Genomic DNA, 144,179 nt, shown 5'->3' on the forward strand with positions numbered 1-144,179 from the left:
TTTCAGATTAATTTTTGTATTATTCAAAACAACAATTAATAATCTGCCTTTTATGTATGTTCAGCTTTAGGAACAATCAAGCTGAAGAAAAAAGGTAGAGTCCAAGGGGTGGCGGGTTAGCTCAGTTGGTTAGAGCGCGGTGCTCTTAACAACAAGGTTGGCGGTTCAATCACCTATAGGTCACTGTGAGCTGTGCCCTCCACAACTAGATTGAAACAACTCCTTGACTTGGAGCTCATGGGTCCTGGAAAAGCACACTTAAAATAAATAAAAGTTAAAAAGTAAAGGTTTCAATTATTAATATAAAAATCAATAAATGGGATAGAGGGCGGTCAGATGGCTCAGTGGGTTAGAGTGCAAGCTCTTAACAAGGTTGCTGGTTCAATTCCCCCATGGAATTGTAGGCTGTGCCCCCCGCAACTAGATTGAAACAGCAACTGGACTTGGAGGTGAGCTGCTCCCTTCAGAACTAGACTGAAGGACAATGACTTGACTTGGAGCTGATGGGTCCTGGAAAAAAGTTACCCAATAAAAATTTAAAAATATATATATATATATATATATATAATAAATTAATATATATACATACATACATACATATAATAAAAATTTTTTAAAAAGGGATAGCATCAAGCAATGCCAGGCAGGTTTGTTTTTTTGTTGTTTATTTGTAATACTTTCCCCATTATGTTTATTATGTTTTTGTTTGAAGAGCAAAATCATCAATTTCCAAGGTTCCTTGGCTGCTAATAAAAGTTTTCACTATCATTTGGAAGAGGACTTATCCTGAAACATTCTGGCCTTAGTAGCTATATAGTGGGACAATACTTTTTTAAAAGGTAACTTGTGACATTTCCTCTATTTTACAGATTTGAATGCAGAGCAAGTTAAGGATTAAGACTTCGTGTTGTGTTCTGACTACTAGACAATACACAGCTTCTGGTATCCACAGGCTACATTGTAAGTGAAGTGGGGTAAGGGTACATAGAATAATGATTGCTATATTTTTAGATATCATTTTTTTTATAAGGAGGGAACAGAGTGCGTTTTATAAATACTGGTTTTAAAACCGTTGATCTTATCTTTGAGGAAGGAGTAATGAGAGAAAATCAAATGTAAAAAACATGTACTTGTGCTGAACTGTGAATGAAGATATTCTCACTGAAATGTCTAAACACCATACTCCCTAAAGGGACATGCTGTAACGTGTAATGCAGGTAAGATAATCAAATTCATAGGTCTTGAGCAGTATGGACAAAGTTACACAGACCCTCCTTCTTTGCTGCCTTCCCAGAGAATACTGAGATCAAATTTATTGAGGCCGAGCGACCAAAGGCAGTTAGTCACTCCATATCCTACCTAGGCTATCATTTGGTACATAACCTCTATTTTATCATGATCATGGAGAATTGTACTGGGTAGATCATCCAGATAGTTTTGTCTTTGCATGTACAGTGGCTGAAGAATAGTTGACACTCTGTAAATTTTGTGTTGTGAGATCACCAGTTAGTGTAAACAGCCAAATCCTCTTCCTTCCTCCTTCTATCCAGAATTACTAAAGTGGTAGGTGTCCACAAGACAAGTACCACAGCAGGGCAAAACCCTTACAGGTTGAGTCAGCTGGGATTGGTTTCTGTTGCTAGTTTGTAATTTCTAATGCCCTGTCATTTTGAGAGTTAGTGTCACAGTGAATTCACATAAGGGCATTCTGCAAGGTCAGGAGAGAAATAGGACAATTTAGCCTTCAGTTTTAATTACTCTGTATTTGAGAAAATTAGACATACCTGGAGTCACAGATTGTATTCCAATTTTTATTACTCTCAGAAATTTAATACCTACTATACAATGTGTTCTATGTTGTAATATCTGACAGGGAAGTTTTTGGAATAGCTATGCAGAGCCCATTTTATTACACAGACATGAATTTCAGAGGATCTGATACACACAGCAGAAAAAGCTGATTAACTATTTATAATTCCCTCTCCTCCCCAAGAGTCCAGATCCCCAAACTGGCATCATTTAACAAGTCCTTGTTTTGTTCTCCACTTCAAGAGATTACCATTTTGGAGGCCTTGGATAGAACTGGAGATAAGATTAGTCATGGAGATAGGAGTGTGAAATGGAATCAGAAAACCTAGGTTTAGCCCCCACTTTGCTCTTGAGAGCTTGAGCTACTCACTTAACACATGTAAAAAAAGGAGAATAATACAAATTTCGGTTGAGTGCAAGTGCTGCCAAAATTAAACTATTCAAAGAAAAGAAAACTAATCATAGGCACCCTTCGTCGAGCACCTCCTAGATATCAAGTACTGTGCTAGGTTGCTTACATTCTTCATTAATCCCAATAATCCCAAGAGACTGTTATCATCCTTCATTTTACAAATGGGTCACACGCCTACTAAGTAAATGGCAGAATCGAGATCTAAACTGAGGCCTGCCAACACTCTTGCTGTTGGATCTCCGCTTTGTCAGCTCAGGATTAGCAGGACATGGAGGTAATACTCTGTGTCTAATAATTAAACGTGCTGGGTGTGAAAGCCGGGTGAACAAGGATGACTTTGTCACTCCACGACCAGGAAACCGGGCCCTAGGCTTTGTTACCAGCCACTTCGCAAGTGTCCCCGGCGCGCTGGGAGGCGGCGCTTCCTCCACCCGAAGGGTGGGACTCTCGGCCTCTGCTTGGCCCCAGATCGCCGCCGACGTACGTGCAGCCCTGGGGAGGGGTCGCGGGGCCGCGAAGGGCGCGTCGGCGAAAGGTTGCGGCCAACGAGGTTGTGGGCGAGGCTGGTGACCCAATAAAGCGGGCCGGGCCGCGGGAGGCCCCGCCCGGTCCCGGGCACACACCGCAGGGTCCCGGGCCGGCGGCACAGCTTGCGCGCCTTCGACCGAAGCGCTCGGCTTGAGGGTGCCTCCGGCCGAGCCTGTGAGCGCGCGCCGCCGGGCCGGGCCTGGAGTGAGGGAGGCGGGAGGAGGGATCACCCGCCACCCGGGAGCCGCACGGTGCGGCCGGGCAAGGCGGGGCGAGGCCCGGGGCCCGCCCGCCCCCGGCGTCCGGGAGCCGCTCCGCCCGCGCCCCAGTCCCGGGCCCTCGGCACGCCCCGCGCGCGCGCCCCCGCCGGCCCGTCCCTCCTCCTCGCCGCCCCTCCCGCGCGCGTCCACCGGCTCCCCGGCTCGCGCCGCTCCATGTAGCCCCGGATACCCGGGAGACCGAGGAGGAGGGGGCGACCACAAGATGGCGGGTACGTGGCCCCCTGTTCTCTGGGTGGCGCGGCGGCGGCGGCGGCGCCTCCCCGCGCCCGCCCGTCTGCCGCCGCCCCGAGTGGCTGCCGGACCGAAGCCGCCGGCGCGGGGAGCCGCCGCGGGGCCGGGAGGGCGGGTGGCGGGCGGCTGGGGCGGCGCGCAGTGTCCCTGAGGCGCTGACCGGGCCTTTCTTCTCTCCCCTCGGCGCAGACCTCTCGCTGCTCCAGGAGGACCTGCAGGAGGACGCGGACGGATGTGAGTGCGCCCGCCCTGCCGTTGCTGTCGCCGGCGGCCCGCGGGGAGCGGCCGGGAAGGAAGGGCGGGTGGCGGCGGCCTGGGCCCGGCCTGGCGGGAGAACCGCCCGGCGAGGCGTGGTCCTGGACCGGCGGGGGTCCCGATTTTGAGAGAAAGTCGCGCTTTCTGGAGGAAACGGTGTGCCCCCATTCCACTGGTGAAGAGAGATGCCCTGTGTAATGTTCCAGCTCGGGTTCTGTCCCATCGCCCACCCCTCTCATCACCTCCAACTCTCTTGTGGCCCTGGGAGCTGCCAGGCCGTCTGTTTTTGAAAAAAGTAGTAGACAGAAATTTGAAATGGGAATTTGGGGTGTGTTTTTCCCTTTTTGAGTGCCTTCCGGGGGCCGCCCCTTTCCTCTCAAGCCTCCTGAGGAAGCAGGCTATGAGGAAGGAAGGTGTGTTTCCTTAGAGTTGCTCGCAAGTTAGCGGCCAGCTGTAGGGACGCCTGGTGGTCCCTGTTAGCGTCCTGGGTTCACTTGTCCCGTTTCTGATTGTATGGAGATGACTTACCTGTAATTTCACTTTAGCTCCTAGCAGTTTTTACGTTGCTCCACATCATTTGATTTGTGATTTACGGGAAGCTTAGAAGGTGTGGCCTTGGCAGGAATCGTTAGGTTTAGAAAGCATATTTCTTTAATGCAAATGTTCACAAGTTATCCAGACCTTAAATATTAAAATTTCAGCTTTCCTTTGAAACAGTGAAGTTTTACAAGTGTTGATTCTTTTGTTTTTGTTTTTTATTTTAAGTTGATATTGTTTCCAGAATAGTGTTAGGAAGGAATGTTCATTTCCTGTGTGCTTTTTTAACAACAGAAGGTAATTTGGAAATTATTCTGAATTGAAATGATAACCGTGGTAGAATGTGTGGTGTAGTTAGTGGAAAGCCTGTCTGATACTGAGATTTACTGTGACTAACATCTGTATAAGTAATTCAGAAATAGCTGCAGTTTGAAATAGCTCTTTTAAATACTGTGTGATTAATCCTTAGCATTGTCCAATATGGTTTCCCTTGCCCAAATTAAGCTTAATTTTTAAATTCCTGGATGTTTTGAGTGAAGTAAAGGGAATTTACTATTTAGAAAGATTCTATAAAAAGAGTGATTATTTTTAAAGTAATTGAACCATATGCAAGCTTACCTTTTGCTAAGTCTGGGTTTATTTTTTAAGTAAAAGCTCTCTTAAACGGAGCAGTACTCATATAGCAAAGGACAGCTTTTACATTTCATTTACTGTTTTTCCTTAGACTACTTAGCTGCCTACGAGTAAATTTAAATTGTTATTTAAAGCAGCTATTGATTTATTACAAAGTTAGGATTACAGAGCTGGCTCTGGCTTTCACCGCCAAACAGGGGCTTCTCATTGTTGTATTTTGATTCAAGACTTTGTAAATAGAAGATACATTTATTCAGCATGTGTTTAGGAATGTCTGGAGCAAGAACTTCTGCATATTCATTTATTTTCACTTAGGTGCCATGCACTCTTAAAGGAAGAGCTGCAGTGTCACTTATGTCATTGACCCTTAAGGAACATAGTCTGGAGGGGAAGGCATACCTGTGAAGAACTCAACAATGATTTATTCATGAGCCTCAAGACTTCTCTGCTCGGTTCTGAGGATGGTCACAATCCATGCCCTCTAGTGGTTTATAAGCGATTTGAATGTAAGTGTGATAATGAAGGTATTAGAGCCAGTATAGCAGAGTAGTTAATAGAAAAGAGCCAGACTGCTTTGTTCGAATCTTGGCATTGTCACTTTGGACAGACTCTTGTAACTCACTCAACCTGTCTATGCTCAAGTTTTGTTATTTGTAAATAGACATAATAATACATACCTCATAGAGTTGTTCAGAGCCTTACATAAATTAATGCATATAAAGCCCTTAGAACAGCACCTGGTAAGTAGTGAATAAATATTACGTTATTATATAAATAGTAAATAAATATTATGTGTTGCTATGACTAAAGTGTAAGGGAAGATGGAAGAAAAGAGCAGAGAAGGAAATACTGATTGTATATTATATTACAGAATTAATATAGATGTTGCTCATGCTTGCAGTTAACTTTTTTAAGGTTCTGTTCTCAGTGTGTTTTAATTTAGGATAAAACGTTAGACATTTGGAGGCACAAATAGTTTATTTGCATATTTATAATTTCATTGAAGACTTTGTTAGAATAATTGCTTACTTTTCTCAGTTGTTAGTTTTTATAGGTGGTGCTGTTGTGATGGAGGAATCTTTCCCCTTACCCTTTTTAGTTCTTGTGGCTGGTCAAATAAGTCAAAGGACATACAGTAGATTAACAGGAGAAAATCACATTGTATTACCTGTGCACGGGGAATTCACATAAGCATGAAAATTCCAAAGACAGTGAGGCAGAATGGAGCTATAGATGTCATTTTGGACAAAGAGAAAGAAGGGGCTGTTTGGGAGTTCAAAGGAGACATAGGTAATTCACCGGTAGTGGAGAAAGTCCAAACAAATTCTTACTAGGCTACTCAGAAACAGTGGGACAGAGGGGAATCTAAGGAACAGATTTTTGCATGGATCCTTCCTGTGTACCACAATTCACATGTGCTGAAGTGACTATGTTAAGGTGATAATGCTAAGGTTCCCTTCCCGAAACAGGGTTTTCTATTTGAATCTCTTCAAGAAGGAAAGGGGGAGGTAAAACAAGCAACAACAAAAAAACTTGTCCTGAATTTCTTGGGCATTAATTATTTACGCTTGAAATAATCTGCTTGCCAGGACGGCACATACCTGGGAGAGCTCCCTGCCCTGATAATACCTTTACCTAGAAATTCACAAACGAGGGATCTTTGAACATGGCCAGTTGAAGGACCAGTTGCCTTCTACTGCAAAGGGAGAAAGAATGAAAAATTTTCTGATGGTGCCTAGGTTGAGAGCAAGATGTTTGGTAAGGGAATGGAGTGAAAAGGCTTTTCACATCCTAGAGAAGCTGGAGAAGGTAGAGGACCAGAGATGTCAGCGGGAATGGTGCTTGGGCTGCCTTTACAACTAGGTGGTATCTTATGAATCTTATTTTCTGTCTCAGGGAACACTGTATGGAGGCCCGCCTCGGGAGTAGTTGGACACCAGGTCCTGCCACTTCCACCAAGCGAGGTCTAAGTCAGCCGCGGAGATGGGAAGAAATTATTTTCTAGCCAAGCTCTAGAATCCTAATTGCCTTTCCTAAATGTAGAACCTAGACTAAGGCAGAAGAGAGAGTAAATACTATTGTACAGGTAATCTGGAGCTGTGGAGAATACAAGAGGACCTAGGTAGGGTCTAGATCTTGAAAGGGGGGCATTGCCAGATCTTGATAAGTGTCTCAGGTCTTTTGATTGGTTTTAAGCCCCAAAGTCTATGTATAGTGAGTAGAAAGTGGGTAGAATAGGGGAAAGCGTTGGTGAAGGACTGACTTGACTGATACCCTGGGAGAAAAAGAAACAAAATCCTAGTATGTAAAAAATGGTGTGTTGTATGTCCATGTTAAAAGGTCATAAAGGTAAATAAATAAAATTATTATTAAGTAATATTAAAATTAAGTTTAGGAAAATAATGCAATGAAAAAGTATGCTTGTTTTAATTTAAAAATGGTACTTGAAATCCTGTATCATGAAACATACTTTGAATTTCAAAGTGAAAGCAAGAAGACAGTGACTCCATTTGAATAGGTGTCTCAGCAGAGTGACTTCAGAGTTGGGTAAACCCTTCTGTTCCTTAAATAATGGAAGGCAATGCAAAATGACAGACTTTCAGAGAAAGATATTTCAAATTTATATTGTCAGTTTTCCAGAGATGCGATTTTGATTTACATTTAAGTTGCTGGATTTCTAAAATAGGTGAGGTAGGACTTAAGATACAGTGTGATTTGATGACCTAATGATTGTAAAAATAATTTCATTGAAGGAGTTTGATTGAAATTTACATTTTTGAGAAAACATTGAAGAAGAATATTGTAAAAGAATGATTATATAACACTTGATAGTTTATAGCTTTTATGAACAGTATTCTTCATAGCAGCCCTGTGATGTATAGGCTGTGGTAGTCTGATGTTAATAAAAAGTCAACTGATACACAAAGGGACTAAATTGTTTTCCGAGGAACAACATTCCTAAGTACCAGCCAGAATTTTAAGCTAGGACTCCTGATTCTAAATATTATATTTTAAATATTATCTCTTCTTAAATTGCCCAGTTTACAACATTGAGCAGCCCAAGCTTCTTGCATAGGCAATTTGTTCGAGCCATGCTTAAAATACCCTTGAAGATTAATCTAGTATGCTGCATATGGTTTAATTTAACCTAGAGAGAGATAATTAGAATGGAGCTTGCATGTAATATAGCTTACTTAGTCTTTATGTTAACTTTTCTTCCATTTGTAAGTAGCCTTTATGTAGGTCAATATTTATGTTATATATTTAGGTGATTCTGTGTTGCGCCCATAGATATTTACTAGGGTTATGTCCTCTTGTTCTATTGATCCATTTATCATTATATAATGTCCCTCTTTGTCTCTTATTATAGTCTTTGTTTCAAAGTCTATTTTGTCCGATGTAAGTACTGCTACCCCAGTTTTTATTTCATTTCCATCTGCGTGAAATACCCTTTTCCATCCCTTTTAGTCTATGTGCGTCTTTTAGTCTGAGGTAGGTCTCTTGTAGACAGGATATGCATGGGTCTTGTTTTCTTACCCATCCAGCTACCCTATGTCTTTTGATTGGAGCTTTTAATCCATTTACACTTAAATTGATTATTGATAGATACATAGTTATTGGCAAAAGGAAGAGCTTTTGGAACTGTATTATGGATATACCATACCACAGGATTTTTCAGAATTCAAGTTTTGGAATCCTTTTACACTATATTATTTTTTGGGTTTGAGGGCAGTGGTGAAAATAGAATGAATTAACAACAGATCCAGAACTAACTGGGTGTAACTGCCTAGACTGCACTCCTTTCAAAGAATCTCTGGGCCCTCTGACTACTTTTAAAAACTAGTTTCGATAATCTTCTTTAAGTCCTTGCCACACGGGGAAGTGAGAAGTAAAAAAAATTGGGGCTGTCCAGTACCAGCCTGGGAATCAGTCAAAAACCCTAGGAAGGTGCCCTTGAAAGTCATGATATTTAGAAGTGTTGTTAATAGGGATTTGGAAGAGTGAGACATGAGACTTGGGAGCATGTTTTAATTGCCATCAACAAGACTGGATAGAAGAAATCTTTATTTAGAGACAGTATAATTGATACCCTAGAAAAGAGTGCTTAATGATTTTAATGGTACATACGTATAGAATCAGTTAATGATGCCTTGGGTAATAATTCCCCCTATAGAATTTTTTTTTAAAAAAGAAAGAAAAAGGGGAGGGAGGAGAACCCTTTGTAAATTATACATGTTGACTGCCTGGGATTGTAGCTGTACCGACAAAAACAAACAAGAAAAACCCTCCCTAGATACATAGGTTTTTGTTTATTCTTTCTGGCTATTAAAGGTAAATAGCCCTTGCTGCTGGTCAAGTTCATTAGTCTGCCACATTTGTTTGATCACAGGTTTATTATTTTATTTCTGGTCCTTTTACCTCTCAGTTCCTCTTCTCATCAAAACAAAGAATTTACATTAATTTATTAAACTATTGTTACTTCTACATTTGCCTTGTATTTTGGAATTTTGGATTGTTTTTCTTTTGATGGCAGTTTTTGCCATCAACTGCGTGATAGGGTGAGCAGACCCTAAACTCAAACTAAGGTGTTGTTTTGCTTTTAGCTTGGATCTGAACATAAAACTAATTTAATGTTTTGGGAAGAAGAGTGAGGTGGCACACCTGTGGAATTTTGACTAAAGAGGTTAAAAAGCCTTCTTTCCCTGTAACTTCTAACAAGGTACTTTTGTACAGATCTTTCAGTTGGCAGATCACCTAACGATCCCGCTCTCCAAATCCATCCCCCGACTCTCCTATGTCAAGTCTTCTTAGCTCCTTATCCCCCTAGACTTAGGAGCAGACTTGTTTTCTGGCCTAATTGGTGTCACTTTGGTTGGTATTTGAGCCTTTATCATGCTATAATTCTGAAATAATATGCCAGTATAGTTTTGTGTAGGGGAAAAGAGCACTGGGCTTTGTAAATCTTTAGACCTGTGTTCAATTTATAACTCTTGCCATTTATTTATTGTATAATCTTGAGCAAGTTACTTTTCTCAGCTGTTCTGTCTTTAAATTGTTGATGGGGTTTGGATTGTTTCTGGCTTTTTACTATTACAAATAAAGCTGCATGAGCATTCATGTACAAAGTCTGTGTGGATATACATGTTTTTTCTCTTGTATATACGCTTAGGAGTGGAATAGCTGGTTATCTTTTTATTTATTTATTTATGAAGAGGGCACAGCTCATAGCGGCTCATATGGTGATCGAACCGACAACCTTGGTGTTATTAGTACCATGCTCTAACCAACTGAGCTAACTGGCCACCCCAGGGTATCTTTTTTAAGAAACTGCGAAAGTGTTTTCCAAAGTAGCTATACCATTTTACACTCCCACTGGCAGTATGTACTTCATCCCCTTGTCAACACTTGGTGTGGGCTGTCTTCATTTTAGCCGTTCTATTAAATGGTAGTGGTTTTTCTTTGTAGTTTGAATTTGCATTTCCTTAATGACTAATGCGCTCATCTTTTCATGTGCTCATTTACCATTTACATGTCTTCTTTGATTAAGTGTCCAAATCTTTTGCCCATTTTTTATCGGGTTATTTATTAAGTTTTATTTATTAAGTTTTCAGAGATCTTTATTTCAGATACAACTCTATCATTTTGCAGATATTATTTGCCATCTGTGACTTGTCTTTTCATTGTCTTAACTGTATTTCAAAGAGCAGAAGTTTTGGATTTTGATGTTCAACTTATTATTTTTCACAGATGACCTGCATCAGATTGAGAAAATTCCCTGAATTTCCTGAAAGCTTTTTTAAAATTAGGAATGGATGTTGGATTTTGTCAAATGCTTTTTCTGCATCTATGATATTTATTCTTTTTCAGTTTTTTAATATGATGAATAACACTGATTTTTTAAAAAGTAAATATTGTTTATTTTTTTAGTGGGAGTTTCAAATATATAAAAGCTAATGAGCCATCGTATATACCCACCACTTAGCTTCAACTTGCATTTATCCCCCTTTAACATCTGTACTTTTATGGGTGTAAGGAAGGAGTAGTCAGAGTACTTTAAAGACATCCATCCCAGGTTTAGTTAAAATTTTATTTTAACTAAATATGTCACAATGGGTATTCTTGAAGTGTGATGTTTTAGTCGGTGAACAGAAGGACACCTAAGGTTATGGTAAGGCATGGTAATTTATGAAAGTTTAAATGATTAAATTCTTTAGACCTTTGCTTTGCTGGTTCTACTACTATATCTGTATAATTACTAAACCCACTTACATTTTAATCATATTGATCACCAGATTAAGAGAAGCAACATCTTGTTTATTTTTATCTTGTTAAAAGCACATTTCACCCCTTTAGGTCAACCTTAAATTGTGGTAAAGGAATATTGGTAAACAAAAGTTGACTTTTATATATTTTAAATTGGTTTGCTATATCTAGAGGATCGATAAACTTTTTAAATTGTATCTAGAGGGTCATATAAACTTTTAAAATTTGAGTTGTGCTATGCTTCTGGTAAGCCAGTGATCCCAGAATTACTGACATCAAGAGCTAGAGAACAGATAATATATTTGTCTCTTTCATTTTAAACACAAGGAATTTAGGCTCAAGTTCTCACAGATAAAGGTGGTGTGGTGGCAGAGGCTAGAACACAATTGAGACCTTGTAGGTTTTAATATTTTCCTAGGTATCATTTAACATAGTTCTTTAACTTGCTGCAAAAGGGAGATGGGAGAAATTTCTGGATTTAAACAGATTTTTAAGTTACCATTTCCTGTCATACTGTATGTTGGACATTGTGCTTTAACCTTATAACATTCCTGTGAGGTATGTAGTCCCACAATAGTGGTACCTGATGAGGCTTATCTAACGGTTAATTTACTCAGTTACCTAACTTGAAAGTGGTCGGTTAAATTTAAATCTGACATAATATTTATTACTTTATTACTTTTTATTATTGTGCTCTTACTGCTTTCAATTTTGGCTTCCCTTAATTTATCACTTATTTAGATCATTTAACCTACTAAAGTTTCTAGAGGATATAAAATAAAGGTAATAGTATGCTTTAAGTATTTGGTGGATAAAATAATTTTTGTCCTGTCTGTCATGGGAATGTCTGTCATGGGAATGTTAGAAGCAAAATATACCCTTTTCTTTGTTTAAAGCACTAGTGTATGAGGGAGCCCGTCATTGGAGTAAAAGTGGGTGAGAACATCGCCTCGATCTGATGTGTCTTAATCCTATCACTAGGAATGACTTGAAGTGATCATTCCAACATCTTACTGCTGAATTTATATTTAAATTTATATATACTGCTTTGAATTTATATTCAAAGTCAGATTTGGTATAAATAATTTTTACATTGAAATCTATCAACTTAGTTTTTGGAAGAATTAAGACCATCAAGACTTCAGATAAGTTCAAGACTTCATTTATTGGGGATTGGCAGTAATTTCGACCTGAATTAGCTCAAATTTTATATTTGTATTAGGTTGGTGCAAACGTAATTGCAGTTTAAAAGGTTAAAAATAATTGCAAAAACTGCAATTACATTTGCATCAACCTAAGATTAACCTATGGAAAAAAGGATTGCTAACCAAAATAATTGGGTCAGTAGACTATACAGAAAATACTTACTCACTGAAGTAATGTATGGGAGAGCCACATCTGCAAGTGCTTTGATATGTTGCGTATTTCTGTCAAATACTGTTCAGAAAGCATGATTGGTAACTAATTTGAAAGTAGATAAACATACAACTGCCTTATTTATTTACATGTATATTTTAGGGAAATCTTTTTTGAAATATTCATAGAGAACTTCAGCAAATTCTTGCTTAAACTCAATTGTGAGATTAAACATGCTATAGGACAATTTTGTACCTAATTAGTAAAGGTTATTTCTAAGGATTTAGTAAACTTTTAATATTTATATTTGAAGAGAAGACTTTTTTTGAAGGAAAGATTTCTGATAAACGTCACAAAGTACAAATTGAAACTTGATAGACGTGTATTGCTTAAGGCTATAAGATCCTTTAAATTTGTTATTTATCTTTTTCTATTAGATTTTTTTTCCCCAAGCAATGACTTAATTGCATTTCTGCTGTATCAGTAGACTAGGGATTGGAAAATTTCTGTAAAGGGCCAGATAGTAAATATTTTAGGTTTTGTGGGTCACGTGCTCTCTGTTTAAACTACTCAGATCTGCCCTTTTAGGATGAAAGCAGCCATAGACAATACATAAATGAATGAGCATAGCTGTCTTCCAATAAAACTTTTTATTTACAAAAACAGACATGGGCTGGTGATGGAAGAACTGACTCTGGGTGGTGAACACACAATGGGATTTATAGATGATGTAATACAGAATTGTACACCTGAAATCCATGTAATTTTACTAACAGTTGTCACCCCAATAAATTAAACAAACAAACAAAAAAAACAGACATGGGCTAGTTTAATCTGCTGGCCATAGTTTGCTGACCCTGCACTATAATATAAGCCCAAGGTCTATAACATTTTTTCTTCTTACCCATAGCTGAGTGCCCAGCACACAGTAGGCCTTCACATACTTGCTGAGATGAATCTTGTTTTTTTCTGACCAAGCTAAATAAGGCCATAAACCTAACTTGCAATCAAATAATGAAATAATTTATTTTTAAATTAAACTTGTTACTTTGAAAACTTTCAGAGCTATACAGAGTTGCACAGGTGTTATAGTTAATTCCCAAAACTCACATTCAGCCATTAGCATTTTGCCAATTTGCTATATTTTTCTCTATACAATTTTTTATATATACATACACAATGGAGTATATACATTATTATTTTTTAAATTTTACTTTATTTTTTTTTAAGGAGGGCGCAGCTCACAGTGGCCCATGCGGGGATCAAACTGGCAATCTTGGTGCTACCAGCACCACACTCTAACCTACTGAGCTAACCGGCCACCCCAAATATACATTATTCTTAATCTTAACTTCTTTTCATCTTTTAAAGTGTAGAGATTATGACCTTTAGCCTGTCATCTCCTAAGAGCAAGGCCATTTTCTCAGTCAGCAACCAAATGCAGAAAAGGTAACATTGGCACAATTGAATTATGTAATATGTAGTTCGTTTTCAAATTTCAGAAATTATCCAGTAGCGTTCTTTATAGCAACTATCTCGTCAATCCAGGTTCCTGCATTGCATTCACTTGTCATGTCTCTTTAATTAATTTGGAATAATTTCTCAGCTTTTTGTCTTTCATGCTATTGATATTTTTGAAGAGTCAATTTGGTTTTATCTGTTTCTCATGATTTGATTCAGGTTATGCATTTGGGGGGTGGGCAGGAATGCTATGTAAGACTGATTTTTCTCAGTGACTCATCTCAAAAGCACCTGATGTCAGTTGTCCATTATTGGTGGTGGTAATTTTTAACCACTTGGTTAAAGTGATGTCTTCCAGATTTCTCCACTTAAGGATTTTGTTTTTTCCTTTTGTAATTAGGAAAGGAAATAATTTGGCTGGGGAAATAGCCCATTCCCAACCAAACTTTTATGGAGTAGTGTTAGAATGTGTTGATGGTTCTTACCTGAAGCAATAACGTTTACTGACTGTCATTCTGCTTTACAGAAGAGCTTACCCTCCCTCTCTATTCATTTATTGGTTTATTTATTTGTTATTAATAAAATATTATTTTGAAGCCCCATATCTTAGGTAGCTCTAATAAAAATGATTGCATCTCTGTGGTGTATCTCGTTATCTTGCATTTTCTAAAATATAAAGACTTGGGAAACAAAAGAAAATTTGGCAAGTTTATTGTGGCCTAAGCAGTATCAAGGGAAAAATTGAAGGGGAGGACCGACCTTCAGCTTTTTTTGTTTTAGGGGGTATTGTTAGAGGCAGTGTGTGGAATAGAATGTTGTTTTGATCAAGCTTGGTGAAAAGTTAGGTTGTATAAATTAATCAGTTCTTTTTGGTGTGGTACTTCTCAAAGGCATTTATAATTAATATGCTAATGGCTTGTGAATACATATCTTGGAGGATAAAGCATGGTTTAAAGACCCTTGTACCCTCAAGTATCTCTAGGGACTTCTTTTTCATTAACAAATATTAATGAATGCGCATTCTTCAGAAAATGCCTTAGATGTTGCTTTTTAGGTAATAAAAAGATTAGCAAGACAGTCTTTGTCTTCAGGAAATTTATCTGCTTTGGGGTGAGGGAAGGTAGAAGAAAATGAGAAAGGAAAAACTAACTCAAACATTGCAGTTGCTGGCAGAGTAAAAGCAAGGGCCCCAAGACTGGGGAATTCAAACTGTAAGAGCTAAAAAATTTAATACTTTTCCTGCCACCTAAGTGGTTCTAGCTGGCTAATAGTCAAATTAACAGAGACAGATTAACATGAGAAAATAAAATGTTTAATACATACGCATGTGGAATTCACTAAGCATGAGAATTCCAGACAGTGAGGCATTTCACATTTTTGGACAAAGGAGACAGGTAGGGCAGGGTATTAGATTTCAGAAGTGAGAATGGGCAATTTACAGGTAGTTGAGGAAGAATGGAACATACAGGACAGGAAAATTCTTGCTGGGCAACTCAGAAACAATGGGACACAGGGTATTAGCTGGCAGGCCCCTGCTATTTCCCATACTTATTTCAAATGAGGCTAAGTCCAACATTCTAAGATTTCCTTCCTGAAGCAGGGGGAGGGTCAGAGTTTCTTTTTGAGTCTTTTTCTTAATAAACAGCTTAAAATCAATATCCCAAAAAGGCGTCTTTGGGTTGGCAAAACTTCGGTTCCTTGCAGAAGGACGAGATCTTAATTTGAAAAATAGAAAACGCTTCATTGATGGTTTTGTAAATAGGTACATTTAAACAGATCTCAGATGATAAAGAGGGCAGAAATAGGACAGATGGAATCACATGACAGGAAAGTAGGGGGCACTCGGACCCTAGCATGGACTATGTGCAGTGGAGGAAAATAGGTCGCAGCCAGATCTTGAAGACTATTGAATTACAGCATGAGAAAGTTGTACCTTAATTCATATTGCCTGGGAGGTGGGAGTGGGGAAGGGGGAGGGAAGAAAGGAAGCGGGGTGGGGGTGGGGTATATTACAGAGTAGTACTTCAGGAAAATTGAAGTGGTTCTGATACACAAACCAGATTAGAATGAGGGTAGACTGGAAGTAGATGGTTTGAGGCAGTTGTAATAGTATAAGGCAGTGGTCTTCAAACTTAATTATACCTCCTAAAATATTTTTGTATACTCTGTATCATACATTTTAAACTTCAGGTTATTTTTAAAATAATACTGTTATAGCATTTTAAAAATGGAGTCTAAATACCACAGCACTTTGATACCCACTATCATCCATTTTCAAAAATTCAAGAATATACTCTTTAAATTGGGAGTTTTACATTGTTCTTTTTTCTTCTTGCTCTCTTTTCATTTCCTACACAGCGTTTAAAATATATTTTTATGCTTGAAAGTTTTATTGATTACCTTGTTACAATTCTTTGCACCAAAATATGTACATGAAGAGAAATTTAAATTTTTAATTTCCTGTGGCCATAAAACTTAATTTTTTGTTTCCATTAATTAATACTCGGTTAATTATTCAGAATGCATTACAAATGATGATAAACACTTTGAATCAAAATTTTATTGATTAGACATCTCAATGAAATGGATGAGGCTTTATTAAAAATAATTATGTATTCATGGATGAATATAATTTATTGCTAGAATGAGACAATATTTAGCATCAATTTCTACATTTTAAGAGCTATAAGCACTGAGAAATTTTGTTGACATAAGTTGATGGAAAGAGTTTTGTTAGTGCCACTAATTTCCTTGAACTTCTTCCAACATATGTGCTGAAAATTATAAAAATTATTATTATTATTATTATTATTATTTTTAAGGAGAGCACAGCTCACAGTGGCCCATGCAGGGATCGAACCAGCAACCTTGGCGTTATTGGCACCACGCTCTAACCAACTGAGCTAACCAGCCACCCCTACAAAAATTATTTTAATGAGCTATCTATCAGTCAAATTCTTTTGAAAGCAAAGGATTGAAAAATACCTTACTGGTAAAAGTATTTATTACTGTCTTTAGCGAGTTGATCTCATAACACTTTCATAACTACTTCAAAGGGTCCCTTTGTTTGGCAATGTAGTTTTCTGCCTTGGCTGTGCATCAAGTGGATCCCTGTGCATCAAGTGGATCCCCGTGCATCAAGGGCATCAACTGTAGCCTTGAGATAGTTGAGAGATACGCCTTTCTTTGTCTAAGAGGAGGAAAGAGATTGTGATCCAAAACCCCCAGGCACATTTTTGGGGTTGAGAACTGTAAGTTGGGGTCCGGAATATCCTTTAAAGTTATCCATTTTATTTATTCTCAGGAAAATCTTTGTCTACCTCACCATGTAGTTTGAATACCCTAGTTTGCTCTAAGCAAAAGATACCAGAGCCTCTGAATTAGGGTGTTGGGAACTCAGAGGTGGGAACACAGAATACTTTATAAAAGTAGAATTTATAGTTCTTAACAACTGATTTAGATATTGGGGCAAGAAAAGATACGGTAAAAAAAGTAACTGTAAACCTCATGTTTGAGAACTCAAGGTTATTGGGAAGAATGATGGTAATTGAAAAGTCATGAGGAAGAGCTGATTTTATAAGATCAGTTTGGACAGTTTAATTTTTCAGAACAAATGCAGCATTGAGGTAGAGATTCTATGAAGTACTTGCAAGTGTGGATCTGGGGATCAGGGCAGGAGAATTTTGAGGGTCATCTGCATTGTGATTGTTGAAGCTGTGGATTATGAAAGGGAGAGGTGTGTGTGTGTGAGAGAGAGAGAGAGGGTAGAGGAAGAGGGAGGCATGTATGAGGACAAAAGTAGAGGGAAATTATTTACATAAAAGTAAGAGGCAAGAATAGTCCAGAAAGATAGAGAAATACTCAGGATTTTGTGCCTCCAGAGAACTCATGAAAAGAGAATTTAAAAGGAGGCTTCTGGGATAGGACGAGTCAGCCTTATCAAATGCTGTAGGGAAGTAAGACAGTAGATCTAAGAAGGGTCCCCTAATTTTGGCAAATTACTGCTAATTTTTGAGAAGAGACTCAGGAGTGAAAGAGAAATAGGTGAGGAGGCGAAAGCTGAGAAGGAACTACACCTTTAAGAAGTTTTTATGAAAAAGTTGTTTTAGAGAATAGCAAGCTTATGTTCTATATTTATTGTGTCAGAAAAAACACCATGTAGTCAGAATTGCTCGTAATCACCTTTACTCGTAAAGTATGGTATACATGGCCATATTTACAAGTCTAAACAGCCAAATTTTCCTTCCATCATTGTAGCATTATTTCTGTAGTTGAGTCCTAAATGAGGTGGTTGGTATTTAAAGGCCATGTAGTTGGAAAAATACATCTATAAACAGTGGTTGTGAGATGTTCCATTTTGAGAAGCATGTGAGAACAGCTGAAGCACTTTTTATCTCCTCCTGGTTCTTTTAGGCATACATATATATGTCATTAATTTTTGCTCCAAAAGATGCATTAGAGCTGATTGTCCAGCTAGGTCTTATTTTCGGGGAAACACGGTAGTATTGATGCAGATAGAGAACTCTGTCGCCATTGAGTTAGAATGTTGTACTTTTGAGGAGACTAGGGCTTCTATGTACTCCTTCCTTTGTTCTTTGACAACTAGTCGTGTAGGATAACTGGGAGAGGAGTGAAATGAGGCTTGGGGTCCTCTTAGAATGCTGTGTAAAGACAGGTTGCTCGGCTTGGAAAAGCCATCATGATCTTTGCTGCTTTCTTAATTTTAAAAAGATAAATGATGGTTTTAATTAATAATTGATAATTTAAATCAAATTTTATTATAGCATAGTAAAATAAGAATATATGCTGCCCGGAGTTGTCTGTTGCTTAAAGGAGGTAACTTGAATTTAACTAAGTTGTTACTTAGAAAAATTTCAAATGCGATTCCAAATTATAGGGTGGTAATGTGATTTCTCTAGTCAGGTAAGAGGATTTTGTACAATGTAATAATATTACTCTTTAAAAATTAGAAGGCTAGATTGATTTTGGTTTGTCACCTTTCCCTACTCCCCTTGACTCAAGTTTGTGTGAACCCTTGTGCCCTACTAAATTACTTGTCATTTTCTAAACATGACATGGTTTTCCTTGACTCTCCCTGTCTTTCAATTTCTATGCTTATACCCTCTTCCTGCCCTCTGTCCTGCCTTGGCAAACTCCTGTATCTTCTTAGAATTGGCATAGGAAGAGATTAATTAACTACAATAACTAGTAATAAAATACAGCAATTCTAACAATATACTGAAGTAAAAGCTATGTGAACATGGGGGTGGTCTCTCAAAAAATCTTATTGTACTGTACTCACCCTTTTTCTTTTTGTGATAATGTGAGATGATACAATGCCTACGTGATGAAATGAAGTGAGATGAATTGTGAGGTAGTGTTAGGCTATTTACTGACTTGATGATAAGTCTCCTAAGTGGTTGGAAAGTGTGTGCAGCGTGGATGCACTGGACAAAGGTCTGACATCCCAGGCAGGCAGGATGGAGCGGGACAGTTCAGGATTCCATCCTGCCACTCATTCCGTTGTCATTTTTTTAGTATTCCATTTTAATTCTTTGGTTGACTTTTTAGTATCCTTTCTTGTATGTCTTAGAGATTACTGCTAAGGATTGTATTTGCACCTTTAATATATCATAATCTATTTAAAGTTAATGTACAACTTTGCATAAGCTATAGGATTCTTGTAGCAGTATAGCTAAATGTACTCCCGCTGTGCTATCTGTTTTATCTGAGGATATTATTGATTGTACCATCACTTAGGGTACATGCTGTAGGATTTTTTTCATTAGCGATGATGGTTTTTTAAAATTACTGATTATATTTGAGTTTTTCCTTGTAACCTATGGCAGACATTTGCAGGATGAGGGTAAGATTTAAGTGTGGAGTATTTTTGTGGCCTCCATAAAGATGAAATCCAGAACCTTACTAGTCCAATCAAGAGTTGATGAGGAAATTGTGAATCTGGAGAGGATGATCTAGGCCAGAGTGACAGGAGGCGGCAGTACTGGGAAATGGAAAGTAACTTTTGTCACCAGTGCGCCTGCTAGAGTGGAACATCTCCTTTTGTATCAAAGTAATTATCAACCATGATAGAGTGGTCACAAAAGTTGAAGCAAAATACGACTTTGTTACCCTCTCCTAGGAGTATGTTTCTCAAATATGGTTGTTCAGCAATCTGCATTTAAATTAGTGGGGGTATTTATTAAAAACGAATGCTTCTGGGCCTTACTCCAAACTTATATCATCAGTGTCTGCATATGAGATTTGGGTATCGGCATTTAGAGGTAAGTGTTCCAAGCTTATCTTGAACCACAGCTATGTTTGACAATCACTGCTCTAGAAGTCTTCCCACTGCCCCTGGCTTTCTATGGATCAATGTTATTAATGTTAATCTTTAAGATTAACAAGTGTAAGTCTGACAAAAACAGGTTTAGTCATAATCATAGAATTCTAGAGCCTAAAGTACCTTCAAAGTCATGCTCGTTCAACAGTCTTAGGTCACAGAGGAGAAAACAGGCCAAATGAGAGTGTCAGTGGTTTTTACAACTCTGGTTTGTAATTAAGATACTTTGTTGTGAATTGAAGATCAGAATAACCTTTTCTGCACTTCGGAAGAAATTAAATTGCATAAAACTTTTCTGCACTTCGGAAGAAATTATTTTGCACAAAATTTTCTGCACTTCGGAAGAAATTATTTTGTGTTAGGTGTTATTTGTAATCCAGCTTGACAATCTGCCTTTTGATTGGGCTATTTAGACCATTTGCACTTAGTGTTATTATTGATATTGTTGGGTATAAGTCTCTCATCTTACTATTTCCATCTATTTGTCCTCTTTCTTTTATCCTCCTTTTTTGCCTTTCTTTGGATTGAGTATTTTTTATGATTCATTTTATGGCCTATATTGGCTTACTAGCTGTATGTCTGGTTAATTTTTAATGGTTGCTACAGTTTATAATTGGTGTACATCTTCTAATTTATTGCAGTCTACTTTCAAGTAATATGTATCTTTTCACATTCAGTATAAGAGCTTTAGGACAGTATACTTTACTCTTTTCCTGCCTTTGTGCTATTGTAGTCATACTTGTTTTTCTGTATATGTGACAAAGTCCAGGGTACATTTTTTAACTTTTTATTTTACAGTACATATTTTTGCTTTAGTCATTTATCTTTTAAAGATATTTTTAAAATAAGAAGGCTTTGTATTTACCCACATATTTACCATTTCTGATACTCTTCATTTCTTTGTTATAAATCCAGATTTCCATCTGGTATATAGTTTTCTTTTTGCTTGAAAACGTCCTTTAATCTTATAGTATAGGTCTGCTGGTGATGTCTGTCAGCTGTTGCATATCTGAAAGTCTGTTTCACCTTTGCATTTGAAAGATATGAATTTCAAAGATATTTGAAAGATTTCTATTTACTGAGTATAGAGTTGTGGGTTGACATTGTTTTTTCTTTCACTGCTGTAAAGATATTGCCCTGCTGTCTTCTGGCTTGTATTGTTTCTAATGAGAAGTTTGCTATAATTCTTATCTTTGCTCTTCTGTATGTAATGTTTTTCTCTCTGCATTACAGAATTAACTATCAGTGTTTGACATTTTATTTATTTACAAGTTATTAGTGTTCTGATTGAATGTGTAAGTTCTCAGGTCTTTGTGATCACGTTTTTTGAACACTGTTCTGTAATCACCCCATACTGAGTTTCTACAGCCTCTGACCCCTATGTTTCTAGAGGCAATTAGAGTATATCTGTGAAGAGGAAGCATCCTTCCATGATTCATAGCTTCTGAGCTGAGTCTAAGATTCTCTCATGATGTGTACCACTCCAAACTCATTAAGGGCAGTTTCACTTATGATGCTTCAGACAAGCAAGGGGTACTTTTTAGTTTCAAAGTGTTATAAGGAGTATTTCTGATGTCTCTGATAGTTGGTGTGGATGACTACAGCTCAGAGTCTGATGTGATTATTATACCTTCAGCCCTGGACTTTGTCTCACAAGATGAAATGTTGACGCCACTGGGGAGATTGGACAAGTATGCTGCAAGTGAGAACGTATTTAATAGGTACGTGGGTATTCTTTTCGTTAAAATGGAAGTGTAAAGACGATTTTTATTACATTAATTTCAGTAGGGAAAATGAAATTATCCCGTTTAGAGTTGGTATTATTAACATGTGCAGTCTGAGTCACCGAGTTCTCTTAATAATCACAGCCACGGCCTGGTTTATAGTTGTTTACTCCTTGATCCTAGTAACCTATACAGCACTCTTACTTTGCTTTTCGGCAAGGAAAAAAAAAAGATACCATTGCCTTTTTTTTTTTTAACTCTTTTTTAAAATTTATTTTAAATGTGTTTTCCCAGGACCCATCAGCTCCAAGTCAAGTAGTTATTTTAATCCAGTTGTGGAGGGTGCAGCTCACAGTGGCCCATGTGGGGATTGAACTGCCAACCTTGTGAAGAGCACCGTGCTCTAACCAACTGAGCTAACACTGCCCCCATATACCATTGCTTTTTTTGCTGTTAGGCATAATTTTGATATCCACGTATAGTGATTATTGAGGAGTATATTATTATTTCAGCAGATGATGTTGTATACCTATTGTGTGTCAGGTAATGTTCAATAGGTTTGGGACATGGTAGTGACCAAGACCTAGCACTCTTCCTAATGCATCGTTTTTCTAACTATGGTCCCAAGACCAAGTCTGAAAGTGCCTAAATTTTTTGAGTATAGATTTGTATAAAACTCATTTAGTAAAAAATATAAAGATAGTATTTTATATAATGAAGAATGAGTAAATTTTCCCATTATTATAATTGAAAATAACTGAAATCAACTTTGTCGCCTTAGAAATTTGTCAAATCAGTTAAAGATGGAAAATAGTAGTAAATATTCAATTTCATCTTGTTAAAATAAAATCCATGCTGGCATTTGTCACTTAGGAAATTAGGGACTTATATATGTTGTAAAATGTATAAGAAAAAATTTTTTAAACTGTATGGATTCTACTTTTTGAAATTCTGAATATTAATTATTGATGCCACTGAACACTATATAATTTTCTTTTTTTGTGTAGACAAATGGTGGCCCGGAGTTTGCTGGATACATTGAGGGAAGTCTGCGATGATGAAAGAGATTGTATTGCTGTTTTGGAAAGAATTAGCAGATTAGCTGATGATTCAGGTATGTGTTTATGCAGAGAAAGTTTAATCAAATTTCTTTATTTAAAACTAACGAAAAACTGTGTGTGATATGAAATTTCTTTAAAATTTTTCCTAATTATCAAACCAATTAGTAATAAGAAAATAACAACTTGTTACTAAGATTCAGATATTTTATAATAGGCCCATTTAGTTTAACTTTGTAAATTTCTCAATAGAAAAATGTTAAGAACATTGCTTTGCATCATCGATGTTAATATTTTAGCATTAATAAAAACTTTAAAAAATAATTTTGAATAAATTAAAAGGGATGGACTAGGCTGTAAATTTTTTTAGTCATTTTTTTGTATGCTTTCTCAATTTCAAAAAATGTTAATCACCCATGGTAAAACTAATGCTGTTTGCCTCCAAAGTGAAGATAGGAGGGTTTGCTTAAGAGGTAAACTTGATTTGAGGCTTGGAATACACTTATATTAAGTTTTTTTGAAAAAATGTTTTTTGGTATGGTAAAATAGATATAAGAAAATTTATCATTTTAATTTAATACTAAATTTTAAGTATATTTTATTATTTGATTTCAGAAACAAATAAAAAATAAATTAAAATATTTTTTTCTTAAACCCATTATCTTTATTAAAATACATTATCTTTCAATTTCTAACAAACTTTTTGGCATTTCAACAAGTCTTTTCATTTTTAGATGTGTTCATCTTTTGGTAAGCAATTCATTTTATGGGAATATGTTTAGTATTTACATAAGCCTTAAATAATTTTTATTTTCTTAAAAGGTAGAAAAACACGTTTGTAACTTTACTAATAATCTTTCTCATTATGACTTTCTGTGTACATAATTGCTCATGCATATGCTTGTTCCAGAATGGTTTTAGTAGAATCTCATCAAATGTAATTTGTACTTTTATTTTTTGATTTGGTAGAGATGCAGTTTAACTTAAACTTTTGTCAGTGTTGCATCCCATTGTGGTTACTACTTTCTTAGTAGAGACATAGGTATTTCTTAAGGAGGAATTGTATTTTATTTTACCTGTTTACCAATCATAGTGCTGGTTTTTATAAACATACATGTATATTAATTTAAAAAATATATGTTTTCAAGTTGTTGAGTTGATGGTAAATATCTCTATTGATTTTTACACTTTGCATATTCTATGCCAGGTTCTAGATTAAGTATTAGAGCAATTACTAAAGTGAATAAAATTCTTGTCATCAAATTAACAGTTTAATGAATGCAACATATAAACAATAAATTATAATGGGGAGGGTTGGGGCTGGCTTCAGAAAATTAGTGGTATTTGAGTTGAATTTGATGGAATGATGAGGTACAAAAAGGGGAAAGAACATACTCAGGAGAGGAAAAGATAGGTTTAGAGGCTTGAAAAGTTCAAGATGTTGGCCTATTTGGTCAACAGTGAGTTTGCTGAGTCTACAGTTAAATGAGACTGTTAAATAAGATAATTGAAGGCTAGAATGTAAAGATTTGTACTGTACCCTGCTAGAGAGTTTGGATTTTTTGTGGTTTAGAACAGTAAGTAGCGGTATGGATTGACTTGATGAAAAAGATAAGTGACACGAAGACCAGTTGGGAGACTACTAATAGGAGTTGTTTGAGAGAACTTGAATTGCTAGGGACCAATTTCAAAGCTCCTGTGACGGTTGAAGGGAGTGAAGGAAGAGAGAGAGTCGACCCTAAGGTTTCTAACTTGGTAGGTTGGGTTGATTGTGATGGTCAAGTAAGATAAAGACAGTTGAAAAAGCTACAACTCTAAAGTTATGCATATAATCCATCCTCCTAAGCAAATAAGGAACTTAGAACGTTTAAATCTTTGTTCTGCCCTATTTTTATCAACTTTTATCTTGCTTTTTTTATTCCCCTAAATTTAGCATTCATATTTTTATGATTTTATACAGTAAATGTTTGTTTAAATTTACTACTAAAATTTTTTTTTCTCCTCAGTACATCTTTGGTTTCTGGTTCTGTTTCCCCTTTTTGAAAGGACATGTATTGATGAGGGTCTGACAGTGACATCTTTTTTCTGAAAATGTTTTTATTTCACCATTACTCTTAAATTATCGTTTTGCTAAGTATAAAAATCTAGTTGATAATTTTAATATTATTCCATTTTCATTTTACTGTTATTATTGGGAAGTCTGCTAGTCTAATTTAGTCTTTGTAGGTAATCTTGTTTTTCCTTCCTGACTGCTTTTAAGACTTTTTTTCCTTAGCATTTTTCAGTTTCATTACCATGTGTTTAGGTACAGATTTATTTTACTTTATTCTACCCTGCCATCTGACTGTTGAGTATTTCATAGCCATTAACTCTGTTTTTCATTTTCAGGAGCCTTAAAAAATGCTTTGTTTTTAATATCCTCTTATTTTTCTTTCCCTATTCCTATGTTCCTTTTCAGAATATTTCCTTTTATTACATATTTAAATAGAATGTTTAACCTCTAAAGGTTGTTTATAGTAGGTGCAGTTCTTGGTGTTATAATCCTTTGGTGTCTTAATCTTTTTGCTACTGAAGGATTGATTCCTTGTCATTTTTTTATAGTTTTGGATTGTGAGCTCATCTTTAGTGGGTCTTCATACTGTACTTGTTTGGTGTTTGGGTCAGCTTTCATTGTGGGAGTGTCCCTCAAGTGGTTTTGAGTTGTTCTACAAGACTCAGGGTTGTAAACAGCTAGGAGTAATTATATATTGATGTTTCATATGTGCATGTGTTTGTAATTGTTTGGGTGGGGGAGAAGAAGAGAGGCAGTTTTCCACCTATTCTTGGATGTATAAATTTGGATCCCAAACCAGTTACAAGTATATTTCCAGCATTTCAGAAATAACGTATTTGAAGCAGATTTTTTCCTGTTCCTTTAATATTGAATATAACACTATAAAAAGTACATTAACTACAAATGTACAGTTCCATAAAGTATCACAAAATGAAGACCCATGTAATTAGTACTCAAACCAAGAAACAGAAGTAGTAGCATCCCAAAAACATCTCACGTCACCTCCTAATTTCTGTTCCATTCTTCTTCCCCAGAGGTAACCAACATTTTGACCATTAAACCTATAGATTAGTTTGCCTGTCTAAACTTTATATGGAATCATACTGAATGTATTCTTTTGTATCTAGCTTTTTTTATACCTCTAAAGCTTATGTTGCATGTAACTGTATAGCTTTTTAAAAAAATTGTAATACAGTGACTATTGTGTGAATATACTGCAATGCTTTATGAACATACTGCAACTTATTTATCCTTTATTCTGTTAGTAGACCTAATGTGGATTACTTCTAGCTTTGGGCTGTTAGTGCTGCTGCTGTGAGCCAAGGAGTCACATGGAGCACATGTGCACTCATTTCAGTGGGTATATACTTGGAATTTAGAACTGGCATTGCTGTGTTATAGGATATGCATATATTCATCTTTGATGTGCCATAGAGTTTTCCAAAGTGGTATGACAATTTGTAGTCCCATCAGTAATGTATGAGAGTTCCTATTGTTTCACATCTTAACCAAAACTTGTTTATTTTAAATTTCCAAAGGGGTAGTAATTTAAATTTTATCTCATTGTAGTTTTAATTTACATTTTCTCAGTGTCCAGTAAAAGCTGAGCACCTGGTTATATGCTTATTGACTATTTGGGCATCTTTTTTGAAATACCTGTTCAAGTCTCTCTCCACCCTTCCCCCCCCTTTTTAAATTGGCAGGCTTTTTATTACATATTTGCAGAAATTCTGTATTTTGGATACAAGCCCTAAGTCATATATATGTATTATAGGTATCTTTTTCACTCTATGACTTGTCTTTTTACATTCTTAATGGTGCCTGTTAAAGAAGAGTTATTTTCTTTTATCAGTAGTACTATTTGTGTCCTGCCTAAGAAAATTTTCCTTACCTCAAATTCATGAATATTTTCTCATATCTAATATAAAAGCTTTGTTGTTTTTGCCTTTGACATGTGGATCTACATTCCACCTAGAATTTATTCTTGAATATGAGGTAAAGTAGGGGACAAGTTTCATTTTTTTTTAATGTGACCATCCAATTAACACAACATTCTTTATTGAAAAGACCATATTTCCCTTTTCATCTTTTAATAAATTAGTTATATATATTTGCATGGGTCTGTTTCTGTAGTCTGTTTGTTCCATCGGTTTATTTGCCTAAGCAGGGCTTTGAAGAAGAACACTTCCTGATTTTATTCTTAACTAAAACCATAATTTGTCTCTTTCTTTTGCTTCAAAGTATATGTAAGTATTAGATTAATGTTAGCATATTTAGAGTCAATGAGGAAAAATAGAGACCATATGTACAGCAACTCTGTTTTGTTCAAATATTGTCTAACTTCACATGTTACAGCCATGTGATAGAAATTCCCAATATTGCTTTGTTGATAAGACTCTTAGCTTTGTAAAATGCTAGTATAGTACAGTTTCTAATTTATTAATATCTGTTTGTTGAAATCTAAAGTTCCTTAGGACACATTCATAGATATTTACCTTAATGTAACTTTCATAATATTCTTAATAGGTGCCAGAGTTCTAATTAGGTCTGATGTAGTGACTTTTATTGATAATCCATCATGTCTGTATGTGTGCCAGTCACTTGCATTTCTTCTGTGAATTGTCTATTTGTATCCTTATTTTCTTTCTTGTATTCATTTGAACAATAGGTTCTTTATATATTTAGTTATTAATACTTTATTATACATGTATTTTCTCTTAGGAGGTTCTGCCTTTTAACTGAGTGTGGTACCTGTTGACTATAATGAAGTCTTTATAAAGTAAAATTCGTCGATTTTTTTAGTTGGCTTTTTTATTTGTTTGCCTTGAAAGGGCTTCCTACCTCAAGCTTAAACATTTTTTTTAAATGTTATCTTTTAATGCTTTTGATCTTTAATAAAAAAGTTTGGAACTTTAATTCACTTAGAATTAATGTATGGGTGTGCAGGATAGGTATCTTTTTTTCTTCAAATAACTAGCTGATTTTCCTACTATTACTTACTGGGTAATTCATCCTTTTGAATCTCAGAAATTTGAAATGCCATGTATGTCACATTTAAATATGCCATATATACTTGGCTCCTTTCAGATTTTTTTTTTTAATCTGTTGGTCTCCTTTAATATTCACTTAACTTTTTAGTTCTTAGTTAAGTCTAATCGTAAATCCTCCATTTGTTGACTAAACTTAGATTAGAAGCCAGTCCTATGACTTATCTTAGAAGGTTTTTAAATAGTAGCCTTTATACATAGTGCCATATTATAGTTGATGTGAAAATTGGATATTTAACACCTAGCACTAATTAGGTCTGATGCAATGGCACAGTATAGGTGATGAATAAATTCAGTCATTATAGGAAATGATTGCATACTCAGTGAATATACAAACTTGGGGTGGGGAGGAGGCCCTCCTTTAACTCATGGGGTTGACCTGTGTATGATTGTGAAAAGGATCGCAGAGTAGAGAACTCTTTTAAGTCCTTTTAATGCTGAGGATGAAAGTCCAAACCTTTCCTAAATAGGCTCAAGCCCAGGCAAAGATTTTGTTACTGTGAGAAAATGTTTACTCACATTTCTGTTATTTCAATAGAACCAACTGTGAGAGCAGAGCTGATGGAACAGGTGCCTCATATTGCCTTGTTTTGTCAAGAAAACCGGCCTTCAATCCCATATGCTTTTTCCAAATACTTACTGCCTATTGTGGTTAGATATCTCGCAGATCAGAATAATCAGGTAAGAGTGCCATTTACATGTTCTTAATGGAAATGTATGTAGTATAATATATGTAGAATGCCCTATCTTAGGTGGTCTCATTTAAGTACTTTTTCCCCTTTGACTTCGTTATTCTATTTTTCAAAACTACTGTTCATGTTAGACAAGATGTGCTGAGAGTCTGGCAAATCTAGGTCTCCTTAATGCTGTCATAGACAGTGCTTCCTAGCTGCAGCCTAGCTTGGTTGCTTTTACAGATGTCTCTCAGAAAGCTTCCTTGTGAGTATATTTTAAAAGATGGCGTTTTTGTTCCACTTCTGTTAAAACACAGCCTACCAGGTTCTATGTTTGCAATTCTTGAAGAAAATAGCCACAGGTTTCTATTTGCATGATTTTGCCAGTTATAAATTGAAGTCTTCAATTTTCTGAAAATCAAGTAAATAGAGTTTTGTTGTATCGTGTATATACTTCATTTATAGTGTTAATTTTTTCCTAGGTAAGGAAAACAAGTCAGGCAGCTTTGCTAGCGCTGTTGGAGCAGGAGTTAATTGAGCGATTTGATGTGGAAACCAAAGTATGCCCAGTTCTCATAGAGCTAACGGCCCCAGATAGCAACGATGATGTGAAAACAGAAGCTGTGGCTGTAAGTAGAACGTGACTTTTTTTTTTCTTTTTAATTAAAGTTTATTGGGGTGACAATGGTTAGTAAAGTTACATGATTTCAAGTGTACAATTCTGTATTACATCATCTATTTATCACATTGTATGATTACCACCCAGAGTCAGTTCTCCTTCCATCACCGTATATTTGATCCCATTTACCCTCATCTACCACCCCCCATCCCCCTTACCCTCTGGTAACCACTAAACTATTGTCTGTGTCTATCAGTTTTTATTTGTTTGTTTGTCTTGTTCCTTTGTTGCTTTCAGTTTTATATCCCATATATCAGTGAAATGGTTCTCGACTTTTTCTGACTTATTTCGCTTAGCATAATAATCTCAAGATCCATCCACGTTGTAGCAAATGGCACTATTTCATCTTTTCTTATGGCAGAATAGTATTTCATTGTGTATTTATACCACATCTTCTTTATCCAATCATCTCTTGAAGGACACTTTTTGGTTGTTTTCATGTCTTGGCTATGTGATTTTTCAATTTACGTATATTGACAAATAGGAGGTGCTCATTAAATATTATGCTGCATTATATGCTATAGGGTTTATACATGTTACTTACCAAAGTAGCCACAAATCACTGAATTTGATATATAATGCCAGGCTAGAAAGGGACATAGGTTTATAATGGAAAAGGTGTATTTTCTGTGGGCCCTCTATTATATCAAGCAACTGGTAATTAGATAGCTCTGTTGCTGGGCTCTGACAAGCAAGATATACAGCAAGAAAATAAGTAACTAAATTTATGTCAAAATGGAAGAATAAGATGGGATAAAATCAGTGCAGTTAAACACACACACACACACACACACACCCTGTATTGAATGAAGAAACATTTGAACCCCTTTAATTATTATTGAACACTTTTCTAGGCATTGTGTAAGAACAGTAGAAAAAAATAATACTTAGCTCCTGCCCTTACCAGTATGATCTTTGGGGGAAGGATGGAAGGCAAGTAATTTTACTATAATATGATATATGATGTAAATTATCATCAGAAAAATATACAGATTGATTATGTACATAATAAAGTCAAGTATAATAGTAAATTTTCTAGATTTTTATGACCTGGTTGGCAAATATTTTGATAGAGAGCCATCAAAAATAGGGCATGAATTAGAAATTATAGTAATATCTGTTGCAGTTCACATCTGTGGTTCCTGTGTTCATGTAGTAAGAACTCTAATAAATTAGAAAAGTGAAAAATCCACCTGAAAATGTATTCAAATCTATTTGGATAGTGAGAGTTGACTACTTAAACCTAAAGTAGTTAGGTTGATAATTGCATCTTGGTTGATACGAAAAATATTGCGACAACATTTTATAGTGCTTCTGAATCATTAGTAGGATGAATTTGATCATCTCTCTAGTCCCTTTCCCTTGGAAATTCCTGGATTTCATTATTTTATTTTTTATTCAGGTACCAGTCATAATAATTTAAATGTTTTTCCCCCAGTGATACCATTTTTATTGAAGTGAAACCCACATAATATAAAATTAGCCATTTTGAAGTGTACAATTAAGTAGCATTTAGTATTTTCACAATGTTTTACAACCACCACTGTCAAATTCTAAAACAGAATTTTCTTTTTTTTTAATTTAACAAGTTCCCTTGTTAAGGGAAATCAGTTTTGGCATCACTGTTGGTTTATATTGAGCAGGGTTTAACTTGTTCTATTACAATTTTTCATGTGATTTAATAATAGTAAAACATAATTACAATAAAAAGACTATCCAGTGCTAGTCTGAAACCCATGATTCTCTTACACTTAGTTTATTTTGTCATGTTTTGCATTCCTTGGCTTCACTGCTGTTCTCTATCTGGTAAATAATTTATTCTAATGATAGATTAGTGATGCAGTATAACTTTGGATCTTTAACCTAGGGCTTAGAAATGCTTACTGTATTTCCCCCAAAATAAGACCGGGTCTTATATTAATTTTAGCTCCAAAAGACGCATTAGGGCTTATTTTCAGGGTATGTCTTACTTTTTCATGTACAACAATCTGCATTTATTCATGTACAAAAATCTACCTTTATTCAAATACAGACAGTCATGGCATCTTCTTCTGGAACTTCATCATAACTCTCCAAACCCCGACTTGTGGCTTGAATTTCTTGCGACTCTATTTCCTGTAGAACCATTGGCCCCAATCTCTCATGTCCAGCAATAGAGCTCTCCTTAAATGAGCATGTCTTGTCCATGTAGCCTGCTCGTAGTGCATTGGCAACACAGCTGTCAGTGATTTTATCCCATGAATTCTTCACCCAAGTCACGACCTCCTGCAGGCTAGGCTTCACAAAGTTTCCACACTGATTTCTCTCCATTCTATTTTCAATGTCATTGATTTCCATGGTCAAATGGTCTTTGAATGGCTTTTTTATTGCAATATCGAGTCTGGAGATGGGCAGTCATTCCTACGGGAATCATTGTTTGATCTATTCTTCTCTTTGCAAGGAAGTTCTTCATGTCTTTAGCGTGGTGAGTGCTGGCTGAATCCGAGACTAGCAGATCTCTTTGGCCCCCTCGCAAAACAAGTGGCAGCATTAAATCGACCCACTTCCTTATAACTGCTTCTGTGCACCAGGCTTTTTTGATTTCAAGAACATAAATGCCTGAAACATGTTCAACCTTATCTTTCTCGCCCTTAGTGGTGATTAGAGGTGGGGGCTTTCTTTCCATCCAGACGAATTGCCAAACTACAGGTAACACGTGCACTTTCGTAACCAGTGGAGGGAATGTAGATTGATGAGGCACTTCTTTGATAAATTGTTGTTTGAGATCCTTGGCCCATAAACACTGCAGTTTCATCCATAGCAGTCATGTTGGAGAGTTGGTACTTAGAAAAGTTGATGCCATCAACAAAGGACTTGAAAGCAAGTGCACGTTTAATAACTTCAGTGTCTTCCAGCTTGAACAGTATTGTTGATCTTAGAGACAGTTCATATCGCTGAAGGAAGCCATCCAGCCAGTGTTGTGATGCTTTGAATTCTTCTGGGGGTATTTCTAACTGTGGTGCCATTGCAAGGGCAAATGCTTGAATATCAGCCCTGCACACAACCAAAGCCTTTGCTCTCCTGTCAGCAATCCACTCACAGATGATGTCTTCCAGCTCAGGAAATAATGGTTGCCCACCTGATCCACACTTGCGCTCCTTAGCATTTCCCTCGTCCACCTGTTGACTGAGGTTATCGTACTGTGCTCGCCATTTTCAGACCAATCGGAGATCCAGCTTCTTCTCTTTGCAGAAAGCCTTAAGATTCTTGACCCGGGAGTCCTCCATGATTCCTTTCTTGTACTCGACGGAATAGCTCTTTCTTTTTGCACTCATCTTGTCTGGGGGTCAAAATATTATTCCCTTTAAACCTACTGTTAAATCAAGTGTGAATTGAAGACTTACGAGACAGGAATGGCAACAAAAATGATAACAGTTAAGGATGATGGTCCACACAAAAGTGACGAAAAATTGCAGGCACCAAAATTCAGAAGACATTTCTTTATTTCACACGAATGCATTAAGTAAGTCTGTTACAACACACGACGTATTGAATTATGAAGATTCATGTTAGACACAACCACGTCTGTTCGTTATCAAGTGCACACGTTATTTATGCCTTGTGTCTGTACTCTGATTGGTCATTCGGCAGTAAGTCTCGAGTTCATCTGTTTACATAGGCGTTTACTTCTCGTCCAAAGGCACCCGCTTGGGTATTTACAAATGCTTAATTATGATTTATCATTTATTTTAAGTATTAATGTCAATAATATTACATATCTATATTTAATTATATGTTATTATTTTATAATTCAACATGTCCATCGTGTGTTGCAAGAGGCATACTAAATGCATTCGTCTGGCTGATGATCTTAACTGGGGCTTATTTTTGGGGTAGGGCTTATATTACAAGCATCCTGAGAAATCATGCTAGGGCTTATTTTCCGAATAGGTCTTATTTTCAGGGAAATACAGTAGAAACAGACCTGATAACAGAGTCAAAATATAAGTGGCTTTGGGATTTGGGAGATCCCAGTTCTGAGAAGGCAGGGTTTTGGTAGGAATTGTGTTGAATCTATACATCAATTAGGGGAAAATTGCCAGCCTAACAATCCATGAGCATGGTAGATAGAACTCTCCATTTATTTAGGTCTTTTTCTTATCAGTGTTTTGTAGTTTTCAGTAGATCACATGTATTTTTTGAGATTTCATGTTTTTTAACACAGTTGTGAATGATAACTATTTTTAATGTTTCCATTTGTTCATTGCTAATTTACAGAAATGCATTTGATTTTTGTATTCTGACATAGTGCTCTGCAAACTTCCCAGGCTCACTTATTTGTTCCAGTGGCTTCTTTGTAGATTGCTTGGTATTTTCTATGTAGACAATCATGTCATATGCATATGAATAGAGCTTTCTCTTCAATCTGTGTGCCTTTTACTACTTGTCATATTTGCATGGCTAGGAGTAGATGTAATAGATAAATGATGACAAATCATCAGATTTCTTTCTATACTAGCTGTGGGGGGAGTTTATTTAAATAATGTTGGGCTGGTTTTCACACACAGTTCATCCTCATTTTGCCTAGTACTGTGTTAACTGAAGTGCGCATATCAGAATTGTGTCCTTGCCTTGATCTGCCTTGACCTGCTTTGAAACCTAGGCTTTGCAGAGTAAGGGCGCAGTTGTAATATGCACAGGTTTCATTTAAAACAGATACTTTGTAATGTAAGGACTGCCCCTGTATAGTCTTTTCTTAGCAGTATAGATGTATTGAACCCAGATCCTTACTATGGATAATCTTTCCCTTGGAAGAGTCACCATTTATTTTCTTACTGGAGAAATGTAGGGTTTTTTTTTAACTTTTAAAGTTATCAGGCAAAATGATTAATAAGATTGAAATTGTAGACAAAATTGAAATTTTTAGTTTTCTCTGTGTTTATTATGCATTTAGTAATTATTGGTTCATTTTATTGGTAGTAGTTAATATCTATTTTTCATCAACTCAGATAATTAAGATGAGTATTTTTTGTAATGTACATGGTATAAATAAGTTAGCAAACTTAACTGGAAAAGTCTTAGTTTGAAGATAATTTCAGTGTATTTTTGTTCTTATTTGTTTTAGATAATGTGCAAAATGGCTCCAATGGTTGGGAAGGACATTACAGAGCGTCTTATCCTCCCTAGGTTTTGTGAGATGTGCTGTGATTGCAGAATGTTTCATGTTCGAAAGGTATTTTTTAGTCTTTTTGTTTAAGAACACATGGTTCTAGTGGTTACTGTATTGATATGTGAAATTTAAAAGATTATTTTTAAAGAACTTCATGTGTAATATTTTGAAATGTCAGTGATGCTTTTGTTATCAGGTCTGTGCTGCCAATTTTGGAGATATTTGCAGTGTAGTTGGCCAGCAAGCTACTGAGGAAATGTTGGTAAGTGTTACGGAAACAAAGGAGAAAGGAGTGCATTACAAAGTAGCACATGAAGTTTGAAATGCATACTTTTACCCCCACATTTTATTAACACAACTTCCTGAATGTAAACCAGACAGATAATAGGATTTGGAGTCTAGGAATTTAAATTTCTATAATCAGAACTGTGTTTTGATAAAGAAAGTTTGTTAAAAATGCAAATATGTTTAAGAACCGTTGATCCATTTTTACCTCTTCCATTTCTATTAAATCAGTTCTTATTTAAATGAATCTTTAGTTTTATTGCTACCCTCCAGTCTTTTGGTGACAAATTAAATCTGCAGCAGGTTATTTTTAAATGGTAGTACATGGGATATATATATATATATGCTTAATGTGTAAGTTATCACACTTTAAGAATTTCTGAAACCATCTGTTACCAAAACAAGTTTAGGTACAAGCTCTTGGATTATAACATTTAAGCTGTGTTTGTTGGGAGTGTTTTACTTTTCCATAGCCAATAGTATTATAAATTAGGTGTAGTTTATTTTAAATTACTGAGTGTTAATACTAAACAGGTCTTCTAAACTTTGTTAAGAAAATCTAATATTTTAAAACACTGAGAGCAGAAAATGAAATAAAAATAACTGCAGGCATACCTCGGAGATATTAATAGTAAGAGTTTAGTTCCAGACCTCCACAATAAAGTAAATAGCACAATGAAGAGAATCATATGACTTTTTGGTTTCCCAGTGCATATAATAGTTATGTTTACACTGTATTGTAGACTATTAAGTGTGCAATAGCAATATGTCAAAAAAACAGTGTATATGTCTTAATTAAAAAATACGTTATTGCTTAAAAAACTGCTAACCATCATCTGAGCCTGCTGGAAAAATGGCACTTGATAGACTTGCTTGATGCAGGGTTGCCAAACCTTCAGTTTGTGAAAAATGCAGTATCTGTGAAGTGTAATAAAGCAAAGCACAATAAAAGAAGGTATGCCTGCATTAAACCTTATTCTGTTCATCTGCCTAACACAACACTATCCTTCTTGTATAGCTGCCCAGGTTTTTCCAACTTTGTTCTGATAACGTCTGGGGAGTCCGGAAGGCTTGTGCTGAATGCTTCATGGCAGTTTCATGTGCAACATGTCAAGAAATCAGACGGACTAAATTGTCAGCATTGTTTATTAATTTGATCAGTGATCCTTCACGTTGGGTAGGATTTTGTTTAATTATCATTTGTAAAATAATACATTTTACAGCAAACATGATTTTGATTCCATAATTTAAGAAATAGTTTATAATTTAAGGTATGTTATTGTTAATACTTCTAGGAGTAAACAATAGACGACTATTAACTTTTTAAAAAACTGGTCAAAATTACTATACAAATTAAATCATCTTTATTATATTGATATGATATATCATATGATTTTCAGATGTTAATCCTTCAGTCTCTGGGATGTCTCACTTGATCATATAATTATATGTTGCTGGATTCTGCTAGTATTTTGTTAAGGATTTTTATATTTGTATTATAAGAGATAATGGTCTGTTTTCTTTGTTGGGTTTTTTTTCTTTTTTATTGTTTTGTTATCAGGATAATAGTGGCCTCATAAAACAAATTGGGAAGTGTTTCCTAGTCTTCTATGTTTTGGGAGAATTTGTGAAGAATTTGTAGTAATTCTCTTTTAAATGTTTAGTAGAATTCAGCAGTGACGCCATCTGGTCCTGGACTTTCCTTTGTGGGTAGTCTTTTTTTTATTACCAATTTAATCTCTTGTTATAGGCCTGTCCCGAATGTCTGTTTCTTTCAAATACATTGTTTTCTCTTTTCTCCTGGTAGTCCCATTACACTCAGGTTGGTATGCTTAAATGGTGTCCCACATTTTTCTGAGGCTCTATTCATTTTTCCTCGTTTCCTTTTTCCTCTCTGTTTTTTGGCTTGTATAACTTCATTGATGTACCTCTAGTTCACTAATTCTTTTTTCTGCCAGTTCTGTTAAATCCAGTATCTTACTGCTCTCACACACAGTTTCTGTTACCTGATTTTTTTTCCAGTGTATGGATCACACTTTTCTGTTCCTTTTCATGCCTTGTAATTTTTTGTTAGAAACTGGACATTTTAGATAATATATTGTAGCATATTTGGATACTGGTACCCCTATCAGGGGCTTGTAATTGTTATTTGCTTGTTTGTTTAGTGACTGGCTAGAATACTTTAGTGTGGACTCTTGTTGCCCCCTTCCAGGAAGCACAGCTTTGGGTATGTCCTTAGTCACCCTTGGGCTGTCAGCATTTTGGTGGGAGTGGAACAGACAGCAACTTGAGTTTCTCTTGGCTTGTCTGTCCTGGTTCTTGGGGCCTCAGTATTATAAGCCACATCCAAGGTAGAGCCTCCAACACACGAATGGGTGTTAAGTGGGAGAAGGGAGCCCTCAGCATTCCACTGCACTTGCCCAGGACCTGGTCTGGGTAACAAGTAGCTAGGGGCAGGGTGAGAAACATTGAAAGGCCGCTGGCTGGGGGAGAGGGAGTCCACTGTTCTTGGCTGCAGCAGTCTGGAGTGGAGTCTCTGCCTCCCTGAGCTGGTCTTGCTTCAGATACCTCAGACTTTCGGTTTTTTTAACTGAATTTTTGTGGATTTTCTTGAATAGATATTCCTTAATTTGTTGTTTACCTTTAGGACCATTTCCAGAGGTGTTGAATGGTGGGCTTTTCTTTCCTATTTCACTGGGGAGTGGGTCACTTGAGATCCTCACGCTTTCATGTGCTATCATGTGAGAAGTTGATCTCAGGATCTCACCACATTCATTTTCAAAACAAAATCTACATAGAGGGAAAGACTGTTAAAGCCTTAGTGCTACTTTAATGTTTTTAATAGTATCTTGTATAAGATTATTAGAAAAGACTATAGTTTATTTGAAGTTTTCATTTTAAAACTTTAACTACTTTGTCATTGTTTTGGCTGAGTTATACAGTATTTCCTGTTAATTTGGGAATACGTTTATGTTAAAAAGAAGGATTCCTTAAATCTCAGTCATTTGAGGTATATAAATCCTATGTCTATTTGAGATAAGCTCAGAGTTTTAACAATATCCAGAGTAGACTAAACTTGTGCATATAATTTTAAAAGTTAACTTGATGCTTTTATGGAAATATAAAGGGAAAAAAATCTGTAAGTTAACATATACACACTATTTTTTTTGCTATCATCACATAATTCAAGCCTTTTTTTAACCAATTGAATTAACTTTGTAACTGCTTCTCCAAGCAAGTAAATTACACAAAACATGTAATCCTTATTTTAAAACTTGGAAAAGGTATTATTATGCCTAAAAAGGCATAATCTCAGAGAAATTGGTTTGTGGTTTTCACCATCATAGTTGCCTTTGTCAGATTATGTCCATCCTTCTACTTCCTTTTATGAAACCTCTCCTTTCCAAATGTGTTTTTTTATATTTTGATTACAAACATAATCAAATATGATATGAAATAAAATTCTCTAAACTTTTTAGCTCTACTACTTGAGACATTCTTTAATAACATATGCTTCCAGATTTTAGTGAAATATGTTTTGTCAATGTTATATTTCTGATGAGTGTGTATATAGTTCTGGTACACCTGCTTGCTACCTTGTAGTGAACAAATTGCAGTATTTCCTACCGGAAAACATTAAATGAATTTATCACATTTTGTGACTTTATTGCTTTATATTTTCTGTTTGAAATCTTGACTTCATTCTTTTTATTCTTGAGAACATGATAGGACTTTCTTTAATTTTGTTCCATGTAAATGTTTTATAGGATCTCATATTCATATTTTCATGGTTTAAATATTCAGCCAGGATAAAAAAATTAAAAGAGAAAATCGTTTATAAAGAATTTTAAATTCTAGCTGAATAATGATTTATAGTTCTGAATCTGGGTTTCATTTAGAAAAAAAATTACTGTCTTAAACATACTTCATTCAGTGTGTGGAAAGTAGGTTATTAATAATCCTGTATTTTTATGTTTTATTACGGTCCTTTTTTTCTTCCTAGGTTCGCCAAGCAGCTTTTCAGTCTCTGGGACCTTTCATATCTACTTTTGCTAATCCATCTAGCTCAGGCCAGTATTTTAAAGAAGAGAGCAAAAGTTCAGAAGATACAGCAGTAGAAGACCAAAATAGGTACAATTTTTTAAAACTTTGCTTTCCAGTTTTATTGCTTGTGAACATTTTTTTCATTTTCACTATTTTATAATAAGCGTTCTTTTTGGAGCGTACTATTTCCCTTGATTATACAAATTGGCAAATATTCTTACAGAGTTTTATTTTAAATACTTTTGTTAAACGTCATTTTGGTTGGTTATATATTAGATGAGTAGATGAAGATGCACGTGACACTGAGCTTGATGCCAGGCACATAGTAAAAGATTCGATAATAGTTTGAAATAAGTTTATTTAATAACTTATTTACCTAGTAAACCATGTGTTGACATTTAGAATATATAAGGTAATGGTTATTCAATTTAAAGGGTGTTTTTTTTTTAATTTAGGATATGTTTTAGTATATAGTGCATTTCTTACTATTATTTTTCCTTCCAGTCAATTAATTTAATTGTGGACCTTGGATTCTCTGTCTACAGAATGATGATTGTAATCTCCCAATTGAAGGGGAAAGTAATTTAATGGTTAACACCAAATTAGTATACTTATTAACTAGAATATCAATTTAAGTGTATTAATCTAATAGGGCAACAGATTTTAAAATGAAGCTGAAAGAGGACAACTCTTGATTTTTATTTTAAATTTTTTTTACATTTAAAAATTTGAGTTTTAGACTTTTAAATTTACTATAATATATACTGATGGAAAAAACAATTCAAACCTTATTTAGTGCATGAGAAATAAGCACAAACTTTTACAGGCATGCACTTGAAATAATTGAGTAACCTGTTTTTGAAACAGTCCCTAGTGTAATGCTTGAGTTACCATAGTGTCTTGTCCCTCCCTTGTCATGATGCTAATGGACATTTTCTTCTGTAGGTCTTGATACTGTGATATTTGCTTTCTTGGTGTTTTGATTTGGCAGTTCTTCCTTTCTTCTCTGCTGCCTTGTTTTACCTTTTTGCCCGTTCTCCTACTGTCCTGCTGAATAGCCAAACAAACCTGAGGTACTGTTTTTTGTAAAGGAAGAAAAATCACTAAACCTACCTTCCTAGCAAGCAAAGTTTATCAGTTCTTTTGAAAACAGCTGCTACAAGGAGTTTGACAAAAACAATGATTGGGGGCGGGGTGTTATCTGTTTTTCATTTTTAAAGTCAGTGAACCTTTTCACTATCAAATTTGTACAAAGACTGTTATGCAACTTTTATTTATTTTTAAAGTTAGGGTTTAGTAAGTGAAAACAAAAATTTACAGAGAATTACATAGGACAGGGGTCAGCAAACTTTCTGTAAAAGGCCAAATAATTAATATTTCCGGTCTCTGTCACTACTGCTCAACTCTGTGTTTGCACTGTGTAGCAGCCATAGACAGATGGGCTTGACTCTGGTCCAGTAAAACTTTGTTGACAAAAGTAGTTGGTGTGGGTAGCGTGGCCAGTAGTTTGCTGACTGCTGGTATAGAACATTATTGGAAGAGCTATTTAAAGGTAGTTATCTTTTAGTTGCAAATCTTAATTTCTCTTCCATTGTAATGAGGTATGTCTTAAGGTCAAGTCAGTACTATTTATGGAATTGGATTTTCACTATATTATTAGACTATTGAATTGCATTAATGGTGTAGGGGAGGGAATAGAGAGTTTCTGGCTAAGGAACAAGTTGTGTTACACTTTTGTAAAAGATTTTGTGTAGTTTTATTTCCTAGCTTCAAGAAGAGTTATCCTACACATTATTAGAATCATTAGTTTGTTCACCCTCTTTAATACTTCACTGGCTTTTGGTTTAAGCTTTGTTAGAATTGTTGTTTTGTTCATTAAGATTGATTGATTATCTGAAAATTAATTGAGCACCTACTAAGAACCAGCTCCTGTAAATACTAATAGAAATAGAGAACTTGGTTCGTGTTCTCAAGGTCCTCTTAGTTTTTTAGAATTCAGAGTTCTCAAATATCTCACAGAGTGAGGAAGGTTTGGATAATGTATTTCCACTACTACTTACTTATTATATATTATTTCATCTGACCCTGGAATCATTTAATATCAATAACACTATTTGAAGTGTTTATTGATTATAAACATCTGACTTTTTATACAAAATTTATGTTTCACTCACCCTTGATCAGGCTAGTAATGGTTCGTGTGTTTTTTTCTTCAATTTTTTATTGGGGAATATTCGGGAACAGTGTGTTTCTCCAGGGTCCATCAGCCACAAGTCAAGTTGTTGTCCCTCAGTCTAGCCATGGAGGGCTCAGCGCAGCTCCAAGTCCAGTCACCGTTTTTCAGTCTTTAGTTGCAGGGGGCTCAACCCACCATCCAATGTAGGAATTAAACTGGCAACCTTGTTGAGAGCTCCCGCTCTGACCAGTTGAGCCATCCGGCCGCCCCTCTGGAAGCTCCTTGGCAGCTCATGGTCTTCAATCTAGTTGTGGAGGGCGCAGCTCACTGGCCCATGTGGGAATGAAACTGGCAAACCTGTTGTTCAGAGCTTGCGCTCTAACCAACTGAGCCCTAGTAATGGTTCTTTGAAGGTGTTAATAAAGGCTATTTACAGAAGCAGAATTAAACATTCAAATTTGAATTTCTAAATTATGTAAAATAAGCATTCTCTTTTTAAGTCAAACCAACAATTACACTGTTTTTTGAATACATTATGTCCTTTGGGTTCTTCCTGCTTCTGTTTGGGAAGCCCTTCCTATTCCATTCATACCTCATTTAACAAAGTCAGTGTCAGCCTGTTTGCTGTCTCTAAACTCGATACTTCTGAGAATCTTTCCATGAGTTTTTCAGGAAATTCACAGCTTTTGCATCTTGGCTGTCAGGACTGCAATGAGAGCACTAATATTTAATCATATCTTTTTAGTTGTGTATTTGCATATATCACCCAGTAAACCACAAGTCAATCTGGTGTAACTATCTAGTTTTTTATCTCTCTATATACTAACACCTTCTTGGGGCCTGGCATGTAGGTTACACATAATAAATCTTGAGTGAATTATTATAAGGAAATAATGTATTTATTTTATTATTTATAAGGAAATAATGTATTTATTTTATTAATATATTTATTTTGAAAATAAAGTCTTAAGTAACTGAAAAAGCCTTAAGTAACTAAAAAACTAGTATGCTAGTTTTTGTCAGTTTTGCTTAATGCCAATTATGTGAAAGTCAAATTGATTGTTATTGGTACAAATTCGCAAGTATTTCACTGCTGTTAAAACTTCATTTAGTTAATTCACAGTACTTGAAAAATATATCTTGGAAAGTGTTCTTTCCATTTTTCTGCTTCTTTAACCAGATGTTCCATAGGTCATTTTCTCCTTGAAATACATATAAGTACTTATTTTTCTAGGCCTGTGGTCTCAGTTCCTAGTCAGTAACTCTGAGAATATTAATTGTGAACTATGTAGACACTAAAGAAAACTTAAGGTTCTTTTTGAGAGAAATTCTGCTTTACCCTCTGGTGCTCGTTACCTATACTCTCCTAGGAGATAGGATAGTCATTCTCTCATTATGTAGAATCATGTCTCCTCGATTTTCAAAACATTGTTTGCTTATATAATGGCATTTAGAAATCAGACAAAAATGTCAGAATTTTGCCATTGACTGTTATCCAGCTCCAGGAAAAATCAATATTTAGAGAATTTATGTTTTTGATATTTTGAAGCAACTGTTATTCATACATGTAGTAATTCTTGCCAGAATTTATTCTAGGGAAAATTTTTGTCTCTTTAACTACTAAGAATTTGAAGTTTGGACAAACTAGTAATTTTACATTAGACAAATAGAATGATTTGGTCATTTTTTGTTTTTGCTGCTAAGAATATTAAAATTTAATAGTCTTAATTAATTTTAGCATTACAATTTAATCTGAATGCTAAGGTGAAATAGTGGTCAAGGAACTTCAGCCCTTAGAATAGTTTTATATACTAAATGGCCTTTTAGTTGTGTTCTTTTTGTATATTTTAAATGGAACTTTCTTAAATTCATTAGATGATAGATGAAGTCTTATAGGTTTTACTCATTTGTTCCTTCTCTCCACCAGACAATACCAGTTCATAATTTTTTAAATATAGTTTGAGAATGATATCAGAAAAACTCTAAAATAGCACAAAGAATCCCATATACCTTTTACCCAGATTCTCCAAATATTAACATTTCACCATATTTCCTTTATTTTTTTCTGACTTCTTTGAGAATAAGTTTTAGACACGATACTCTTTTTATATTCCTTAAATATTTCACTGTATTTCCTCAAATCACAGTAATACATACCACACAGTCTAATTACCAAAATTAAGAAATTACATATATACAATATTGTCATCTAATCTAGAGACTTCATTCAAATTTTACCAATTATGCCACTAATGTTCTTTAAACAAGAGACTAACTATCTTTTAATAAGAACAACATGATTGGAAAATATTATATACAGGAGTACTTCGGTTTTCGAACGTCTCCATTGACAAACATTTCGGTTTAAAATGCGAAAGTAAATCGGAAGTAAATGCTTCAGTTTTTGAACACGTCTCAGAAGTCGAACATGTCACGCGGCTTCCACTGAGTGCAAGATCCTGAGGCCTTAGGTGTCGGCTATTTTCGAACATTTTAGAACGCTAACGGTCTTCCGGAATGGATTATGTTCGAAAATCAAGATACCACTGTAATTCATACACGTATAGAAGGCATTTATTTTACATAATAGCACTAGGTTCAAGAACTATTTTGGAGAGGAAAAGGATCTTATAGGCCATCTAGGCCAATCCCTCATTTTTATGAATAAGTAATAAAGTGGAATCTGAGTCCTTAAAAAGCTTGGAGTTTTATATTAATGTAATGCCAGTGTTGGGATAAAAATCTTAAGAACTTGTAGTTAAATATTTTCATAGTTGTAACAGAATTTTATTATATATGCATACTATATATTTTATAGAAATAAGAATGGAAGGGCAACATCAGAATTGAAAATGCTATCACTGTGTGGTATGTTTTCAGATGACTTATTAAATATTTTTATCTGTATTTAAAAACTTTTTAAAAATCACCATAGTGTGTTTTTAAAACAGGTTTCTGAAAATAATGTGAACATTGCTATAAGATAAAGCCTAATCAGAGGGAAGTTAATAATTTCATGAGAACATTTAAGGTGGCTATTCAACTGGGATATTACATAAGTGTGAACGTCACCTTCCTTTTGCACAGTCCTGGCACTGTCCTGGCAGGCCTTCTGTTTAATATCTTTTGTTGTTTATATGTAAAGGCACAATGTTTCAAGGGAGCACCTTTAATTTTTTTCCCCCACACTCACCTTACATATTTACCTACATATCCATCCTTCCTTTTCTTTCATGTTTCTTAGAAAGAGGTATCTCTTCATCTGTCCACCTGTGTTCTAGAGCCCATCATCTTTCTGCTTTATCAGTTATTTCATAAATCTGTGTCTCTAGTTCCTTCATCTCTTATAACCTCTTTCTCTAAGCCTAAAAATATGCTCATCTTTACCACCCTTTTATACAAGAAAAATGCCTTCACTCTGTTATTCTATGACTGTCGTGTTTTCCTTCATTTGTATTTCTTGCATCACACACATCTGAGCCCTATACTTCTGAGTTGATGACCTCCAAATCTGCCTCCAGTGTCTGGCCAGTTTCGCATGGATATCACCACCACCTTCAACGTAGATACCTAACTCAGCCTATCCAAACCGGAACTCATTAGCTCTCTCGTTAAACTGTTTGCGTTTTGTACCAGCATCTAACCCAGGGGTGTCCAAACTTTTTTCAACGGTTTTCACCAAGGGCCATATGCGGTAAAATACACAAACAGCTGGGCCACTCACTCGAGGTGAAGTATGTATTGCCTCACCTGGTTTATTTAAGTAAACTAAATACATTTTTGGAATTTGCTGTGGGCCAATTAACAATGGATCGCGGGCTGCAGTTGTCCCGCGGGCCACAGTTTGGACACCCCTTCTCTAATCAGTTGCTGTAGCCAGAAATCTGGAAATCTTTCCAAATTTCTTTTTTGTTTCTCATCTCCAGCATGCTATAAGTGAACAAATCTGATTGGTTTTGTCATCATGTGAATGTGTTTATTTCTTCTGTAGCCCCCAAAACACTGCCTTCATTCAGAAAGTCATCACTATCTCTCACCTGCTCTATATTTCTGCCTCCTGTTTGACCTCCAACCAATTTTCTATACTGCTTCCAGACTGGTTTTTCAAAAATAACACATCTAAAAATGTAAGTCTCTTAATTCCTACTTTATTTCCTATAGCCTGTAGGATAAATTCCAGAGGTATTTAGTGTGGAATGCAGTGGTTTCTGCAGTTTTTCATCCTTGTTGTCCATCATTTCCTTCTCTTAGCCATAATAAACTCATTGCTGTTTTCTGAAAGTGTTATACCTCCTCTACCACCCTTTGCATATGCTATTTCTTTCAGTACATTTTCTTCCCCTAACCTCATAAACATTATTGGTTCTTCTAAACACAATTCATATCATTTCCTCTAAAACCTTTTAATTTCAATTTTCATCTCTACCTTGTGTGTTCAGTGTTCATACTTCTGTATTTACCATTCTTTCTGGCAATTATTTGCTTATAAATTCGCTTTTCCTATTTGCCTCTAATTGTAATCTCATGAGCAAGATGTGCATCTTGAGTATGAATCCTCAAAAACTGTTTCATTTCCTGGCTCCTAGTAGGTGCTCAATACATATTTGTTAAATATAATTGAATTTAATAAAATGTAGGGGATAAACATCAAAACTTGTTGTAGTACTTTAGTTTATATAGTGGATGGCGGTAATCAGTGGGTTTTAATTTAGGAACTTGTACCATCTGTCCTTAGCAATTAGGTCATGACTCCATTTTGGGAAAACCTTGGAGTAGAACTAGAAACTGGAAAAATTAAAAATAACTTTTTACTTAAAATACGTAAGTAGGTTGTAATAATATTTTGTGAGATAGTAAATAAAATAAGATCTTTTGTAATGCTATATAGAGGTTGTGTTTTTTTTTGTTTTTGTGTAAGCAAATAGGTTTTAATTCTCAACTTTTCAGTATGTCATTAGAGCAGAGTGGCAATATCATAATCCTAAAAAAAATCAGATAATTTTTTAAATGTATCTTAAAATACATTGTAGGAATTTATGTTCCTACTATTATTTATTTAGGAAATTATCGTGGTATTGTAGAATCCCAGGATTCTTAACTTTTATCTTCTCCAACTAACATCTAATGCTTTAATATCTAGACTTAGGCTTAACAGATGTTTACATCTCTGAACACAGAACAACTGATGGAAAAAGAAGCATTACCAGTAATTTATATAAACTACTCATTTTCTATGGATAATCTGTAATTTTTTATTATTTAACATGTCAAAATGCTTTATATAGTATCCTTCATTGATTTTTCTTCAGTAATTATTTTTATACTTTCATTTTTTCCCCCCAAATGAAACAATAAACAATAAATGAAACAATAAAAGTATCGGAGATCAAGAAGTCCCAGAGGATGTACAACTCAGGCCAGAGGATGTTCCTTCAGATCCCAGTATTAGTAATTCCAGTATCAAACTGGAAAACACGATGGAAGATTGTGCTGAAACATCTAGGAAATCTCCAGGTGAAATAAGTGTTCCAGTGGACAGGTCTTTACTTTGTACTTTGTCCTCAGACTCTCATCAGGAAGCAGCTAGTAATGAGAATGATAAAAAGCCTGGTAACTACAAGTCCACATTATGGCCAGAGGTTGGCACCAATTCACAAGATTCAGCTCTCGTAGATCAGGAATTGTACAACTCCTTCCATTTCTGGAGGACTCCTCTTCCTGAAATAGATATAGATATAGAGCTTGAGCAGGGATCTGGGAATAAACTCAGTCCAGAGAGACCAGAAGAAACACCTGAAGTCACCATGCCAAGTTCTTCAAACATAACTATGGCCACCAGAAAGGAACTTGAAGAAATGATAGAAAATCTAGAGCCACATATTGATGATCCAGATGTTAAAGGTATGGAAGATTCAGTCAAGTTTTTTATTCTAAAGTTGATATAGAATGTTCTTTTCTGACCTTTTTTCCAGAAAAATTGCCTTTAAAAAATTTATCTGGACCATTATCATCATGTCATGTCTTGATATATATCTGATTTTTAGGAAATTTCATTTAGATAAACTCATCACTGTGTTCCTAACTATAGTATACACAGAATTGTTGATACACGGATCACTCTAGCTGAAATTTTGGCAATCATTCAAACAATGTTTAACAATTTTAAATCTTGTTCTGCCTTAACTATTCTTCTCTGGGTCTCATTAGCTTTTTTATAAAATAGAAATGGACATGGTGGTGTTTTTTAAGGAAGGACTATAGTCTATTAACTAGACAAAGACACAGATTTTCCTATGGAATATGTTGTTTTAAGAGCTGTAGACATCTACAAGAATTGATGAATTCCTCAGTTTTGACTTTTTTCCATTGAGTTACATGTATATCACCTAGATTCTTTCATTGTGAATGATAGCCTTGAAAGTTGTTTTATGTTAAAATCAAAAGTTGCCTCTTATGAAGTGAAATATGTGTTCTAAATTGTGGGAAATGTGATGTCCTGAAGCAGTCCCCATTGTGCTGGGAAGTGCTTTAAGGTCCATGGAGCTAGAACCTGATGCAGATGTTATCTTTCTGCTTCTTTGAAGACTAAGGCCTTCCTAATGACTCTCAAAACCTTATTCTGTGAACTCTGAGATGTTATTTAAAACAAAAGCAATTTTGAAAAATCCCATAATTACAAGTCTTCAGAACTAATTTCTCTTTGTGGGGTTTTTTCTGGCATTGTTAGTTCCAAAAGCTAAAACTTATAAACTATTGGTTTGCTCATTGCTGGTAAATACCCATTTTTAAAGTAAATAGCGTGATACCTTCAGTATCCTTCTAAAACATATAAAACCTTGTATTTAAACTTTGAAAATTACATCAGTTGTGGGTGGTTAAGTTGGCAGTTTATTTGGCTTTAATTTACCATGATTTTTTAAAAGATAGTCTATTACAGGGGGTGGCTGTTTAGCTCAGTTTGTTAGAGTGTGGTGCTGGTAGCACCAAGGTTGCCGGATCGATCCCTGCATGGGCCACTGTGAGCTGAGCCCTCCTTAAAGAAAAAAAAAGATAGTCTATTACAGTTTTGCACTTGGAGAAAAATTAAACTATTTGATTCGAGGCAAATTCATATCCTTGATTGTTGAAAGTTATTTTAATTTAACTGGTAGATGGTCAGTTTCATTTTTTTAACTTTCTTTTTTTTTTTAGGTTTATTGGGGCATAATTTCTATCAGTAAAATTTAGCCTTTTGAACAGACAGTTCTATGAGACTTGACAAACATACAGTTGTGTGTAACTATCACCACAGTCAAGACACAGAACAGTTCCATCACCCCAGAATGTTCCCATATCCCCCTTTCTAGTCAGCCCTTTGTTTCATGCCCAGCCTGTAGCAACCTCTGATCTGTTTTCTGTCCTATGATTTTGCCTTTTGCAAAATGCCGCGTACATAGGATCAACTGATGCAAACCTTTTTGAGTATGACTTCTGTCACGTAGTGTAATGTATTTAAGATTTATCCTTGTTTCATGTATCAGTAGTTCATTCCTTTTTATTACATTCTGAAACAAAGGCAAGAACAGAGGACTGAATATTTTCAGTAGCATATCCTATTTTTTAATCTCTTGTGGTAGATTATTTTTTATGAAAACCTTACAGTTTCCCTTTCTTTGCTCATTCCTCAATTGTGGCTTCTCTCACTGATTTTTACCCCTTTGAACCAGTATTCTGCATTTTATGACATCTTAATGGTGAAGCAAGTACCGAGGTTTTTGTTTTGTTTGACAAATTAGAATCTTCATCAAAATCTTGCCTTTTTAGTCCCCCTCCATCCCTCTTACTCTCTTCCATCCCCAGACGAGGAGAACTGAGACGCAGAGAATTATACCTAAAACTAAGGATGTTCACAACTGAGGATAGTCAGATCTTGATAACTCTTTGTCTTTACAGTGGTTAGCTTTTTGTTTAAATAAGCTTTATGTCATTTATCAACTTAAGTTTTATTCAGTTGATCAGACTTCAATAACTTTCACACTTTTTCTTACACTCCATTTTTATGGAAAAAGGCTTTAATTAAGCCTGTTCTGGGAGCTCTCTGTTATAGCACCTTCTAGTTCTCTGACACATAGTAGGCACTTAACAAATACGAAATGTTGAATAAGCTACTTTAATTCTTTTTAACAAATCAGCTAAAACTAATATGTGTAGTTTGCTTTTTAAAAAGACCTACATGTACATATAAGTTTCAATATATGACTTTGCGTTTCAGAAGATGGCTAATACCATGTTTGACTTAAAATTGTATTATAAATTTACAGGCCTCAATTGAGAGATTTCAACACAAATACTACATTGTGATTTAATCAATTTTCTTTCTAATTTAACTCTTAAACCTACTATGTTTTATAAATTTGTCATGTTCTTTCTGTCCATAAGGATGATATTTTCATAACATATCCATTGATTTATTTATTCATTCATTCAGCGTTACTTATTGAGCATCTGTTGTGTATCAGATACTCCCCTAGACACTAAATACATAGCAGCAACAAACCAGGCAAAAATCCCAGCCCCCGTGAGCACAAAGGGCGAGACAGTACATAAACTGCCTACAGTAAAACATAGATGGGCAGTATTGGGGATTTTATGCTTAGGCTACAGAATTCTTAATCATTCGGGTTTATTGAAATCTGAGGGTGTGTTTAATCCATGTTAATTTCATAGTTGAAAATTAATTTTCTATGCCTTAATTTTCCACTGTATAAGAAGGTGTTTTGAATTTTTAAAACGATATACCTTAGTTTTGGGTACTTTTGTTTTTCTAATTCTGCCATTGTGGGCAGTCATTTCTTTCAAACTATTAGAAAATGTCTACTTTTTTGAAAGGCAGAACTTTAATCCAAAATTGGAAACTAAGTTCTTACCAGGGACTAAACTAGTTATGTTGTATGTGTAATTTTTTTTTTTTTTTTTTTTTTTTGTCAGGCCGTAAAATCTGGGGAGGCTCTGCCCAGAGAAACCATCTTAGGGCATCTCTTCAGAAGTCGAATTTCAGCTTTTGCAAGCCTCTGTGCCACTTGTTCTTTACCCTTATTACTTTTGGGTGGGAAATATCATGGGAAAAAATAGCAAGACTTAGGGTTTTTTTCTTTTAAGGCAGACTTTGCTTCATAGTCTTGCTAATTTAACTCTTAACGTTCCTCAAAACGTTGATGGTTTTTTTCTTTGTGAGTTTTTGGCCAAAAAATTTAACTGTTTCCACAAACTAGAATGAAATACTCCTTCAGGAAAAGAAAAGTCCTTCCTCAGTTATAGAACAGAATAGATCCTACATGAAAGGCCAAATGGGGAAGTGGTAAAATATGAGGAAGGTGTAAGAGATCCTTTTTTCCAAATTACTTATCTAGGGGATTTGATGTTTTTCTGTCTTTGTTCAGGACAGTTTCACATCCCTGACATTTGGAATTGCCAAGTTGATTCAGGATTGAATTTGAACAGTGACCGAGTAGAATTATTGATTTACACTAGCTGGGTTCATAGACTACAAAAGAAAAAACTGCCTAAGCTCACAAAATACACATTTCTTTCCAATTTGGGCCCAGTGGAAGAATTGCGACCTTTTGGCAGCAGAAAAATCATATTGTCACTGACTGAAAGCAATAAATTGTTAGGAATTTGTGACTAATCACCAATATAATCTGTGGAAGAGTTAATGGATTATAAAGGTGTGTAACTCAGCTGTACCAGCTTCTTCAGGGAAGGAGTAAAATTCAAAGTTTCCAGGTGGTCCCTATTTCTGAGCATAAACCACAACAGACTTTCTTCACAAATCTGTGGTTAAATTATCTCTGGTTCCTGGGATTTCAGTCAAGATTGTAAGAAAATGGAGATCTTAATAAAGACCTATGTGTTCAGTTTTCTTAAATTTGTCATGGTGGTATATCTTACCAAAATTTACTTACAAGCTAAGCATTAAATAGATACCACCTCATTCTCTGATGGGGAATAGAAGCATCAGGTTTCCTAAGGAAGCGTTAGTCTCTACCTTAATGATCTTTTATATCAATTTTTTGACGAAACTAAATTCAAAGTGTAGCTTATTTAAACTTTCATGAACATACAAACCTAAAGATGAAAATTAACATAGACAAATAGAAGTAAGTAGTCCATTTAGAGACAAATGTTCTCTGTAAAGCATTTTCTGTGAATAGTTCTGATTTATTAATTACTTTCCAGGGAACAGAATTGAGATGCGTTAGGGATCACCCCCCCCATACACACCCCGCCCCCAGAGACACACACCCATGCGTTTTATGCAGGACAAAACATTTTAACTTTTATGTATTGTGCGGTCTCCTTTAGTACTATTTTGATTTCACTTGGAAACTTAAAAGATTCTAAGTGATTAAATAGCCAAAGTGATTAAAAGGGTTAGTACACATTGCAGTTGAAATGCTCAAAAGAATGAGGATACTTTTCATGAGTAACTTTCCATGATTAAACACCTTCAATTTTCTTACTTAATTTAGCAAATAATGACCGAATATTACAGAATAGAAACCTCATTCTGTATGTTTATTGTATCTCTATTGCCAGGTACCTGATATACTTAGACTAGAATTTTATAGATGTGTCAGTATAGTAGTAGGTTATCTTAATAAAATCATTATCTGATTGCTTTTCTTACAATCTTTAAGTAGGGGCACACCTTGTCATTTTTGTGCTAAATAAATTTGAAGTAAAAATTTTATAAATTTTTGTATTTTTGAGCATTCAGGTAGATTGTTACTTCAAGTAATATTAAACAATACTTTTTGCTAAAGTTCTCATTTTGGGGGAAGGAAGAATGCCTTATTTGAATTTGAACCACTTTTATAAAGAATGTTTAACTCAAACATAGGCAGTGCTATTTGCCAGATTTAAGAACCACTTTTTGGTAAGTCATTTTGGTTTGCTGCAAATAAGTCAGTGCTCATTTGGGGATCCCTGTGTTTGGGACAAGGCACTGATTTCATTTTCAAAAATAGAGAATGATAAAATAAACTGGAATAAGATATGAGATGCTTAAATGTAACTGCAACAAAAATCTTTGTAATTACCATTGTTTTATGTTGGCAGGGTTTGTGTGACTGCTCTTCTGCTAAAATAGCTTAGTAAGTAAGCCTTGTAAGTTTGATTCATGCACTACCAAAATATAGTTAACTTACACTGAAATTGACTCCTTTTAATAAACTGGAGGTACCTCCAAAACTAGATAGCCTTTCTCTTTTCATACTAACGCAGAATAATGTTCAGTAGTGGATAAACATTTTTAATACCATGAAAGCATATTAGTGTTCTACTTTTTCTCTTGGAGGACTAATGATTTACCACGGTAGAGGTTTTTTTCAGCTTTGTGGTGGCAGTGTCAAAAAAGTATACATCTCATTGTTAACATATAATACAAATGGAGAAAAAACTTCCAAGCATGTTGTAATTCTGCTTACTTGCCTTTCCCTGTTCTGCCTATAGCGCAAGTGGACGTGCTGTCCGCAGCGCTGCGTGCTTCCAGTCTGGACGCTCGCGAAGAAGCCAGTGATGCAGGAAAGAAAAGTGATGTGCAAGATGAGCTGGGTGTCAGTGAGCTACCAAACTGTAAAATAAATCATGATGCCTCCGTGCCTTTAATCAGCAATGCTGTTGAGGTAACAAACTCATAAAGTGTTTATCAAGTGAGAGCCGTTTGAATTAGATTTGTTTCATTGGGAAATAGTTGTAACTAATCACTTTCTAGTTAGTACATTCTGGTGCTGATTTTCTCAGTTCTCCCATTTGCATAAAGTGAAAGTAACTGTCAACCACATCCTATCTTTGTGACATTAGTGTCATGTTCAATGCTTGGTAAAAAGTGCTGTCTACATGGTCATTTTAGTAGCCTCAATGTTAATGTGGCTCACTGCAGTGAAATAGTCTTACTGGAAACAAAGCCATTTATCAAGAATAATTAACTCTTCCTTTTCTTTTTGGAGAGGTGCTTTGTTTCTGATCGGACCATTTCACTGCAGCAAGCAACACAGTATTCTGAGCAGAAGATCGGGACTTGAGGCCATGTTGCGGAGGGCCAGTGACATTATCTGGACTGTGGAGTGTGAGGGTGGGTACTATTACTAGCATCATCTTCGCGGTGTCCTTGGAGCTGTTCTGTGTGATCCTTCCTTAGTTTCCTACTACATCCCACCAAGCCAGCATTAGTTTCAGTATTTCTGATCCCTTGTTTATATAAAAAGGGAAAAGGAATATGCCACTGAATGCCAGAATAAAATGGTCACTAATCACAGTGGCTTGAATGAAAAGCTCAGGAAAGAGTGCCTACATACATACACTGGGGAGAGCAAGAGGTTTCTCAGACCTTCAGTGGGCCTTAAAGGTTCACAAACCTTTCTGTTTTTGTTTTTTGTTCAGTGATACCTAGTATAGTTAGAAATCTTGTATAATAATATCAGTGGTTCAGAATGAAACCCTGATCACTTATTTGGAGATTTGAAAACTGTGCTATCTCTGTATTTGGGAAGGTGTTTTGTTTGTTTGGGGGTGTGGCTGTTAAAACCGTACATTTGTGAAATTAAAAATAGGCAAGAATAGAAACAGTAGAAGAAAAACTACATATGACATCCCAAGGCCTCTAAAACAGTTGACTGAAAGCACTCTTTAAATACTATTTTTATAAATAAGCTAATTTTAGATATTTGGGTAATTTCAAGCTTCTAAATTTTTAATTTCATTCAAAAATTTATTTTCATACATTTAGCAAGCTTGATTTAAGGTAGGTGAAGTTCTTATGAGGCCTTATGTATGTTTATAAACTTTTAAAAGCATGAAGAATGTCTGTCTTTGGCAGTCTTGAAAGGTAAGTAACTTGAGATAGCTTAAATAAAGGAAACTTACAAGACAGGACAGTTCTTTAAGTAAATATTTTTTCCTAACAGAATATGGACTCGACCCTTCGCTATATTCATAATGATTCAGACTTGAGCACCAATAGTAGTTTTAGCCCTGATGAGGAAAGGAGATCTAAAGTACAAGTAAGTGACAAAAAATGCTTTTATTTGGTGTGGATGTTAATTAATTCCTGTTTTAAACTCATTTCCCACTGAATTTGTTCTATTTTATGATTTTTAAAAAAAATTTAGTGTGTCACCCTTTTTTTTTAACCCTTTATTTTTTTCCCCCCTTTTTCCGCCTCCCCCCACCCCCCACTCCTATTCAAGCCTTTGTTTCTCAGTCTAGTTGTGTAGGACACAGCTCCCGGGCCCATGCTGGTATTATGAGTCTTGCGCTCTTCCGGGCTGAGGCAGTCGGTCGCCAGTCGCTGGTCGGCTACTTACGGCAGCTCATGGCAGCTCTCGCCGGCTGCCGGCCACTCACGCTGGCCACCGGCCACTCATGGCAGCACATGGTAGCCCATAGCAGCCCACGGCAGCACACAGCAGCACATGTCACACTTTCAATACGAAAATTCAAATAATGGAGTAAAATATAAGTAAAAACCTTCCTCTTCCCACCTGTAATCCCATTCTTCATTTAGAGCTACCACAGATCACAGTTTCTTCTGTACTTCTTCATAAATTTATTGTGGGTATATAAACATGTGTGTACCCCTTTATGTCTTTCAAAGACAAATAGAATCATACCATCATACCAAGGTATGTCAAAATACCTAAGTTGCCAAGAAGTCTAAGATGCAGCTCGATTTCAGAGATAAAAACCTGAAAAAAAAATGGCTCAAAGCCATTATAAAGTGCCTTCAGTGACAAGTTGCACTCCAATTTTAGAGGTTTTTTTTCCCCTCCCCATTTACCCCGCAACTCTGAGTCAAGCCATTGTTCTCAGTCTAGTTGTGGAGAACGCAGCTCGCTTAACCCATGTTGGTATTATGAGCATTGCACTCTATCTGGCTGAGCCAAGAGGTCGCGGGCCTCACACCAGCTGCCCGCCACCCACACCAGCTGCCGGCTTCTCAGGGCAGCTCACGGTGGCCCAGCTCCAGGTGGAGCCGTTGTTCACTAATCTAGCTGTAGAGGGCGCAGTTCACTAGCCCATGTGGGAATCGAACCAGCGACCTCTGTGTTAGGAGAACAGCTCTCCAACCATCTGAGCCACTGGGCTGACCTATTTTAGGGATTTTAATGTGGGAAAATATGTTCATGTAATCAGAATATGATACTTTGTGCTTTGCCTTTTTTCTCTTTTTTAAAAATACTGTGTCTTGGAGATCTTTCCGTATGAGCACATAGGACTCCCTCCTCCCCACAGCAGCACAGCATGTGAACAGCCTGGTGTCATGCTCCATTAGAAGAAGGTGCTGCAACTGTAGTAGTTCCTTACATGCTCCAGGTTTAGTTTGTTACCATGTTACAAGCAGTGTTACGTTCATCATAATTATGTATGTTGTTTTTTCTGGAACTATATATATATTATTATAAGTAGATTTCTGAGGTGAAATGATGTATGTTCTTTATTTTTGTTATATTTATTAAAAATGGAGTCAGTATTTATATTGTTTTAAAACATGCTTTCACCATTTACATTGTAGATATATTTTCAAGTCAATACGTATGGATTGTCTCGTTCTTTTAATGAATTTATTTCCATTTTAATTTATTTCAAAAAATAGATAAGTTCACATAGTTCAAAATTCAAAAAGTACAAAGGCATTTAGTGATATTTCCTTCTCAGTTTTTCTCCTCTACCATCCATTTGCTTCCCCCAGCGCAACCAATTTTACCTTTCTTTTGTATATCCTTCCAAAGCTATACACGCATAACTAAGATTGTATACATTCTTTTTCTCACATTTATACAAATGGTTAGGTGAATATACACTTTAAATTTTTATAGGTAATGCTGAATTTCCACATGAAGGTGGATGGTAGTGTGTTTTTTTTTCTTAAAATACATATTGGTTAGAATTTTTTAAAGTGCCTGTTTAACTAGGTTGCATCAAACTTTATGATCTTTGCCAACATTGAAAGGTGCTGGTTTTATTTTTAATGTGTCTTTTAGATTTATTAATCAGTTCTAATTGTCCTTTAGGTGGCTTTCTGTTTTAAGATTTTATTCATTGTTTTTCTCCTGGAGTTGATTTTATTTAATACACTCGTATGCATTCCTCTTACCATGTTTTTCTTACCTCTTTTCAGTTATTAGATAAGTGAAATTTTGAGATTGGTGTTTCTCTGCTATTTGAGATATTAAATTCATACATTTAAAAATAAGTTTACCTGATTTATAGCTAAACTGCCCAAAGTGCATCACTGTTGTGTCTCTCTCTTCATTAGGATGTTGTGCCTCAGGCTCTGTTAGATCAGTATTTATCTATGACTGATCCCTCTCGTGCACAGACGGTCGACACTGAAATTGCTAAGCACTGTGCATATAGCCTTCCAGGTGTGGCCCTCACACTCGGCAGGCAGAACTGGCACTGCCTAAGAGAGACTTACGAGACTCTGGCATCAGACATGCAGGTGAGTAAAGCAGCCAAGGAATTAACAGAACATGCTCATGGAAGGCACAGTGTTTTGCCTTTCAAAACCTAATAGAATTTCTGTTTATGTTCTAATAAGCTCTTGGCCTTACAGAAAATTATGTGCAGAAGAGCTTGAAAGTAATACGAAAGAGCTGGCTTTTTGCATGGTCCACGTACCACGGTTTGGTGGCCTTTTTAAAAATCTAAAGTATTACAAATTATCACATTTGACATGTCTAAGTCCCTAATTTACTAATGTGTTGTCTAAAGTTTATGTATAGATTAATTCTTAAGAATATAGGATTTAGTTTTCTCCCTAGAAACTGTGTTATAAATGCTACTCATATTTTAAAACCTTAATAGAATTGTACTAATATTAGTACTGCTGAGTTCTGGACCCAGAGTGCAGTGAGTGTTGCTGTGCAGGTGGGAGAAGGCTAATGGGGCCGGTGTGTGTGTGTGTGTGTGTGTGTGTGTGTGTGTGCGCTCTTCCCTGTACCACACACCACCACCACACCCTCTGAGAGAGCACAACATGTAGGACATTGACCATAGGTCATTTTTCTGGATATCTGACTTTTTTGTGGCTTTTTTCTTAGGCTTTGTTGACTTACCTTTAACTTCTCCTGCTATTAGGTCTGATTTCCACATACCAAAATTTTGCCTGCCTTCCACGAAACGTATTTCTTCAGTGAAATTAATAACAGTTTTTAAGAAATCATCATGATTAGACTAATTTATACTGGGGTATGAATGATTTTCCCTTAATATGTCTTAATAATTATTGCATTTTTCAAGAAATCAGTGCAATCAACTCGGTAAATTAAAAGTTGAAAGTAATATTGAGAAACCATAGTTTACATCCCTCCGCTGACCTGTGAGGTTAGGAAACCAGAGTCGGGGCAGAGTGAATTAACCCATTTTCACACACTTCAGTGGTGCAGCTGGGCCTAGGACAAAAGGCGCAGTTTCCACAGCATGCTTCATCTATGTTAGTGGTTTTCCATCTCATCTCACAGAACTCTACGGGTTCCTGTGGGGCAGGTACCCCAGGACTCCTCATGACTAGGAAGGCTGTGGATGGGCAGGGCTTCATGCCTCCTGTCCCCTTCCCCCCATGAAAACATCTCTGCCTTTATCTGTTTGCTATGATGAACATGGAACATGGGTATAAAATTTTATTTCAAGATCTGTTCTAATGTTTGTGATGGGGATAAAACCTTTGCTCTAAATATTTTCTTAGGTGAAGTTTTAAACTAACAGTAAAAATTTTAAAATTAAAACAGCATGAAGAAAATGATGCTTTTAATGTAAAGCTTCCTGTAAATGCAAGGCATTTTTTAATAGGAGTTCTTTTCCAGGGCTGTTCACAAAATACTTTCCTATTTTTGTATTACTTTAATTGCCAAGTCATTAAAAGCTAGTTTTTTTTTGTTTTAATCAAAAATAGGCTGTAGAGGAATCAGAAGGGGAGCAGTAAAGCAAGGATGATCCTAGCCAGTCTTTTGGTCAATGTGGGACATCAGTAAGTTGGGCATCCAGTGTTCAGAAAACTACAAAAACTATGCCATTAATAATTTCCAAACAGTTTTTTTCTTCATAAAAGACAGAGAATACATGCTGTGCAGGGATTTTAATTTTTTCTTCCGATTTTTGATACATAGTAGGTACTTAAAACAGTATTTATTATTACTATTACTTTTATTCTGATTTAATTTTTTGTGATTAATAACATTCAGATGTAAATTAGCCTTGATATACAGTAGTTCGTCCCCGTTTATCTTTGGGGGCTACATTCCAAGACCTCCATTGGATGCCAAAAGTGCTGATGGTGCCGAAACCTATATATACTGTTTCTTCTTATACATACATATCTAGGATTAAGTTTAATTTATAAATTAAGCACAGTGAGAGATTAACAGTAATAAGTAATAATAAAATAGAACAATTTTAACTATACTGTAATAAAAGTTATGTGAATGTGGTTTCTCTGAACAAACCAGCACAGATTTCTTTCTTCATCGTTACCATAGGTTTTTAGCAACCTCGGCATATGGTTTATTTTTGCTGTCCTTAAGTTTTGAGAACTTTCATGTTTTCACTAAAGGAAGCTCTTTGGCATATCTGAATTTCCAGCGTCACTTCTCTTGTGCTTCGGTGCTATTATGAAGTACAATAAAGGTTACTTGAACCCAAGCACTGTGATACCACGATAGTCATCAATATGATAACGAAGAAGGCTAAGTGACCAATAGACAGGGGGCATCTACAGTGGGGACACTGGACAAAGGGATGATTCATGTCCAGGGTGGGATGGAGCTGGACGGCGTGAGATTTCATCATGCTACTCAGAATGATACTCAACTTAAAACTTATGTATCATTTATTTCTGGGATTTTCCACTTAATATTTTTGGACCATGGTTCACTGGAGGAACTGAGACCTCAGAAAGCGAAACTGCGAATAAGGAGGAACTACTATTAGGTTGGTGCAAAAGTAACTGTGGTTTAAAAGGTTAGAAATAATTGCAAAAACTGCGATTACTTATGCATCAACCTAATATATTGTCTAAAAGTTGAAGTCTTAAGTACTTTGTGTTTAACTTACTAATGCAGTTTTCATTTCTGCAGTGGAAAGTTCGAAGAACTTTAGCTTTCTCCATCCACGAGCTTGCAGTTATTCTTGGCGATCAGTTGACAGCTGCAGATCTGGTTCCAATTTTTAATGGATTTTTAAAAGACCTCGATGAAGTCAGGATAGGTGTTCTTAAACATTTGCATGATTTTCTGAAGGTAATTTTTAAAATCCTTTTGCATAAAAACACACTAAAATTCCACTGTAGATCTAAAATTTTGATTTTCTGCTACTACCAAGATTGGTTCTGTACGTTCTGTGTAAGAAAATGTAGCCACAAGTTGATGGTGAGCTGTGACTTAAAAAAAGAAATAGTCCTATTCTGATCAGTTTTGCTGGTGTCATTTTAATTTTTAATTTAAAAATAATTATATTAAATTTCATTTTTAAATGACGTTAGAACATGTTTACAAATATTTGTACTTTTTTCAGAATTGAATTAAATATAAAGAAATTTCATGAACATTAAATTTAGAGGTTTTATGTGGTGTTTCAGGAGTCTGAGAATTTAACCTTAGTCCTCACGCCTTTAGTCTTCTGCCTTGAAATTGGCTCTCTTGTCATTCTAAGGTATGAGGTACAGAAGTACCTCAAAAGGATTACCTTGTAATCCTACTTTTTAAAAAACATTGATACCATGTTATATTTTATACAGATCATTCTGAAATTTCTCTGATTGTCCCAATGTCCTTTATAGCCTTTTCTTTCCTCAATTCAGAATCCAGTCAGGAGCTGCATGTTGAATTAAAGATACTAAATGTATCTTTAGTCCTCTTAAATCTAGAACCATTACTGTGACTCTTTGTCTTTAATGTTGTTGGCAGTTTTGAAGAAGCCAAGCCAGTTGTTTTACAGAATGCCCTTCAATTTGAAATTTTCTGAGTACTGTTGCACAATTAGATTCAGGTTAAGCAGGTGTTTTTTTGTTGTTGTTTGTTTTGTTTTTTCAGGAATATTACCAATCTATATAGGTCGCCAGGTGTTTTCTGAAGGTATCCTGTTAGGGCTAACGTGATGTTGGCCTTATGATCCCTGGTGATGCTGGTCACTGGGTTATGGTGGTTTGGGCTCAAATGACCTTTCTCCTGTGTGATTCATCTTACTGGTGGGGTGATGCTTTAAAACTCTGAACATCTTTTCCCACAAATCTTTACCCAGTGCTTTTTCATCCATGCATCTACTTGCGGTTCTTCCCTGAATCAGTTGTTACTGTGTTGTGCTGGTTGTAAAGTACTGATTTTCTATTTTTGTAATTCCTTCTATATTTATTAGTTGCCTTTCTCATGTAAAGATAACGTTTCCCTTTTTCTCCCTCCCCCTTTTTGGAAATTTTTTTAGTATCAGTGTGGTCTCTAGAATTATTTTTTTATTCATTGTAATGTAATCCATTTTTATCATTTGTTTTAAGCATCCAGTTTGGCTAATAGAAACCTCTAAAAGCTACCTCCTGTGTTTTTTGTGTTTTTTTCTCATTTTTAAACATCATTACTTTCACACCCACCTTCTTTCTCTGCCCCAGCCTAGAGTCAACTATTTCTCCAATGAGCCCTGGTGTTTTTGAGTAAAGAGTGTTACTTAGAAGCCAAGATCCAGCATTAGATGTACACCTTGCCCCAAGGGTGGCATTTTTTTTAGGCCTTTTCAGGGCAGAGAAGCTAGGAGGGACTTTTTGTTTGGGGATGTGTTTTTTTTAATTATTGAATTCATATTCATACCTCTACTTCCAATCCAATACTTTTATTCACTTCTAATGTTTTCTTTTCTCTCATAGTAAAAACTGTTAACAACATTAATATATTTAGTCACTTGTTCAACTCTATTACATACATGAAATAGTTTTGGGATTATACTACCAATTATTTCAACATTAAATCAACTAAGTAATGTTCAAGATTTCCTTCAGCACTTTCTGTCCTTAGAACATATCCCATGAAGATGTATGGTCAGAGTACTAAGTTCAAACTTAGACTTTTTTTCCTGTGTGATTCTTATCTATTTGATGTATGATTATGTTGATTTGTTTCTGTTTATATCAAATTTTAGGGTTTTCCCTTATGTTGACTGTAAACCTACTTTTAAATATTTGTAGAGCAAATATTGGGATAAATTTCTTTTTTTTTCATGCAACAAATATTTATTGAGCACATACTGTGTGCCATCATAGTGCCATCTGCTGGGCTCACATATATGAATAAGAGCACAGTTACTGTCTTCAAAGAATTCGTGGTTTGAGGGTGTCATATGAATGAAGTGGATGAGTGCTATAATAAAGCTGTGCTGAAGTACTGTAGAGTTCGGTGCAGGTCACTCACTGGCTCAAGAAACAAATCTTTCAAAAGAGGATAATGACTCTTAAAGGCTAATGGGATTATCAGGGAAAAATGAACTTAATACCAATTTTGAAAACAATTAAATGTACCTACTACATGTGTACTCCTTCAGAAGCATTAACCATATTATTTATAGTCTTTTTTAAGCAGTCTAGTAAAAGAAATAATGTCTATACCTTGTCTTAGTGAATATTTTTATTTTGTTACGTCAGCTTCTTCATATTGACAAAAGAAGAGAATATCTTTATCAACTTCAGGAGTTTTTGGTGACAGATAATAGTAGAAATTGGCGCTTTCGAGCTGAACTGGCTGAGTAAGTTCTAACAATTTTTTAGACTATGTTTTGGATGGGTATATATTTACTTCATCTTTACCTTTTCTGGATTTGTCCATTACTTTGTATAAATCCAAGTTTCTGTCTGGTGTCCTGTTCCTGTAACATTTCTTGTAATAGAGGTCTTGTCAGCAGTCAGTTTTCTCAGCTTTTTAAGAGTCTATTTCTCCTTTAAAAAAAAAAAGTGGTATGATACACATAACCAAAGATACCGTTGGTTACATTTAGTACACTCACAGTATTATACAACCATTGCCACTGTCTAGTTGTAGAACATTTCATCATCTCAGAAGAAAGCCCCAGGCCCTGTAAGCAGTCGTTCCGCATCCCTCCCTGCTCCAGTCCCTGGCATCATCAGTCTACTTTCTGTGTCTGGAATGCCTCTTCTGAACATTTTATATAAATGGAATTACATAACATGTGGCTTTTTCTGTCTATCTTCTTCACTTGGCCCAATGTTTTCAAGATTTATTCATGTTGTAGTATGTATCAGAACTTTGTTACTTTCTGTGATTGTATAATACTCCATTGCATGAATATACCACTTTTTAAAATCCATTCATCTGCTGATGGGCATTTGGGTTGTTTCTACCTTTTAGCTGATGTGAGTATGGTGCTCTGAACATTCATGTACAAATTGGCATTTGAACACCTCTTCAGTTTGTTTGGGGTGTATTAACTGGGTCATTGGTAATTCTTTGTTGAATTTGTGGAACCACCAGACTTTTTCGTAGTGGCTGTACCATTTCCCGTTCCTACCAGCAATGTGCGGGGGTTCCAGTTTCTCCCCATCTTCCCTAACACTTGCTATTTTCCTTTTTAAAAATTGCAGCCATTATTATAGTGGGTGTAAAGTGTAATCTCATTTTGGTCTTTATTTGCATTTCCTTAATGCCTAAAGTGATCTTTAGCACCTTTTTATGTGCTTGTTGACCACTCGTACATGTTCTCTGGAGAAATGTCTATTGACCTTTTTTAAATTGGGTTGTTGGTCTTAAATTGGGATGTTGAGTTGTAAGGATTCTTTACATAGTCTGAATTTTAGACCTCTCCTGCATTTTTTAAAGATACTTTTGCTGGCCGTAGAATTTGGGGCTGGCTGTTTTTCTTTCGGTACATTAAAAATGTCATTCCATTGAGTTCTAGTTTGCCTGGCTTCTGACTGGAAATGAGCACACCTCTTCTGCCATTAGAGTGGAGGGTTGAATCCATGTAGCCAGGAAAGGCTGGGTTTGGGTTTATTTGTTGCTGTGGTTGCCTTCAGTGCACCAAAGCTTTAATTACATCTGTGGGTGAGGTTGGGAGCTGGAGTGCTGATGGACCTTTTCATGTGTTAATACTCCGACCTCAGCTTTCAGCTGCTCCTGCACCTTTTGGAAACAGGTGGGTCTCTTGCCCCTCCCCTAACTGTAGACTACTGTTACAAGGTGGTAGACTTGTGCTGGGAAAGGGGAGAATCTCTGTTGTTTTCGTTCTGCTTCAGTCTCTGGGAGGCTCTGTGTGCCTGGACTTGCTCAGAATCTCTGCCCCCTCCCTGTGGCATCCAGTCTCTGCCTTATAATCTGTAAGCAGTCTTGGGCAGAGGTTTTCTGCCCCTCCTCAGCAGGAAAAGCTTGGTATCAGTATACAGTCTTAGCTCAAGATGATTTGGTGCCCCTCTCCCTGGGATAGAGAGTTTTTCCCGCTCTGCCACTTCAGTATGTCTGTACCTTAAGGCTTTTGCTTTGTGTGAGAAAAGGGCCCAGGGGAGTACATGGGGTTTCACACCTGTCCCCCAACATCTGTCAGTTACTTTGTTTCATTTCCCCACCCCATTCTCTTGCACACTAAGAGGAGGCCAGTGAGAAAGTTTCCAGTGTCAGAAAATAGTCAAAAAGTGTGCGTTTCTCTTTGAGGATTTGTGTTTATTATATATATATATATATATATATAGGTGCATGTCATCACTACATTGTCTGTATTTATGGTTGTACAGAAATGCCCCCTTATCTATGAGGGATACATTCTAGACCCCCAGTGGATGCCTGAAACCGCAGATAGTACCAAACCCTATATGTACTGTTTTTTTTCTATGTATACATACCTGTGATAAAGTTTAATTTATAAATTAAGCAATTTCATAGATGATTTGTTCTTACTGTAGATCTTAGCAACCTCAGCATATTATTATTTTTCTTTCCTTGTTAAGTCAAGAACTTCCCCCTTTTCACTTAAAGGAAGCTGTACAGCTTCTCTTTGGCACATCCTGATTGCTAGCATCACTACTCTTGCACTTTGGAGCCATTATTAAGGAAAATAAATGTTACTTGGACACAAGCACTGTGATACCATGACAGTCAATCTTACAACCAGCTACTAAGTGACTAATGAGCAGGGAGCACGTACCGTGTGGAGCTGCTGGACAGTGGGATGATTCCTGCCCCAGGCAGGAAGAAGCAGGATGCCTCGACAGTTCACCACACTGCGCAGAATAGCGTGCAATTTAAAACTTATTAATTGTTTATTTCCGGAATTTCCATTTAATATTTTTGGACTGTGGTTGAACACTGGTAATGGAAATCCTGGAAACCGTAGATAAAGGGGGACTGCCACAGTTACTTCCTGTTGATTACAAATGTAAATAATCTTGAACATAAAATCTGAAAGGCCAAAGTCTCATTCATATTCAAGGTATTTCTCCATGAACATTGTTGCATCTACTCAAATTAGCCTGGTGGCAGCTGTTAGTCTTCAGTTCTCGTCAGACATAATAGGAACAGTTGGTAGAGGACCACTTACTTATGTTCTCGCTAGTAAATGTATCACTCCCTTAGAAGCAGCGTAGAGCCTTGACAAGTACACATCAGGCTACTTTAAACTGCTAGAACTTGCTTATTTAGGTAACTGATTTGTAGATGGAGGTTTCTCAGCACATTCTAAACAGTTAATTATGGGGAAAAAATGTGTTCCATGTTCCTATTGAACATAACTAGGAAATGTTTTGCTCTGTCTCGGTCCCTGTGGACACAGCATTCCACAGGAGTTGTTTTCTTTACATTCTAAGGGGAAGAGATACTTACTGAACTTGAATAGTGTTTAAATGCATTTCCAGATATACAGAGACGAGGTAATTCTCTGAGAAGCCAGGTTAATCACTAGTTTTTGCATGTGTTCATCTTACAAATAGTATCCAGTATTACAAATTATTCAGATGATTTTCATTTTGTCTTATTTTAAAATTTTAATTATATTTTTATAATTCATTTTTGTAGACAACTGATTTTACTTCTAGAATTATATAGTCCCAGAGATGTTTATGACTATTTACGCCCCATTGCTCTGAATCTGTGTGCAGATAAAGTTTCTTCTGTTCGTTGGATTTCCTACAAGTTGGTATGTGTTAAAATTTTTACAATTTTAGATCAGCAGAGTATTCAATAAGATCATAAAATAAGGTATTCTTTTACTCCTCTGTGTTCGCCTTCCTAGGTCAGTGAGATGGTGAAGAAGCTACACATGGCAACACCACCAACGTTTGGAGTGGACCTCATCCATGAGCTTGTAGAAAATTTTGGTAGATGTCCCAAGTGGTCTGGTCGGCAAGCCTTTGTCTTTGTCTGCCAGGTAAGTGAGAACTTACCCATTTGTGACACATTTTCCTATCTAGAACTGTTTTTATTCTTTATTCCTTGCCTCTCTCAACACCCTTTTTCTTATTCTTAAGGAACAGAACTTTGCCACCTGGCTGTTTATAGGATCCCCTGTTCCTCAGTTGGGTATCTGTCAGGCTCACCCTTTCTCTCCCAAGTCCACTGAGCTCTTTATAAAGCTGGCACCTTCACAGTGGTCCCCTAGAGGGCACTCAGGATCTGAGGCCCATAGCACAGGTGTGAAAATGAGTATGACGGTGAGTACTCCAGGTCTCTGGAGCATTTAAAAAACTGTGTCTCAGTGGGGACTTAATTACATCATTTTTGTTTTTGAGTTCCCAGGTGACTAGAATATTGGTTTAAAAAGCAGTAACTAAAATCTGTAGCAGTGACATTGTTACTAAAAAACTGTTAGATAGTATGGCTTGGGTAGAGTAAACTGGCGAATCTAAAGCAGTTACTTCTTTTCCACAGACTGTCATTGAAGATGATTGCCTTCCCATGGAGCAGTTTGCTGCGCATCTGATGCCACATTTGCTGACCTTAGCAAATGATAGGGTACCAAATGTTAGAGTGCTACTTGCTAAGACATTAAGGCAAACTCTACTAGAAAAAGGTAGGTAGGTGACTCTTAGGAAAAGTGTCTGTGGTGGGGAGGAGGTTCATAGCCTACATGAATAGATAAGTATCTAAACTGAAATAGAATATGTTCACAGAAATAATCCGATAGAAGAATATATTATAAGTTGTTAGTAGTCGTTCCCTCTTTAAGAGGAACACAGATTAAAGGGTCAGGAAAGGGACTTTTAATTGTTGCCCTTCTGTTCTAGTTGAATTTCTTTTTATATTTTAAAAAGTAGTTTAAAAGATTGGACATTCACTTATGACTGTGTGAAAAGTCACTGCCTTTGGTACACTCCCCTTCACATCTGTTATGTTGTTTGAGGGCCAGGAGGTATGTTTGTGTTTCCTCCTCCCTTTCCTTTATTAGGCAGAAGACAAATGCCCCATGTTATTTGCTTTGATGCAAATTACAAGCTCCTTGAGATTCAGGTTGTTTTATTTATTGTAATCCCTTCAAAATGCCTAATACCATTTGAATATATGAACTCATGAATGAAAGACAGAAGTTTATATAATAGACTTCAAAGAATATGGGTAAATATATATGGCTTCTTTTTTCTCCGTTTGAATCCATTTAATTTTTTTTAATAACAATTATAATAAAATAGAGAAGACTGGTTTTTAGTGTGTGTGGTTGGTATTTGAATATGTTTCCTTTTACTGAGTTAATAGCTACAAGTTAACGGCTTTGCTGCTATTGAACATCATGAGATTTAGTCTGTTATAAAAAAGTCAAGATAAATCTGATAATTCTCTTATGTTTGGGGATTTTTTTCATACAACAAATCAGTTTGGATTACTATTTATAATTCAACGTAGCTTGTATTTATACTTGTAGAAAAATCATGTTTTATGACTTCAAACTTTGTATGCTGCACTTGACAAAACTGAAATTTTAGACTAATTATTTGTAACTTGCGCTTCTCTTTTCCAGAATATTTCTTAACCTCTGCCAGCTGTCATCAGGAAGCTGTAGAACAAACTGTCATGGCTCTTCAGATGGATCGTGACAGTGACGTCAAGTACTTTGCAAGTATCCACCCTGCCAGTACCAAAGTCTCTGAAGATGCTATGAGCACAGCTTCCTCAACCTACTAGAGAGCTTAACCCTCGGTGTCTTTCCTGCTTCCTAGGAAGCCGAGGTTCCACACGTGCTCCACACGTGTGAGCTGGGACAGCCGTGGGGAGGGGAGACCTTCCTCTCTGCAGATTTAATCGCAGGTGCAAGTTGCCTACACCGACACCAGGGATTTTAAGAGTCAAGAGAAAGTACAGTAAACACTATTATCTTATCTTGACTTTAAGGGAAAATAATTCTCAGAGGATTATAATGACACCGAAGCCTTAAATCCTTCTGTCTTCCTGACCGAGTGAAACTTGAATTGGCAGAGCATTTTCCTCTTGGAAGGGATGACATTCCCAGAGATCTGCGTTGCTTTCTCCTGGTTTTATTTAATGACTGATAGATGGAATTATAGCCAGAAGGTGGCTGCGAGCCAGGATGTGAGAGAGACTTTCAGTATTAGGCCTCACTGTTTCCACGCAGGCAAGGGCCTGTGCGGTTGTGGCCAGTTGCCCAGTCCAGCCCTAAGTGTGAATAGTTTTTGCCGTGTTAACGGGAAAGGAGATTTTTTTGGATTTCTCCTAAGGGCTTGATGATAACACTAAAGTAGAGTCTGATTTTAACTCTTCAATGCAGCATATTGCTGTACATATTTACAGAACGTTTGCTGAATATCTGTCCTGAATTTTTTTCATGCTGGTCATGACCTGAATGAAATTTATTAGCACGTGTACTGTGTGTCGGGTGTTTTTAACTTGATCATGATCAGCCCCGAGGTGCAGCTTTTTCTTCACATTCTGTACATGCCTGTGAGCGCTGCTGCGAGTGGCGCAGGCTTTAATCATGCTGTTGGAACTGTTGTGGCACAAGTTCTCTTGTCCAAATAAAATTTATTAATAAGATCTGTATAGAGAGATATATACAATTTTGATTGTTTTCTAGATGTCTGAAAATAAATGCAATTTCTGACCTGTATTAATGATTTAGTATAAAATGGAAAAACTAGATTAAAATATTTGTCTTTTAACTAGTAATTTCTTTGAAATCTGTATATGCCCCCAGGGCCAGGTTCTGCTCTCCGCAGACGGCAGGGGCATCCTGGGCGCCGTGCTTCCCAGGCCGGTCACAGGGCGGCCTGTCCTTCTCACAGTGTGTTAAATGCAGTGGCAGCCAAACCCTGAGGATGGGCAGGGGCATTGAATGGATCGTGTCTGACATGCAGCCTTTCATTATATAGGATCTTCTAAGGGGGAAAATTGGATTTACAGAGGCAGCACAAAAGCAAGCAAATTTAGAAAACTGGTGAGTCAGCAGTTCTTTGAAATCCCCCAGGAGGCAAAAACAAAACAATTCATAAACTGTTAACTTCACAATAGAAAAATGAATACAGTAGTAATAATTACATCCTCCAAGGTATTTAATATTGGGTAGCTAATCTTAGAAGATATCCTGTGGTGTCTTAGGATTTTTGAATAACCAAGGTGAAGAGGAAAACTGTATTTTTCAAAAATTAGAGCAATTCCTCAGCCAGTGTACTTGGTCATTGCCAGGTGGCCCTCCTCTCCTCCCGGCCAACCCCCCCCCCCCCCAGCCTCCCCTCACAGGTCTGCACGGAGCACTCACCCCCCTTCCTCAGCAGCCTGCCTGCCTCCTAGCTCATGGCACACTGTTGCCCTTCCTCTTTTCTGGGACAAATGTGTTTGCGAGCCTTTGTGAATTTTCAGAGTATCCTTCACTGAATTCTACATTTACCCAGCCACCAGACTTTCTGTGGCGTGGCGGACGGAGGGTGTCACCTTTTTGCCTGTGACTTTCATTCCTAAGTCTTAGGGATGTTTCTGTGATGCCAAAGCACCATAGTTTTACTAAAACTCTCTAACCCTGAATTGGGCAAGTGCTGAGTTCTGGGAGAGCTGCCATGCTGAAGTGTTAAGAGCCGTTCAAGCTGCGGGCATCTTGGCAGGGAACACTGCACTGGGCGATTCTTAGTCTGCCGGGGAGGCACTTGGGTGCCCTGCGTGTTACAGATTCTTTTCACACCTGTTCAGTCCAGATCCCACTTTATTGGGATGAGTTCCTGGTGCACTGGAAGCTGAATATGCCAAAGGAAATGTGTCCAGAATCTCATCTCCCCTCCAGTGTCAGCTTTCCAGGGGGACACAAGCCTGAAACACCTTGCTTAGTGTATTTGGGAAACGTTAGGGGCAGACGCAGCTCAGCAAAGGAGCTGCAAGGAGGGGCGGCCAGGTTTTAAACTGACCATGTACATGAAAGAGTGCTGCGTCTCAGGCTCCGTGACGTGGTCATTTCCATGTATGGTAACGTCTCTGTGCAAAATTCCAGGAGACAAACTGAGCGAACAGGAGGAAAAGAAGGACCTTCCCAGCAACTCAAAACCAAGCAAATGGCTCTTTAAAATTAATAATCCTCTGACTCAAACCAGAGGAAAAGTTGAGTCTGGAAATAAATGTAAGTAAGCAAGACTTTGTAGTTTCTGTTGTATTTTTTAATTTCTGCCTTAAGCCTTTATAAACTTATTATACTAGATGTAGAATGTCTGGCACGGCCCCCTGGGAAGAGTTATCACAGGAGGGAGGTACCAGTGGGAGGAAGGAGGTTGGCCAGGCTCAGTACCCCCAATTACACCTTGCACTAGAACCCATGGACAGATGGACTGGGGGACCCCATATGGACGGTGGCCAGGCCCTTTGTTTTTTAAGTGACCCGAATAGGTCAGGGCCTACAGAGTTCATACTATATCTCCTTCCCACTAGAAAACCAGATTTCCTTTTAGGTGAAGTGAGGAATGAGGCCCAGCTTTCAAATCGCTCCATAAGAAACTCCAACACTGAAGTGAGTTTGTCATCCCTTGAATATGAATGTTTTGACCCAGTGGAGGTTTTGGGTTTGAGAACTTTTTGACTAAAACACAGAAATGCCAACAGTGATACATGGCTGATGAAGGAATTCTCTGTGGTGAACTCCATTAAGCCAATTTAATTTCTGAGTCCATTTTCTATAGAGAATTTAAAAACTCATTTTACCTTTATCTTACAGAAATAATTTTTATAAGAATTCTCTGCCTAAAACTTGACAAATATTCCCATTCAGTGATCAGATTTTAGTCCATGTGAGATTCTATAGCATGTTGTGGGTTAACTTCTACCAAGTCTTATTTATATTTTAAGTTAAATTTTTATGATTTAAATTTGGCAAAATTTGTTAGGTGGTGTTTTAGTAATTTTAGCATGTGAATTTTTTCCCTGATCAGCTGTATTTATTTTTTAATTAAATTGGAGTAACATTGGTTAATAACATAAATTTCAGGTGTAAAACTTTGTCTGTAGTATGTAGTATTGTTTATTGTGTGCTCACCACCCCAAGCTCAGTCTTCCATCACCATGTATTTGATCCCCTTTTACCCTCATCTTTACTCCCCCTCTGCCATTCTGTTGTATCTATGAGTTTTTGTTTGTTCATTTGTAGCGTTTGTTTTATATTCCACATAATGAAATCATATGGTCCTTGTCCTCTTCCGTCTGACTTACGTCATTTAGCATGCTACTCTCGAGAGCCATTCATGTCACAATGGGCAATATTTCATCTTTTTATATTCTGAGTAGTACTCCAGTGTATCTGTACCACATCTTTTTATCCAGTCATCTGTCAGACACTTAGGTTATTTCCATGGCTTGGCTATTTTGAATAATGCTGCAATGACCATAAGGGTGCACACAAGTATATCTTTACAGATACCTATATTATATATCTTTATGAATAAGTGATTTCAAATTTTTTGGGTAGATACCCAGAATAGGGATTACGGGTCATATGGTAGCCACTATTTTTTATTCTTTGAAGAAGCTCCATACTGTTTTCTATAGTGGCTGGATGACTTCACATTCCTACCAGCAGTGTGCAAGGTTTCCCTTTTCTCTACATCTTCTCCCAACCCTTATTTCTCTTTTTTTTTTTTATTAGTTTCAGGTGTACAAAACAATGTAACATACCCCCTCACCAAGGGATAATCCCTCTCCCATCTACTACCCCTCTTACGTCGTACATAGCTGTTACGATTCCATTGACTCTATTCCCTATGCTGTTCTCCATATCCTGTGACTATCATGTTTCCCCGAAAATAAGACCTAGCGGGATAATCAGCTCTAGTGCATCTTTTGGAACAAAAATTAATATAAGAATGGGTCTTATATAAGACCCAGTCTTATTTTACTATGTAAGACTGTATCTTACATTAATTTTTGCTCCAAAAGACGCATTAGAGCTGATTGTCTGGCTAGGTCTTATTTTCGGGGAAACACGTTTGTGTTTGTGTGTGTGTGTGTGAAGTTATAGTTGACATTCAATATTATTCAGCTTCAGGTGTACAATGCAGTGATCAGGCATCTACACCATCCATGAAGTGGTCTCCCTAATAAGACAAGTGCCCATCCGACACCCTATAAAATCTTTACAACATTATTGATTATATTCCCCAAACTGGCTTTCATACCCCCTGGCAGTATGTGGCTACCAATTTGTGCTTTCTAATCCCCTCCCTTTCTTCCTCATCCCCACCCCCCTCCCATCTAGCAACCACCAGTTTTTTTCTCTATATCTGACACTGTTTCTGTTTAGTTTGCTAGTTTATTCTGTTCTTTAGGTTCCATATATAAGTGAGATCATATGATATTTGTCTTTCTCTGTCTGACATACTTCACTTAGCATAATGTTCTCTAGGTCCATCCGTATCATTGAAAATGGTAAGATTTCATTCTTTTTCCAACCTTAATTTCTTGTTTAACAGGTGTGAAGTGGTAACTCATTGTGATTTTGATTTGCATTTCTCTGCTGATTAATGGTGCTGAGCATCTTTTCATGTGCCTGTTGGCTACTTGTATGTCTTCTTGGAAAAAATGTTTATTCAGATCCTCTGCCCATTTTTTGTTTTTTTTGTTGTTGTTGAATTGTATGAGTTCATATATTTTGGATATTAGCCCCTTATCGAAGATGTTAGTTTGATATAGTCCCATTCATTTATTTTTGCTTTTACTTCCCTTGCCTTTAGAGTCAAGTTCACAAAAACCCCTCTGAGACCAAAGTCCATAAGTTTACTGCCTATGTTTCCTTTATGTATTTTGTTTCAGGTCTTATATACGAGTTCTGACAATTAAGTTAGCAAACTTGCCACCATGTATACACTTCCATTGGCAGATTGGACAAACAGCTCAGTAAGGTTTCATAACCTTGGTATAGCAGTGTCTCACAGCTGAGTACATGTCGACATGTGGTGGTGTCTTGCTGAGTGACATTCATTATTGTTGCATGTTTTTGTGTGCTGTCGCGAGAATCTCTGAGCTTGAATTAGAGCAATGAACATTCAATTTCTTGTTAAATTTTGCAAGAGTGGAAGTGAAATCAGGGACATGTTAGTCCAAGTTTATGGGGATAATGCCATGAAGAAAACGGCAGTGTACAAATGGATTAAATGTTTTTGAGGGGAGAGAACGCGTCACTGATGAAGAGGTCAGAGCCAGTAACGAGTAGAACTGACGAAAACTGCAAAAATTCATTGAATTGTGCGTCAGAATCGTCGGCTGTGAGACGCACAGCAGACCAAGTAAACATCTACAGAGAAACAGGAAAATCTTAACTGAAAATCTTGGCATGAGAAAGGTGTGTGCAAAAATGGTCCCAAAGGAGCTCACCGATGAATAAGCGCAAAGGACAGTCGAAGTTTGCCAAGACCTTTTGGAGACGCAAGTTGATGTTTTGGGCCGTGTTATCACAGTGATGAAACATGGGTGTACCAATATGACCCTGAAACAAAGCATCAAAGTGCACAATGGAAGTCAGCCAATTCTCCACTACCAAAAAAGTTCCGTCAGTCCAAATAAAGAGTCAAAACGATGTTGCTAACCTTTTTTGATATCAGAGGGATTGTTCATTATGAATTTGTAGTAACTGGACAAATAGTTAACCAACTTTACTATATAGAAGTGCTGAAAAGGCTGCATGAAAAAGTTAGATGAAAACGACTTGAACTTTTCGCCTACAATTCATGGCTCTTGCATCACAATGCACCAGTTCACATGGCACTGTCTGTGAGGGAGTTTTTAGCCAGCAAACAAATAACTGTATTGGAACACCCTCCCTGCTCACCTGATCTGGCCCCCAATGACTTCTTTCTTTACCCAAAGATAAAGACAGTATCGAAAGGAAGACATTTTGATGACATGCAAGACATCAAGGGTAATACGACAGCTATGATAGCCATTGCAGAAAGAGTTCCAAAATTGCTTTGAAGAGTGGACATGGCGCTATCAGTGCATAGCTTCCCAAGGGGAGTACTTCGAAGGTGACCATAGTGATATTCAGCAATGAGGTATCAAGCACTTTTTCTGGGATGAGTTCGCGAACTTAATTGCCAGACCTCATGAATGTCTTTAGTTGTGCTGTCGTGGCTACCTCAATGTCCTGAATCAATTTAAAACATTTTCCTTTCATGGTTATTTCGACTGGGGAAGAGCCAGATCCGGTGAATAAGGTGGATGAGGACACACCGAAATGTTTTTGACAGAAATTGCCGTATTCCAGAAGCAATGTGTGACCGTGCATTGTCATGTTGGAGGATGAAGTAAAGACACACAGAAAGAGGAATCCCAGAACTGCTAAAGAAACTGGCAAGAACAAAGGGAAAAGTGTGTTCGAAGTGAGGGGGAGTATTTTGAGGGAGACTAATGGCAACGTGTCTTTTACTGTAATACATTTTTTTAAAACATTCACCGGATCTTTTGATCCCATCTCGTATATAGGAATGCAGCGAAATTTTGTCCATTGATTTTATATCCTGCAACTTTGCTGTTTTTGTTTCTAACAGTCTTTGGGTGGTCATTTATTCTGAGATTTTCCTGGGTTTGTTTTGGCTTTTCAGTATCTCTAGTAAAATATTGGTAATTCAGAATACTAATGTGCATCTTAGTCACCTTGGATCTTATTTAAATACAAATTATAATCCTGTGGGTCCAGGGTGCGGCCTGAGACCCAGCACTCCTAACAAGAATCAAGGTGCTTTTTTTTAATAAGGCTCTAGTAGAATCAGTTGCTGTGGGATCTTACCTTTGCGATCAACACTCTTCCCATAATTTTGATATCTGAACTCCAATAGCACACTAATCAAAAATATTAAACATTTAATATTTGCATTTTATTTCCTCAATTGCAAATGAGTGCTCTAAGATGCATTTGTTGTCAATGCCCACACGATTACTAGCCATTGTGACAGGTGGCCATGACCATGTCAGTTGTGATGGCAGCATCAAGCTGCTAAACGGTGCGAGCCTGAAGCCTAGGAATATCCAGGGGCAGCTTTCGTGCAGGTGACCTAAAGCAGCGAGGGACAGCCAGGTCCAGGGTCATAGGACCAGTGTAGCTGCCGGCTCCAGCTGCCCAAACTGTTATGTTTGGGTTACCATCTTTTACTAGAGAGCTACTTCCTTTTGTGGGTGCACAGGTATCGGCATCAGAATGTGTGCATGTTGCTTACTGAGTGTCCCCGCAATTTTACACCTGAGGCAAAGAGCCAAACCTGATCAATTCTAAATCCTTCCTTCTTCCCAGTTCTACTTAATACTATCAGCTTTTCATGCATTTTGTCCTACAATAGATCCTCTTCCGTTTCTCTCAAGAAATGATAACTGAGTTATCCAGTATTTAGGATCACTTTAACCTTTTGTAGTAGCCATTATCAGCCCCATTGCTAGTTGAGAACCTAGGGCAGGGTGGCCAGACTTAAAAATAAAAATACAGGGGCCGGCCCGGTGACTCGGGGTTAGAGCTCCATGCTCCTAACTCCGAAGGCTGCCGGTTCGATTCCCACATGGGCCCAGTGGGCTCTCAACCACAAGGTTACCAGTTCAATTCCTCGACTCCCGCAAGGGGTGGTGGGCAGCGCCCCCTGCAACTAAGATTGAACACAGCACCTTGAGCTGAGCTGCCTCCCGGATGGCTCAGTTGGTTGGAGCATGTCCTCTCAACCACAAGGTTGCCGGTTCGACTCCCGCAAGGGATGGTGGGCTGTACCCCCTGCAACTAGAAAACGGCAACGGGACCTGGAGCTGAGCTGCGCCCTCCACAACTAAGACTGAAAGGACAACTTGACTTGGAAAAAAGGCCTGGAAGTACACACTGTTCCCCAATAAAGTCCTGTTCCCCTTCCCCAATAAAATCTTTAAAAAAAATAAAAATACAGAAAAAGAGAGAAAAGCCAGGAAATAGTATGTTATTAAGGTCACACTGCTTTAGGCAAAAGGGCAAAAAGACCCAAAAAACCAATACTCAAATATGGATTTCATGGAACATCCTTGGACTCAAATATTAGTCACTGTGGATCTGAAGTTCAAATGTAAGAGTGTCTGTATTTCACATGGGAACACCCCCACAGTAAGGCCAACCTAAGTCAACAGATTGAACCCAGGTTGCTATGCAGGGCGGGTCCTCCTTAGGACTCCATCCCTTGAGGAGTTGCCCTCTGGTCATAAGTGGGCATGGGTGGCCCCAGTGGGGCCAAGTTAATGTTTTATTCCAGACTTCCCATTCCTTCTCTATTACTACTTCCTGCTTATGGAGGTTGGCAGCCAGTTTCATTGCAATCTTAACAGTAAATTTTATATATATATACCCATGTCAGAAACTCAAAAGCTACTGGTGCAGCCTTTTCAGAATGATACAGACACCCTCCCAGAGAGACCATTCCTGCTTTCTCTATAATTGTAGCTGGAATTTTCAGCAGTCTCTTGCCTTTTGTTGGAGCTGTGGCATTCTGGTTCAGATGAAGATCATACTTGCTTTCTCCTTCCCTATGTCTGCTTATTCTGAACCTGTCAGAACTTCCAGGCCCAGGGTGCCTACATAGACACCACTTCATTCCCCCTCAGTCTTGGATATATGGTGACAGACATGCAGGCAATAATCACCAAATCACCAACTGTGGGGCACACCACTGCTTTGAGTCTGTTTCCTGTTTGTTGTGAAAAACAAGACAATAGGCGCCAAATGGAGTTGCTTATGCTAAGCCCCACATCAGCAAAGTCTTCCATAAATTGAATCTGAAACCAATCACTTGGTGCAGGTAGCAGCAGCTACCACTGACAGAACCACCTCCACGGCCACTCTCCCTGCTTGGTCACCCCAGTCCCCTGCCCCTCCTTCCCGCAGCACCGAGAGGCCATGGCCCTTCTTGCATGAGGCAGAGCAAGATTGAAAGTGGTGTGGTGAAGCGATTGGTCCAAGAAAAAAATGTATGAAAAAGAAACAAAGCAACAAAAAGACTGAAAAAATGAAAGCTGAAGAGGTGAAAATGACACCGTTAAAAAGCAGGCAGAGATCCTGTGAGAGTCCAGATGACCCCAGATTGCCAGCGCACATTGGAAGCTACGTATACTGATCTGCAGATAGTAAAGAAAAAGAGTTGGAAGAAGCTGAGGAATATAAGGAAGCAGGTTTAGTGCTGGATCCAGTGAAGTTAGAAGCCTGAAGTTTTCTGTACAGGGTGTTTTTTGTATTAATTGTGGGATTCACGCCACAATTATTTTTGACCACTGCTCAAATAGTATGAGAATGTGATTCTTTTTATGCAGTTGCGTATCTTTTTATTTGCCTAATTTAATGTCAAATAAATGAACTTCATCTAAAAAAACAACCAAAAACCTCACTCAGGAATCACCTGATCAGCAGTAGTGAGGTACTCTGCCTGCAGACCCCTGCTGTCCCCCGTCAGGAAGGCAACTTGGCAGTAACCAGCGTACTTTTTTGCCAAGTTGGGTCAGCTGACCTGTGCATCATGCTAGACGGGCAAAACTCACTTTCAATGGGAAGCAGGAAGTCACAGAGGAGGCTGCAGACCCAATGCCAGTAGCTCCTTCAGCAGCACGCACTGCTTTGGGGAGGAGGACAGCTGCTGCAAAGCCTAGTAGCCAGCGCGTGGGCACCGACTGCCTGGGTGCAGAACACAGCGTGAAATTGTGTTTTTCTCTCTTGGACCTTAAAGAAGTTGTAAGCCAACTCCTTGACAGCCACAGGACACTCAATTATTTCAAAGGAAATGTGCAAAAAATGAGAAGCATTTTTTTTTTTTTCTCAAATGGCTGTTGAATTTATTTGCTTGATCAATAATGGGTCCTGGCAAAAATTAGCCAACACTGAGACATTGTAATGAAATACTAAATTTTAAAAATCCATGACACCTTGATAGAAATTAGAGTTTACACAAACAGAAAAGAAACCTCCAATATTGCCAGCAAATATAAAATGAATATAATATGACTGACAGAACAGCAAGAAGGCTTTTATACATTTATATTTGACACCTGACCATATTTTCAGTCACCATAATAACTTCTCTCCAGATTTAAAAAAATAGTATGCTGATTTCTATAACAAAGCTTTTTTTTCGTACAAAAATCAAATAATGGCCAACAAGTCACAACAGTGCAATAGGTAGAGGATAAAAAACCGCATCAAACAGGTGCTGAAAATAAATACTAACTAGGAGGAGGAGGAAGACAGAGCCCTCGGGGGCGTTGTTTCCATCACCGTGACTGTGGTTTGTCTTCACAGCCATGAAAGCTGACCTACCTCATGGGTGCCATTAATTTGGACAGAGGATGACTGAACAAGGTGCCTGACAGCAGGGTCCCCAGGTGCCTCAGCTCACTAAAGAAGTGACTAAAGCAAGAAAACGGGGTTGGGGATCACAGCTATCATTCAAAGGAAAAGTTACTTTTTTTTCTATTGCTCAATCTTGTCAGTTGGGAGTCCATCAGCAGGTGCACTGATGCAACACGGATAAGTGAAAACTTTTGTTTAACAGCATATATATATGGCTTATTCAGGCAAAGAGACGTTTACCTTCTAGCCCAAGCAAGCAATCTAAGTCATTCTGTTTGTAATGGAAGCTCAGTCACACAGAAGCTTTCAGGTCTGAGACAGAGCCTTTGTGTGGCTCCCTGAGGTCAGGGCGGCTACTTTAACCGACCCACTGAGAAGCACGTGCTGGTCGCGAGCAGCAGAGCAGGAGCCAGGAGTGCGGCGGCCCCTCCTCCACGCTGGGCCGCACTGCCCTACGCTGGCAGCTGGGCTCCACAGGCAGCTCTGTCTGCAACCAAGTAGGCCTTCCTGGTGACTCAGGCTCAAGGACTGGTTTAGGACGGTCAAAGGAGAGAGTGACATGGGTGCATACAGGTAACCCCGGTAAGAGCCATTCTGGCCAGTCAGGAAATACGAGGCAGCTCCCCATGACATAATCTGCACCAAAAAGGTGTAAAAGGCACAAGCAAGAGTGACTAGGTAAGCAGTGACCCTGGAGGGTGAGACTGGGGCGAGCCACAAGGCAGGAACAATATTTACCTTGTTTGGTTCCTCCCCTTGAACGAGAGAAAGAGATCCTGATTCTGCCATAATAAAAAAGCAAAGATGATTTTTGGTTTAAAAAGAAGCCACTCAAGGGTTAAAATAGTTATTTTAAGTTAACAAAGAAAATTAATCTTCAAAATAAGCTATCTGGAAAACTCATCTGTCCCCTACAAGCCTACAATGCGTCCACTGCTTTGTCCCCTGTAACCTGAGCCTGATGCGGAAAAGTCGTATGTGTGAAAGAAGGAAGAGTCTCAGAAGAAAAGACATCTTTACAGAATATACAGCAGAGAGTGTGCACTCTGACTCGGGATTACAGTAAGATGCACAGGTCTTGTTAGTTCTGGAGGATTCTGTGACCCACAGGATGCTCAGATGGGCGTCTCCTTCCTGTCTCTGCTCGGCGACGGCTTAGCCTGCTCCTTGCCTGCCTTTGGCTGCTCTTTAGCTGCTTTTGTCTCTGGGGCGCCGTCTTTAGGCAGCTGGACGGCACCCCCTCGCTTCTCGGGATCGTCGTCCTCCTGTGCCTGTGGCTCAGGCTTGGCTCGCTGCAGCTGGAGCAGGCGGAGCTGCACGCGCAGTTCAATGATGGCCTCTCGCTCTTCATGAATTGCTTGATTCAAATGATTGTTCTTTATCTTGAGGAATGACAGAGAGAGCCGTTGTCACTCAAGAAGGTGAAAAGGACTGATTCAGGAGCAGAGTACAGTTAGCAAGGGTATCCTACGTAAGAATCTATTTTTGTCAATTTAGTTGTGACACAGAACACACGAACACAAATGTGCAAGTGAGACACATAAACAACTTGACCCAGAATGGATATAATTCAAGATATAAAACTCTGCTTCTAAATACAAGAGTAATAAGCATATCTGGAAAGCAAACATACCAACAGAAAATAATTATTTTAATAAATTAAGTTTTCTAATGTTTAAAACAGATTTATGTTTTTGAACTGGCTCCTCAGCAGTCCTTGAATGAGGGGAAGATAAAAGTGACTTTAGTAGCAACTAGAGGGAGAATTTAGAGGCAGATAAAATCCTAGATTTGTCTCAAAAGTGGAACGTTTTTTGTCTTTTGTGAAAGGCATTATCTTACATCTGAACTGTGCTACTTAGTCAAACTACAGAAAACGATTAGTTCTAAATTATACTCAGCAAAGTTGAGGTAACGCAAACCAGTAGCTAACCTCAAACTCACACCAACCTCCCTCCCTCCCTCCTCAAGTGACATTTCCGAGCAGCCTGTATTTCCCAGCCTCCCTTACTAGCTGTGGCCACGTCACTGAGCCTTTGCTAAGGGGGTATGAGCACAAGTGCTGAGTCCCACTTGTGCATCTTGCCCTTGATAACTGGGAATTTCTTAATTCCTTTTCTCCTTCCTGCTGGTAAGAGTGCACAAGCCTTAGAGCATCCGCTTTGGACCCCAAGTGGAAAAACCCTGTATGGAGGATGCTGACCTGAACGTCTGCGGGACGAGAGTGATAACTATCTTATTCAAACCACAAGGAAACGGGGACAACTGCACAGTGAAAAGAAAGCAACAGATTTAAATGATAAGAATTTCCCTACCCAAATAAAACATTGTTTCCAGATGTTTTACCTAACAGCTGAGAGAAAGAAGCCATCCTCTTAGAAAGGAATCTAAGAATAGTGGGGTAGCTTCGTTTCCCTCATTCAGGTGCATTCAGCTGCCGGGACAAACCAGAGCTACCACCACAGAGAATTAAAAAAAACTCCACACAAAACCACCACCCACAAAGTCCTCTCCATAGCACCTGTAGACAGTTCAGAGAGGCTCAAGGAAAGACACTTGCTGTGGCCAGGGTTGTGCTGTGGGAGAAGCAGAGTAGTGGTTGCGACCTAGGCCACCAGGGAGCTTCCATTCTTTAGAAAGGTCTTATGTTGGCACCTTATTTTGCTTTAACGTTTTATAGATCGTATTAAAATCCTAAGTAGGAAAACTGTTCCTGAATTACAGTACTTGGGATGCAGGCTAAGCTGCTGTGACCAAGAGAATACTCTCTTGGCTTGAACAAGATAGTTACAGCTCTCGTCCAGCAGATATTCAGGTCAGCCATCCTCCATACAGGTTTTTTCCACTTAGGGTCCAAAGTGGCTGCTTTGCACTCTTACCAGTTTATTCTCACCTGCTGCTTTACAGGTGAAGGACGAAGAGAAAACTTTGTCCCTCATTTCTCCCAGAGGAAAATTCAAGAGGCTTTTCCTTCTTCCACTAGTATTTCTTTTTCTGTTCATCTTCTCTGGGAGCACAGTTAAGATCATTCAAAGGGGCTCAAACCAGCACAGGAGAGAAAAGTCTGTGTGGTACATACTACAGTGAGGAAAGCTCGTCACACCTCAGAGACGGCCTGACGAGGCCACACCTGTGCCATTTGTCCGGCCAGCAGTCAGCTTGTGCCCTGTATGCTCTTTGGTGAGACATCCTCCTAAATTCCTCTCAATCTCCCTAGTTGGTTACCAAGGAAAAGAAGAAAACTTCTAAGGGGAAATATATAGTCGCTACCACTTTCTAGAAGTTAGTATGATTTTTGGTTATTTTCCCCCGAAACTCACTTCTAGCTCTTCATTCTGTCTCTGTAAATCTTCCAAGATGATCTGAAGCTCTTCCTCATCTTCACTCTCACTTTCACTTTCAGAGGAGTACTCCTCAGTTTCACTTCGGCCATGTTGCTGACGACTTTAAAGGGAAGAGATCAAGAAAAACTTTACAAGTGAATAAAGTAAATAAAGGTATGCTTCTTTTAGATTTACCAGGTTTTCATGAGGTACCATTCTTAACACTTAACAAATAATAACTTACATGCCTAATTCTTTTATTTGAAAGTCTGAGAGTTGAAACAATTATGCTTATGTTTAAGTAAACATTCTTGGAAACTACAGAACCCTTGACTCTCCTTTACCTCTGAATTTCAGCAATCTCAGCTCTGAGGCGTTCAATCTCTTCTTTTTCTGAGGCAATCTGTCGGCGCAGAAACTGCTCCATGGCTAGAAGCTCCTCCTGTTCTGTCAGGATTTCATTCTCCTAAAATAATGATCATGGTGAACACCTTTGAGAATATGAGTCTAAGGAAATGTCACTTTTTGGGTTCTCAAATGTTGCCCTGAATTCTTTAGCCCCATACACATTATACACAAATTATGGCAAAGCTTGTTGTACTACACAAACAAAAATCCTGTTTCCTTAATGTCAAGAAAAGGTAAATTAAGTTATTTGGGAGGAATGACGAGATTTTTCTCAAGACAAAATGCCACTTAAGAATCCCATGTCCTCGTTTTGCAAAAGCTCCCCATGAGGCTAACACTGGGCACAAAGCCAAAGTTCAAGTTTTTGCTTCACAGTCCTTTCCAAATGCCTTCCCAGCTCTCAGTAGAGAGTGTCTATTTTAGGGCCAAAGTGGCCTCCAATAATGTCACCAAGAAAAAAAAAAGACCCAGGAGATGAACAACTGGTGTTAGCATCACTTCAGAACAGATCTAGTGAAGGGAAGATGTTCACAGAAAGAAATCTTTTCTCCTCGCCACAAGTCACCGTCCTCAACCCATGTCTCCAGAGATATTATTTAAATAGTAAATATTCTGCTTTAAAAGAATATGCATTTCTAAAAATGGATAGGATTACCAACTGATAGGGATAAAATCCCTATGTGTCTAAGATTTAGCCTCTCCAACATAAAGAACCAATGCAGAGAAAACTCAGACAGCAACAGAGATGTAAGGCTATGGCAATGAGAAGTTGGAGGCAGACAAAAGTCTACAGCATTTCTTTCCAAACTACTGTATTTTGCCGTGTATAACGCACACATTTTTGCCCAAATTTGTGAGGGAAAAATAAGGATGCACGTTATACATGGGTAGTACTAATTCCATATCTATATATATGTTTTTAATGCTTTTATTTATGCTTAAGAGTTAAAAGTGTGACTAGAAATCAATAACAATACCCGTATGCAAAATAATAACCTGGAATTGGTTTTGTTGAACTTATGACAAACTTGCAATGACGAAGAATTCTTGGCCTTCTATGATGCATAAATATCATTAAATTTGTTACCGGTACAAAAAATTTCTTGTACCATAATATGTTAAAAAATAAATGCTAAAATTCCTTTATAATACAAAAAGCAAGTACCTAAATAAAAATTTGAATTAAAAAATTAAAACGAAAGATATTTTTCCCTGAAAGTTTGGGCCAAAAACGTGGGCACACATTATACACAGGAGTGCATTATACACAGCAAAATATGGTAATAGGTGCCAAAAGTATAAGTACCTGTGATCAAACTTCAAAGACACTATGGTCAAGTTCTAAAGTGAACTACTCAGAGCCCCCAATATGCATGAAGAATCTCTCAGAGATATAATTGTAATATTCCCCAGGCGTTTCTAAATACAGACATATTTATGTTCCAAGAAATATCAGATTGAAAAATTCTGAAGTAAAGGCATAATCCGGAACCTCATTCTCTCTTCAGGGGAAAAGAGTGATGTGTCCCTGCTAGGCAAAACAGTATTTTTCAGAAGTGACAGAAAAGGACTTAAACTTGGTAGGCTTTTGGAATCCCACATACATGAGTTTCTGGAAGCACAGACAGTGTTGTCAAAGCCTAGACCTTCATTCTGGTTAAACTCAGAATTTCCAGAACAGAGTAAGGTTGACTTGAGAAACTCAGAAAGAAAAAAAACTCATCTTCAGCTCTATTGCTGGAATACAATAGATACTCAAGAGCTACCTGTCAAACCAATGAGTGAAAAATAAGACAATTGATCTCCAACAACTGACTTTCACCTGTGAAGAATAAAATCAAAGAATCTAAAAGGTGATATTAGCAACAACTACCCTATTTCCCCGAAAATAAGACCTAGCCGGACAATCAGCTGTAATGCACCTTTTGGAACAAAAATTAATATAAGACCTGGTATTATATATATTATATTACATTGTATTACATTATATTTTATATTAGACCAGGTCTGATAGTAAAATAAGACCAGGTCTTATATTAATTTTTGCTCCAAAAGACGCATTAGAGCTGATCGTCCAGCTAGGTCTTATTTTCAGGGAAACACGGTATCGATTAAAATCTGTATCATTACATTTCAAGGATCCCAAACTTTGATGTCAGGAAGAACATGTTTTAAGTATGTATTAAAGTCCAATCTCACTAATATGGAACAAGTACCACTAATCTGTAACTTAGGGAAAATACCTGTATCTCAGACCTCTGTGGACGAAATAAAATTAAGTAAAGCATGCAGAACAGTGTCCAGTAAGAAGCCTTCATTCAGTAGAAGACAGTTTCTCCAGCAGAACATTTAAGCAAATACCATATAAAGGTAGGGCCAAACAGCAGGTAGTCCCTCTAAAACCTCGAAATCATCTTATAAGTTTGGTTAAAAGACTCACACCTCTGTAGGTGACCTTCTCAAATTATAATATAAGATGACCATAAAGGGTCTTGCAATACACTGCTGAACAACCAATGGGTCAAAGAAGAAATCAGTATCTTGAAACAAATTAAAAATGGAAATACAGCATACCAAAACTTATCAGATGCAGCACAAGCAGTTCAAAAAGGGAAGTTTATAGTAATAAATGCCAACATTAAGAAAAAAGAGGCTGGCCTGGTGGCTCAGGTGGTTGGAACGCCGTGCTCCTAACGCCGAGGTCGCTGGTTCAATTCCCACATGGGCCAGTGAGCTGCGCCCTCTACAGCTAAGATTGTGAACAACGGCTCTCCCTGGAGCTGGGCTGTCGTGAGCTGCCATAGGCTGCTGTGTGCTCCCAGGAGCGGCTGGCAGCCAGTGTGAGCAGCTGTGGGCTACCGTGTGCTGCCATGAGCGGCTGGTGGCCAGCATGAGCGGCCAGCAGCCGGCGAGAGCTGCCATGAGCTGCTGTGAGCAGCCGACCGATGACTGGCAACCGACTGCCTCAGCCGTAATACCAGTATGGGCCAGGGAGCTGTGTCTTACACAACTAGACTGGGAAACAATGACTTGAACCGGAATGGGGGTCGGGGAGGAGGAAGAAGGGGAAAGAGAAAGATTTCAAATAAACAACCTATCTTTATACCTCAATGAACTAGAAAAAGAACAAACTAAACTCAAAATTAGCAGAAGGATGGAAATAAAGATCAGCGCAGAAATAGGTCAAATAGATTTGAAAAAAGATACAAAAAGATCAATGAAACCAAGAGTTGGTTTTTTGAGAAAATAAAATTGACAAGTCTTTAGAGAGGATTCAAATAAAATTGTAAAAGAAAGAGGAAACATTACAATTGCTACCACAGAAATACAAAGAATTGTAAGAGACTACTATGAACATTTATACGCCAACACATTGGATAACCTAGAAGAATGGATAAGTTCTTAGAAATATACAACCTACCAAGACTGCATGAAGAAATAGAAAATCTGAACAGACCAATACTGAGTAAGGAGATTAAATCATTAATCAAATATCTCCAAACCAACAAAAGGCTTGGAAAAGATAGTTTCCCAAGTGAATTCTACCAAACAGTTAAAGAAGTAACGTCAACCCTTCTCAAACTCTTCCAGAAAACTGAAAAGGGGGGAACATTCCCAAACTCATTTTACGAGGTCAGCATTATCCTCATACTAGAGCCAGCCAAGGGCCTTACAAGAAAATTATAAACCAATATCCCTGGTGAACATAGATACAAAAATCCTTAACACACTAGCAAACCAAATTCAACACATTAAAAAGATCATACACCATGATCAAGTGGGATTTATCTCTGGGATGCAAGGATGGTTCAACATACTCAAATCAATAAACGTAACACACCACATTACAGCATGAAGGATAAAAATCATATGACCATCTTAACAGATACAAAAAAGGATTTGACAAAATTCAACATCCTTTCATGTTAAAAAAAAAAAATCTCGCAACAAAGTGGGTATAGAAGGAACATCTGTCAACATCATGAAGACCATATATGTCAAGCCCACAGATAACATCATACTCAACAGTAAAAAGTTAAAGGCATTCACTCTAAGATCAGGAACAAGACACCGATGCCCACTCTCACCACTTCCACTCAATATAGTGCTGGAAGTCCTAGCCAGAGCATTAGACAAGAAACAGAAATAAAAGGTACCCAAATTGGAAAGAAGTAAAATTTTTTGTTTGCAGATGACATAATCCTATATATAGAAAACCCTAAAGATTCCACCAAATAACTGTTAAAATTAATAAACAAATTCAGTAAAGTTGCAGGATACAAAATCAACATTCAAAAATCAATTTCATTTCTTAAACACTAACAACAAACTATCTGAAAAACAATTAAGAAAACAATTACATTTACAATAGCATCAAAAAAAAAAAAACTTAGAAGAAATTTAACTAAAGAGGTGAAAGACCTATACACTGAAAACTATAAAATGCTGACGAAATTGAAGACACAAGTAAATGGAGAAAGGTCCCATGTTCATGGATCAGAAGACATAACATGTGCATACTACCCAATCTACAGATTCAACGGAATCGCCATCAAAATTCCAATCGTGTTTTTCACAGAAAAAAACAATCCTAAAGTTCATACAGAACCACAAAAGACTGATAATAGGCAAAGCAATCTTGAACAAAATGAACATTGGAGATACACACTACCTGATTTCAATATATACACTACACAGCTATAATAATCAAAACATTATGGTACTGGCATATAAACAGACATATAAACTAATGGAGCAGAATAGAGCGCCCAGAAATAAATCCACATATTTATGGTCAATTGATCTTTGACTAAGTTGCCAAGAACACCAAATGGGAAAAGAGCAGTCTCTTCAATAAATGATGTTGGTAAACTGGTTTTCTGCATGCAAAAGAACAAAACTGGACCCTTATCTCACTCCACATAAATCAACTCAAGATGGATTAAAGATTTAAATGTAAAACCTGAAACCATAAAAACTGTCAAAAGATAAAGTTCCTTGACATTTAAAGTTAAAGTCTAGGCAATAACTTTTTTAGATATGATCTCAACAACACAGGCAACAAAAGCAAAAATAGACAAATGGAACTGCATCAAGCTAAAAAGCTTCTGAACATCAAAGAAAACAATCAACAAAGAGACAACCTACGGAATAGAAGATATCTGCAAACCATATATCTGATAAGGGTTTAATATTCAAAATATATAAGGAACTCAAACAACTCAATAGCAAGAAAACAAACAACCCAATTAAAAAATGGGCAAAGAAACTAACAGACATTTCTCAAAAGACATACATATGGCCAACAGATGTATGAAAAGATGTTCAATGTCACTAATCATCAGGGAAATGCAAATCAAAACCACAAGGAAATATCACCTCACACCTGTCAGAATGGCTATTATCAAAAAACAAAAGGTGTATTGGCAAGGATGTAGAGAAAAGGAAGCCTTGTACACTCTTGGTGGGAACGTAAATTGATACAGCCATATGGAAAACAGTTACGAAGGTTCCTCAAAAAATAAAAAACATAACAGTAATAATCCAGCAATCTCATTTCTAAATATATATTCAAAGGAAATGAAATAGGATATTGAATAAATACATGCACTCCCTGTTCACTGCAGCATTATTCACAAGACTCAAAATATGAAAATAACCCAATTACCAACAGATGATATGTGTGTACACACATACAATGGAATATTATTCAGCCATGAGAAAGAAATTCTCCTATTTATGATAACATCGATGAACATGGAAGACAACATGCTAAGTAAAAAAGCCAGACAGAGAAAGACAAACATGATCTCACTTATATGTGGAATCTTAAAAAAAAAAAGTCAAATTCATAGAAGCAGACAGTAGAAAGGTGGTTACCAGGAGCTGAGGGGTGGGGAAAGTGGGGAGATGATGTTCAAAAGATACAAAGTTGCAGTTATGTAGGATGAGTAAGTCTAGAGATCTAATGTACAGGCATGTTGACTACAGTCAATAATACTGTATGGAATACTGGAAATATACTACGATTTCAGCTGTTCTCATCACAAAAGAAAAAGGAGATAATGTCAATTAGTAATCATTTCACAATGTATAGGCATACCAAATCATCATGCTGTACATTTTAAATATATACAATTTTTGTTTTTTTAAAAAAGCTTGCAAGATAGAGAAAAAGAGTTTAGCTTACCTGGGCAAGGAGAATATTTATAACTTCTTCATTTTCATTCATTTCTTCTTTGGAAACATCCTCTTTTGAAAGACTGGCTATCTCTTGTGCAATCTTGGTTTCACATTCCTGTCAAGTAAAACAAATGAAAGAGAACTGGTCAGCCTATATGCAACACATATTCAACAAATTCACACCATAACTATTCTAGAAGTTTCATTCTTTCCTAGATTTGAAAAAATAACACTAACAGTCAGATGAACCATCCGGATAGATGGGCGTTTGTTACCTGGGTTTGGAAAATAACACATGGATCTTAGTTTGTGGCTACACTGTGAAAAATGTGCAATCCTGTTGAATGTGCTCACCATTTCTGGAACCCTTCCACATAAATTACCTTCTGTGATACCTTTTTGGGGGTAGGGGGTCGATTTTAAGCATACAATTCAAATAGTTTTGACAAATGTATACAATCAAGTAACCCCTATCTTGGTACAGAACATTTCCACCACCACACAAAATACCCTTGGGCTCTTCCACCATCTGCTGGCCCCCAGCAACCACTGACATGCTTTCCATTGCTATACTTTTTCTTAAATTTCATATAAATTGAATCTATTAGTAAGTAGTCTTTTTAATTTGGCTTCTTTCACTCAGCATAATGCTTTTACAATTCATCTATTTTATTGTTTGTATCAGTAGTTTGCTGAGTAATATGCCATGATGTGAATGCACCCCAATTTGTTAATTCACTCACCAGCTGATGGATCCTTCCTAGTTTTGAGCTATTATAACTAGAACTGTTATGAACATTTTGTATATGCTTTGTGTGGGTATATACTTTCTTAAATATGTAAGAGTGGGATTGCTGGATCATATGGTAATCATGTTTAATTTTACAAGAAACTGCCAAACTGTTTTCCAAAATTACTGTACTATTTCGCATTACCAAGAGTAGTATAAAAGTTATCAGTTGCTCTACATTCTTGTCAACACTTGGTATTTTTAATTTTGGCCATTCTGGTTGGTGTGTAGTGGTATTTCATTGTGATTTTAATTTGTATTTCCTTAACGACTAATGATATTGGGCATCTTAGCACGTGCTCATTTATTTGTCATCTGCATATCATCTTTTGTAAATTGCCTGTCCAAATTTTTGCCTTTTTAAAATTGAATTGTTACTGTAATAAATATACCACTTTGGTGAGGGATACTGATAATGGGAGAGGATATACATGTGTTGTCAGGGAAGGGGCTATACGGGAACTCTGTACCTTCCTCTCAATTTTGCTCTGAATAAAAGTGCTCTAAGAAAATAAAGCCTAAAAAAAATTGAATTGTTTTGTCTTCTTACTAAGTTGTATGAGTTTTTATATACACAGGGTTGCCAAAAGAATGTATACAAGTGGATACTTTGGTCAACGTTGCTCAAGTAGTAGTTCGCCATCATCATAAGTGTCTGGACACTGATGGTAACCATTTTGAGCACCTCTTGTAATTGCAGAAGTCAAACATGACTTGTATTCATCTTCTGTTACTGGTATATATTGAGTATACAATTTTAATAGTTTTCCTTACTTAAAATGTATATACATTTTTGGGGGACCCTCTGTATATATTCTAGTTCAAGTCCTCTATCAAATATGTGTTTTTTACAAGTATTTTGACACAGCTCTGGCTTGCATATTCTTTTTTTTAATAGTGTCTTTTGAAGAGCATGTTTTAAATATTTGATGAAATGTAATTTATCGAATGTTCCTTTTAACAGTCCTATTTAAGAAACAACTGCCTAAGCCAAAGTGAGTAAGATCTTTTGTGTTTTCTCCTGGAAGTTTTCTTTAGGTCTTGGTGTAAGATTCATTTTGAGTTAGTTTTAATATACATTGTGTGGAGTCAAGGTATTTTACATATAGAAATCGAATTGTTCCAGCACCAGTTGTTGAAAAGAAAATCTCTCCCCACTGAATTGTCTTAGCATCTTTGTTGAAATTACTTGCCTTTATCTGTGTGGGACTATTTCTGGATATTCTATTCTATATGTCTACCCATGATTACTGTAGCTTTACAGTCAGTCTTAAAATCAAATAATGTGAGTCCTCTAGCATTGTTCTTTTTCAAAACTGTTCAGGCTATTCTAGGTCATTTGTAATTCCACATAAATTTCAGAAGAGCTTGTTAATTTCTACAAAAATCACGTTTAGATTCTGATTGAAATTGAAGCCACAGATCAATTTGAGAAAACCTAACATCTTCACAATTCTTCTATTTTTAGGTTCAATATCCAATTGTTCATTGCTAATATATAGAAATGCAACAGACTTTTGCATACCTGATTTTATATCCTACAACCTTGCTAAATTCACTTATTCATTTTATAGATTCCTTAGGATTTCATCTATGGATAGACTTATTTCTGTCTAATCTGTATGCCTTTTTTTTCTTGCTTTATTGCACTGGCTAGAACAAATCTTCACTACAATGTTGAACAGAAATCCCTGCCTTGTACACCCAATCTCAGGAAAAGCATTCAGACTTTTACCATTAAGTATATTAATCGCAGATTTTTTTTGCATGCAATCTTTATCACGCTGAGAGAGCTGTTTGATATGAACTTTTTTTAAATCATGATTAAGTGTTGAATTCTGCCAAATACTTTTCTGTATCTATTGATGTTATCTTGTGGTTTTTTCTTATTTTTAGTCTGTCAATATAATTAATTATTTACTTCTATCTTTAAAAGTAATTTATTCCTCTAAATTGAAAACAACTTGACAGAACATTTTGAGTATTTTGTGAATTAATGAGCAGGCATGAAAATATAACATCAAGAAAATTGGTAAAGTAAAGGTAATCCATCTCTTTCTGTTATGGGGTCTGGTTTGCTATGTCACGATTCCTTTATTCAAGAGAGATGTAGAAGCAAGAGAAATGAAAGCCAAGCCTACATTAGCCCTGTTCTAGGTCAGAGACCCTTCATTTAAAGACTGCTGGGCGGGGCAGCTGGTTAGCTCAGTTGGTTAGAGCAAGGTGCTCTTAAAAAGGTTGCTGGTTCGATCCCCACATAGGCCACTGTGAGCTGCGCCCTCCACAACTAGATTGAAACAATTACTTGACTTGGAGCTGACGGGTCCTGGAAAAACACACTTAAAAAATAAATAAACGTTTAAAAAACAAAAAAAGACTACTGTGCAATGCTATATGGTTAACAATTACAACCATGAGGTCTGGTTGGTTAGTCTAAAACCCAATTCTAGGCTGGATCATTGAATGGAATTAATAATAATTATAATAATAATAATGGGTATAGGAAGCAAAATAAAAAGACAATGTAAATAGGAGAAAAGAAGGAAGAAAAATACACAGAGGGATTCTGTTAATCTGCTAGTTCTTGAGTGCATAATGTGAAAACATCTTGTGTTTCCTTTCTGACAACACTATCTTCTATATAAATCTCTAACCTCATAGCAACAAAAGCACACGGGTTGTCTTTGTCTTTTAGCACAGCCACAGTGGCTCTCCCAGTCTGATAAATGCTAAATAATGTTCCTTGGAAGTACTATTTGGGTTCTGCCATTGAATCTGCATGCGGGCTGTAAGAGGGTACAGAGATTTGGGATCTCACCCTTGGTGTGCCTGGGAAACTCACTGTTGCAGAGCCAAGCAACATACACTAAACTAGAAGGGAGATCAAAAGTCTGACTCATGTAGCCCAAACTTAACAGGAGACACATGCCACTCTTCCTATTACTAGGTAAAGAAAAACCCCCAATCCTCAGTACCTCCACGTGTTCCCAAAAAGCTGACTCAAATTCCCCAGCAGTTTCTGAAATGAATCACTCTCCAGCTGCTTCTCATGCTTGGAAAGCTCTATTAATAGGTACAACTAGGAAATGACAAAACATCTTTTAGTAAAATAATTTGTTTAAACGAAACATTTGCCTGATACCAAGCTGAAGGATCAATAATCCAGAATTGGGAACATTCAGAATTGGGAACATGAATGAATGAATTTCAGGGACCTTCACTTAAAGAGACATTTGTACGTTGTATTTTTTAAAGAAATAAAAGTATAAAAGATTCTAGCACATTCTTTTTGTATTTTATTATAAACATGATGTACCAAAGTAATAAATTCACTCACTTGTCTTTTAGCTTCTCTCAGCTTTCTTTTGAGGGCTGTCAAAATTCTTTGTACTTCCCATAATCTTTCTTCTTTAGATAAATCCTTTACCCCGCCCTGCAGATCTCGATGTAAACAATTCAAAAGAAACTCCTAGAAAACAATACAGTACCCTCAGTAGCAGTCCACGCCGACTGTAATAGCACAAATTACTTTTAGTAATTGTGTAATAGTAATAGCACAAATTACTTTTTAACAATATGACTGAAAAATCATTCTTTCTTGCTTTGCCTGGGTATTGGGTTCTCATTAATTTACATTAGTTCAATAGTAGTTAATTTACACTTCTTCCTCCAACACATCATCAGCTAATCAGAAATGGGAGCTCAGAGCACATAAAAGGGAAGAAAAGCAGGGCTTTGATAACAGGTATGCAAATAAAAGATGTAATAATCCAATGCAAGTAAATTTCTTATTTAGTCCTGACTTTCTTATTCAGCTTGTGAAACACACACACACACACAACCAAATAGCAGTTCTCTTCTATCACACGGGCTGTAAGAGAAAAATGTATAGTGGAAAAGCACAGGATTTGGGGTCAAATCTGGTTTTGCAGCTTAGTAACCGTGTGACACAGAGTACGTTATTTAAAATTTTGGTATTCTTATCTGTGAGATATGGCCAATAATAGCAATCTCAGGTGGATAAACTACCATTTTTGGACTGCCCTGAAACTATGCTGAGCCTCTTTAATGCATGATCTCATTTACTGTAATCTTCACATCAAAACTGTGAGAGAGCCCATTTTAAAATGGGCTCACTGAGGCTTAAGGAGGTTAAGTGATTAGCCTAAAACCAGTCAGTTAATTAGAAGCAGAGCAAGAAGTTAAAGCCAGGTCTTTTTATTTCCAACCCTGGGCTCCCTCCACTATCATATCCTACTTAACTGGCATGTAACAGTGCCAGATGAAAATTTCCGGCTTGAGTGTGCCGTGAAGAATTGCCTAATGTAGCTCCAGAAACACTTTACAAAGTACTCAGTGAACAAGAGTTCTTCTTCATCATTATCATCATCAGTCTCCAAAAGCGTCAGAGCAAAGGTAGGTTCTTTAGGGCTAAAGCACAGGCTGAGTTCACAGACCTGTCTTCTGATTTCCTCCTTGATGCTCTCCTGGGTCTCTGGCAGTGTGGGCATAGTGGCCATGTTAGACCAGCGGAGAGGTTTTGTCACTTGCTTTAGTATCACATTTCCAAAGAGCTCTTGCACATGTGTGAAAAACACATATAGGACGCGATTGCTAATCTAAGAAGAAATAAAAAGATTTGCAAGAAAACCATTAAAATTATTATTTTATTTCATTTCATTTGTCTATCACACAGTACGTCCTTTAATCCTGGGCCCATGAATGAAAGTTTTCCTCAGTAGCGACCAGACATGCTTTGCTAAGTAGCAGACAATTTAAAGAAGACAAGGGGAAAATATGAGTTAAGTCATGTACTCAAGCACTCTAAGAAACTAAAAAGAAAAGGATACAGAAGCTGGTGACCATCAGTTTGTTCTTTCTCAGCACTAAAAAATCTTGTTCTTTTTTCAAGTTGTCTTGAGACCTTTTAACACACACAACTGGACCTACTGAAAAATGTGAAGTAAGAGTTACTTCAGCAGTTGTAAAGCTGGGCTGAGAGTTTGCTCTCCAGAAACAAATGCCTTCCGGGCCAATTTGCATAGCCAGTGTTTAAATATGATGTTCATATGCTAGATCAGGATACTAGGTTGGCTGAAAAGCTAGTAAAAGAAATTACTTTCTACCTAAGACTTACTCTTACAACACACTCGAATCTTCTATGATATTATCATCCCTATTATAATAATATCAAGTAACATTTTTTACCAAAATTGTTCAACATTTACCAAATCCTGACTAATGTGAATGATTACAATGAAACCTGAGAAAGATTTTGCTTCCAAAAAATAATCAATGAGCAATGAAAGAATCTTTAGTAAAAGAAAACACACTCTTACATAGTGTGTTAGCAATGACTAATAATAACACAGTATGCTGGCCAAAAGGAAAGCTTAAAATAAAAAAATACAACCATCATCTCATTTTTTTGCTTTTTGTGTTTGGCCTGAGTAAAGTATCAGTACCTCTAATTAAAGGAAAACACACGCTCCATGCCAGCACCAAGTGAGCAGCAATAAATTAAGGCAAGTATTTTTGTTATGAAGAGATACCAATTAACACAATACCCAATTCCCTGAAATGCCTATTCATATTAAAAGTCTATAAAAGAGTTCTCTAGGATCCATCTTTATGAATGAAATCCTCAGGTTAAATCTCGGACCAAACAAATGTTAGGTTCCTTTGTGCCTGAGTCTGATATGTGTGTGTGATATAATTAAACAATAAGACTATTTGAAGAAATAATTGGAATCTTTAAAATTCTAACGATGAATTCTGTAACTGCAGCTACCACGGGCTGCTCCTCCAGTAATGACAGACCACAGTTATTAAGAAAAGGTTTATAAGCCAACACCAAATACTGTACAATATTCATATTACATAGTTCAAGCCAAAGGGCAAATAAGCTCATTATCCTGTATGTTGACACTGTCCATATTGTGAAAGAAAAAGACCAATATTCAGGCTAAATAAACCGTTATCTACTTTCACCATATGCAACTCAGTAATGAGAATGTTCCCCCGACTCCCCAGGGCCAGCATCAGAGGGCACATGTACCTGAACGGTTGGGCTGAGCACTATAGAAATGTTCTGTATATTCATTTTTGTTTCCAGTTCCTTCGCAATAACATGGTCCATGTGCACGATCAGCCAGGAAATCAGAAGATAGTTACATTCTGGCAGTTCTTTCAGTAAGCGCTGGAATTCCTGCACTTTCTCACTCTCTGTGCTCCTCCCACAAGCCTCTTCAAAGCGAGGCATAAGCTCTTTGGTAAGCAGATTTTCCGGAAGGTCTCGCAAATACTGCTTCAGCAAACTGGCTACAGTATTAGGCTCATATTCTTCCAAATTTGGAGTCTCCTCTCTGTCATAGGCTGCTTTCAGCTCATCCACCTTTGATTTAATTCCTTAAAACATTCAAATTCAGAGAGAAAAAAAATCAAACAGCTTTCTTCACCACTGCACCCACCCATGGGGGGGATCTGAGAAAAGCTAATCTGACAATGACAAATCTCTAGTTATTAAGTATTTACCTGCACAAGGTTCACACAATTCCTCTGTAAACAAGGTAATATAAATGACCACACATACTTGGAGGGTGAATTTAACCATAAGCTAAATGATAATGGAAAAACTCAACATTCAGAACAACAGTCATAGCAACCACGAATATATTAAGCAAATACGCTAACTGACTCAGGGAAAAAAAATTGGTTTTAATTTAAAGATAAGTGAAAATTCAGGCAAAAACTACAATCTACGCCTAAGTTTTGCTCTACACAGACGGCCAAACTGCTTTTTCTAACTAGTCACAAGACTGACAACATAAAACTAACTCAGTGTATATAAACATGTTTCAAAAAAGTTGTGGGTACTTTTTTTTAAGTAAAAATTGTATCACAAATGCAAAAGATAAGTTTGCTATCTAAACAAACTTCTTGCAAATTATTCTCCATTAAATAAGTCCCATCTAATTTCTATTTTTTAAATTTGAGTTCTTTACATGTTTTCTTAATCTGAACCAAAAAAATGTGAAATTTGTGTTTCTAAAATAAAATTGTTTTGCTTTTCTTACTGGACAGAAAGAAACACTGACACACAAAAACGAACGCTTTTCAAAATTATATAACTTTTTAAGTCTCTAGTCCAATCTGCATTTAAGTGACACAATTCAGTGACAGTGCACTCATAAGAGTACAAAGTAGCTTTCTGTTGTTTTCAATATTTAAAACTTTAGGCCAATTATTTGAAACAAGCTACAACTTAAGGCTGAGAGACTATAACAGTAAATGTGAATACTCAAATGTCATTTAATCTGAACAGTATTTTAGAATCAATGGTACTTATATCGGGGCTTTGGCATTATTTTATGTGAAAAACCTTTTAATGGCATTACAATAAATCTACAACTTATTTATCCAGCATTGACAAATCAGTAATTCCAAATTTGAAAATAATATGAATCTTATTTTTGTATAATCTTTATTTTGAGGCAGAAAAGTTAGAAAATAATTTCCATTTTCTTATTATGAAAATATGAGCGAAAACACACTGAGTGCTAACTTTAGTTGAAATTCTTGGCAAAGACCTCCTCTCTCTTTCATATATATTTTATACATATCTAATTTGTATCCCAACAGTGCCTACCCAGAAAATTACACAAGTGAACAATTGGAATATGTCTGGTTTGTCATTACTCTGAAACTGTTAACAAAATGGACCCTTCAAATAAAGCATCCCAGGTAGAGAAAGAGCGTATGCAAAATGATATATTTGCTTTAAGCTGGAACTTACATATAAATGAGAAAAAAATTTCCAGGAGAAAATATTATTAGCATTCAAAACGAAAAGTCATAGCCATAAACTATAGCCATTGGTGCGCTGAATGCAGCACACTGCCAGAGCTTAAAATAAAAAAACTGATCCAAGCAGGAGTTCAACCTCCGGGAATCAAAATCAGACACACAAAGAGGAGCTATGCAACTTTAATTCTCCAAAAGAATACAAACATCAAAAGTATAATATTGTATGTCAACTGTAGATGAAAAATTTTTTTAATTCAAAAAAAAGGTCAAAGACAAAAGAAGTTTTTGAAAAAAGCTATAGAAACTCTTCACAAACTTTTACCTAAAACAAAATTTCTTCATCCCTATCAAAATCATGTGAGAGAAATAGCCTGTTAGTACTGTCTAAATCTTTAAAAATCAATTCATCATAAATTCTTAAAAGTAAAATTTTCAAATTCATTTAATTATGATTACTTATATGTTACTAAGGAGTTATAGATTCAAATTCAATTTCTAATTTATTTTCTATAAAATAGTAGCATTTTAGCCAAAATACTCTTAAGTGATAATTTGCTATCTATGGGGTTATGTAAAGGTTTCCCCAATTATCATAAATGCCTGCCCTTTCTCAACAAAACTTAAATATCAAATCTACCTTCTAGAAACGTGTATGAATCAATTAAATGAAAAAAATAAGTCTAATTTCTTTATATATTCTAAATGTGTATGAATACCTCATCATGAAAATAGGTGTGACCAACAATAAATTGTATAAAATAAATCTCTAGTACCAAGACATTGAATTATAGAAATGTAATGACTTGGAACACATTGCCACAGGTCAGGACTTCCATCCTATTCCAACACAAGTCATGCTGCTTTGTATGAAATCTTTTTACTTTACGTAGCATACATTTTGCTTGATTTCAGACACCTAATATGAATTACATTCTTGCCAAATATGACATTTAAATTTTCATATATGTGGAACGCAGAAAAATGGAAAATCAATTTTACTAATATATGTAATAGCTGCACACGGCTGACAGAAGCATTCACATTTGGGGCCTAAAGAATCAGCCAATAACATTTCATGTCCCTTAGCTAACTCAGGAAATACATCGTATGATTGTGTCAATAAATGTATCTCTTGGCCAAGAAGCATCTTTAAGCCGGATTTCCTGCCGTTTCCTGCGAAGCTTCCTCACAACACTGAGCCCTGGCTCCGAGACGGAAGACGGTGAGAAGGAAGAGCAGCGTGAGTGCACACAACTAAAGGACACCACTGTACGCTTCGCTTCTTCTCACTCCAGGCTGCTGCGAGCTGTGATCAGCTCATGTGTAAATCCTCGGAATGAAAAGGAACACCGGAAAAATATCAAACTGCCTCTCTGCCTGTCTGTCTGTCTGTCTGTCTGTCTGTCTGTCTCTCTCTCTCTCTCTCTCTCTCTCGGATTTTTGTTCAACTGGAAGAATCAAGGAAATGACTTAAGGCTTAGGACCCATTGCACAATTTTTCTCACAAGTTAATATTTTTCCTTCATTTGAAAAATGGTAATGAATTTAATTTCTAAAAACCACTAAGACCATATCCCCAATACCTGAAACTCTGTAGATGCCTTCACACTTCATGCCATACTTCTCTACATAATCTATACATTCACGGAAAACTGCCGGCAGTCGAATGCCGTCATACATCATGGTCCTCTCTGCTGCATCAGCCAAAGGAATTCCAAAAATGGGTTTGAGATTCAGAACATCAATCTGAGGCACCTCTGGCTCCTGAATTGGCTTCTTCTTTTTCTTCTTTTCCTTCCACTGTTTAACAACATCAGCGGCTGTCAAGTCTTTTGACTTCTTCTCTTTATGTTTTTCTTCTTTGTGCTTTTCTTCTTTATGTTTTTCCTCTTTAGGTTTCTCTTTTATTTTAAAATCCTTCTCTTTCTTTTTAGAAAAGCTGGGCTTCTTGAAAACATGGATTCCCTTGGATCTCTTCATTTTGGAAGGACTTTCAGCTTCATCTCCAGAGCTATCTTCCTGAAAGGCAGCATAGCCTTCAGCTGCCAAAGAAATGCAGGGAGTGTACATTATATGTCTGTTTAACATAAAATTGTCCATATGCTTTTTAAAAACAGGACCAAAAAAAAAAAAAGTGCCACCTGGCAATAGCTAACTAGTTTTTCACTTGATTGGCCAACCCCGCTGGGTACTTCCAGCAAAATGAGATGCTGACATGAAATCTCCTGACCACAAGAGGGCGACATACAGAGAGCCAGTTATCCTTGCAACAGTAGGTGGTGAAAACTGGTTTTACTTTATACATGTGCCTAAGTGGAATTTTGGCAAACCAAGTATTATAAATATACAAGAAAGGCTCTACACAGAATTGCTAATGGAAAGAATCCACTTATAAAATAGAGCACTCTTTCATCATCCAAATCATCTCCTCTAACTTCATTTAGCTCAGATTTTTTCATATTTGGTCTCTTTAATTGTAGAGTCCATTTCAAACCATGACAAACTGCACTGCTGTTTAGATGCTCCAGTCATTCCCGTATCACACTTCGCTCTCCTGTCACTAACTTTTAAGTTCCTTCCGGAGACTGCAGCAGGAACTGAAACCTCATTTGGGTGAAGGACAGAACCAGGAAATTCCTAAATCTCCAGAGGTGGCCGAACAGGGCAGCCCACTTCCCTGCCTCAGGAGCCCTGGTTTTCACACACTGACAATTGCTTTCTATCATATCAGAGTTATCCTAGTTTTGTTATTTTAACATCTATAACTCTACTTTATTTAGCCAGCTACTTTACTAGCTATTTTATAACAAAGATTAAAGATATTTCCTAAGTACCTCTCTGATCAAAATATCACAAACCCCACACTAACCAGGATGGCAGAAATCTTACTACTACCATGACGTATAGTAACTGGAGTTCTCAGACACTGTTGGTGGAAGTGTAAACTGATATAACCACTCTGGGAAATTGTTGTAGAATCTACTAATGCTGAAATAAGCAGGGCCTATGAGCAAGCAATTCCACTGCCAGGCATATACACAACAGAATGCATAAATATGTACAACAATGTTCACAGAAGCTCTATTCACGACAGTCAAAAACTGAAAACCCAAATGACTAGTAACAGTAGAATGGATAAATTGTAGTGTTTCTATGTATTAATGTAATGCAACAAAATCCAGCAATAAAAACGAACAAATTACTGCCACATGAAATAACATGGATTAATCTAACAAACATAACATTGGGCAAAGGAAATTAGACACAGAAGAAAATCTGCTTCTATTTACATGAGGATAAAACAGGCAAGATCTGGCTATGCTAAAAGAAGTTTACCTTTGGGAGCAGTAGGGGATTCCCTTTGCAGGGGCAATGAAAGGGAATTCCGAGGGTGCTCATAATGCTCCATTTCCAGATCCCTGTCGTAGTTACACAGGAGTATCCATTTTGTGATAACCCATCAAGCTGTACACAATTTGTGCAAGTCTATCTGAATATTATGCTTCATACTAAGTTAACTTAAAAATACTGTGAAACTCAAAATAAAGCAATACTTAAATCACTTGATTTGCTTTTAGCATACTAACGACCTATGCTTAAACAATTCAGCCTCCCTATTGAACAGAACTATAAATGAATGCATCACGGCATTTGCTTAAGACAAATGAATAATTACTTTTTTCACAGTTCCAATAAAGTATACCCCAACTGGCCTATACAACCAATCCAAGAAAACAAGATTCAATATGGGCAAAATGCCAATATCTCCTTTTTATGTTATTTTAAATGACAACTTTAAGAAACTTCCACCAGAAAACTATACTATTTCTGGAAATTAGGCATTTTTGTGAAAGACCCTAAAATATAACTCTAGTATACAAAAATTGAGACCTTGAAAAATAAAGAACAAAAAATACCAAGCAGGCGTCTTTAGACATATTTCCAGAAGATGGCAGGTACATTAGTTTATCTAAAGCATAGAGAAAAATGACACTTACTCCTTTTTTCCTTTTTCTTAAATTTTCCTTTTTTCTTCCCATAGTCTTTCTCATCATCAGACACTATATCAGGAGGCTCATGGAGGCTGTCATGGGGAGGCGAGGGCTCACCAGTGCGGTACAATCCGGGAAACTTCGTAGGGCTGATCTCCTCAGAGCTGGGGGTTCGGGTGAGACCACTGCCATGTTCCACCCTGCGGTGTTCACTGGGGCTGCTGGTGGGGGGCAGGAAGCACTCAGTCATTCTGCCTCCCTGATGAGACAGTGAAGGGGGCTTCTCCGTTACCTATCCATTACACCTAGACAGACAGGCGGAAAAAAGATCATCCGAGTCATCTAACACCAACCAAAGCAGAAAACAACCACAAACACACAACACGGCAATTAATCTTGCCATTTACAAAATAGGTTTTCATTATCCTCCTTTAAAAAGACGCTTTCATTTTATTATCTCAAGTTACATTCCATGCATCATATATTTTAGTTCTCAAAGAGTTAAAAGCCCTGGGATCTTCAAGTATTAGAAAAATAAACCAAATGAAAATCAGAGCAGAGTACTCAAAGCAGAATACAGGGTTCCTTTTAAAAAGAGCTCACGGTTGTAAACGACTTCATGTTGATTGTTATCCAATATAAAATCTTGCTGTTTTTCTTTAAGCTATGACCAAACAATTATAAATAAATTACAAAGACTATTTATATAACTACATAGGAATAGTTTGGTATCAAAATTACAATTTACAATACAGTTAAAATGATATATTTAATGATTCACACAACTACAGATCATTACTACAGGTCTATGTTGCAAGCAATTTGTTCATGTGTTGATAAACTTTTATTTTGCTCAATTTAAAATACAAACAAAATAGATTTCACTAGAATGACACTACAAACATTAAGAATTCAAGGTCTGTTTGCATTTTTTTCTTCTTTAGATGGAGGGTACATAGTCAAAGTACTGTGTTCATAAATTGCCTCGATTACTTCTTATGATATTCAATTGAAATACTACTGGAATCATTTGCTTTTCTTTGTGCTCACTTTTAAGGTTATTTTGCAATTTAAAATACCCATAAGCTTTACATAGCAAGACTGATAAATCTGACCGTAACAAAGTCAAAAGACAAGCAAATGTAAAAAAAAATTGCAAATTGTAACCAAGAGCTAATTTCTTTAAAAAGCAGAGTTCTTACAAATCAATCAAAATATAAATAAATCAAGAGACCTGCACAAAGCATGTGAACAAGTGAACAAACAGTTCATAGAAAAATGACTCATATCTGTACAACAATGTTCAACTACAATTATAATCTTTAAAACACGTTACTATTTTTCTAACATCAGAGTAGCGAAGAACAAAAAAGGTGTGTACCAGCCTGTGTTGGTAAAGATATGAACAGAGATTCATATCTACTAACAGGACAAGTATAAATTAGCACAATCTTTTTTGAAAAGCAAGTTGGTAATATCTATCAAAATTCTGAATATATTCTCTTTGACCCAGGAATTCCTTTCAGAAACTCTCAGATATACTTTTACAAGAATTCAAAAATGCACACATGAAGGCCGGCCTGGTGGCTCAGGCGGTTAGAGCTCCATGTTCCTTACTCCGAAGGCTGCCAGTTCAATTCCCACATGGGCCAGTGGGCTCTCAACCACAAGGTTGCCAGTTCAATTCCTCGAGTCCCGCAAGGGATGGTGGGCTCCGCCCCCTGCAACTAAGATTGAACACGGCACCTTGAGCTGAGCTGCCGCTGAGCTCCTGAATGGCTCAGTTGGTTGGAGCACAGGCTCTCAACCACAAGGTTGCCGGTTCAACTCCTGCAACGGATGGTGGGCTGCGCCCCCTGCAACTAGCAACGGCAACTGGACCTGGAGCTGAGCTGCGCCCTCCACAACTAAGACTGAACTTGAAGCTGAACGGCACCGTCCACAACTAAGATTGAAAGGACAACAACTTGACTTGGAAAAAAGTCCTGGAAGTACACACTGTTCCCCAATAAAATCTTTTTAAAAAAAAATGCACATATGAAAATATTCACTTCAGCACTGTAAAAGCAAAAACAAAATAATCTAAATGGCTATCAATAGAAGATCAGTTACGTTATAGTCTATCCAAATAGAATACACAGAATTTCTGACAGCATGTAAGAAATAGTTAACCACTGTTACAATGGAAGTGGTAAAAGGAGAGGGAGAAAGATTTTTCAATTTTCCATTTTATCCCTTCTATATAGTATGAACCTTACCATGTCCATATGTTACTTTTTATTGTCATTTTTTAAAATGAACAGGCCATCTTTTTTTAACCTTATAAAAACACAGCTTTAAAAATCACGTTTTTGATAATATTTAGTAACGTGGGGAAAAAATTTAATTTACAGCACATCAATTTTTTAAATATATAAATACATATGCAAAAATTGTAATAAAACATTAATGATTACCTCTGAAATCTAAGATTGTGATCTAATTTTTTTTTTTTTACTTTTCTGCATTTTATAAATTTTCTACCCAGTATGCATTTGTATAATCACGAAAAGCATTAAAAAATAGGAGGAAGTTCTATTAAAGGATCTATAAGCATCACTATAATTCTTCTGTTTTTCTTGATGGGCCCTGACTTTTGCCTATCATTAAAAAAGAAAAACACATTTTATTTTTCTTTTAATTGCAGGCATTCTCATTTTCTACAGTCATGAGATTTGAGAGTTTAGAGGGAGCTAGAGTCCAACCAGCATTAACAGTTATATGGTATGTTACAGATGAGGAAACTAGAGCTCCAAAGACCAAGGAAGCCAAAACACAGTTGCCAACAAGGAGCACAGCTTTACACTCCAGATGTAAAACAGCTTAGAAGCATCCCATCCACACTGATCCATTTTGTTTTATGCTTCTCCCACTTGGCACTGCTGTCTTCACTCCCTGGAATCCAGTACTTCCTCCATGCCTAATGTACACTCATCCTTTAATATTAAGCCTGCAAATGGGCACAAAAAATCTTTCTGGAATGACAGAAATGTTCTAGATTTGGAATGTGGTGAAGGTTATATAAACCTGTAAATTTATGGAAAAATCATTGAATTGTATAATTAAAGTGGTTCAACCTTATGGTATGTAAATTACACAATAAAGCTGTTCAAAAAGAAAAAAAAGTACCAGCAACACTTTCTCCGGGAATCCTCCCTCATGACCGTCTCTGTCCAGTCTAAACTATAGATACTCCTTTTCTGTCCACCCAGACTCTCCTGGACATACCTCTACAATGCATATATCATGATGGATGTATGTGTTTTAATTACCTATGCACGTATCTATCGTGCCCAGTAATTTGTAAGCTCCAGCATTAAACATAACACAGGGCATACAGGAAGTACTCAAATGTTTACTTAATAAACTAATTATAGTCTCTTCTATGTTCTCAACATGTTGTGTGTGTACTGCTGATGAGACAAAGATTAGAAGAAATAAACCTGGCCCTTAGCCTTAAATTTTAATTAAAGAAACAAAGAAAGGATATCCAAATTTTATTTGAGTTCCTGTGACTTCAAGAACTTTCATATACATTAAGTAACCTTAGCACATTCTGAGAGAAAAGTAGTATTTTTCCATGTTTACAAACGGAAACTAACTAAGGCTCAGAGAACTAAAGTAACTTACCCTAAGTCATACATCAAGTAAGTGGTAAAACTGGGATCTGTTTGACTCGAAACACACATTCTTTCCACTAAACTGCCATATAGCTATACATATGCAAAAGGGAGTAAGCCTATTTATGCCAGGAGGAACAGCGTGGTTATACACAAGCAGAAACATGGGGCTTATCATGAGAATGGCAAGCAGGCTGGTCTGACCGGAACAATTTCTAACCCTTTCTTCCTTCCCCCCCACCCCACCATGTTCAAGCTGTTGTTTCTCAGTCTAGTTGTCTAGTTGTGTAGGACACAGCTCCCTGGCCCACGCTGGTATTAGGAGCCTTGCGCTCCCCTCAGCTCAGGTCTCAGGTCGGCTGTCGGCTGCTCACAGCAGCTCATGGCAGCTCACGCCCAGCTCCAGGGAGAGCCGTTGTTCACAATCTTAACTGCAGAGGGCGCAGCTCACTGGCCCATGTGGGAATCGAACCAGCAACCTCGGCGTTGGGAGCTCAGCGCTACAACTACCAGGGCTACCTGGCCGGCCCTACCAGACAGGTTTTGATCATTCCCTTCTCCATGTTCCTACAGCATTTTGCAAATTATATGTATGTGCACATGTCCTCCTAGTTCACAATTACCATTATTCAGTTTCCATACTAGATTGACAAAGAAGTTTTACACAGAAAGCGCTTACTAAATTATCTTGCAAAAACTACTCAAAAGACATATTGACTTGATTCACCTATAATTGGGAATGAATGAAAGAAGGGCAAGCAGCTAAAAGCAGATAGGAAGGAGTGAGAGCCTGAATATAGGATTTATCACGGAACAACGTTTTTGCATTAGAACACACTGTTTTGAGCACTAGGAATTATAGCAAGTCTAAACTTCACTGAATAAAAGTGCAGAAAAGAGAGGCCTGTATGGTCCTGGGTAAATTTAAGTATAAATAGCCAAAGGTAAGAAAATAAAACAAACCACAAAAATTATAAATTCCTACTTCTGGCAAGAGAACAGCTGTAAATTTACCTACATCTTAAGAAAGAATACTTATCCCTATTCCTCCTAGTAAACAGAACGAAAACTCCTGGATAACATATTTAAAAAGAAAACAACAACAAACTGACAGGTAGAGAGAAGAAGACAGACAGGATAAGGACCTCAGAATCCAAGAACAACACATTCGTGAGTTTCCTGAATTTTCTTTTTGCCTCTACATCGCAGACTTGGACCTCAAGAAGCCAGAAACCCAAAAACACTGGGCACAGATAAAACAACCACAACAAAAGCCTGCTCCCTCTAGCCAAATGGCCAGGAAAGAGATTGCTTTGCAAGACAGAAAACTTTTAGAAAGTAATGGTCTACTCCAGCCAAACAGCACAGTAAGGTTAAAAGCAAATGAATGGAAAAAATATACCATACAAACACATATAAGAAAGGTGAAGTGACTATAATGTCAGACAAAGCAGACTTCAAAACAAGAAGTATTGTCAGAAATAAAGAAGGTATTCCCACAATCACAACAGATATAATTCTACACATGTACATGCCTAATAACAGAGCTTAAAATACATGAAACAAAAACTGACAGAACTAAAGAAACAGATGAATCTTCAATTATTATTACAGAACTACTCTCAGTAAATGACAGAACAAACAGACAAATAGACAAATATCTGAGCTAGGACACAAAAAGCACAAATCATCAAAGCTCAAGTTGATAAATTAGATGTAATCACAATTTAAAACTTCCACTCTTTGAAAGAAAATCAAATTAGGAAAGTTAAGTGGCAAGCCACATACTCAAAGAAAATATTTGTAAAACGTATAGCTGCCAAAGAACTCATTTCTTCAGAAAAAATGAGTGTGTATTCGTGTGTATACATAGTATATATAACTGATTTATAAGATCTTATATATCTGTAAGAAACATGTAAATCAGTAAGACAAGTAATTCAAAAAATAATGAGCAAAATATATGAACGGACATTTCACCCAAGAAAATGCACAAATAGTCAAAAAGCACATGAAAACAATGCTCAATATCACTGCTCATTAGGGAAGTGCAAATTCCAACCATAATAAAATACCGCTATATACTCACTACAATCACTACAATCAAAAGCACTGACAATACTAAGTGTTGGTGTGAATGTGGAGCAACTATTACTCTTATCTGTTGTTGGTGGGAATCTAAAATTGCACGACCACTTTAGAAAAGTGCTTACCAGTTTCTTATAAAATTCATACATACTTATACCACCTAACAATTCCACTCTCAGATATTTACTCAAGAGTAATGAAAATGTAAGTCTACACAAAGTCTTGTCAATGAAAGTGCATAGTACCTTTATTCACAGTAGACTGGAAATAACTCAATTATCTGTCAACAAGCAAACAATTAACATAAATTATAGTATGTCCTTATAACAGAACATTACTCAGCAAAAAAAGGGAACAAATTACCTATGGACACAACACAGATGAGTATCAAAAGCAATGAGCAAAAGAATCCAGACACACAAGAACACACATTGTATAAGTCCATGTATATGGAATTCCAGAACAAGCAAAACTAATCTGTAGTGACAGAAAGCCAATTAGTGGTGCTGTTGGGCCAGATGTGGCCAGCCAGGAAGTGCATGCAAAGGGGCATGACAGAATGTCTGGGGTGATAAAAAGTCCCATATCATGATTATAGTGGTGGTTTCACAGTTATCAAAACCCAAAGAACTGTATGTACACTTTCAACTGGGTGAATTTTATAGTATGTGAATTATACATCAGTAAGGTAGAAAAAAACTTTTTGAAAGAAATTGATGACTGATCCTAAAATTTTTAGAAATGAAAAGAACTTAGAATAGCCATACCATCTAGAAAAAGAACAGTTACTAAAGCAAAAGTAATGAAGACAGTATGGTATTAGAGTAAGGACAGACAGATTAGTGGAACAAACCAGAAAATTCAGAAAGAGACCCATGTGTATACAGTCAATTGATTTTCAACACTTCCTGGCTGGTCACATCTGGCCCAACAGCACCACTGATTGGCTTTCTGTCAATACAGATTAGTTTTGCTTGTTCTGGAATTTCATATACTGGGACTTATACAATGTGTATTCTTTTGTGTCTGGATTCTTTTGCTCATTGTTTTTGATACTCATCTGTGTTGTTGTGTCTATCGGTAATTTGTTTCAACAAAGATTTCAATGGAATTCATGGGGACAGGAAAGTCCTCAACAAAAGGTGCTGGATGAACCACGTGGAAAAAAAGAGAAGCTTAGCCCCCTTTATCACATCACACACAAAATGTAATTCATGATAAATCACAGACCTAAAATGTAAAAGCTAAACACTGCAAAACTTCTAAAATAAAACAGGTTTTTTTTGACACCTTGGGGTAAGAATTTCCCCTACAGGACCAGAAAGTATTAACTATAAAATTAAAAACTGACAAACTGGACTTTATCGAAAGTAAAAACTTCTGCTCATCAAAAGACACCATTAAGAAAATGACTAGTCAAACAAAATGCCTTTGTTCTCCAAAGGCCTGGAGATCACATTACAAGGCATACAGAGGTTGCCAAAAAAATGTATACATATTTTAAGAAAGGAAAACTGGATTAAAATTGTAATACTCACTGTATACCGATAACAAAAGATGAATACAAGTTTGACTTCTGCAACTACAAGAGGTGCTCAAAGTGGTTACCATGAGCGTCCAGACACTTCTGATTACAGCGAACTACTGCTTGAGCAACATTCACCAAAATGTCCACTTGTGTACATTTTTTTTACACCCCCGGGACACATGTATCTGACAAAGGACTTATATCTAGAACATATGAAGAACTCCTATAATTCAATAATAAAAAGACTAACAAAAACAAAAATAGGCAAAAGAGTTGAGCGAACAATTAACAAAAGAATATATACAACTGGTCAATAAGCCTATAAAAAAAGCTCCACATTACTAAACATTAAAGAAATGCAAATTAAAACCACAATGAGATATCAACAGACACCATCTAGAACGGCTAAAATTTAAACAGAAAGACAATTCCTAACACCGATGAAGATGTGGGGCATCAGGAAGTTTAATGTGTGTGATGTCAGCGGGGTGGTGGATTGGGGTGGGGGTTGTCACTGTGAGGGAGATAAATGATAAATATCTAACTATTACATTGTTTTGTGCACCGGAAACTAATTAAAAAAATGTTACAAAAAACAAAAAAGAAAGAAAGATAAATGGAGACCTATGATCTCCATTAAGAAAAAAAAAAATACATTGCTGGTGGGAAAGTAAAGCTTAACCACTTTGGAAAAGTGTTTGGCAGTATCTTTTAATTAAGTCCTGACACACATGACCTACAAATTCCACTCCTGAATATTTACCCAAGAGAAATGAAAACATATATTCACAAAAAGACTTAATGATCAGAGTAACTTTATTCATAACAGCTAAAAAGTAGAAACACCTACATGTCCCTCAACCAGAGACTGGATAAACAAGCTGAAATATATTCATACATTGTAATATTAGCATTTTTTTTAAGGAACAAACTCCTCATACACACATCAAAATAGAAGAATTTCAAAAGACAACACACCCAGACACAATAGATTATACAATGTATGTTTCTATTTACATGAAGTTCTGGAATAGGCAAATTCATCTGTCAAAAAAATTTTAATTGTGGTTGTGGGGGTGTGGGGAAGAGGCAAGGATTGAGTACAAAGTAGCAAGAGAGAACTTTCTGGTTGATAGCTATGTTCTGTATCTTGACAGGCAGAGTGGGCTATATGTTTGTAGACATTTGTTAAACTTATTAAACTGTGCATTTCACTGAATATAAATTACATCTCAACAAAATTTCTCGGGGGAAAAAAAAACCTATGGGTGCCATATAGAGATGACTGATCATAAACCATTGAAAAAGCGACCTTCCCTTTCAAATGTTACTACTCTCACTTTACCATCAACATCCCACCAACCCCCACACCCAAAATCAGTACAACAGGAATGTCTATTTCCAGTCCTTCCCAAATGAAAATCTAGGGTTAGTTCCTATGCACAAGTTAATTTCTCTCCAGAAAGAAATGAAAGTAAAAAATATTACTTCTGCAACATCTAACAAAAAGTATTAAGTTAAAAGTATAGCAAAAAACCACACCTAGAATTTTACTTTAGGACCAAAAACAAATTATAACTTTGAAACTGAATAATATTTCAAGTCAAAAATAACAGTTATGACAGTCATAATTGAGGTAAAGCAAAAAAAAAAATCATAAAAGTAGACTCAAACAACAATGGTTTAAAAACATTCACTTCTCCAAAGAACTACAATATGCATTGTCCTTTATAGTCTTTTCTGCTCATGTACCAGTATTAATCAGCACACATAAGAATCACTTGGAAAAAAAAAAACTCACTTGTCCATGCAAAAGGACAAAGCAATATAAGTAGGGAAGAAAGATTGCTATATTAAAGTCTCTGAGATGAGCTTTGGAAATAAGTCTAACAGTTTATTAAACTTGATTAGTATCTACACAGAAAAGCGCCTATTCCAGAAAACCAACAGCTTGCTTAACTAGCTTGTAAGTTAAACAAATTCAATATTTTCTAAATGCTCTTTAATAAACACTCAGCTAAAATTCATTAGAAGCAGCTTTTCCTCATTTTTATGGTTTTTAAAATCCTCTGTAAATTAAAAGTCTCTAACCTAAAACTACTAGGGAATCCAAATACTGGCTCATTAATACACTACATATTGAACAATAATATTAATCTACTATTTGGGAATGTCAAATTTTGTAAGCAGTATTTGCAATGTACAGTACATTCTTGTGCTTCAATATACAGTACATTCTTGTGCTTTTCCACTTCAAATGAAGTGGAAAATGTTCTCAATTAAAGAACAAGCGTGTCCAGATCATAAAGCACTAGGCACCCTGCACAGTAAATGAAGAGACCCACATCAAACACATCATGAGGTTTCCGAGGACAGGGAGATAGAAAGATGATATTGAAAGATTCCTGCCAGGTAGGGGACAGGGTAAACAACTTATTTACAAAGGATCAGGACCAACTTGCCAACACTGGAAACTTAAATATAATAAAGGAGTATTTTCAAAACTTTGGAAGAAAATTAGTTCCAACAATCATTCAAATGCATAGGTATAATAGAATAAAGACATTTTCAGACACACAGTGGCAAGAAATGTAGTTTCCACAAACTTTCTCAAGAATCCTGACGAATTGATATGCAACCCTGGAGAGCAACAAAGGAAGCCCCAGAAAAAGCAGGCCTATCACCAACATATGACAGAGTCCACAGCGATACTGAGGAAAGAAGAGCTCCCAAGGACAATGGGATTTACAGACACACCTGACCATATGGAAAAGAATAGTATATGTGGTAAAAAGCCGCTAGAGGATTTGGAATAAATTTCTCATAAGAACAGAAAAAAAAAGCAAATAAAAATGAGATAAGCATTAACTCAAAGACAAGGGTAGATGAGAAAATGAAATTGTAAGTCTACTGGCTGGCTCAACATTACACAATATTGGTCCAATTATCACAATGAAAACAATGAATACTGATTTAATCAAACAATGTGAGCAACACGATTCTATCAGAAGACTGAGGCAGGGAACTAACTCGGGGATGGGTATGAGAGACCTAAATCCAAATTTACCAGAATGCCTGGTAACAGATAATGTCTAAAACAGGACTCAAATAACTCAGCATATAGTCATACTCATGACTAAGATTTATTACAGTGAAAGGATACAAAGCAAAAAACAACAAAAGAAAAGGTACAAGCTTCCAAGAGTGCTCTCACAGTGGAGTCACAGGGACAAGACGAATCATTCCAACGACAGTAATAGAAATGCTGCCTGTTGGGCAGCTCCTCAGACTCAGAGGCCAAAGTCTTTGTGGCACCTGATTGTGTAGGTACCCTCTATTTAGCATGTACCAAAATTCCGGACTCCCAGAAAGAAAGCAGGTATTCAGCATAAACCACACTGTATAACAGTTTAAGCACAGTGAGCCACTCACCATTTAGGAAGTTTTACATGATATGAGGAACTTCAGCAGTCAAGTTCCCAGCTGCCAGCCAAGGGCCAACCTTACAAGCAGGACTTTCTAAAGACAGCAGTCTAAGGCCTACTTGGAGTAACTCTACACGAGTACTATCTGATTTCTTAAACTATGCTTATGAATTACTCTGATAAAATTTTAAAGGATCGTTGCAAATCTTATTTTAAATTCAAATAAGGGCAGCCAGTTGGCTCCGTTGGTTAGAGCGCAGTGCTCCTAACACCCAGGTCGCCGGTTCGATTCTCACATGGGCCAGTGAGCTGCACCCTCCACAACTAGATTGAAAGCAACGACGACTTGACTTGGAGCTGATGCGTCCTGGAAAAACACACTGTTCCCCCATTTAAAAAAAGAAAAAAAGAATTGCTTCCCTTTCTCAGTTTGCAAAATCAAGAAATGCAGAATAAAATAAAATTAAATGACTGTATTTGTTTTAAATAAATAAAATCAACAAACTATAAAAATTCAAATAAAAGAGAAAAACAGATTTTCTCTTAAAATATGAATATTACCACCCAAGAAAAATATTTTTAAGTTCGCAAACTGAAATGGGAGAGAAAAAATCCTTCAGAAGAAGCAGATTAGGTTTAAAGGATTTCATATCATCAATAGTGACATTCTTTCCACGGTATTTCAGGTTTATGACCTGTACACAGTAAATGCAAACCAGTATTCATTTATTAGCTTGACAAGAATTTCTCATGCACATCCCCACAGACCAACTGTCATCCAATTTAACTGTTATAAATTAGTCCTTTCAAATCCACTAACATTGGTTTAGGGCTGTACTTTAACAGGGATTTTACTCTTGGGTTACTGTTTCTTTCTATACCCTTCTTACATATCATCAGACTTAATCTTTATTTTAGCTTCTCCCCTGCCCCCAAGTGCTTATGCAAATGAACGTTTAATTAGAAGCCCATATACCACTCATAAACATGCACCAAATGACAGTGAATTAATATTTTCCACTCAGCTTCCCAACATTTTCAGTATCACTGATTAAAATATGCCTGAGACCTGTGCAAAATCGATTTAAAGAATGTGAAATTCTAAAGTTCATTATAATGAATATGGATGCCTTTTTAATGCTGACTATTATATGACTAATAACAAGAAAACAAAAAACATTAACAAATTATGTTAGTCGACTGACATGATGAATATGTAAAATCAACGTCTAGATAAGACTAAGATCCAAAGAGCACAGATGATGTCCATTATTTAAACTGAAAGTTCAAACTCTCAGGATTAAAATGTCAAGTGTTGGAAAACAAGCAGCCTAACACACAGAACACGGCAGACAGAAATAATTCCAACGTCTGCCAACAAGGCGAAAGGCTGGGAAGGACCCAAGTCAGTTCTACAAACAGCTGTTGGAATAAAAGAGTGTACATTTATGTGTATTAAGTATTGAAGAAAAACCCACACTGGACTTTTACCTATAAACACAATGAAAAGTACTATCACTAGCAGTCACTCTAATACAGAGGACAAAAAAGAAGTTCTCTTATTAAAAACATCATAATTAATATCATTCAGTACTTAACGGGGAAGCAAAACATTTTTAAAGGGATGGTATATATAGCCTTTTGTGTGTGTGGGGGGGGAGGACAGGCCCCTTTCCTGCCATATTTTATAATCACATGATCTATTCTCAAGTAAATCTTAAATTAGAACTTAACTGGTGGTGGGGGGGGAACCAACAAACTTTATTTAATAATACTTCTTTTAAAAACCACACCATTGGGGCCAGGCCGGTGGCTCAGGCGGTTGGAGCTCCATGCTCCTGACTCCGAGGGCTGCCGGTTCGATCCCCACATGGGCCAGTGGGCTCTCAACCACAAGGTTGCCAGTTCGGTTCCTTGACTCCCGCAAGGGATGGTGGGCTGCACCTGCAACTAGCAACGGCAACTGGACCTGGAGGTGAGCTGCGCCCTCCACAACTAAGACTGAAAGGACAACAACTTGACTTGGGAAAAAAAAAAAAAAAGTCCTGGAAGTACACACTGTTCCCCAGTGAAGTCCTGTTCCCTTTCCCCAATTAAAAACAACAACAACAAAAAAAAAAACACCACACCATTGGTTACAATAGAAACTGGATAAAAGTATGTAGGCCATGGTTCCCAAACAATGCACTGAGACACCTGAGCTCCGTCAGCAACCTCACACAGAAGCCATGAAGTTCTCCTAAATTTGAGGAAGACAGAGCAGTACCGCAGTGCTCCCCCTTATCTGCGGTTTTGCTTTCTGTGGTTTCAGTTACCCAGTCAGTGGTAGTCCAAAAATATTAAATGAAAAGTTCCAGAAATAAAGAATTCATAAGTTTTTAATTGTGCACTGTTCTGAGTAGTGTGATGAAATCTCGTGCCACTCGGCTACATTCCACGCAGGACATGAATCATCTCCACACGGCATATGCCCCCCACCCATTAGTCATTCAGTAGCCTTCTCGGTTATCAGAGCAATTGTTGCAGCATCGCAATGCTTGTAAGTTCAGGTAACGCTCATTTTACTCAATAATGGCTCAAAGAGCAAGATTAGTGATGTTTGCAATCCGCATAAAGCAGTAAAGTGCTTCCGTTAAGTGAAAAGGTAAAAGTTCTTGATTTAAGGAAAGAAAACACAAGTCGTATGCTGAGGTTGCTAAGATCTACAGTAAGAAGGAATCTTCTATCCACGAAATTGTAAAGAAGGAAAAAGAAATGTGTGCCAGTTTTGCTATCACAACTCAAACTTTAAAAGCTACAGCCACAGTGAGTGATAAATGCTTAGTTAAGATGGAAAAGGCAGTAAATTTGTGGGTGGAAAACATGAACATAAAATGTGCTCTGGCTGACAGCAGCATGCTGTGCCAGAAAGCACTGAGCCTACACAGGCTTCAGCAAGGGATCCTCTGAAATAAGTGACCACATTCGCACGACTTTTATTACAATGTATTGTTATAACTGTTCTATTTTATTATTAGTTATTGTTGTTAACCTCTTACTAATTTCTAAATTAAACTTCATCATAGGCACGTATGCATAGGAAAAAACAGTATATATATGGTTTGGTACTATAGGTGGTTTCAGGCATTCACTGGGGGTCTTGGAATGCATCCCCTGTGGATAAGGGAAGACTATCATACTCAACATCTGTCAGACACTACAAGCTATTTGCTAAAAGTTCAGTTTCAACATTAGATTGCACTACATTCCTTTCGCTGACATATCTTTATGAAACTGGGTTTTCTGTGGTAGCTAGGATAGATAAAACAAAAAACAAACAGAAAAAGTACCATGCAAAAATCAACATGGAACAAGAAACAAGGATGGTAATGTCCAATCTGACTGCAAAGCATTACAAGTTGTGCAGTGTCCAGCAGGCACACACAAACCATTAATTTCAGTCATTTAAAAGTGAAATAAAACCATTATTATGTATATTATTAGCATGGCAATGTACTAATATAACATTATACTAATAACTATGATTTGTGTAATATTATATGATGAGTACAGTTGACCCTTCAACAACATACGTCTGAACTGCATGGGTCCACTTACATGCAGATTTGTTTCAATAAATACCTGTACTATTTTCGATCCATGGTTGGGAGTCCGCAGATACAGAGGGCTGACTGTATACGCATTGATCTATACTTTTTTATATTGGGGACTTGAGCATCTGCAGATTTTGGTATCTACTGGGAGTCCTGGAACCAATCACCTGTGGATACCAAGGGACAATTTAAGTTTTGGGGAGTCAAAAGTTATATGCAGATTTTCAACTGTGTGGGGGGGCTGGTGTCCCTAACCGCTACACTGTTCAAGTTTTAACTGTATTATACATTAGAATATATGCGTATCTATTAATACATTATTAACATAAAAACATTCTCTCTCTCAATTTACATGTATTATTTTTTCAAATGGCTACTAAACTGCCAACATATAAATACATACTAAGTTTTGTGAACCTAACAAGATAATATATGGAACTATTAGATATTTCCATTAGGCTGATGCCAGGTCGAAAAGCAGGACATGTACAAGAGGAAGCTGAAATATCACGTCATAAATTAAAGTAAAAAGTTATGAAAGCCTGGAATAAAGTCAAAAGGATTCAGCAGTCAACTAGAAGAAGCTCCCACTGACCAAAGATGGGACAGTATGAACACCAATAACATTAATAACGGTCATAAACTAAAATGTATCAAGTGTATTTAAATCTATAAGTTCATAAAGATACTCAAAAATAAAAGTCATTGGTCATTTTGGAGATTGTAAACAGAGACTATCACCACTTAGTAAGCAATGTAAAAATGGAGACTGGCAATGATTATCTAGGCTGCTAATATCACACACAAAAAAGAGAGAAAATCACATCTTATTTGCTCTCTGATAGATGCACACATACCAGCGTTGCAAAAATAAAACAATCTGATCATGCTTCAAAAATCTGTAAGACATACAATTTAGTTTCTTTAGTTAATACTCTGCAAGAAAAAGAGACAGGAAGAAGGGAGAGTGGGAAAGGGAACCTAAAAATTAAAAGATTTAAGACCAGAAATGAGAAGATAAACTACAGACTGTGAAAAAATATTTGTAAAAGACTACTTGATAGAGAACTGTTATCCCAAATGTACAAAGAACTCTTAAGACTAAACAATTAAAAACAAACAAATTTAAAAATGGGTAAAAGGCCAGAACAGACACCACACTCCAAAAAGACACACACAAGACAAATAAACACATAAAAAGATGCTCCAGGGAGGTTCTGATCAACACAGCCGAGTAGGTAAACACTATGCTCACCTTCTCTCACGAACACATCAAAATTATAACTAAATTATAGAACAATCACCCTGGAGAACCAGCTGAAGACCAGCCAAGCAGAACTCCTGTAACTAAGTACACACGTAAGAAGCCATGTGGAGACTGGCAGGTGGGGAGGAGACTTGAAATGGGCTGGTCCCACACCTGTGTGTGGCAGTTGAAAATTGAGAGGGATACCTGGGCTACAGACCCCCCCCCCCTTGAGGGGTAAGGGGTCCCAGCCCCACACAAGGAAACACAGCCCAGAGCACCAGTGCCAGGAACAGGAGTCCCCACAACATCTGGCTGTGACAATCAGCAAGAAATCATCCAGGTGAGATGGAAGGTTGTTGAAACGCAGGTGTCCCCTTAAAGGGCCAGCACACAGACTCACTCACACTCACCCACCTTAAGCTCCAGCAAAGGGACAGCAGCTCTAAAGGCAGCAAGAACATGTGGGGAGAAACTGAATTGTGTGGCTGCAGTGTGAGGGCTGGAGGGAGCAGCCACCATTGCTCCTGGGTTATGCCCTCCTCCCACACAGCCTGCAGGTGCACGCTATGTGAGTGGAGGGCTCCTGTATTGAGTGGAGGGCTCCTGTATTGAGCCCTCCACTCACACAGCATGCATATGCAGGCAGAATCCAAATCTGAATCTGCATTAACCTGGTAAACACTGCTCGCTCCCACCCTAGTGAATCCCTGAGACCCAGTCCCATACAATTCATGCACGGCCCGAGCTACTTTTAAACGGTTGTATCTCACAGGCAGTTGGTGGCTGGCCTCGGCATGCCCTGTGACTCTTGCTAAGTGGCCCCAGGCCCTGCACTGGTGGCAGCAGGCCTTGGTTCAGTGTGTCCCCTCCCACATGTCTCTGGAAAAGCATGGGCAGCTACCAACCCCAAATTGCTTTGTAGATCCTACTAGATGGCCCTGGGCCGGGTACAGGCAGCAGCTGACCTTGGCCTGCACTGGAGTCCTTCTCAAGAGACCCCAGAACTGACACACCCAGTGGCCAGCTTCAGACCACAACAGAGCATCACCCCACTTGCTCCACAAACAGCATACTTAAAGGCTGATCTTGGCAGGCTCCAGAGCCCCACTGAGGCAAATCCTGCTCTGTGGGGTCAGCCCCCAAACAGCACCGCATCTGCTGTGTTCGTGGCCAGTCCTCACAGCCAGTCAGCCTGAGTGTCAATCCCACCCACTGACATGCCAACAGTAGTCAAGGCTCAACGACAACAGCATGGGACACACACCTACACAAGGGACTCTGGAACACCTGGCTCAGGTGACCAGGAAGACTGCAACACTGGGACCCAAAGGACACCTACTACATAAGGCGACTATGCCAAGACAGGGAGATGTAGCAGAAACAAACATAGAGAGGCAAACAAAATGAGAAGACAAACAAACATTTTCCAAATGAAAGAATAAGACAAAGCTCCAGAAAAAGAACTAAACAAAATGGAGACAAGCAATGTACCAGACAGAGAGTACAAAACACTGGTTGTAAGGGTGCTCAATGAACTTAAGAATAAACTGAGTGAAAACTTCAACAAAGAGATAGTAAACATAAAAAAGGACACAGGAAACATAAAAAAGAACTACTGGTCAGAAATAAAGAACACATTAACTGACATAAATAAACTGGAAAGAATCAACAGCAGATCAGATGAAGCAGAGGATCGAATCAGCAATTTGGAAAACAAGTTAATACAAAACACCCAATTGGAACAGCAAAAAGAAAAATAAATTTTAAAAAGTAAGGATAGTTCAAAGGACCCCTGGGACACAACAAGCATACCAATATCTGCATCATAGGGATACCAGAAGGAGAAGAGAGAGAAAGGAATTAAAACCCCATTTGAAGAAATGACTGAAAACTTCCCTAACCTGGCAAAGGAAATAGATACACAAGTCCAGAGAGCACAGTGTGTCAAAAAAGATAAACTCAAAGAGTCCCACACCAACACACATCATAATTAAAATGCCAAAGGTTAAAGACAAAGAGGGAATCTTAAAAGCAGCAAAAAAAAAGCAGTTATTACCTACAATGGAGCTTCTGTAAGACTGTCAGCAGATTTCTCAACAGAAACTTTGCAGGCCAGAATGGACTGGCAGGAAATAGTCAAAGTCAGGACAAGCAAGGACCTACAACTAAGACTATTCTACCCAGCAAAGCTATCATTTAGAATTGAAGAAGAGATAAACAGCTTCCCAGACCAAAATAAAAAAAGAAAGGCTAAAGGAGTTCACCACCACCAAACTAGTATTACAAGAAATGTTAAAGGGACTTCTTTAAGAAGAAAAAACAAACATAAATATAACTTATAAGACGACAATAACTACATACCTACCAATAATCACTTTAAATGTAAAATGGATTAAATCCTCCAATCAAAAGACATAGGGTGGTGGTGGTTAGAGCGTGGCGCTCTTAACAACAAGGTTGCCGGTTCAACCCCACATGGGCCACTGTGAGCTGCGCCCTCCACAACTAGATTGAAACAATTACTTGACTTGGAGCTGATGGGTCCTGGAAAAACACACTTAAAATAAATAAAAGTTAAAAAAAAAAAGACATAGGGTGGCTGAAGAGATAAAAAGAATGAATAACAAGACCTATGCATATGCTGTCTACTAGAGACCCATTTCAGATCAAAAGAGACACAGAGACTGAAAGTAAATGGATAGAAAAAGGTGCTGCATGAGAATGGAAACAGAAAAAGAAAAAAGAGGGCTGGCTCTGTGGCTCAGGCGGTTGGAGCGCCGTTCTCCTAAGGCCGAGGTCACCAGTTCAATTCCCACATGGGTCAGTGAGCTGCACACTCTACAGCTAAGATTGTGAACAACAGCTCTCCCTGGAGCTGGGCTGCTGTGAGCAGCTGGAGATTGGCGTGAGCGGTCACGAGCTACCATGTGCAAACGTAAGCAGCCAGCAGCCAGCGTGGGCTGCCATGGGCTGCCGTGGGCTACCGCGTGCGCAATGGGTGGCCGGTGGCCAGCATGAGCAGCCAGCAGCCAGCGTGAGCAGCCAGCAGCCAGTGAGAGCTGCCGTGAACTGCTGTGAGCAGCCGATTGATGACTGGCGACTGCCTGCCTCAGCTGGGGGAGCGCAAGGCTCATAATACCAGCATGGAGCAGGGAGCTGTGTCCTACACAACTAGACTGAGAAACAACAGGCTTGAACCGGAGTGGGGGAGGGGAGAGGTGGAAGAAGGCAGGAAAAAAAAAAGAAAAAAGCTGGTGAACTAATACTTACATCGGACAAAACAGACATTAAACCAACGTCCATAACACAAGACAAAGAAGTACATTACATAACGATAAAGGGATCAATTCAACAAGGGGCTATAACTCATAAAAATTTACACACCTGATGTAGGAGCACCTAAATATATAAAGCAAATATTGACAAACATAAAGGGAGAGATCGACAGTAATACAGTAATTGTAAGAGATTTTTAACACCCCATTGACATCAATGGATAGATCATCCAGACAGAAAATCAACAAGGGAACAGCGGCCTTAATTGACACATTAGACCAGATGGATTTAATTGACATTATTTTAGATCATTTCACCCCAAAGCAGCATAATATACATTCTTCTCAAGTGCATATGGAACACTTTCCAGGATGGATCACATGTTAGGCCACAAGGCATGTCTCAATAAATTTAAGAAAACGGAAACCTCATCAAGCGTCTTCTCTGACCACAAAGGTGTGAAACTAGAAATTAATCACAAGAAAAAAACTGAAAAACACAAGCACATGAAGGCTAAGTGGGTTAACAATGAGATCAAGGAATCAAAAATACCCTGAAATAAACAAAAATGAAAACACAGTTCAAAATCGATCTGACACAGTGAAAGCAGTTCTAAGAGGGAAATTCATAGCAATACAGGCCTACTTTAAAAAACAAGTAAAATCTCAAATAAACAATCTAACCTCATACCTCAAGAAACTAGAAAAAGAACAACAAACAATGCACAAATGGAGAAGAAAGGAAATAATAAAGATCAGAGCAGAAATAAACGAAACAGAGGCTAAAAAAGCACGATACAAAAGATCAATGAAACCAAGAGCTGGTTCAGCTGGTTCTTTGAAAAAAATAAACAAAACTGATAAACCTTTATCAAACTCATCTAGAAAAAAAGAGGACCCAAATAAATAAAATCAGAAATGAAAGAGAAGACACCACAGAAATACACAAAATTTTAAGGAAATACTAAAAGCAATTATGTGCCAGCAAATTGGACAATCTGGAAGAAATAGATACATTTCTGGAAGCATACACTTTCAAGGCTGAATCAAGAAAAAACTGATTAGTACTAATGAAATCGAATCAATAATCAATAAGCTCCCAACAAACAAAAGTCCTGGACCAGACGGCCTCACAGGTGAATTTCAGCAAACAATCAAAGATTTGATGCCTAATCTTTTCAAACTACTCCCAAAAATCCAAGAGGAGGGAAGGCTCCCAAGCTCATTTTACAACGCCCATTACCCTGAATCCAAAACCAGACAAAAACATTACCCAAAAAAAAAAAAAAAAAAAAAAAAAAATCTATAGGCTGATATTCCTGATGAACAGAGATGTAAAAACCTTCAAAAAATATTAGCAAACCAAATTCAGCAATAAATTAAAAAGATGACACACCATGATCAAGTGGGATTTATTCCTGGGATGCAGTTTGGTTCAATATCCTCAAATCAATTAACATGATACACCACATAAACAAACTGAAGGATAAAAATCATATGATCATATCAATAAATACAGAAAAAACATTTGAAAAAATCTAGCATCCATTTCTGATAAAGACTTAGCAAAACGGGAATAGAGGAAACATACCTCAACATAATAAAGGCCATATATGACAAATTCACAGCTAGCATCACACTCAAAGGCGAAAACCTAAAAGTATTTTCCTTAAGATCAAGAACAAGAAAAGGGTGTCCATTTTTACCACTTTTATTCAACATAGTATTGCAAGTCCTAGCCACAGCAATCACACAAGAAATAAAAGGTATCCAAATTGGAAAAAGAAGTAAAACTGTCATTATTTACAGATAACATGATACTAAATAGAGAGAGCCCTAAATAGTCTACCAAAACCTATCAGAACTGATAAATGAATTCAGCAAAGTAGCAGGGCACAAAATTAACCAGAAATTACTGTATTTTTATACACCAATAATGAACTACCGTGTGTTTCCCCGAAAATAAGACCCAGCCAGACCATCAACTCTAATGCATCTTTTGGAGCAAAAATTAATATAAGACCCAGTATATATTATATTATATCGTAATATATCATATAAGACTGGGTCTTATATTATAGTAAAATAAGACCGGGCCTTATATTAATTTTTGCTTCAAAAGACACATTAGAGCTGATTGTCCGGCTAGGTCTTATTTTCGGGGAAACACGGTATTAGAGAAATTAAGAAAACAATTCCACTTACAATTGCATCAAGAAAAATACTTAGCAATAAATTTAACCAAGGAGATAAAAAACCTGTATTTGGAAAATTATAAGTCATTGAAGGAAGAAATTGAAGAAAATACAAATAAATGGAAGCATAGATCATGCTCATGGATAGGAAGAATTAACATTTTTAAAATGTCCATACTACCCAAAGCAATCTATAGATTCAATGCAATCCCTATCAAAACACCAATGGCATTTTTCACAGAACTAGAATAATCCTAAAATTTATATGGAATCATAAAAGACCCAAAATTGCCACAGCAATCTTGAGAAAAAACAAAGTTGGAGGTATCACGCTACCTGATATCAAACTATACTACAAGGCTAATCAAAACAGGATAGTATTGGCATAAACCATGCCTATACAGTCAAATAATCTATGACAAACGAGGTAAAAACATACATTGGAATAAAATCAGTCTTCTCAATAAGCGGTATCGGGAAAACTGAGCAGATACATGCCAAAAGATGAAACTAGACCACTTTACTACACCATATGCAAGAATAGACTCAAAATGAGTTTATTAAAGACTTCAATGTAAGACCTGAATGGAGCCATAAAACTTCTAAAAGAAAAATATAGGCAATAAACTCTTTGACATTGCTCTTAGTAATGTTTTACTGATGTATCTCCTCCAGGCAAGGGAAATAAAACAAAAATTAACAAATGGGCTACAGAACCTAAAGGTTTTGAACAGCAAAAGCAACCATCAACAAAACAAAAATACAACCTACTCGATAGAAGAGGATATTCATCAATAACACCACTGATAAAGGGTTAATATCCAAAATATATAAAGAACTCATACAACTTAATACCAAAAAAAACAAACAATTCAATTAAAAATGGGCAGAGTGCCTCAATAGATATTTCTCCAAAGAGGACATACACATGGCCAGTAGACATATGACAAGATGTTCAACATCACTAATCATCAGAGAAATGCAAATTAAAACCACAATGAGGTATCACCTCACACCTGTCAGAATGGTTATCATCAATAATAAACAAACAAGTGTTGGCGAAAATGTGAATAAAAGAAAACCATCCTGCTCTGTGGGTGGGATTGCAAATTGGTGCACCCATTATGGAAAACAGTATGGAGGTTCCTCAAAAAATTAAAAATAGAACTACCCTACGACCCACTAATTGCCCTTCTGGGTAGTTATCCAAAGAATTCCAAAACATTAATTCGAAAGATATGTGCATCCCTATGCTCTCTGCAGCATTATTTACAATAGCCAAGATATGAAAGCAACGTTTCTATCAATAGACAAATGGATAAAGATGTGCTACGTATGTGCAATGAAATATTACTTGGCCATAAAAAGAATGAAATTTTACCATATTTGTGACAACATGGATGAACCTAGAGGGTATTACGCTACATGAAATAAGTTAGACAGAGAAAGACTAATACCATAGGATGTCACTTGTATGTAGAATCTAAAAAAAAAAAAAAAAAGATAAATGAACAAACAAAACAGAAATAGACTCATAGATACAGAGAACAAACTAACGGCTGCCAGATGGGAGGTGGATTGGGGAGCTGTCTGAAAAAAGTGAAAGGATTAACAAGTACAAATTGGCAGTTACAAAATAATCATAGTAAATACAGCATAGAGAATATAGTCAATAATATTGTAATAACTATGTATGGTGTCCGGTGGCTCCTATACTTATTGGAAGAATCACTTTGTAAATTATGTAAATGTCTAACCTCTATGTTGTACATCTAAAACTAATATTGAATGTCAACTGTAATTAAAAACTTAAAAATTGAATAAAATTAAAAAGTTTAAAAAAATTATCCAAAGGGGGAAAAAAGGATACTCCACATTATGGAACTGCAAATTAAAACAATGAACGTGACAAAACAAATCTACATTTTTTTAAATTATTTTTTTTTAATTTTTGTTACAATGTTTGGTCGCAGATATTAACTAGACTTACTATAGTGATTATTTCTCAATATATACAAATATCAAATCATTATGTTGTACAGCCGAAACTAATATATGTCAATTATAGCTCCATTTTTTAAAATAGACCTAAAAAAATAAGCTACCATTACACATTTATTAGAAATCCAAAACACTAACAACATTAAATACTGGAGAGAACGTGGAGCAACAGGAACTCTCATTCAGTGCTGGTAGCAATGCAAAATGGTTGGAAGACAGTTTGGAGGTTTCTTGTAGAACTAAACATACACTTTCCATATGACCAGCTATCACACTCCTTGGTATTTTGGTTTTTACCCAAATGAACTGAGAACGCATGTATGAACAAACACCTGCACATGGAAGTCCATAGCAGCTATTTTACAGAATTATGTTTATTCATAATTGCCAAATCTTGGAAGCAACCAATGTGTCCCCCGGTAGGTGAATATATACTGTGGTATTTCCAGATAATGGGTTATTCAGCAATAAAAAGAAATGAGCTATCAAGTCATTAAAAGACATGGAGGAACCTTAAATGCATATTACTAAGTAAAGGAAGCCAATCTAAAAAGCCTACATACTGTATTATTCCAGCTATACGACATTCTGGAAAAGGCAAAACTATGGAAACAGTTAAAAGATCAATGGTTCCTAGGGGTTGAGGAAAGAGGGAGGGATGAACAGGCAGAGAGCACAGAGAATCTCTAGGGCAGTGAAAACACTTTGTATGGTATCATAATGATGATACATGTCATTATACATTTAACCAAACCCACAGAATGTACAACACCAAGAGTGAACTGTAATGTAAACTATGGTTTATACTTTGGGTGATAATGATGTGTCAATGTGGGTTCAATTGCAACAAATGTACACTTTGGTGGGGGAAGTAGTCAATAGGGAGGCTATGCATTGTGTGAGGACAGAGAGAAGTTGGGAATTCTCTGTACCTTCTGTTCAATTTTGCTGTGAACCTAAAAGTGCTCTAAAAAATAATAAAGTCTTAATTTCTTTTAAAAAGTAATCTGAGAAAAACCTGAAAAAGCAAAATCTAGTATAACATGTTCATTTTCTTAAAATGCTAAACTTAGCTGAAAAACTTAGAAGATATCTGCTGCTTTCAATTGTTACCAGAACAGTTGAATAACAAAATGGACTTTAGTGAGCTTTTTCTTCAGTTTCATAGTCTTATTTTATTTTCCCATAATTTTCCTAAGGAGAACGTCAAAGTTCTTGATTCACTATTATTACTTTGGAAGGAACAACTAAATTGCTAACACCTTAAAATAAAGCTTCAATTTATGAATTTTCCTTAAAATGCTTTCTTCCCAGTAAAGCGGGGAAAGCTATCTTACCTCATCTTCCCCCTCCCTTTTTTCTCAAGATAGTAGTTCGTTATCCAAATACATTTATCTAATGGCACCTATCACTGACAGGTTGGTAAAAACTCTCAATCTATAAAAAGGAGAAAGTCCCAGTCACACAAAAGCATTGTTTTTATAACCGACAAACACACCCCATTTTTACACAATGGTGATGGTATAGTTTTATTCTCAACCAGTCACAATATCTGGCTCTCAAGTTTTACTGCTTTTGAATGAATTTAACCTTCAACTGATACACCATGCTTCATTCATTACATCATGATATCAGTTCCGAAAGCAATTCCAAATGAGTTTTACTAGTAGTTTTGTTTTCAGTAACCTTTTATGCAAAAGCTTCATATTTAAGTATCTGTACAACCTTTCAAGGTGATCAATTTGAAAGACTTCACTGAAATATAAAGAAACAGGCCTACTAAAGTCCTCGATAAGAACTGGTTCCCTTACTGCTACATGACTGTTTACAACAGAATGTATACATGTTTACACAAACATCTTTGCTCGTATATGTATAAAACATCTCTAGAATATAAAAGAAAATAGTTGTTAAACCTTTGGCAGTATCTTTAGTGGCTAAGGAAAACACAATCACATTATTTCTGTCTAATCCAGGCCACCATCCATCCCTCTGTAAGGAAACTCAGAAATATCCTGATGGACAGACAATTTGGTAAACAGGAAGAATACAGGCTCGAGAGTCTGACAGATGGTCTGGGTTCCAATCTTAGCTCTGTCTGTAACATAGCTGTAGGTTTTAACTAAGTGCCATCACCTTTCATCGAGTAGGTTTCCTAATCTGTAAAACAGAACACTGACATCTATGTGGCATTGCCAAGATTAAACAAAATGCTATTCCTGGTATACAGTAGATACTATGTAGTAATAATAATTATTAGCCAATATTTAACCAAGCTATTAACTATACAATAACAAGACTATAAAAATATATGTACAAAACTTGACATTTTCTAAACTATATCCCCCACCCCTTATAAGACTCCGATAAAAGAAGTTTTACTGCTTTTTTTCCCTTGAGTCTCCATTTGAAAAAACTTTCAAAAAATCTTAAGTACATTTTTTAAAACACAATAAATGAAATTTTAAAACCTAGAAAAAAAATATCAGTACTAGACATGACAAATATTTTACCAATTAAAAAAAAATGGTAGAGAATATGAACACAAAGTACACACACAAAGAAGACATTTTAAAAAATGAAAGAACAGGTCATTAAAGATATGCTCTTTTTCACTCAATTTTCTAAAGATGAACAAGTTTGACACCCAATATTGAGGAGGATGTGAAGACAGAGACACCCTCGTACACAACTGGTAAAAGTGTAAAGTCATACATTTAAAGGGGCAAGTTAGCAATACCTATCAAATACTAATATTCTGACCTAACAATTGCACTATTAAAACCTTATTCCCCATACCACTGCACTGTACACCTGAAACTAATATAAAATGATATTGAATGTCAACTATAATTAAACATCTATTTATATAACCATGGAATGTAAAATACAGCATAGGGAATACAGTCAACGGTACTATAATAGCATGTACGATGTCAGATGGCTAGTAGACTTGGAGGTGTTATCACTTTTTGAGGGGTGTGAATGTCTAATCATTATTATGTTATTTTTGTACACCTGAAATGAATATAAATAATTAAAAATAAAAAGCTCCAAAAAAACCCCCAAAAGAACTTTATCCCCCAAATACACAAAAGTAAGCAAAGATGTAAGTTAAAGGATGCTTATCACAGCACTGTTTATAAGAGTCAAAAAATGTTTATTCTATTCCATCTCTATAAGTAACTAAAGTCCTTTAGAAATAAAGCAAAGCACAAAGAAAGAGAAAATACTGACCCAGCTGTGTGCTGCCTACAAGAAATTCCCTAGAATTATACTGATACAGGTAGCCGAAAAATGAATGGAGTAATAAATAGGTAGATGAAGTGATGTTGGCAAAATGGTGGCATAAGGAACCACAAAAGTCCACCCCTCCATAAAAACAACTAAAAACTGTCACAATCAACTTTTTTTTTCAGAACACTGGAACCTAACCAAAAGCTTTCAGCAAGCCAGGAAGTACTTATTCAAGAAAACCACCTTAATCTTGCTAAGAACATAAGAGCTTTGTTTGTGACATTAAACTTTCTCTAGTGCAATCCTGGGCTCCCAGATCAGTCTTAAAAATAACACCCCCATTCCCAGTACTGGTACAGCAGAACAAACCTCATTTGCAAACAAATTAAAATTACTTGTTTCAACCTATCTAATGGCTCCCTAGAAGACCTGCTGAAAGCTTGTTTTATCGACCTTTGCTGCTAACTATCAACACCCCTAGAGCTAACGCTGCTAACTAAGAACTCTGCCACGGCTAAAGCCACTATGGGGCAGGAAGAATGTTTGTCAAAAACATTTACAGACAATGTTTTTTTCACTGCTGTCGCCTAAAGCAACGGCTAATAGTTGGGGCAAACACACCGACCAAAAACCTAGAGAGGAAAGGCTGAGCAATGAGATGTTTTTTGGCAATAAGGACTTTGAACAGCTTCAACAAATTCCCAGGAATCCAGGAGACAACGTGTATGCCAGGTATGTGCTCAGGTATTTTGCCAGATAGAGTTCTTGGCTGACAGTTTTTTTATTTCAGTATTTTGACGATGTCATCCCACTGCCTTCTGGCCTCTATGGTTTCTGATGAAGAAGTCATCTGTTAATGATACTGAGGATCCCGTGTGTGCAATGAGCCATTTTGCTTCTTTCACGATTTTCTGTGTTGTCTTTCAACTACAGTGGTACCTCAGTTTTTGAACATAACCCAGTCCAGAATACCATTCGAATTCTGAAACATTCGAAAACCAAGGCATGGTTTCCCCATAGAGAGTAATGCAAAATAGATTAATCCATTCCAGACCTTTAAAATCAACCCCTAAAACTGCAAATGTAGCATGAATTTTACTATCTAATGACACCATAGATCCATAAAATTTACGGCGTTTGTAAACCGAAATGTTCGTCAACGGAGACATTTGAAAACCAAGGTACCACTGTATTTGATTAAGATGGGCTTTGGTGGGGCCAGCCCGGTGGCTCAGGTGGTTGGAGCGCAGTGCTTCTAACGCCAAAGGCCGCCAGTTCAATTCCCACATGGGCCAGTGAGCTGCATCCTCTACAGCTAAGATTGTGAACAACAGCTCTCCCTGGAGCTGGGCTGCTGTGAGCAACAGGAGGTTGGCGTAAACTGCCGGTGAGCTGCTGTGTGCTGCCATGAGCAGCCGGTGGCCAGCATGAGTGGCCGGCAGCCAGCGTGGGCTGCTGTGTGCTGCCGTGGGCTGCTGTGTGCTGCCGTGGGCTACGGGGTACTGCCATGAGTGGCAGGTGGCCAGCGTGAGTGGCCAGCAGCCACTGTGAGCCGCCGGCAGTCGGCGAGAGCTGCCATGAGCTGCCAACCGATGACTGGCGACCGACTGCCTCAGCCGGGGGGGAGCGCAAGGCTCATAATACCAGCTTGGGCCAGGGAGCTGTGTCCTACACAACTAGACTGAGAAACAATGGCTTGAATCAGAGGGGCGTGGGGGGAGGCGAAAGAAAGGGGGGAAAAAAGATGTGTTTTGGTGTGGATCCCACCCACTGAGTTTATCTTACCGGAGAAAGTCCTACACACTCTCACCTCTGGATGATCTTGATCTCTGCACAAACAGGAAACGGAGCCAAGACAGAATTGTAAAGTGGCTCAATACTGAAGGTATACCCCAAAAGATGCACAGCACCCCTTTGAAAATACTGGGAGATGTTTTTGGTACCAAATGTTTGAGGAAATCTCTGTCCAATCATTAGCTGACCAGTACAGAGCACAGACTTCAATAAGCACACACGATAAGAGTACATACTTTACAAAACTAGTTAAGCAAAGTCACTAAACAAACTAACAAGAACAGCTACAAGCAGCAATGACACCACTAAGGATAGGGGAGAACTTGATTTCCAAAGGTGCCATATTATAGTATTCGAAATGCCCGATTTCAACAACAAAAAATTACATACATGAAAAGAAATAAGAAGAAACAGCCTATACACATGAAAAAAAGCAATCACTATAAACTCTCCCTGAGGAATCCGGACATTAGAGAAGAAAGGGGAAGAAAGACTATTTGAAGAAATAATGGCCAATAACTTCTCAAATTTAATGAAAGAGACTCTACATATCCTTGAAGCTCAACAAAATCCAAGTAGAATAAACTCAATGAGATCCACACCAAGACACATCTTAATCAAATAGTTCAGACAGAGGCCAGCCCGGTGGCTCAGGTGGTTGGAGCTCCATGCTCCTAACTCCTAAGGCTGCCTGTTCAATTCCCACATGGGCCAGTGGGCTCTCAACCACAAGGTTGCCGGTTCAACTCCTTGAGTCCCGCAAGGGATGGTGGGCTCCGTGCCCTGCAACTAAGATTGAACACGGCACCTTGAGCTGAGCTGCCTCCAGGATGGCTCAGCTGGTTGGAGCATGGGCTCTCAACCACAGGTTGCCAGTTCGATTCTTCGAGTCCCACAAGGGATGGTGGGCAGCGCCCCCTGCAACTAAAATTGACATGGCACCTTGAGCTGAGCTGTCGCTGAGCTCCTGGATGGTTCAGTCAGTTGGTTGGAGCACGTCCTTTCAACTACAAGGTTGCCGGTTTGACTCCCACAAGGGATGGTGGGCTGCGCCCCCTGCAACTAGCAACAGCAACTGGACCTGGAGCTGAGCTGCGCCCTCCACAACTAAGACTGAAAGGACAACTTGACTTGGAAAAAAGTCCTGGAAGTACACACTGTTCCCCAATAAAGTCCTGTTCCCCCTCCCCAATAAAATCTTTAAAAAAAAAAAAAAAACTATATTAAAAAGACATAGTTCAAAAACAAAAAGAAAATCTTAAAAGAAGCAAGAGAGAAGTGGCTCATCACATACAAGGGATCCTCAATATCAATAGCTGACTTCTCATCAGAAACCAGAGGCCAGAAGGCAATGAGATGACATAGTCAAGGTACTTAAAGAAAAACCGTCAACCAAGAATTCTTCATTTTGCAAAATTATCCCTCAAAAACGAAAGAGAAGGTAATACATTCTCAGGTTAAGAAAAATCTAAGAGAATTCATTGCTAGTAGATCTATCTTACAAGAAATGCTAAAGAGAGTCCTTCATGCTGAAATGAAAGGACACTAGGACAGTAACCTGAATTCACATGAAGAACTAAAGAATACCAGTAAAAGTAACTACATAGGCAAATATAAAACACAGTATAAATATATTTTTATTTGTATCTTTTCTTTCTCCTATCTGATTTAAATCACAACTGTATAAAGCGACAATTGAAAATCAAGCATACAATGTATATAGTTTGTGACAACAGCACCATAGAGGGGAGTGAAGCTATATAGAAATAGTTTTTGTCCACTACTGAAATTAAATTGGTATTAATCTGTTGCAAATTAAGATGTTAATTGTAATCCCAGGGCAACCACTAAGAAATAACTCAAAAACATATAGTAAATGAAATTTAAGGGAATTAAAATGGTATGCTGGAAAGAAACCCAAAAGAAGACAGTAACAGAGGAACTGAAGAACACAAAAGATGTAAGATATATAGAACACAAATAGCAACAGGACAGAAGTAAGTTCTTCCTAATCAGTAATTATTTTAATGTAAGTAGGTTAAATTTCCAAAATTAAAAGACAGACATTAGCAGAATGGATGGAACAACAAAAAAATAAGATCCAACTATATGCTGCCTACAAGAGAGTCACGTTAGGTTCAAAGACAGAAGATAAAAGTAAAAAGATTAATATATACATATACATACATATATATACATATACATATACATTATATATATACACACATATATATATGTATATATATATATTCTCCATGCAAATAGTAACTAAAAGAGAGAAGGGATGACTATCCTAAAACCAAACAAAATAAACATTAAGACAAGACAAAAATTGTTAACAAGCATCTGTCAATGAGATATAACAATTATGAATATATAAGCACCTAATAACAAAACCCCAAAAGACATGGAACAAAAATTAAATTGAAAGGAGAAAAACAGTTCAACTTCAATAATGGATAGGCCAATAGACAGAAAATCAATGAGGAAACAGCAGACTTGAACAACATTCTAAATCCACTAGATTTAACAGGCATCTACAGAACACTCCACCCAACAGCAGAATACATATTCATCTCATGTGCACTTGAAACATTCTCCCAGATAGATCACATGTTAGGCCACAAAACAAATCTCAACAAACTTTAAAAGACTGAAAGCATACAAAATATGTTTTCTGACCACAATGAAACGAAATTGGAAATCAGTAACAGAAAACATTTTTTCAAAAGTTAAAAAATATGTAAAAATTAAGAAACACACTCAACAAAATTTCAACAAAGCATTTGACAAACTAGGAATAGAACTTCCTCAAACTGATAAAAGGCAAAAATGAAAAACCCACAGTTGACATCATACTTAATGGTAAAAGACTGGAAGCTTTCCTCTTAAGATCAGGAAGAAGATAAGGAGGTTTGTTCTTGCCACTTCAATTCAACACTGTACTGGAAGTTCTAGTCAGGGCAATTCGGCAAGAAATAAATAAATGTTATTTATATTGGCAAGGAAGAAGTATAACAGGCTCTCTTCACAGATGACATGATCTTACCTATAAAACCTAAAAGAATACACAAGAAAACTACTGAAGCTAATAAATGATTTTAGCAAAGTTAGAGGATACAAGATGAAGACAGATTAAGATAGAAAGTAAGCTGTATAGCAGCAGGTCCTTGCACAACCTAGTTTGAACTGCATGAGTCCACTTATACCCATGTTCAAGGGTCAACTGTATATTCGATCCATGGTGGTCAGAGTCCCTAACTCCTGCGTTGTTCAAGAATCAACTGTGTATCTACATACCAGCAATGAACATTCCAAAACTGAAATTTAAAAAAAATTCCATTTGCAATAACATCCAAAGGAATAAAACAAATAAAACCAAAAAGGTGAAAGACTTATACACTGATACCTCAAAACACTGCTGAGAGAAATTGAGGACCTAAAAAATGGGAAAACACCCTTTCTTTTTATTTTTTTACAAATAATGTAGATTATTTAATGACATTAAAAAGAACACATCATGCTTCTGTGGCCAGCACTACTTTTAACCTTACAACAAGCCTTGAAAGATTATCCAACATTTACATATGAAGAGGTTTAAAACAAAGAGTTTAACAAAGGTCACACTAGTAATGAAGCCAGGATTCAAAAGGCCAACTGAATCTTGAGCCCACAAGCTTTTCCATGCCCACACTGCCTTCTAGCTTTTGTGCAGAACAGGAGTAGATCTACCTTGAAGAGCTACTGTGAGAATTAAATGAAATAATAAACAGAAAGTTCCTGGAATACAGTGGGCATTCAATATTCGGAAGCTACTAAGTAACTCTCAAGGTCACCCAATCCATGGTGAAACCAGGATTTAAACCAAGACTGGAACCTTGTATTCCTGGGAGAGCAAAGGAGTTCAAGGTTTTCTTGGCTTCAACTCCTAACGCAGTCAGTATGGCCTTTCTCTGCCCCATAAAGCGCACCTCAGAGGTCAGAGAACACATAACAGGTCTCTTCAGAAAGAAGGGAACGCGCGAGAGTCGCTTTTGCAAGACTTCAGTTCTGTCAGCTTTTCTCACCTCCCAGTCTCTATACCTCCAAGGACTGTCTTGGTTCGCCACCCAATTTCTGGAGCAGAAGTGACGTCTATATCAGGAAAACACCCTTTTTAATGGATGTAAGACTCAATATTGCTAAGACAGCAAAGTATTGCTGTAATTCAAAGTGATCTATAGATTCACTGTAAACTCTATAAAAATTTCAACAGCTTTTTTTTATGAAGAAATGGGAAAAGCTGATCCTCATGATGTTGAAGGATGTTTAGCGCTGGCCACCATGAAATGCAAATCAAACCCACAATGAGATACCAATTAGGATACTCACCCATTAGGATAGCTAAAATTAAAAAAATACCCAAAACAGAAAATAACAAGTGTTGGTGAGAATTTGGAGAAATTACAGTCCTTACACCGAAATTACAATCCTCACACCGAATAGTGAAATGGTTCAGCAACTTTGGGAAACAGTTTGATAGTCCCTCAAAACATTAAACATAAGAGTTACCATATGATCCAGCAATTCCACTCCTAGGTATATATCCAAGGGCAATGAAAACATATATCCACACAAAAACTTGCAAATTTTCCTAACAGCCAAAACTTGCATTTCCTAATAGCCAAAACTTAAATTATTCCTAACAGCCAAAAAGTAGAAACAACTTAAATGTTGTTCAACTGCTGGGAAAATAAAATGTGGTATAATCAGACAACAGACTATTATTCAGCAATAAAAAGGTATTAAATCCTGATATATGCTACAATATCGATGAACCTTGAAAACATGCTAAGTCAGTCAGTCACAAATAATCACATATGTGATTCCATTTATATGTCCAAAATAGGAACTCCACAGAGACAGAAAGTAAATTAGTAGTTGTTAGCGGGTGAGAACAGGGGGGATGGTGAGTGACTGATAATGAGTAAGAAGTTTCTCTTTTGGAGTAATGGAAATGTACTAAAATTGATTGTGGAGACGGCTGCTCAACTCTGAATATACTAAAAACCACTGAACTGCACACTTTAAAAGGGTAAACTTTATGTTATATGAATTGTATCTCAATAAAGGTGTTTTAAAAAGAAAGCAGACTCCAGTCTTTGCCAGTTAAAAATCCCTCCCTTAACCCTTTATCCCCTCTGCTAACACCTCCAACTCTTCCTTTTATAGCTAAGACTTGTTTATTCTTGAAGTAATCTACATCTGCTTTCTCCTCTCTCTGACCACCAAATTACTCCTCAATTCAATGAAATCTAGCTTCTTTCCATTGTTAGCATTAAGTAGAATGCTACAAAGCTTCTCAGTTATCAAATTCAATAGTCTTAATAATCCTTGCTTTACTCAAGTTCTCAAAGCATTTGAAGTATAGCTTCTTTTTTTTAATTTTTATTTTTTTCTGGAGTCAGTTATGAAATATAGCTTCCTTTTCAAACAATCCCATTTGGGATTCTACAACATTTTCTCATGATTTCTCTGCATCTCGAAACAGGAAATTTCCTTTTCCAGTTCTTCCTCTATCTGGCTTTCAATGTTGTTCTCCATGTCCTATTTCCAGAACTACTCTCCATCAGTAGACTCTTCCTAGTTCACGTAAATCAAAGGCTTCAGCTACCACCTGCAATAATATACAGCCTGATGACTGTTCTCAAGAACTCTCTCTTGTACTCCAAAGCCACATACCCAACTCTGCAGATGTTTCCACCTGGATGTTTCATAGAAAAGCTTCCACTCCGTATATGCAAAAGCTAAAATACTATTCCTCCCCAAATATGGACCTCCTTCCAGAATTCTATCTCATTGTTTATTCCATTACTATTGTTTATTCAATCACCCAAATTAAAATCCAAGTCATCTTACCCTACTATTTCTCACTCCCCAAATCCAATTGTTACTGAATCCTATGAATTCTACCTTCTAAATATCTGTGTTATTAACCTAATCCTCCTTATCTCCACTGACACCACCTTTGTTTAGGCCCTTATCTGTCACTTCAAGTATTACAAAAACTCCTAAGCAGTCTTTCTGCATCCTGCCTTATCGTTCCTCTATCTTTCTGAAATCTATACAATAGCAGAATGACCTTTCTAAAATAAACTTTATTATGATTCTTTTCTGATTAAAATTCATATATTCTATTGTTATCTACAGGAAAAAACGTCTAGCATCCTTAGAATAGCACGCAACACTTAAAGGATCTATCTGTGCAGCCTCATCTTCTGCTACTTACCATAAACCCAGTATTTATAATTAACTCAATGCTATAGCTGTGGAGAACTTCCCATTCTTAAAAGTGTACCATGCTCTCTCTCTATGTCCCACTTTCCCTCTGCCTTAAGTTGCTTTCTCCCCATTTTCTTCCTCAGTCATGGCTAAGCTTTCCTTAAGTTAAAGGACAAAGTATAAAGTACCCAATACAATACTTAACACATCGGGGAGTTAAAATGGATGGGGCTGGCTTAGGCCTCTCTTGTTTATCCAGTCTCAATGACTCCTATGTGCTTACAAGGTAAAGCTGAAATTACTTACTTCTACTGTATACAACACTATGCATAATTTGGTCTCTGCCTACCTCCCCAGTTTCATGTCTTGCCACCACCCTACACTCTTGCTAGTTATACTTGCAGATCCTACAACTCATTGTGTAAGTTTAGACTCCTGTGCTTTTGCTGACACTGTTCCTTCTACCTTTCTATGCATGTATACTTGTTGTTTTCATCCCCTCCTATATACACTGTCTCCTTACTACTGCCCCTTCCTCAGTCTCTCCTTCTCTTCCTTAAGAAACTGACCACTTCCTCATTTCTACACCCACTGTATCCCCATACTTTCTCCAATCAAAGCAATCTTAAAAACATATTGTACTTGTTGACATTTCAAGTAAGAGATAAAGTCTTACCACCCTGAAGGCAGGGCTACTGCCTTATCCATTTGTAAGTCCTCTTCTCTTGGCACAGTACCTGCTACAAGTAATTCCTCAACACTAAATGAGCTGCATTTTTCCTTATTGTCTCCATGTAAACTAACATTAAGTTTCTACTGGAATTTTTCTTTCAAAAAAGAAAGAACATACTCTTGGGTTACGTTCAGGACCCAACCTCTCCTGGTCAAGCATACAACTGTGCAAACAGAAATTAAAGTTAATATGCGTTTTTTTATACCACTTCTGTTTTTCTAAATTAGGGGAGAAATGGTCCCTCAAAGATCTAAAATGAGAAATACTATTTTGAAGAGATAGCATTTAAGTTATGTCACATTGCTTGAAGATACTTTGTTTAAAGAATTCTCAACAGTTACTGTTAAACTAGCCTACCCTACTTAAATTTATGGGTCACTTATGAAAAGTGGGAACCACTCTACTTCCTACATCTACTACTGCCAATACAGCTTATGGCAATTACTCATCTTCAGCAAGATACTCAGAAAGTCATAATCAAATCACCAAAATAACTCCAAAGGCAGAAAGTGAGGTTACCTTTCTCATTCACAGTCCCATTTAAAATGCTGCCTCCGTGACCACCAAACCAAAAGTGGGCCTGTTGCTTATCACCACTTAAATATTTTGTGAATAGCTGCCAAGTATGATGGAATGCTACTCAAAGTGCTCCAGCATTTGAACATGACCACTCCACTAAACAAAAAATTCAGTGATAGCTTTTCTAAGGAGGCTAGATGGTGTGTTAACTCAATGTCCAAACGACTGTACTTCTTTTACACGCACATTCAAACTATCTCGAATTAACATTTTAATTACCATCTAGAACTCTTTTAGGCCCTACGGGAATCCTGATGCTTGCTCAAGAGGGAGGCTCTGTAGTAATGAATCCCCAAACTTGAAACAGCATAATCACTTTAGATAAGACTGAGGTGTGAACTATTTTGCAAAACCTGTTTCACTCACAACGATTAAAAAAAAAAAAGCTGACCTCAATAACAGCATTTTGGTACAAGCATACTTGAAAGTGCGCTGTGAAACGAATTCTCAACCCCAGACTGTCCGTCCATTCCCACTGAAACCTGAACTAAGGACCGCAGCACCCAAAGGAGCCCCACTACTTCCATGCCAGCGGTGGGAAACAGCAAAAGCCTGTTCCTAGTCCACTGGGCAAGCACTAGAGACGGGTCAATATTCCGGGTGCGATTAGAAAATAGCGTGGTTATATAAAAGACAGTCCTCTCTCCTCCGTTCCGGTCTGCCCCAGAGCTGCCCTGAGGCCTGGAACCCAAGGAGGGAGGGGTTCTGTTCCTGACTCTCCTCCTCCAGACCCCAGGAGCACCAAATCACCAATGCGGCTGCCATGAGGGAGGCCCGGCTGGCAAGTGGGAGGAACGCACAGCAAAGGGGGCGAGAACTGAAGAGAAGCCTGCGGGCGAAGAACCCGCAGTGGGGCGGCCACGCCCCCCACCCCCAACTCCAGCCCGGCGTGCGGCTAGCGCCCAGCCCAGCACGCTGCCAGATATAGACGCGGCTGCGGAGAGGGCTCTCCGGACACGCGACTGGCAACGCTGCGACCCCGCACGCCACCGCTGACCGCTACTAACCTGAGGCCGCCGCGCGACCGTCCGCCCCCGCCACAGCCACCTCCTCCTCGCGTTCACGCTGCCACCGCAGCCACCGTAGCCGCCTCCTGCGCTGCGCCCCAGACCGGCCTTGGGAGCCCCATTCCCAACCCGCCCCAGCCTCCGCCTGTTTACAATGATTGGGACAGAACAAGACGAGCCGGCCCAGCGCGCAAGCGCATTCCCTCCACCCGCCGCAGCCGGCTTCCCGGGTCCTCTTCTCTGCGTTGACGGCTAAGGCCGACAAGGGTAAACGCCCTGTGCCGTCGCGCGGGGCACACTGGGAGGCGTAGTTCTCGAAAACCCAAGCGCCCAACCTACAGGAGGGCACTTCGTCGAGGAAGTATACTACAACACCCAGGAAGAACCGCGCCTCCTTTGGCCCAGTAGCTCGTTGAGGAGACTGAGGGAGCGCGCGAGAGAACGCGCCGCGCTAGCGCTCTGCGGGAGCCTGCGCAGTTCCTGGTCTTGGGGGACTGGGTGGGACGTACACCTACCCCAAGCATGAACTGTCCGCGTAGGTGGTTTGGGGGCACTACCTGTGGTGATCTTGAAAAAGGAAATACCTTTCGTCTCCGTGCTGTGGCCAGCCTGTTCCTCAGCTACTGAAGTTCAGACCTTTTGTGCCAGCGGGCTTCTGTTGTCCTAACCAGTTAAACCAGCCTAGGAGGCCGGCCCAGCCTGCGGCCGGGTGGGACATCTTCCCGGCCTTGGGCTGGGTGGGGCATCGTATGCTTGGGGTGGGGACTCCTGCACTGGAGGGAGAGGGAGGTTGTTAAAGGAAGCGCTGTGGGTCTTTAAGGAGAGATTTACATAAAACTGTCGGTACCATCTTCAGAATTCCCAAAGTGGGTGCTGACAAGGAACAGTCCTTGGTTCTTGTGTAACAGCAGGACTGCTGTCTTCCACCGCCCTCTTTGGTTCAACATTTACAAAGGAACATCTGAATTGAAACCGCCCAGAGATTGGTTAGCTTGCAAATAGAACTGAGCCATGAGGAAGACTGGAAACAACTGGGTTTCTGGAGGAAATCCTGCACAAAGGCTTGAAGAATTGTTCTATTAATGCATGGCTGGAAATCAGAGGTCTTTTGAAGTGTTCTTGTTTTATAAAATTTAGCAACTTACTAGGGGAAATACGATTGGGATCGTTGGTCCTTCCCAAACCCTTCCCATTCCTACGTGCAATGCTCTTTAGAACTTCATTCCATATTTAGATTGACCTCTGTAAGCCATCCTGCACTATACCTCCCAGATCAGCTTCTCACAAAATTGACAGTAGATCTCTCTCCGTTGTACTCTGCATTTCCTACCTCATAAAGTTCAGCCACTGAGCTTGACATTCAAGAGCTTCCCACAATTAGATACCAAGATGGTCTGTGACAGCCACTGTTTTCTGATTGAAAAGTTTTTTTTATTGCCATTTTGGCAACAAAACAATGTCCTCTGACTATTAAGATGGGCATGTAATCATGATAGTTACTCTGCCTCTGGCAACACTGATCGGGCCAAAAAGATAGACACTGACTCAAGTTGGGACATTTCTGAGCCCTTGCTTGAAATTGTTAGACGGGTAGAGGTGAGAGGGGAAGAAGCTTTTTACTGAAGTAACTGCAGCTGGCCATGTTCTTCACGACACTAAGAAGCCTGTCTGAAGTAGGAAGGGATGAGGCCAAGAGGTGGGGGGTGGAAAGGGAGAGAAACGAAGAGCTGGCAGCATGAAGACTATAGTTTCAGGTTTCGGAGGCCATGATTTTTGTATAACTCTTCTTTCAGTGCTTTGAGTGTGTGAGCCTAGTTAGGTGAGCCAATGCATTTATTTATTATTTAGGGCTAATTTGTATGGTTATAGAATATATTTATATTGGTTGCCTCCTGAGCATTTGTTTCTCCCGTTTAAGTCATGTAACATAACCATTCCCTCTAGTGGCTGAGAGTTTCACACAACCCAATGAGAACCAATGAGCCCCCCAGAGACTTGAGTTGGGACTTCCAGTAAACTGCAGCACACTTCCTCTTCTGGTATGGTGTAATTATATGAAGTCTGAAAATGTAGCAACTATTTTGTTCCTTCAAGAGGAAAGCCTAAAGGCATAGGGTTCAGGGGAGAGGCACCTGTAGGGACAAAAGATGAAGTCAGTACTGTCAAATGAGTGCTGGAAAGGAGAGGAACCTTGTGTTTGGTGGCATCATTAGAGCTGCACTATCAAATCTCACCTGTTTGACCTATAGACGAACCTATACACTATGTAGAATTGTGAGCCATAAATGTCCTGCACTGTTTAATCCAGTTGGTATTGGGGGTTTTCTGTGACTCAAAATTCTAAAAGTTCTAACTAATTCAGTTGGATTTCTTTTATATGCTATTGAAAGGTCATGACTAATACAAGTTCCTACTTAAAAAGAAACTGGAAGAGACTTTCAGTTATGGCTCTGTGATATGGTCAACAATTCCTCTGCACACCAAACAAGTAAAAAACTGGACAAAATTGTCAAAAACAACCATTTCAGGGCACTAGACTATTAATAATAGACAACAATTTGAGAAACATCTTGAAAAACTTCTAGAAATTCTAGTAGAAACATTAGATGTTTATGACCTTCTGCCTGAGGCTGCTTTTTTACTGCTCTGTCGTCCAGAACTGTAGTTTTACCAGTGGGTAGGGCTAGCCAAGAAAACAAGCAGCTTTGCTGCCAGAAAAGACCGACTAGATTTGTGGTGGGAGGTGAAAAAAAAAACATGGCTTTGCCAGCTGGAGGGAGTATAAAATGGTGCATCTGCTGTGAAAGACAGTACTGTTTTTCCTCAAAATATTAAATACAGAATTACTATTTGATCCAACAATTCCACTTCTGAGTACGTACCCAAAGTAATTGAAATCAGGGACCCAAAGAGATATTTGCATATCCACATTTGTAGTAGCATTATTTGCAATAACCAACAGGTAGAGGCAACCCTGGTGTCCACTGATGGGTACATAAAATGTGGTATACACATTGAGTGGAATATTATTTAGCCTTTAAAAGGAAAGAAGTTCTAACTCATGTAAAACAAAAGTCATGAGAACTGAAAGGAGAAATTGACAATTCAGTTATGGGTGGAGGTTTCAAATTCCTCTCTCAATAAGTGATAGAATAAGACAGAAAATCACCAAGGATATTAAAAATCTATCAACCAACTTGAAGTATGTGACATAAATAGAAAACTCCATCTAACAACAGCAGAATGCACATTCTTTTCAAATGTACATTCTTTTCAAATGAAACATTGTACAGGATAGATCATATGGTAGGCCACAAAACAAGTCTATAATTTTTAAAAGGATTGACAACATGCAAAGTATGTTTTCCTTCCACAATGGTATTAAATTGGAAATCAACAACAGAAAGAACTCTGAGAAATTCCCCAAGTATTTGGAAATTAAATAACCCACCGGCCAAAAAGAAAGCACAAGGAAAATTAGAAAATACCTGAAACCGAATGAAAACAAAAAGACTGTAAGGGTAAAACTGTGAAAATCAATAACGTAGTCAGACTTAGCTCATTTGCAGTTTGATCCACCCTGATATTCTGCTGTTTTCTCTTTGTTTCTCCCCCTCATTGCCTGATTCAATTGCTCTGCTTTCCTAAGGCTACATGTATACCTTGTTAATCTAGCTAATCAGCAGAACACTAACTTGCAATAGACTGAGTCAGCCCCCATCCTTCCAGACACCGGCAACCAGGCTACAATTCTTGACTGTGATTCTCTGCCGGATGACATATGAATCACCCATAAGATCAGGTTCGAGACAACCATCGCAAAACAAACCGGACCCCAGGAGATGTTCTACCAGAAGAGTCACATGACTAACTCCCCTTTCCTTTGTTCTACTTCTTGTGTACCTATCAAACCTTCTGACAATTCTAGGAACAGGGAGATGTACTTTAGACAGGAGTCCACCATCCTCCCAGTATGCTGGCATTCTGAATAAACCTGCTTTTCTTTCCACCAACCTTGGCTCTCGATTTTTAATTTTTTCAAGCGGCAGGCAACCGGACCTTAGCATAGTAACTATACAACGTATCAAATTTAAGGGAAGCAGCTAAAGCTATACTCAAAGGGAAATTAATTGTATCAAATGCTTATATTAGAAGGAAGACAATAAGCTTCCACCTCAAGAAGGTAGCAAAAAAGGAGTGAATCAAACCTAAGTTAAGATGAAGTAATGAAATAGTGAAGATCAGAATAAAAATCAATGAGTTAAAAACAAGACGACAAAGAAAAGGACCCAAAAGCTGGTTCTTTGAAAAGATAAAATTGATAAGCCTTTAGCTAGACTGAGTAAGAAAAAGAGAATATGCAAATTACCAAAATGAAAGTGAAAAGAGAGACCCTATAGACCTAATAGATTTTTTCATTTGAAAAGGAAACGAACATCACAATTCCAATAATTTTAAAAATAGATGAAAATGGAGGCACTCCTAGAGAGAAAAAAAATCACCAAAACTAACTCAAGAGAAAAATAGAAAATCTGAATAGACATATATTGGGGTAAAATACTTGAATAAGTAAATACAAATCTTCCCACAAAGAAAAGCCCAGGTCCTAATGTTTTCACTGGTGAATCCTACCAAATATTTTAATTTAAAAAAATACCAAACCTATTAATACCTTTTCAAAAAACAGAAGAGTAAGGAGCACTTCCCAATTCATTTTATGAGGCCAATACATATCATCCCAGTACCAAAATCAAGGCCATCACAAGAAAAGAGAGGTATAGACTGATGTCCTTTATGAATTGTACACTTTTAAAAGGGTTAATTTTTTGGGGTGTGAATTATATCTCAATAACGCTGTTATTTTTTTTAAAAGAATATATGAGAGTTTGTAATGCAGGAGCTCAACTCCTGACAGGTTCTTGGATTCGGTGAGGCCGAAAAAAGACAACGGAGCAGTAGGTTATGGGTTGATACCCATATTCGTATATTCTCAAGGGCGGCCAGTTGAGACCAGGAACAGCAGCCTCAATGTCCGCTGGGGCAGCCCTGACAGTTAAATAGCATGCAGAACAACGGTGGCTTACAGCCAGCTGGTAACATAAGGGGGGGCATCGAGGTGGGCTGAGCGGGCATGGGAACAAGCCAGTGACCTTGTAAGCAGGGCCGAGAGCCCGGAAACTGCTCTCCTGGCCCTTTCCCTACAGAGGTGGATAAAATATTCTAAAGACAACCCCACTCTAGGATGAACAGAGTAGAAGAATCCAATGTCTGTTCCCTATATCCTTAAGCGTGGCACCTGAGGCTTGACCCCTAAACAATTCACTGGTTTATAGCACTATTACATAATTGAAACTTCCTATTTTTATATATTTAAAAGATAAGATATTTAGAATTTATTACAAAAATAAGTGTCAGAACTATATGAGTTCACCTTTGCTTTTTGCAACTATTCACCCACAACTTAGTGGCTTTAAGTTATTTTGCTGCTCATGCAACTGTAGTCACTTGGTGGGTTGGTGGGAGTTTGGCTCACCTTGGGGCGGTTGGGGTGGCTGAGCCTTTCTCTGCAATGGTCTTTCATCTTCCAAAAGGCTAGCCTGCATTCTCAGAGCACAAGCACTTTTCAAGCGTTTGAATGTCATTTACTAACGTCACATTGGCCAAAGTCAATCACATGCCAAGCCCCAGGTTCAAGGGATGGAGAAATCTACTCCACAGATGGGAGACACTGAAAAAAATCTGTGGTTATTCATTTGCAATCTATGACAAGAACTCTTGAATTGCCTTGGCTCCTGAAGGAATGATTTTATGTCCTCCAAAGATCTGTAAATTGCTGTGAATTACACCTTTTTCTGAACCAGCTGTCTCTTAGGTAATTAGCTACTAACACTATGGAAATAAGTCCAAGAACAAAAATGATAAGTGTATTCACCATTCTAACTCTGATGACTGATAGAATGCCTGGCACATAATAGATGCTTAATAAATTTTTGTGCAATAGGCTGTTAGAACTCTTTCAGTAGCAAGTGATGGAAATCCAATTCAGTTTTGCTTAAATAAAAAAGGAGAATTTATTGGCACACATAACCAAAAAGTCCAAGATTCTGACTTAAGGCACAGCTCATTCTTGGGCCTCAAATGCATCATCAGAAATTTTCCTTACCATCTTTTGGTTCTTCTTTCTTTGTGTTTGGGATTATTTTCTGGTAGACTCTCTCCATGTGGTAACAAACGCACTGCTAAGTTTATATTCTTGGATGGTACACTCTGTAACTGTACATGTCTCTTCTTCCTCTACTTGAAATAACATCTGCTATTTATGGACTGAATAGTCTGTGTCAAGTACTGTATATTTAAGCTAAATATATATTTATTTTCAGTTAAATAAATATTTACATCACATAGTGGTTAAGATCATGGATTCTAGAACCAGTCCACTTGGATTTAACCCTTTATTTATACGAATCCCAGATTTTATCAAATAATTTCTAGTTAATAATAGAATGCAGTTTATACTTACATTTGAAATTAGATAATGTTTGGATGTTCTTTGCATTCATTCAAATTAACAAGAAGCTACACTAAATGATGTGACTCAAAATTCCGTGGGGTGAGGGGGTGCTGGAAAATTACTTATTTTGTGCTTCTATACTTCTGTCAGATTCTTCTTTTCTCTTTCTTGCTAAAGTTGAGATAACATTATCTCTAAAAATGTCCCTTTCCTCCTGAGTTTTTGATATAGCTTGCCAAACCTCTTCCATAAAAGAAAGCATGGTAAGCCTTTTTGGTAATTGTGTTCACTAAACTTGCAGACTTTTTTTCTAGCACCACCACTATAAACTAAATACAAAAGAAAAATAAAACGGATTATTATGCTGACTGATTTGTTGAAAGTAAATGAATACTGTCCTCCCTCCAGTCTACTCTAATCCTAAAGATTTTCCCAGAAGTAAATAAACTACAAAGCTGATTCAGATTTTTTTAAAAAGTTACCTCACAAACATCTATATGGTATAGCAAAATGATTTCCATTTCTGTATGTTGTGAATACAATGCTTTGTTTAATCATTTCGGGGTGGCAGGGGAGATGGTAAAATTCATAAATTTAAATAGCGTTTCTTTTTTAAAAGTTATTATTGATAACCATGAGATTATTTAGAATATTAATAATTTGGAACTTGAGTTTACAGGTCAGTTTCAATGTTAGATAAACCTCAACATCTAAAAATATGTGACGGTCTTCTATGATTTTTTTTAATTTCATCTTCACTTTTATCAGTTATCCACAT

General features: G+C 37.3%; 2 protein-coding genes and 1 non-coding gene across 7 annotated transcripts; 1 reads left to right on the forward strand and 2 right to left on the reverse strand.

Moving 5' to 3' along the window:
- The first annotated feature begins 3,100 nt into the window (after nt 1–3,100).
- On the forward strand, nt 3,101–68,126 carry PPP4R1 (protein phosphatase 4 regulatory subunit 1). 4 transcript variants are annotated; one of them, XM_074340364.2, is made up of 21 exons: nt 3,136–3,239; nt 3,451–3,495; nt 5,002–5,192; nt 21,696–21,831; nt 22,842–22,948; nt 28,531–28,673; nt 29,149–29,295; nt 34,450–34,557; nt 34,691–34,756; nt 35,798–35,956; nt 38,783–38,910; nt 46,377–46,900; nt 52,493–52,665; nt 53,947–54,042; nt 56,298–56,483; nt 59,116–59,277; nt 61,662–61,762; nt 65,035–65,155; nt 65,252–65,386; nt 65,887–66,028; nt 66,971–68,126. In XM_074340364.2, exons 3-21 carry the CDS (start codon nt 5,114–5,116, stop codon nt 67,132–67,134), a joined length of 2,877 nt encoding a protein of 958 aa, XP_074196465.1. In that variant the 5' UTR covers nt 3,136–3,239; nt 3,451–3,495; nt 5,002–5,113; the 3' UTR covers nt 67,135–68,126. The 4 variants fall into 4 exon arrangements, with proteins under 4 accessions (XP_074196466.1, XP_074196468.1, XP_074196465.1 ...); XM_074340366.2 differs by having other exon boundaries at nt 21,747–21,831; XM_074340365.2 differs by lacking the exon at nt 5,002–5,192 and having other exon boundaries at nt 3,101–3,239.
- On the reverse strand, nt 16,607–16,680 carry TRNAI-AAU (transfer RNA isoleucine (anticodon AAU)). The gene has a single exon. It is a non-coding gene; the product is annotated as a tRNA-Ile (tRNA).
- Nucleotides 68,127–77,219: 9,093 nt separating the features above from the next.
- Nucleotides 77,220–137,132, reverse strand: RALBP1 (ralA binding protein 1). 2 transcript variants are annotated; one of them, XM_019712608.2, is made up of 10 exons: nt 136,891–137,131; nt 100,273–100,571; nt 97,858–98,316; nt 94,527–94,876; nt 92,926–93,087; nt 91,806–91,937; nt 87,686–87,793; nt 81,432–81,553; nt 81,085–81,208; nt 77,220–79,146 (listed from the first exon to the last, which is right to left on the reverse strand). In XM_019712608.2, the coding sequence occupies exons 2-10, from the start codon at nt 100,514–100,516 to the stop codon at nt 78,880–78,882; spliced, it is 1,968 nt and encodes a 655-aa protein (XP_019568167.2). In that variant the 5' UTR covers nt 100,517–100,571; nt 136,891–137,131; the 3' UTR covers nt 77,220–78,879. The 2 variants fall into 2 exon arrangements, with proteins under 2 accessions (XP_019568167.2, XP_074196474.1); XM_074340373.2 differs by lacking the exon at nt 77,220–79,146 and adding an exon at nt 79,163–79,195 and having other exon boundaries at nt 136,891–137,132.
- Nucleotides 137,133–144,179: the final 7,047 nt, after the last annotated feature.

The sequence above is a fragment of the Rhinolophus sinicus genome, chromosome 4, assembly GCF_057876585.1.
Source record: "Rhinolophus sinicus isolate RSI-liver-muscle chromosome 4, RSI-T2T, whole genome shotgun sequence".
Classification (NCBI taxonomy): Eukaryota; Metazoa; Chordata; class Mammalia; order Chiroptera; family Rhinolophidae; genus Rhinolophus; species Rhinolophus sinicus.

Coding starts and splice junctions, on each gene's coding strand:
- PPP4R1 (XM_074340364.2), top strand. CDS start 5,114: ATGAGCCTCAAGACTTCTCTGCTCGGTTCTGAGGATGGTCACAATCCA. Junction 29,296..34,449: donor TGAAAACAGAAGCTGTGGCT/GTAAGTAGAACG, acceptor TATTTGTTTTAG/ATAATGTGCAAAATGGCTCC. Junction 59,278..61,661: donor ATTTGCATGATTTTCTGAAG/GTAATTTTTAAA, acceptor TTGTTACGTCAG/CTTCTTCATATTGACAAAAG.
- RALBP1 (XM_019712608.2), bottom strand. CDS start 100,516: ATGACTGAGTGCTTCCTGCCCCCCACCAGCAGCCCCAGTGAACACCGC. Junction 81,554..87,685: donor TAAATATTCTCCTTGCCCAG/GTAAGCTAAACT, acceptor TCATTATTTTAG/GAGAATGAAATCCTGACAGA. Junction 79,147..81,084: donor GACAGAATGAAGAGCTAGAA/GTGAGTTTCGGG, acceptor TCATTCCTCAAG/ATAAAGAACAATCATTTGAA.